Source organism: Nannobrachium achirus (genome assembly GCF_963921795.1).
Source record: "Nannobrachium achirus genome assembly, chromosome: 5".
NCBI classification, from domain to species: domain Eukaryota; kingdom Metazoa; phylum Chordata; class Actinopteri; order Myctophiformes; family Myctophidae; genus Nannobrachium; species Nannobrachium achirus.
The window spans coordinates 37,941,201-38,085,379 of record NC_137814.1 but is presented as its reverse complement, the minus strand read 5'-3'; the positions used below and the strand labels follow the sequence as shown (position 1 = coordinate 38,085,379).

Genomic DNA, 144,179 nt, shown 5'->3' with positions numbered 1-144,179 from the left:
TTCCAAAGTTAGCGGGAGGGGCCCGTTTCACAAACGATAGCCATAAATCACAAACAATAAGTCGAGTCACCACCGAATTTCAACCACAGGTCGGGGGTGGCATACTCAACGAATCCCCAAAAGCATTTCCACTTTGACCCCTAGGGGGCGTCACAAACGCGCCAAACGTAACCGTTTCGTGGCAGAACGCGTTTCAGACACAGGCATTGCGATTGAGCTGTGCTGTGCTGTACTTTACTGCACTGTATTGTACTGTACCGTACCGTACTGTATTGTACTCTCTCTTCTGTACTGTACTGTACTGTACTGTACTGTACTGTACCTTACTCTGCTGTAGTGTACTGTACCTTACTGTATTGTAGTGTACTGTATCTTCTGTACTGTCTGTGCTGTAGCTTACTGTGCTGTAGTGTACTGTACCTTACCGTACTGTAGTGTGCTGTACCTTACTGTATTGTAGTGTACTGTGTCTTCTGTACTGTACTGTATGGTAGTAGCGCGCTGCAGGCACACTTGTCAAAATTGACTCTGTCAATTCTAGTTAAGTGTGCCTATGCATAGCATGGGCAGACTTATTGTTATCGCTCATATTTACTTACTTAAGTCTGTCCATACTTTTCCCCAAAGTTTGGCACGCTACTCCTCCCACAGTTTTCGCACCACACACTCGCGCCATATGTCAAATCGACCGGCTTACTCGGGAATGGTGTGCTATCAAGTTGCTAAGAGAAAGGTTTTATAGTTTAATTTATATTAATTTATTAGTGAATTAATTTTCCCCATTGACTTATAATGGGAATCGCATTCAATTATTTTTCTCTCGCAAACCATAGGGGCTACAGTTTCAAGACTTGGAGAGGAGGTTCATAATGATTGTAAGAATGAATCAAAAAATAATTACATCACTCGGCCTCATGGTGGCGCTATAACGGCCAACTTTACGTTTTGCCCCGTAACTCTTGAACCGTAGGTCGGAAAATGAAAATTATTTTTTCCCTGGATTCCTTGGGTCATGACGCATCTCCCCATATAGGCCACGCCCATTTGCGTATGGATAGATTTTCCGCCATCTTGAATTTTGTCCAAAACACACTTTTTGCTCCTTTTCCTACATATTTTCTTCAAATGTCTTAAAAACCGGTACACATGATCTATGAAGCCACGCGATAAACATAGTCAAAGGATATTTCGATAGTCCATACCGTTTGTTCGTAACGCGCTTCCAAAGTTAGCGGGAGGGGCCCGTTTCACAAACGATAGCCATAAATCACAAACAATAAGTCGAGTCACCACCGAATTTCAACCACAGGTCGGGGGTGGCATACTCAACGAATCCCCAAAAGCATTTCCACTTCGACCCCTAGGGGGCGTCACAAACGCGCGAAACGTAACCGTTTCGTGCCAGAACGCGTTTTTCACGGGGACCGACCCTCTCACAACGAAACACGGGCGACTCGGCGGACGGTCTCACGGTCCGAACCGCCGCACGAGGTCGCGCATTTAGCGCGCTGCAGGCACACTTGTCAAAATTGACTCTGTCAATTCTAGTATTGACTTTACAAGCGCACTCTCTAAACTTCGGCAGGCTACTCCTCCCACAGTTTTTGCACCACACACTCGCGCCATATGTCAAAACGACCGGCTTACTCGGGAATCGTGTGCTAGTAACTTGCTAAGAGAAAGGTTCTATAGTTTAATTGATATTAATTTATTAGTGAATTAATTTTTCCCCATTGACTTATAATGGGACACTGCAAAAAGTCACATTCAAGTATTTTTCTCTCGCAAACCATAGGGGCTACAGTTTCAAACCTCGGAGAGGAGATTCATAATGATTTTAAGAATAAATAGAAAAATAACTACACCACTCATCCTCATGGTGGCGCTATAACGGCTCACTTTACGTTTTGCCCCGTAACTCTTGAACCGTAGATCAGAAAATTAAAATTATTTTTTCCCTGGATTCCTTGGGTCATGACGCATCTCCCCATATAGGCCACGCCCATTTGCGTAGGGATAGATTTTCCGCCATCTTCAATTTTCTCCAAAACACACTTTTTGCTCCTTTTCCTACATATTTTCTTCAAATGTCTTAAAAACCGGTACACGTGATCCCTGAAGCCACGCGATAAACATAGTCAAAGTATATTTCGATAGTCCGTACCGTTCGTTCGTAACGCGCTTCCAAAGTTTGCGGGAGGGGCCCGTTTCGCAAACACTAGCTATAAATCACAAACAATAGGTCGAGTCAACAGTGAATTTCAACCACAGGTCGGGGGTGGCATACTCAACGGATCCCCAAAAGCATTTCCACTTCGACCCCTAGGGGGCGTCACAAACGCGCGAAACGTAACCGTTTCGTGCCAGAACGCGTTTTTCACGGGGACCGAACCTCTCGCAACGAAACGCGGACGACTCGGCGGACGGTCTCGCGGTCCGAACCGCCGCACGAGGTCGCGCGTTTAGCGCGCTGCAGGCACACTTGTAAAAATTGACTCTGTCAATTCTAGTTAAGTGTGCCTATGCATAGCATGGGCAGACTTATTGTTCTCGCTCATACTTAAGCCAGACATGGACACACACATGTATTTCCCCAAAGTTTGGCACGCTACTCCTCCCACAGTTTTTGCACCACACACTTGCGCCATATGTCAAATCGACCGGCTTACGCGGGAATCGTGTGCTATCAACTTGCTAAGAGAAAGGTTCTATAGTTTAATTGATATGAATTTATTAAGAAATTAATTAACCCTTACCTGTCCCCATTGACTTATAATGGGAATCGCATTCAATAATTTTTCTCTCGCAAACCATAGGGGCTACAGTTTCAAGACTCAGAGAGGAGGTTCATAATGATTACAAGGAATAAATAAAAAATAATAGCGTCATTTGGCCTCATGGTGGCGCTATAACAGCCCAGTGTACGTTTTGGCCTGTAACTGTTGAACCGTAGGTCGGAAAATTAAACTTATTTTTTCCCCGGATTCCTTGGGCCAAGACGCATCTCCCCATATAGGCCACGCCCATTTGCGCCAGGATAGATTTTCCGCCATCTTGAATTTTCTCCGAAACACACTTTTTGCTCCTTTTCCTACATATTTTCTTCAAATGTCTTAAAAACCGGTACACTTGATCTATGAAGCCACGCGATAAACATAGTCAAAGGATATTTCGATAGTCCATACCGTTCGTTCGTAATGCGCTTCCAAACTTAGCGGGAGGGGCACGTTTCGCAAACGATAGCCATAAATCACAAACAATAGGTCGAGTCAACACCGAATTTCAACCACAGGTCGGGGGTGGCATACTCAACGGATCCCCAAAAGCATTTCCACTTCGACCCCTAGGGGGCGTCACAAACGCGCGAAACATAACCGTTTCGTGCCAGAACGCGTTTTTCACGGGGACCGACCCTCTCGCAACGAAACGCAGACGACTCGGCGGACGGTCTCACCGTCCGAACCGCCGCACGAGGTCGCGCGTTTAGCGCGCTGCAGGCACACTTGTCAAAATTGACTCTGTCAATTCTAGTATTGACTTTACAACCGCACTCTCTAAACTTCGGCACGCTACTCCTCCCACAGTTTTTGCACCACACACTCGCGCCATATGTCAAAACGACCGGCTTACTCGGGAATGGTGTGCTAGTAACTTGCTAAGAGAAAGGTTCTATAGTTTAATTGATATTAATTTATTAGTGAATAAATTTTTCCCCATTGACTTATAATGGGACAATGCAAAAAGTCACATTCAAGTATTTTTCTCTCGCAAACCATAGGGGCTACAGTTTCAAACCTCGGAGAGGAGATTCATAATGATTTTAAGAATAAATTGAAAAATAATTACACCACTCATCCTCATGGTGGCGCTATAACGGCTCACTTTACGTTTTGCCCCGTAACTCTTGAACCGTAGATCGGAAAATGAAAATTATTTTTTCCCTGGCTTCCTTGGGTCAAGACGCATCTCCCCATATAGGCCACGCCCATTTGCGTAGGGATAGATTTTCCGCCATCTTGAATTTTCTCCAAAACACACTTTTTGCTCCTTTTCCTACATATTTTCTTCAAATGTCTTAAGAACCGGTACACATGATCTATGAAGCCACGCAATAAACATAGTCAAAGGATATTTTGATAGTCCATACCGTTCGTTCGTAACGCGCTTCCAAAGTTAGCGGGAGGGGCCCGTTTGGCAAAAAATTGCCCTAACTCACAAACAAAAGGTCGCGTCGACACTAAATTTCAACCACAGGTCGGGGGTGGCATACTCAACAGATCCCCAAAAGCATTTCCACTTCCACCTCTAGGGGGCGTCACAAACGCGCAAAAGGTAACCTTTTCGTGCCAGAACGCATTTTTCAGGGGGACCGACCCTCTCACAACGAAACACGGACGACTCGGCGGACGGTCTCACGGTCCAAACCGCCGCACGAGGTCGCGCATTTAGCGAGCTGCAGGCACACTTGTCAAAATTGACTCTGTCAATTCTAGTATTGACTTTACAAGCGCACTCTCTAAACTTCGGCACGCTACTCCTCCCACAGTTTTTGCACCACACACTCGCGCCATATGTCAAAACGACCGGCTTACTCGGGAATCGTGTGCTAGTAACTTGCTAAGAGAAAGGTTCTATAGTTTAATTTATATTAATTTATTAGTGAATTAATTTTTCCCCATTGACTTATAATGGGACAATGAAAAAAGTCACATTCAAGTATTTTTCTATCGCAAACCATAGGGCCTACAGTTTCAAACCTCGTAGAGCAGATTCATAATGATTTTAAGAATAAATCGAAAAATAATTACACCATTCATCCTCATGGTGGCGCTATAACGGCTCACTTTACGTTTTGCCCCGTAACTCTTGAACCGTAGATCGGAAAATGAAAATTATTTTTTCCCTGGATTCCTTGGGTCAAGACGCATCTCTCCATATAGGCCACGCCCATTTGCGTAGGGATAGATTTTCCGCCATCTTGAATTTTTTCCAAAACACACTTTTTGCTCCTTTTCCTACATATTTTCTTCAAATGTTTTAAAAACCGGTACACATGATCTATGAAGGCATGCAATAAACATAGTCAAAGGATATTTCGATAGTCCATACCGTTCGTTCGTAACGGCCTTCCAAAGTTAGCGGGAGGGGCCCGTTTCGCAAACGAGAGCCATAAATCACAAACAAAAGGTCAAGTCAACACTGAATTTTAACCACAGGTCGCGGGTGGCATACTCAACGTTTCCCCAAAAGCATTTCCACTTCGACCCATAGGGGGCGTCACAAACGCGCGAAACGTAACCGTTTCGTGCCAGAACGCGTTTTTCACGGGGACCGACCCTCTCACAACGAAACACGGGCTTGGCGGATTGTCTCACCGTCCAAACCGCTGCACAAGGTCGCGCACTGCAGGCACACTTGTCAAAATTGACTCTGTCAATTCTAGTTAAGTGTGCCTATGCATAGCATGGGCAGACTTATTGTTATCACTCATACTTAAGCCAGACATGGAGACACACATGTATTTCCCCAAAGTTTGGCACGCTACTCCTCCCACAGTTTTTGCACCACACACTTGCGCCATATGTCAAATCGACCGGCTTACGCGGGAATCGTGTGCTATCAACTTGCTAAGAGAAAGGTTCTATAGTTTAATTGATATGAATTTATTAAGAAATTAATTAACCCTTACCTGTCCCCATTGACTTATAATGGGAATCGCATTCAATAATTTTTCTCTCGCAAACCATAGGGGCTACAGTTTCAAGACTCAGAGAGGAGGTTCATAATGATTACAAGGAATAAATAAAAAATAATAGCGTCATTTGACCTCATGGTGGCGCTATAACAGCCCAGTGTACGTTTTGGCCTGTAACTGTTGAACCGTAGGTCGGAAACTTAAACTTATTTTTTCCCCGGATTCCTTGGGCCAAGACGCATCTCCCCATATAGGCCACGCCCATTTGCGCCAGGATAGATTTTCCGCCATCTTGAATTTTCTCCGAAACACACTTTTTGCTCCTTTTCCTACATATTTTCTTCAAATGTCTTAAAAACCGGTACACGTGATCTATGAAGCCACGCGATAAACATAGTCAAAGGATATTTTGACAGTCAATACCCTTCGTTCGTAACGCGCTTCCAAAGTTAGCGGGAGGGGCCCGTTTCGCAAACAAAAGCCATAAATCACAAACAATAGGTCGAGTCAACACTGAATTTCAACCACAGGTTGGGGGTGGCATACTCAACGAATGCCCAAAAGCATTTCCACTTCGACCCCTAGGGGGCGTCACAAACGCGAGAAACGTAACCGCTTCGTGCCAGAACGCGTTTTTCACGGGGACCGACCCTCTCACAACGAAACACAGACGACTCGGAGGATGGTCTCACAGTTTGAACTGCTTGCTTCCTTACTGTAGTGTACTGTACTGTACTGTACCTTAGTGTGCTGTACTGTACTTTACTGTACTGTACTGTACTGTATGTTATTGTACTGTGCTATACCTTACTGTGCTGTACCTTACTGCACTGTACTGTACTTAACCTTACTGTGCTGTACTTTACTGCACTGTATTGTACTGTACCGTACCTGCACTGTATTGCACTGTACCGTACCTTACTGTATTATTGTACTGTATCTTCTGTACTGTACTGTACTGTACTGTACCGTACCTTACTGTGCTGTAGTGTACAGTACCTTACTGTATTGTAGTGTACTGTATCTTCTGTACTGTTCTGTGCTGTACCTTACTGTGCCGTAGTGTACTGTACCTTGACTTGGCGGATTGTCTCACCGTCCAAACCGCTGCACAAGGTCGCGCACTGCAGGCACACTTGTCAAAATTGACTCTGTCAATTCTAGTGTTAAACTTACAAGCACACTTTCTAAAACTTCGGCACGCTACTAGTGCCGCACCATTTACGCCACCCCCACAATATATACATCAAAACGTGCGGCTCGGCCGGGAATGGTGTGCTTGTAACTTTCTTTCCGATCCGCGTTACCATGGCGACGTAATTGGCAAAAAACTATGCTTAATTTTCCCCATTGACTTATAATGGGACAACGCAAAAAGTCACATTCAAGTATCTTTCTCTCGCAAACCATAGGGGCTACAGTTTCAAACCTCAGAGAGGAGATTCATAATGATTTTAAGAATGAATTGAAAAATAATTACATCACTCATCCTCATGGTGGCGCTATAAAGGCCCACTTTACGTTTTGCCCCGTAACTCTTGAACCGTAGGTCGGAAAATGAAAATTCTTTTTTCCCTGGATTCCTTGGGTCAAGACGCATCTCCCCATATAGGCCACGCCCATTTGCGCCAGGATAGATTTTCCGCCATCTTGAATTTTCTCCAAAACACACTTTTTGCTCCTTTTCCTACATATTTTCTTCAAATCTCACAAAATGCGGTACACGTGATCTATGAAGCCATGCAATGACCTTGGTCAAGGGATATTTCGATAGTCCATACCGTTCCTTCGTAACGGCCTTCCAAAGTTAGCGGGAGGGGCCCGTTTCGCAAACGATAGCCTTAAATCACAAATAAAACCTCGGGTCAACACCGAATTGTAACCACAGGTCGCGGGTGGCGTACTCTATGTATCCCCAAAAGCATTTCCACTTCGACCCGTAGGGGGCATCACAAGCGCGCAAAACATAACCCTTTCGTGCCAAAACGCGTTTTTCACAGGGAACGACCCTCTCACAACGAAACGCAGACAACTCGGCGGATGGTCTCACGGTCCAAACCGCTGCACGAGGTCGCGCATTCAGCGAGCTGCACTGCAGGCACACTTGTCAAAATTGACTCTGTCAATTCTAGTGTTGAATCTACAAGCACACTTTCCCAAAGTTTGGCACGCTACTCCTCCCACAGTTTTTGCACCAAACACTCGCGCCATATGTCAAATCGACCGGCTTACTCGGGAATCGTGTGCTAGTAACTTGCTAAGAGAAAGGTTCTATAGTTTAATTGATATGAATTTATTAGTGAATTAATTTTTCCCCATTGACTTATAATGGGACAATGCAAAAAGTCACATTCAAGTATTTTTCTCTCGCAAACCATAGGGGCTACAGTTTCAAACCTCGGAGAGGAGATTCATAATGATTTTAAGAATGAATCGAAAAATAATTACACCACTCATCCTCATGGTGGTGCTATAACGGCTCACTTTACGTTTTGCCCCGTAACTCTTGAACCGTAGATCGGAAAATGAAAATTATTTTTTCCCTGGATTCCTTGGGTCAAGACGCATCTCCCCATATAGGCCACGCCTATTTGCGTAGGGATAGATTTTCCGCCATCTTGAATTTTCTCCAAAACACACTTTTTGCTCCTTTTCCTACATATTTTCTTCAAATGTCTTAACAACCGGTCCACATGATCTATGAAGCCATGCGATAAACATAGTCAAAGGATATTTCGATAGTCCATACCGTTCGTTCGTAACGGCCTTCCAAAGTTAGCGGGAGGTTCCCGTTTTGCAAACGAGAGCCATAAATCACAAACAAAAGGTCGAGTCAACACTGAATTTTAACCACAGGTCGCGGGTGGCATACTCAACGTTTCCCCAAAAGCATTTCCACTTCGACCCATAGGGGGCGTCACAAACGCGCGAAACGTAACCGTTTCGTGCCAGAACGCGTTTTTCACGGGGACCGACCCTCTCACAACGAAACACGGGCGACTCGGCGGATTGTCTCACCGTCCAAACCGCTGCACAAGGTCGCGCACTGCAGGCACACTTGTCAAAATTGACTCTGTCAATTCTAGTTAAGTGTGCCTATGCATAGCATGGGCAGACTTATTGTTATCGCTCATATTTACTTACTTAAGTCTGTCCATACTTTTCCCCAAAGTTTGGCACGCTACTCCTCCCACAGTTTTTGCACCACACACTCGCGCCATATGTCAAATCGACCGGCTTACTCGGGAATGGTGTGCTATCAAGTTGCTAAGAGAAAGGTTCTATAGTTTAATTGATATTAATTTATTAGTGAATTAATTTTCCCCATTGACTTATAATGGGAATCGCATTCAATTATTTTTCTCTCGCAAACCATAGGGGCTACAGTTTCAAGACTTGGAGAGGAGGTTCATAATGATTGTAAGAATTAATCAAAAAATAATGACATCACTCGGCCTCATGGTGGCGCTATAACGGCCAACTTTACGTTTTGCCCCGTAACTCTTGAACCGTAGGTCGGAAAATGAAAATTATTTTTTCCCTGGATTCCTTGGGTCATGACGCATCTCCCCATATAGGCCACGCCCATTTGCGTATGGATAGATTTTCCGCCATCTTGAATTTTGTCCAAAACACACTTTTTGCTCCTTTTCCTACATATTTTCTTCAAATGTCTTAAAAACCGGTACACATGATCTATGAAGCCACGCGATAAACATAGTCAAAGGATATTTCGATAGTCCATACCGTTTGTTCGTAACGCGCTTCCAAAGTTAGCGGGAGGGGCCCGTTTCACAAACGATAGCCATAAATCACAAACAATAAGTCGAGTCACCACCGAATTTCAACCACAGGTCGGGGGTGGCATACTCAACGAATCCCCAAAAGCATTTCCACTTCGACCCCTAGGGGGCGTCACAAACGCGCCAAACGTAACCGTTTCGTGGCAGAACGCGTTTCAGACACAGGCATTGCGATTGAGCTGTGCTGTACTTTACTGCACTGTATTGTACTGTACCGTACCGTACTGTATTGTACTCTGTCTTCTGTACTGTACTGTACTGTACTGTACTGTACTGTACTGTACTGTACCTTACTCTGCTGTAGTGTACTGTACCTTACTGTATTGTAGTGTACTGTATCTTCTGTACTGTCTGTGCTGTAGCTTACTGTGCTGTAGTGTACTGTACCTTGACGACTCGGCGGACGGTCTCACGCACGGTCCGAACCGCCGCACGGGGTCGCGCATTTAGCGCGCTGCAGGCACACTTGTCAAAATTGACTCTGTCAATTCTAGTTAAGTGTGCCTATGCATAGCATGGGCAGACTTATTGTTATCGCTCATATTTACTTACTTAAGTCTGTCCATACTTTTCCCCAAAGTTTGGCACGCTACTCCTCCCACAGTTTTTGCACCACACACTCGCGCCATATGTCAAATCGACCGGCTTACGCGGGAATCGTGTGCTAGTAACTTGCTAAGAGAAAGGTACTATAGTTTAATTGATATGAATTTATTAGTGAATTAATTTTCCCCATTGACTTATAATGGGAATCGCAAAACTCACATTCAATTATTTTTCTCTCGCAAACCATAGGGGCTACAGTTTCAAGACTTGGAGAGGAGGTTCATAATGATTTCAAGGATTAAATAATAAATAATAGTGTCATTTGGCCTCATGGTGGCGCTGTAACAGCCCACTTTACGTTTTGGCCTGTAACTCTTGAACCGTAGATCGGAAAATTAAAATTCTTTTTTCCCTGGATTCCTTGGGTCATGACGCATCTCGCCATATAGGCCACGCCCATTTGCGCCAGGATAGATTTTCCGCCATCTTGAATTTTCTCCAAAACACACTTTTTGCTCATTTTCCTAAATTTTTTCTTCAAATGTCTTAAAAACCGGTACACGTGATCTATGAAGCCATGCGATAAACATAGTCAAAGGATAGTTCGATAGTCCTTACCATTCGTTCGTAACGGCCTTCCAAAGTTAGCGGGAGGGGCCCGTTTCGCAAACGAGAGCCATAAATCACAAACAAAAGGTCGAGTCAACACTGAATTTTAACCACGGGTCGCGGGTGGCATACTCAACGTTTCCCCAAAAGCATTTCCACTTCGACCCCTAGGGGGCGTCACAAACGCGCGAAACGTAAACATATTACTTAGACAAAATCTCTGGACTTTGAGCTTTAACTCAAAAAACACCATAATAGTTCTGTTCAATATTACAATGGGAATCCATTAAGAATGTCTTACTCTACCTCTGATAACATCTTTGTAAGATTTTACTGTACAAAAGTGGAGTAATATAGCTTTAAAGTCACTACAAAAACACATTATTTAGAAGGTGGAGTAATATAGCTTTAAAGTCACTACAAAAACATGTGACTTAGTCAAAATCTCTGGACTTTGAGATTTAACTGAAAAAACACCATAATAGTTCTGTTCACTATTACAACGGCAATCCCCTAAGAACGTCCTACTGTACCTCTGATAACATTTTGGTAACATTTTACTGTACAAAAGTGGAGTAATATAGCTTTAAAGTCACTACAAAAACACATTACTTAGAGAAGTAGCAGTGTCGGAAAAGGTGTTATAAAAAGCGGCCTGAAGGTGGCGCTAGAATAGGGGCATGTGAGAAATGAGGGGTGGGGTGTCCGCGTTGCCGTGGCGGACGAATAGGTACCGGCCCCGGCTCTCCCGGACGCTGCTAGGCCGAGTTACGGCATTTTATGTGTGCTGCAGTGGCAGGGGGTCCTCCACTGGGGGCGCCACCACTTTTGCATCCGTTCTGGAGCACCAGGAGTGGGTGGTCCCAAGGAAATGGCCGTGAGCAGCCCCGTTGGGGTGTTCATTTGGTCATTTTTGCACATTTGGTCATGTGTTACATCTGGGGGTCCCCCAGGGACCTGGGGGTCCCTGGGGCTCCGGGGGTCCTTGGAGGTTGTAGTATGTTAGGCAAGTGGAGTGTGTGTAAAATCTGGCATGGATGGGGGCAACGGTTGGGGAGATATGAGCAGGGGACAAGTGTGACGTGTGAGCACATGTGCTCATTTTTTACATCTGGGGGTCCCTGATCCACAAGCCCACATGCAGCCTTGTAGATCGGCTGTTTTTATTGTTTTATTTTTTAAATTGTTTCCCCCTGACTTAGTCTTTTCTAGGATCACCTTTTAGTTGAGCTTGTACCAGTGACTGTACTGTCAATGACACTGTATACCTATGACAGTACTATATCAATAATTAGTTCATTTGTGAATGACTTCCCTGTGGAAATATCATGTGTATTACGTATCTATCTATCTTCCCAAGTCAGATGCATTCACATTGCACTGAACGCACGCACGCACGCACGCACGCACGCAGGCTGCGCAGGTCAGCTCAACTTTTTTTTTTTTTTTTTTTTGTAAAGCTCCAGCCAGAGTCAGGCGCCGAGGTGAGGGGACGGCACCAAGCCGGACTTGCGTGCTCAGGCAGCGGCCGAAGGCCGCTGCCCCCTCCCACCCCCTGGAAGTGCGGCAGGCTGGAAGCCTCTAGAACCTATCTGTAGGTCCCCGTCCATAGATGTCGCTCTATCCAAGAAATTCTCCCCCCCAGTCACCTGACACACCAGGAACTGCTGCTGCTGCACATTCAATTATTTTTCTCTCGCAAACCATAGGGGCTACAGTTTCAAGACTTGGAGAGGAGGTACATAATGATTGTAAGAATTAATCAAAAAATAATTACATCACTCGGCCTCATGGTGGCGCTATAACGGCCAACTTTACGTTTTGCCCCGTAACTCTTGAACCGTAGGTCGGAAAATGAAAATTATTTTTTCCCTGGATTCCTTGGGTCATGACGCATCTCCCCATATAGGCCACGCCCATTTGCGTCTGGATAGATTTTCCGCCATCTTGAATTTTCTCCGAAACACACTTTTTGCTCCTTTTCCTACATATTTTCTTCAAATGTCTTAAAAACCGGTACACGTGATCTATGAAGCCACGCGATAAACATAGTCAAAGGATATTTCGATAGTCCATACCGTTTGTTCGTAACGCGCTTCCAAAGTTAGCGGGAGGGGCCCGTTTCACAAACGATAGCCATAAATCACAAACAATAAGTCGAGTCAACACCGAATTTCAACCACAGGTCGGGGGTGGCATACTCAACGGATCCCCAAAAGCATTTCCACTTCGACCCCTAGGGGGCGTCACAAACCCGCGAAACGTAACCGTTTCGTGCCAGAACGCATTTTTCACGGGGACCGACCCTCTCGCAACGAAACGCAGACGACTCGGCGGACGGTCTCACCGTCCGAACCGCCGCACGAGGTCGCGCGTTTAGCGCGCTGCAGGCACACTTGTCAAAATTGACTCTGTCAATTCTAGTTAAGTGTGCCTATGCATAGCATGGGCAGACTTATTGTTATCACTCATACTTAAGCCAGACATGGACACACACATGTATTTCCCCAAAGTTTGGCACGCTACTCCTCCCACAGTTTTTGCACCACACACTTGCGCCATATGTCAAATCGACCGGCTTACGCGGGAATCGTGTGCTATCAACTTGCTAAGAGAAAGGTTCTATAGTTTAATTGATATGAATTTATTAAGAAATTAATTAACCCTTACCTGTCCCCATTGACTTATAATGGGAATCGCATTCAATAATTTTTCTCTCGCAAACCATAGGGGCTACAGTTTCAAGACTCAGAGAGGAGGTTCATAATGATTACAAGGAATAAATAAAAAATAATAGCGTCATTTGGCCTCATGGTGGCGCTATAACAGCCCAGTGTACGTTTTGTCCTGTAACTGTTGAACCGTAGGTCGGAAAATTAAACTTATTTTTTCCCCGGATTCCTTGGGCCAAGACGCATCTCCCCATATAGGCCACGCCCATTTGCGCCAGGATAGATTTTCCGCCATCTTGAATTTTCTCCGAAACACACTTTTTGCTCCTTTTCCTACATATTTTCTTCAAATGTCTTAAAAACCGGTACACGTGATCTATGAAGCCACGCGATAAACATAGTCAAAGGATATTTTGATAGTTTGTACCGTTCGTTCGTAACGCGCTTCCAAAGTTAGCAGTAGGGGCCCGTTTGGCAAAAAATTGCCCTAACTCACAAACAATAGGTCGAGTCAACACTGAATTTCAACCACAGGTCGGGGGTGGCATACTCAACAGATCCCCAAAAGCATTTCCACTTCGACCCCTAGGGGGCGTCACAAACGCGCAAAAGGTAACCGTTTCGTGCCAGAACGCGTTTTTCACGGGGACCGACCCTCTCGCGACGAAACGCGGACGACTCGGCGGACGGTCTCACGGTCCGAACCGCCGCACGGGGTCGCGCATTTAGCGCGCTGCAGGCACACTTGTCAAAATTGACTCTGTCAATTCTAGTATTGACTTTACAAGCGCACTCTCTAAACTTCGGCACGCTACTCCTCCCACAGTTTTTGCACCACACACTCGCGCCATATGTCAAAACGACCGGCTTACTCGGGAATCGTGTGCTAGTAACTTGCTAAGAGAAAGGTTCTATAGTTTAATTGATATTAATTTATTAGTGAATTAATTTTTCCCCATTGACTTATAATGGGACAATGCAAAAAGTCACATTCAAGTATTTTTCTCTCGCAAACCATAGGGGCTACAGTTTCAAACCTCGGAGAGGAGATTCATAATGATTTTAAGAATAAATTGAAAAATAATTACACCACTCATCCTCATGGTGGCGCTATAACGGCTCACTTTACGTTTTGCCCCGTAACTCTTGAACCGTAGATCGGAAAATGAAAATTATTTTTTCCCTGGCTTCCTTGGGTCAAGACGCATCTCCCCATATAGGCCACGCCCATTTGCGTAGGGATAGATTTTCCGCCATCTTGAATTTTCTCCAAAACACACTTTTTGTTCCTTTTCCTACATATTTTCTTCAAATGTCTTAAAAACCGGTACACATGATCTATGAAGCCACGCAATAAACATAGTCAAAGGATATTTTGATAGTCCATACCGTTCGTTCGTAACGCGCTTCCAAAGTTAGCGGGAGGGGCCCGTTTGGCAAAAAATTGCCCTAACTCACAAACAAAAGGTCGCGTCGACACTAAATTTCAACCACAGGTTGCGGGTGGCATACTCAACAGATCCCCAAAAGCATTTCCACTTCGACTCATAGGGGGCGTCACAAACGCGCGAAACGTAACCGTTACGTGCCAGAACGCGTTTTTCAGGGGGAACGACCCTCTCAAGGGCACAAAGTATCAATGAAGTATTAAAAGTAAATGTACTCATTAAGAATATAAAAGTACTCATTATGAAGTAAAACATATTTGAGTAAAAGTACTCAAAAATACCAAAGAGTAAAAGTATTGTTAAAGTATCAAAAGTAATCATTGTGAAGTAAAAGTATATTTGAGTAAATGTACTCAAAATACCAAAGAGTATAAGTAAAAATGCCAAAGAGTAAAAGTATTGTTAGTATTAAAATGTATTATCATCTGATCCACAAGCCCACATGCAGCCTTGTAGATCGGCTGTTTTTATTGTTTTATTTTTTAAATTGTTTCCCCCTGACTTAGTCTTTTCTAGGATCACCTTTTAGTTGAGCTTGTACCAGTGACTGTACTGTCAATGACACTGTATACCTATGACAGTCCTATATCAATAATTAGTTCATTCGTGACTGACTTCCCTTTGGAAATAAGCCAAAAACATTACTAGGATCTCCTTTTAGTTGAGCTTGTACCAAATCATGTTTATTAGGTATCTATCTATCTATCTTCCTAAGTCACATGCATTCACATTGCACTGAACGAACGAACGCACGCACGCACGCACGCTGCGCAGGTCAGCTCAGCAGCTGGCTTTTTTTTTGTTTGTTTTTTTTGTAAAGCTCCAGCCAGAGTCAGGCGCCGAGGTGGGGGGACGGCACCAAGCCGGACTTGCGTGCTCAGGCAGCGGCCAAAGGCCGCTGCCCCCTCCCACCCCCTGGAAGTGCGGTAGGCTGGAAGCCTCTAGAACCTATATTTTGATAGTCCATACCGTTCGTTCGTAACTCGCTTCCAAACTTAGCGGGAGGGGCCCGTTTCGCAAACAATAGCCATAAATCACAAACAATAGGTCGAGTCAACACTGAATTTCAACCACGGGTCGGGGGTGGCATACTCAACGGATCCCCAAAAGCATTTCCACTTCGACCCCTAGGGGGCGTCACAAACGCGCCAAACGAAACCGTTTCGTGCCAGAACACGTTTTTCGAGGGGACCGACCCTCTCACAACGAAACGCGGACGACTCGGCGGACGGTCTCACGGTCCCAACCGCCGCACGAGGTCGCGCATTTAGCGCGCTGCAGGCACACTTGTCAAAATTGACTCTGTCAATTCTAGTGTTGACTTTACAACCGCACTCTCAAAACTTCGGCACGCTACTAGTGCCGCACCATTTACGCCACCCGCGCAATATATACATCAAAACGTGCGGCTCGGCCGGGAATGGTGTGCTAGTAACTTTCTTTCCGATCCGCGTTACCATGGCGACGTAATTGGCAAAAAACTATGCTTAATTTTACCCATTGACTTATAATGGGACAATGCAAAAAGTCACATTCAAGTATTTTTCTCTCGCAAACCATAGGGGCTACAGTTTCAAACCTCGGAGAGGAGATTCATAATGATTTAAAGAATAAATAGAAAAATAATTACATCACTTATCCTCATGGTGGCGCTATAACGGCCCACTTTACGTTTTGGCCTGTAACTCTTGAACCGTAGATCGGAAAATTAAAATTCTTTTTTCCCTGGATTCCTTGGGTCATGACGCATCTCCTCATATAGGCCACGCCCATTTGCGTAGGGAAAGATTTTCCGCCATCTTGAATTTTCTGCAAAACACACTTTTTGCTCCTTTTCCTACATATTTTCTTCAAATGTCTTAAAAACCGGTACACATGATCTATGAAGCCACGCAATAAACAAAGTCAAAGGATATTTTGATAGTCCATACCGTTCGTTCGTAACGCGCTTCCAAAGTTAGCGGGAGGGGCCCGTTTGGCTAAAAATTGCCCTAACTCACAAACAAAAGGTCGAGTCGACACTGAATTTCAACCACAGGTCGCGGGTGGCATACTCCCCAAAAGCATTTCCACTTCGACCCATAGGGGGCGTCACAAACGCGCAAAACGTAACCGTTTCGTGCCAGAACGCGTTTTTCAGGGGGATCGACCCTCTCAGAACGAAACGCGGACGACTCGGCGGACGGTCTCACAGTCCGAACCGCCGCACAAGGTCGCGCATTCAGCGAGCTGCAGGCACACTTGTCAAAATTGACTCTGTCAATTCTAGTATTTAAGTCTGTCCATACTTTTCCCCAAAGTTTGGCACGCTACTCCTCCCACAGTTTTTCCACCACACACTCGCGCCATATGTCAAATCGACCGGCTTACTCGGGAATGGTGTGCTATCAAGTTGCTAAGAGAAAGGTTCTATAGTTTAATTGATATGAATTTATTAGTGAATTAATTTTCCCCATTGACTTATAATGGGAATCGCAAAAAATCACATTCAATTATTTTTCTCTCGCAAACCATAGGGGCTACAGTTTCAGGACTTGGAGAGGAGGTTCATAATGATTGCAAGGATTAAATAAAAAATAATAGTGTCATTTGGCCTCATGGTGGCGCTATAACAGCCCAGTTTACATTTTGGCCCATAACTGTTGAACCGTAGGTCGGAAAATTAAAATTATTTTTTCCCTGGATTCCTTGGGTCAAGACGCATCTCCCGATATAGGCCACGCCCATTTGCGCCAGGATAGATTTTCCGCCATCTTGAATTTTCTCCAAAACACACTTTTTGCTCCTTTTCCCACATATTTTCTTCAAATGTCACAAAAAGCGGTACACATGATCCATGAACCCATGCAATGAACATACTCAAGGGATATTTCGATAGTCCATACCGTTCGTTCGTAACGTGCTTCCAAAGTTAGCGGGAGGGGCCCGTTTGGCAAAAAATTGCCCTAACTCACAAACAATAGGTCGAGTCGACACTGAATTTCAACCACAGGTCGGGGGTGGCATACTCAACAGATCCCCAAAAGAATTTCCACTTCGACCCCTAGGGGGCGTCACAAACGCGCGAAACGTAACCGTTTCGTGCCAAAACGCGTTTTTCACGGGGACCGACCCTCTCGCGACGAAACGCGGACGACTCGGCGGACGGTCTCACGGTCCGAACCGCTGCACAAGGTCGCGCATTTAGCGAGCTGCACTGCAGGCACACTTGTCAAAATTGACCATGTCAATTCTAGTTAAGTGTGCCTATGCATAGCATGGGCAGACTTATTGTTATCACTCATACTTAAGCCAGACATGGACACACACATGTATTTCCCCAAAGTTTGGCACGCTACTCCTCCCACAGTTTTTGCACCACACACTTGCGCCATATGTCAAATCGACCGGCTTACGCGGGAATCGTGTGCTATCAACTTGCTAAGAGAAAGGTTCTATAGTTTAATTGATATGAATTTATTAAGAAATTAATTAACCCTTACCTGTCCCCATTGACTTATAATGGGAATCGCATTCAATAATTTTTCTCTCGCAAACCATAGGGGCTACAGTTTCAAGACTCAGAGAGGAGGTTCATAATGATTACAAGGAATAAATAAAAAATAATAGCGTCATTTGGCCTCATGGTGGCGCTATAACAGCCCAGTGTACGTTTTGGCCTGTAACTGTTGAACCGTAGGTCGGAAAATTAAACTTATTTTTTCCCCGGATTCCTTGGGCCAAGACGCATCTCCCCATATAGGCCACGCCCATTTGCGCCAGGATAGATTTTCCGCCATCTTGAATTTTCTCCGAAACACACTTTTTGCTCCTTTTCCTACATATTTTCTTCAAATGTCTTAAAAACCGGTACACGTGATCTATGAAGCCACGCGATAAACATAGTCAAAGGATATTTCGATAGTCTATACCGTTCATTCGTAACGTGCTTCCAAAGTTAGCGGGAGGGGCCCGTTTTGCAAACAATAGCCATAAATCACAAACAAAAGGTCCATTCAACACTGAATTTCAACCACAGTTCGGGGGTGGCATACTCAACGAATCCCAAAAAGCATTTCCACTTGGCCACATGGTGGCGCTATAACGGACCGCTTGCCTCGTAACTCTTGAACCGTAGGTCACAGAATTACAATTCTTTTTTCCCTGGATTCCTTGGGTCACGACGCATCTCTCCATATAGGATACGCCAATTTGCACATGGGAAGATTTTCCGCCATCTTGAATTTTCTCCTAAACACACTTTTTACTCCTTTTCCTACATATTTTCTTCAAATGTCTTAAAAACCGGTACACATGATCTATGAAGCCATGCGATAAACATAGTCAAAGGATATTTCGATAGTCCATACCGTTCGTTCGTAACGCGCTTCCAAAGTTAAAGGGAGGGGCCCGTTTCGCAAACGATAGCCATAAATCACAAACAATAGGTCGAGTCAACACTGAATTTCAACCACAGGTCGGGGGTGGCATACTCAACGAATCCCCAAAAGCATTTCCACTTCAACCCCTAGGGGGCGTCACAAACGCGCAAAACGTAACCGTTTCGTGCCAGAACGCGTTTTTCACGGGGACCGACCCTCTCACGACGAAACGCGGACGACTCGGCGGACGGTCTCACGGTCCAAACCGCCGCACGAGGTCGCGCATTTAGCGCGCTGCAGGCACACTTGTCAAAATTGACCATGTCAATTCTAGTTAAGTGTGCCTATGCATAGCATGGGCAGACTTATTGTTATCGCTCATATTTACTTACTTAAGTCTGTCCATACTTTTCCCCAAAGTTTGGCACGCTACTCCTCCCACAGTTTTCGCACCACACACTCGCGCCATATGTCAAATCGACCGGCTTACTCGGGAATGGTGTGCTATCAAGTTGCTAAGAGAAAGGTTTTATAGTTTAATTTATATTAATTTATTAGTGAATTAATTTTCCCCATTGACTTATAATGGGAATCGCATTCAATTATTTTTCTCTCGCAAACCATAGGGGCTACAGTTTCAAGACTTGGAGAGGAGGTTCATAATGATTGTAAGAATTAATCAAAAAATAATTACATCACTCGGCCTCATGGTGGCGCTATAACGGCCAACTTTACGTTTTGCCCCGTAACTCTTGAACCGTAGGTCGGAAAATGAAAATTATTTTTTCCCTGGATTCCTTGGGTCATGACGCATCTCCCCATATAGGCCACGCCCATTTGCGTATGGATAGATTTTCCGCCATCTTGAATTTTGTCCAAAACACACTTTTTGCTCCTTTTCCTACATATTTTCTTCAAATGTCTTAAAAACCGGTACACATGATCTATGAAGCCACGCGATAAACATAGTCAAAGGATATTTCGATAGTCCATACCGTTTGTTCGTAACGCGCTTCCAAAGTTAGCGGGAGGGGCCCGTTTCACAAACGATAGCCATAAATCACAAACAATAAGTCGAGTCACCACCGAATTTCAACCACAGGTCGGGGGTGGCATACTCAACGAATCCCCAAAAGCATTTCCACTTCGACCCCTAGGGGGCGTCACAAACGCGCCAAACGTAACCGTTTCGTGCCAGAACGCGTTTTTCACGGGGACCGACCCTCTCACAACGAAACACGGGCGACTCGGCGGACGGTCTCACGGTCCGAACCGCCGCACGAGGTCGCGCATTTAGCGCGCTGCAGGCACACTTGTCAAAATTGACTCTGTCAATTCTAGTATTGACTTTACAAGCGCACTCTCTAAACTTCGGCACGCTACTCCTCCCACAGTTTTTGCACCACACACTCGCGCCATATGTCAAAACGACCGGCTTACTCGGGAATCGTGTGCTAGTAACTTGCTAAGAGAAAGGTTCTATAGTTTAATTGATATTAATTTATTAGTGAATTAATTTTTCCCCATTGACTTATAATGGGACAATGCAAAAAGTCACATTCAAGTATTTTTCTCTCGCAAACCATAGGGGCTACAGTTTCAAACCTCGGAGAGGAGATTCATAATGATTTTAAGAATAAATCGAAAAATAATTACACCACTCTACCTCATGGTGGCGCTATAACGGCTCACTTTACGTTTTGCCCCGTAACTCTTGAACCGTAGATCGGAAAATGAAAATTATTTTTCCCCTGGATTCCTTGGGTCAAGACGCATCTCCCCATATAGGCCACGCCCATTTGCGTAGGGATAGATTTTCCGCCATCTTGACTTTTCTCCAAAACACACTTTTTGCTCCTTTTCCTACATATTTTCTTCAAATGTCTTAAAAACCGGTACACATGATCTATGAAGCCATGCGATAAACACATTCAAAGGATATTTCGATAGTCCATACCGTTCGTTCGTAACGGCCTTCCAAAGTTAGCGGGAGGGGCCCGTTTCGCAAACGAGAGCCATAAATCACAAACAAAAGGTCGAGTCAACACTGAATTTGAACCACGGGTTGCGGGTGGCATACTCAACGTTTCCCCAAAAGCATTTCCACTTCGACCCATAGGGCGCGTCACAAACGCGCGAAACGTAACCGTTTCGTGCCAGAACGCGTTTTTCACGGGGACCGACCCTCTCACAACGAAACACGGGCGACTTGGCGGATTGTCTCACCGTTCAAACCGCTGCACAAGGTCGTGCACTGCAGGCACACTTGTCAAAATTGACTCTGTCAATTCTAGTTAAGTGTGCCTATGCATAGCATTGGCAACTTATTGCAATCGCTCATATTTATGTATGTATGTCCATGCTTTTCCCCAAAGTTTGGCACGCTACTCCTCCCACAGTTTTTGCACCACACACTCGCGCCATATGTCAAATCGACCGGCTTACTCGGGAATGGTGTGCTAGTAACTTGCTAAGAGAAAGGTTCTATAGTTTAATTTATATTAATTTATTAGTGAATTAAATTGTCCCCATTGACTTATAATGGGAGAAAGCAAAAATTCACATTCAATTATTTTTCTCTCGCAAACCATAGGGGCTACAGTTTCAAGACTTGGAGAGGAGGTTCATAATGATTGTAAGAATTAATCAAAAAATAATTACATCACTCGGCCTCATGGTGGCGCTATAACAGGCCACTTTACGTTTTGGCCTGTAACTGTTGAACCGTAGGTCGGAAAATTAAAATTATTTTTTCCCTGGATTCCTTGGGTCAAGACGCATCTCCCGATATAGGCCACGCCCATTTGCGCCAGGATAGATTTTCCGCCATCTTGAATTTTCTCCAAAACACACTTTTTGTTCCTTTTCCGACATATTTTCTTCAAATTGCACAAAAAACGGTACACATGATCTATGAACCCATGCAATGAACATACTCAAGGGATATTGCGATAGTCCATTACGTTTGTTCGTAACGTGCTTCCAAAGTTAGCGAAAGGGGCCCGTTTTGCAAACAATAGCCATAAATCACAAACAAAAGGTCCAGTCAACACTGAATTTCAACCACAGGTCGGGGGTGGCATACTCAACGATCCCCAAAAGCATTTCCAATTGGCCACATGGTGGCGCTATAACGGACCACTTGCCTCGTAACTCTTGAACCATAGGTCGGAGAATTAAAATTCTTTTTTCCCTGGATTCCTTGGGTCACGACGCATCTCTCCATATAGGACACGCCAATTTGCACATGGGAAGATTTTTCACCATTTCAAATTTTCTCCAAAACACACTTTTTGCTCCTTTTCCTACATATTTTCTTCAAATGTCTTAAAAACCGGTACACATGATCTATGAAGCCACGCGATAAACATAGTCAAAGGATATTTCGATAGTCCGTACCGTTCGTTCGTAACGCGCTTCCAAAGTTAGCGGGAGGGGCCCGTTTCGCAAACGATAGCCATAAATCACAAACAATAGGTCGAGTCAACACTGAATTTCAACCACAGGTCGCGGGCGGCATACTCAACGATTCCCCAAAAGCATTTCCACTTCGACCCCTAGGGGGCGTCACAAACGCGCGAAACGTAACCGTTTCGTGCCAGAACGCGTTTTTCACGGGGACCGACCCTCTCACGACGAAACGCGGACGACTCGGCGGACGGTCTCACGGTCCGAACCGCCGCACGAGGTCGCGCATTTAGCGCGCTGCAGGCACACTTGTCAAAATTGACTCTGTCAATTCTAGTTAAGTGTGCCTATGCATAGCATTGGCAGACTTATTGCAATCGCTCATATTTATTTACTTATGTCCATGGTTTTCCTCAAAGTTTGACACGCTACTCCTCCCACAGTTTTCGCACCACACACTCGCGCCATATGTGAAATCGACCGGCTTACTCGGGAATCGTGTGCTAGTAACTTGCTAAGAGAAAGGTTCTATAGTTTAATTGATATTAATTTATTAGTGAATTAATTTCCCCCCATTGACTTATAATGGGAATGGCAAAAACTCAAATTCAATTATTTGTCTCTCGCAAACCATAGGGGCTAGAGTTTCAAGACTTGGAGAGGAGGTTCATAATGATTTCAAGGATTAAATAAAAAATAATAGTGTCATTTGGCCTCATGGTGGCGCTGTAACAGCCCACTTTACGTTTTGGCCTGTAACTCTTGAACCGTAGATCGGAAAATTAAAATTCTTTTTTCCCTGGATTCCTTGGGTCATGACGCATCTCGCCATATAGGCCACGCCCATTTGCGCCAGGATAGATTTTCCGCCATCTTGAATTTTCTCCAAAACACACTTTTTGCTCATTTTCCTAAATTTTTTCTTCAAATGTCACGAAAAGCGGTATACCTGACCTATGAAGCCATGCAATGAACATACTCAAGGGATATTTTGATCGTCCGTACCGTTCGTTCGTAACGCGCTTCTAAAGTTAGCGGGATGGGCTTGTTTGGCAAACAATAGCCATAAATCACAAACAAAAGGTCCAGTCAACACTGAATTTCAACCACAGGTCGGGGGTGGCAAACTCAACGAATCCCCAAAAGCATTTCACTTGGCCACATGGTGGCGCTATAACGGACCACTTGCCTCGTAACTCTTGAACCGTAGGTCGGAGAATTAAAATTATTTTTTCCCTGGATTCCTTGGATCACGACGCATCTCTCCATATAGGCCACGCAAATTCGAACACTGCGAGATTTTTCACCATTTTGAATTTTCTCCAAAACACACTTTTTGCTCCTTTTCCTACATATTTTCTTCAAATGTCACGAAAATGGGTACACATGATCTATGAACCCATGCAATGAACATAGTCAAGGGATATTTTGATAGTCCATACCGTTTGTTCGTAACAGGCTTCCAAATTTAGCGGGAGGGGCCCGTTTTGCAAACAATAGCCATAAATCACAAACAAAACGTTGAGTCAACACTGAATTTCTACCACAGGTTGCGGGTGGCTTACTCAACGAATCCCCAAAAGCATTTCCAATTCGACCCGTAGGGGGCGTCACAAACGCACAAAACGTAACCGTTTTGTGCCAAAACGTAACCGTTTTGTGCCAAAACGTAACCGTTTTGTATCGTGTGCTATCAACTTGCTAAGAGAAAGGTTCTATAGTTTAATTGATATGAATTTATTAAGAAATTAATTAACCCTTACCTGTCCCCATTGACTTATAATGGGAATCGCATTCAATAATTTTTCTCTCGCAAACCATAGGGGCTACAGTTTCAAGACTCAGAGAGGAGGTTCATAATGATTACAAGGAATAAATAAAAAATAATAGCGTCATTTGGCCTCATGGTGGCGCTATAACAGCCCAGTGTACGTTTTGGCCTGTAACTGTTGAACCGTAGGTCGGAAAATTAAACTTATTTTTTCCCCGGATTCCTTGGGCCAAGACGCATCTCCCCATATAGGCCACGCCCATTTGCGCCAGGATAGATTTTCCGCCATCTTGAATTTTCTCCGAAACACACTTTTTGCTCCTTTTCCTACATATTTTCTTCAAATGTCTTAAAAACCGGTACACGTGATCTATGAAGCCACGCGATAAACATAGTCAAAGGATATTTCGATAGTCTATACCGTTCATTCGTAACGTGCTTCCAAAGTTAGCGGGAGGGGCCCGTTTTGCAAACAATAGCCATAAATCACAAACAAAAGGTCCATTCAACACTGAATTTCAACCACAGTTCGGGGGTGGCATACTCAACGAATCCCAAAAAGCATTTCCACTTGGCCACATGGTGGCGCTATAACGGACCGCTTGCCTCGTAACTCTTGAACCGTAGGTCACAGAATTACAATTCTTTTTTCCCTGGATTCCTTGGGTCACGACGCATCTCTCCATATAGGATACGTCAATTTGCACATGGGAAGATTTTCCGCCATCTTGAATTTTCTCCAAAACACACTTTTTGCTCCTTTTCCTACATATTTTCTTCAAATGTCTTAAAAACCGGTACACATGATCTATGAAGCCACGCAATAAACATAGTCAAAGGATATTTTGATAGTCCATACCGTTCGTTCGTAACGCGCTTCCAAAGTTAGCGGGAGGGGCCCGTTTGGCAAAAAATTGCCCTAACTCACAAACAATAGGTCGAGTCACCACTGAATTTCAACCACAGGTCGGGGGTGGCATACTCAACGGATCCCCAAAAGCATTTCCACTTCGACCCCTAGGGGGCGTCACAAACGCGCCAAACGAAACCGTTTCGTGCCAGAACGCGTTTTTCGAGGGGGCCGACCCTCTCACGACGAAACGCGGACGACTCGGCGGACGGTCTCGCGGTCCGAACCGCCGCACGAGGTCGCGCATTTAGCGCGCTGCAGGCACACTTGTCAAAATTGACTCTGTCAATTCTAGTGTTGAATTTACAAGCGCACTTCCCCAAAGTTTGGCACGCTACTCCTCCCACAGTTTTTGCACCACACACTCGCGCCATATGTCAAATCGACCGGCTTACTCGGGAATCGTGTGCTAGTAACTTGCTAAGAGAAAGGTTCTATAGTTTAATTGATATTAATTTATTAGTGAATTAATTTTCCCCATTGACTTATAATGGGAATCGCAAAAACTCACATTCAATTATTTTTCTCTCGCAAACCATAGGGGCTACAGTTTCAAGACTTGGAGAGGAGGTTCATAATGATTTTACGGATTTAATAAAAAATAATAGTGTCATTTGGCCTCATGGTGGCGCATTAACAGCCCAGTTTATGTTTTGTCCTGTAACTGTTGAACCGTAGGTCGGAAAGTTAAAATTATTTTTTCCCTGGATTCCTTGGGTCAAGACGCATCTCCCGATATAGGCCACGCCCATTTGCGCCAGGATAGATTTTCCGCCATCTTGAATTTTCTCAAAAACACACTTTTTGCTCCTTTTCCTACATATTTTCTTCACATGTCTTAAAAACCGGTACACATGATCTATGAAGCCACGCAATAAACATAGTCAAAGGATATTTCGATAGTCCGTACCGTTCGTTCGTAACGCGCTTCCAAAGTTAGCGGGAGGGGCCCGTTTCGCAAACGATAGCCATAAATCACAAACAATAGGTCGAGTCAACACTGAATTTCAACCACAGGTCGGGGGTGGCATACTCAACGAATCCCCAAAAGCATTTCCACTTCGACCCCTAGGGGGCGTCACAAACGCGCGAAACGTAACCGTTTCGTGCCAGAACGCGTTTTTCACAGGGACCGACCCTCTCATGACGAAACGCGGACGACTCGGCGGACGGTCTCACCGTCCAAACCGCCGCACGAGGTCGCGCATTTAGCGAGCTGCAGGCACACTTGTCAAAATTGACTCTGTCAATTCTAGTTTATTTACTTACTTACTTAAGTCTGTCCATACTTTTCCCCAAAGTTTGGCACGCTACTCCTCCCACAGTTTTTGCACCACACACTCGCGCCATATGTCAAATCGACCGGCTTACTCGGGAATGGTGTGCTATCAAGTTGCTAAGAGAAAGGTTCTATAGTTTAATTGATATTAATTTATTAGTGAATTAATTTTCCCCATTGACTTATAATGGGAATCGCATTCAATTATTTTTCTCTCGCAAACCATAGGGGCTACAGTTTCAAGACTTGGAGAGGAGGTTCATAATGATTGTAAGAATTAATCAAAAAATAATGACATCACTCGGCCTCATGGTGGCGCTATAACGGCCAACTTTACGTTTTGCCCCGTAACTCTTGAACCGTAGGTCGGAAAATGAAAATTATTTTTTCCCTGGATTCCTTGGGTCATGACGCATCTCCCCATATAGGCCACGCCCATTTGCGTATGGATAGATTTTCCGCCATCTTGAATTTTGTCCAAAACACACTTTTTGCTCCTTTTCCTACATATTTTCTTCAAATGTCTTAAAAACCGGTACACATGATCTATGAAGCCACGCGATAAACATAGTCAAAGGATATTTCGATAGTCCATACCGTTTGTTCGTAACGCGCTTCCAAAGTTAGCGGGAGGGGCCCGTTTCACAAACGATAGCCATAAATCACAAACAATAAGTCGAGTCAACACCGAATTTCAACCACAGGTCGGGGGTGGCATACTCAACGGATCCCCAAAAGCATTTCCACTTCGACCCCTAGGGGGCGTCACAAACCCGCGAAACGTAACCGTTTCGTGCCAGAACGCATTTTTCACGGGGACCGACCCTCTCGCAACGAAACGCAGACGACTCGGCGGACGGTCTCACCGTCCGAACCGCCGCACGAGGTCGCGCGTTTAGCGCGCTGCAGGCACACTTGTCAAAATTGACTCTGTCAATTCTAGTTAAGTGTGCCTATGCATAGCATGGGCAGACTTATTGTTATCGCTCATATTTACTTACTTAAGTCTGTCCATACTTTTCCCCAAAGTTTGGCACGCTACTCCTCCCACAGTTTTTGCACCACACACTCGCGCCATATGTCAAATCGACCGGCTTACTCGGGAATGGTGTGCTATCAAGTTGCTAAGAGAAAGGTTCTATAGTTTAATTGATATTAATTTATTAGTGAATTAATTTTCCCCATTGACTTATAATGGGAATCGCATTCAATTATTTTTCTCTCGCAAACCATAGGGGCTACAGTTTCAAGACTTGGAGAGGAGGTTCATAATGATTGTAAGAATTAATCAAAAAATAATGACATCACTCGGCCTCATGGTGGCGCTATAACGGCCAACTTTACGTTTTGCCCCGTAACTCTTGAACCGTAGGTCGGAAAATGAAAATTATTTTTTCCCTGGATTCCTTGGGTCATGACGCATCTCCCCATATAGGCCACGCCCATTTGCGCCAGGATAGATTTTCCGCCATCTTGAATTTTCTCCAAAACACACTTTTTGCTCCTTTTCCTACATATTTTCTTCAAATGTCTTAAAAACCGGTACACATGATCTATGAAGCCACGCGATAAACATAGTCAAAGGATATTTCGATAGTTCGTACCGTTCGTTCGTAACGCGCTTCCAAAGTTAGCGGGAGGGGCCCGTTTGGCAAAAAATTGCCCTAACTCACAAACAATAGGTCGAGTCAACACTGAATTTCAACCACAGGTCGGGGGTGGCATACTCAACAGATCCCCAAAAGCATTTCCACTTCGACCCCTAGGGGGCGTCACAAACGCGCAAAAGGTAACCGTTTCGTGTCAGAACGCGTTTTTCACGGGGACCGACCCTCTCACAACGAAACGCGGACGACTCGGCGGACGGTCTCGCGGTCCGAACCGCCGCACGGGGTCGCGCATTTAGCGCGCTGCAGGCACACTTGTCAAAATTGACTCTGTCAATTCTAGTTAAGTGTGCCTATGCATAGCATGGGCAGACTTATTGTTATCACTCATACTTAAGCCAGACACACACACATGTATTTCCCCAAAGTTTGGCACGCTACTCCTCCCACAGTTTTTGCACCACACACTCGCGCCATATGTCAAATCGATGGGCTTACGCGGGAATCGTGTGCTATCAACTTGCTAAGAGAAAGGTTCTATAGTTTAATTGATATGAATTTATTAGTGAATTAATTAACCCTTACCTGTCCCCATTGAGTTATAATGGGAATCGCATTCAATTATTTTTCTCTCGCAAACCATAGGGGCTACAGTTTCAAGACTCGGAGAGGAGGTTCATAATGATTACAAGGAATAAATAAAAAATAATAGCGTCATTTGACCTCATGGTGGCGCTATAACAGCCCAGTGTACGTTTTGGCCTGTAACTGTTGAACCGTAGGTCGGAAACTTAAACGTATTTTTTCCCCGGATTCCTTGGGCCAAGACGCATCTCCCCATATAGGCCACGCCCATTTGCGCCAGGATAGATTTTCCGCCATCTTGAATTTTCTCCGAAACACACTTTTTGCTCCTTTTCCTACATATTTTCTTCAAATGTCTTAAAAACCGGTACACGTGATCTATGAAGCCACGCGATAAACATAGTCAAAGGATATTTTGATAGTCAATACCCTTCGTTCGTAACGCGCTTCCAAAGTTAGCGGGAGGGGCCCGTTTCGCAAACAAAAGCCATAAATCACAAACAATAGGTCGAGTCAACACTGAATTTCAACCACAGGTTGGGGGTGGCATACTCAACGAATGCCCAAAAGCATTTCCACTTCGACCCCTAGGGGGCGTCACAAACGCGAGAAACGTAACCGCTTCGTGCCAGAACGCGTTTTTCACGGGGACCGACCCTCTCACAACGAAACACAGACGACTCGGAGGATGGTCTCACAGTTTGAACTGCTTGCTTCCTTACTGTAGTGTACTGTACTGTACTGTACCTTAGTGTGCTGTACTGTACTTTACTGTACTGTACTGTACTGTATGTTATTGTACTGTGCTATACCTTACTGTGCTGTACCTTACTGCACTGTACTGTACTTAACCTTACTGTGCTGTACTTTACTGCACTGTATTGTACTGTACCGTACCTGCACTGTATTGCACTGTACCGTACCTTACTGTATTGTCAGTGTTGTACCCGAACGCGTTCAAAGAACGATCGTTCATGAACACGTTCATATTTTGGGCGAACGTGAACTGAACGTAATTGTTTTCGCTTGATGAACGATATTGTCGAACGCGGTCATTCTGACGCCCGTGAACGACGTTCGTCGGCGTTCGTCGGCCGTTCATGCGGCGGTCCGCGCCTCCGCGGTCGTCTGTCCTCTGCTCCTCTCGTCTCTCTTTTCATTCACGTGCTCCAATAGTAGGCACTGCACGCAGCAGTGCCTCGTGAACGTTCGTCGGAGGCTCCGTTGATATGCAGTGCTGTCTACTCTGCACTCTGCTCCTGCACTGTGTGTGTGTGTGTGTGTGTGTGTGTGTGTGTGTGTGTGTGTGTGTGTGTGTGTGTGTGTGTGTGTGTGTGTGTGTGTGTGTGTGTGTGTGTGTGTGTGAATCTCCTCCTCGTCTCGCAAGCCTGACTGACTATACTTTGTCCTATGTGTGTTGCACGGCGAGAATATCTGATCTGCAAGCTCACAACGCGTCGCATCCACGAGACAACGTGAGCTTGTAGATCAGCTATTTTAACCAACGCGGATCATGCTGTGCACGGTTTAGAAACGTCTGCCTTCTAGTGGGGTTCCTTGTACATGTAACTTTTTGTTTTTTTCTAGTGGGGTTCCCTGTACATGTAATTTTTTGTTTTCATTTCAAATGTGTGTTAAAGTTTCTTTCACTTCCAATTTGTAGATTATGGTCTATAGCACAATTTTGGTTAGAGTATCAAGACCAGGCCTAGAATTTCGTCATTTTAGGGGCAAGGCCAGTTGGCCTTTAGTGTTGTCAAATTTTTGAGGGCACAAAGGCCAAGTGCCAGGGCAAGAAGGCCATCAATTAAAACAGTGATTTTAAGTCCACGCCTCGACAGTCATAATTAATTTTGCTTAAAGATTAAGTACAAACAAAAACTGTTGACATTTTAGTTTTAGTCATCATGACAATTATTTTACCCCTTTATTTACCCCTTAATTGGACAAAGATTGCCATGTAATCATAATTATTTCACACAACATTTCCTCTCATCCTTTTGATGAAAAAAACTATTTTAGGAATACAGTACAAGAGAACACAGAACACCTGTCCTGGTTATATAACCAATGTCTATTCAACCAACTGATCTCAGTACATTACAGTAGTACATTACATACAGTACAGTACAGTACAGTAAGACAATACCAGCTAGTAGACAATGTCCAGTTCATCCAACTGAACCCACAACCCAGTAGCCACAGCCTAACATTACTAAACAACACCTGCAGAAGTTGCAGAACCACCAGTCCAGTAGCCTATAGGTAAATAAGCATGTACACCACACACACACACCCGCGCGTGCACGTGCACGTGCATACACGTGAGCGTCGCACGCAAACAAGGCAAGTGGGTCTGTCTCAAACAAGGGGGCTAGTCGTTTGAGTTTGTGTTTGTTGTTGCTACACGCTAGGCTAACAGTAGACCAACATGGATTTAACATTTTTGTATGGATTCTTTTTTTTTTGGCCTAATGCTAGAGTTCAGGTACGTGTACACAGCCGTTCACTCACATTCTCTCTGTCTCCACACATATGCGCGGGGGGATTATTTCCATCACATCAGCTGGTTCCCTGTTCTAGCCTTATATATTCCTTTATTTTGTCGCGTGTTGGACGTATGGCTTGATAACGTTGGAACATGTTGCAAACATCCTCCATGCCTCTGTGACAGATAAACATCGTCGCTTAGTAGTTTTGTAACTTTTACTGCTGTGTCCATTCAACTCTCTCTCTCTCTCTCTCTCTCTCTCTCTCTCTCTCTCTCTCTCTGCGTGTGTGCGTGCGCTCTGCCACTGGAGATGGGATTTATGGCTCTTTGAAGTGAGCCGGATCTCTAGGATCCGTTCATTTCAAAGAGCCGTTCAAAAGACTGGCTCATTCTAGTCACTAGTTGTAGTTAATTTGTAGATTTGGATTATATTTATCACTTCAACCCTATATACATTTATTTTGGACATAATAGGTACATAGGCCTACCTGCCATTTGAAAATAGCCGATTTACAAGCTGTGAGCTTGTAGATCTGCTATTTTCAAATGTTTTTTCCCCCTACATTTTATTCATTGGAAAAATTGTGAAATGGGACATTTTGCATAATAAGTACTTTCTACTTTAACTACATTTTGATACCAATACTTTGATATTTTTACTCAAGTAGTCTACATTTTTTATTCCAAACTTCAACTTGTGGCAGAGTATTTCTACATTGTTGTACTTTTCCCACCACTGTTGTTCATTAAAGGAACGGCTCCCTATACTGCGATTGCGAACCGGATCCCATCGTTCATATCAAAGAGCCGTTCAAAAGACTCGATTCGTTCGCGAACGTCCCGCCTCTATCTGCCACTGCATGTCAGAAAGCAGCAGGTGTTTGACCGTAATGCGCATCGCAGGACATATTTCGTACTCTCTTTGTTCGTGAACTAAAATGAAGACAGATTTTAGCCCAGTCTTTATTTTGTAGTTAGGGTTACATTTTCGTCTCCTCTTTATTCCTCAATGAAATTGTGAACTGCTGTGGGCGCTGGGCACTGCATGGGACAGCAGGGGCACCACGGCCACTGTGGCCGTTTGAGCATGTCATTTTTCGAGGGGCACACGGCCAAAGAGAGGGGCAACGACGGCCATGGCCGTCGTGGCCGCCGTGAAATTCCTGCCCTGATCAAGACAGTAGATTGAAGAAAAATATATTTTTTGCCCTATTACCAAAATCGGAATTGTGTTTTTTGAACAATGTCTTAGTTTTCCCACAACTGCTGTGTAATATATATATTATTTTGTATTGCTATATCAAGTCAATACTGTGTGGGGAATCAATTGGAGTCAAATATTTGTTTTTGAATATTATGATATTTCACACAATGAGACAATAACATGGTTATTACATGCAGTCCTTCACAATAAGGGTGCAGGAAGACTGATGTTGTGGGCACCTCAATGTTAAGTTGGATGAAATTATTGCTGTGTGTGTTTCTATATAATATGGGTTGAGTCAATAATTTTGACAAATAATAGCATGCAGAAACGTCTAAACATTTATATAATATATAAATGTTTAGGTCTATATATATAATATATATATATATAGACCTTTATATATTTTTTCCCCTTTTTTTTGAATTGCCAAAAGTATAAAAAAAAAATATGGTTAAAAAAAGAACTATGTAGTTCATTTTGGGGAACCATGAACTTTAGTTCATAATGGGGAATTATGAACTAAAAATGAACTAGTTCATTTTAGAAGTTCTGAACTTGAACTTGAACTAGTTCATTTTTAAAGTGAACTTTCCCAACACTGTGTATTGTACTGTATCTTCTGTACTGTACTGTACTGTACTGTACCGTACCTTACTGTGCTGTAGTGTACAGTACCTTACTGTATTGTAGTGTACTGTATCTTCTGTACTGTTCTGTGCTGTACCTTACTGTGCCGTAGTGTACTGTACCTTGACTTGGCGGATTGTCTCACCGTCCAAACCGCTGCACAAGGTCGCGCACTGCAGGCACACTTGTCAAAATTGACTCTGTCAATTCTAGTATTTAAGTCTGTCCATACTTTTCCCCAAAGTTTGGCACGCTACTCCTCCCACAGTTTTTCCACCACACACTCGCGCCATATGTCAAATCGACCGGTTTACTCGGGAATGGTGTGCTATCAAGTTGCTAAGAGAAAGGTTCTATAGTTTAATTGATATTAATTTATTAGTGAATTAATTTTCCCCATTGACTTATAATGGGAATCGCATTCAATTGTTTTTCTCTCGCAAACCATAGGGGCTACAGTTTCAAGACTTGGAGAGGAGGTTCATAATGATTGTAAGAATTAATCAAAAAATAATGACATCACTCATCCTCATGGTGGCGCTATAACGGCCAACTTTACGTTTTGCCCCGTAACTCTTGAACCGTAGATCGGAAAATGAAAATTATTTTTTCCCTGGCTTCCTTGGGTCAAGACGCATCTCCCCATATAGGCCACGCCCATTTGCGTATGGATAGATTTTCCGCCATCTTGAATTTTGTCCAAAACACACTTTTTGCTCCTTTTCCTACATATTTTCTTCAAATGTCTTAAAAACCGGTACACATGATCTATGAAGCCACGCGATAAACATAGTCAAAGGATATTTCGATAGTCCATACCGTTTGTTCGTAACGCGCTTCCAAAGTTAGCGGGAGGGGCCCGTTTCACAAACGATAGCCATAAATCACAAACAATAAGTCGAGTCACCACCGAATTTCAACCACAGGTCGGGGGTGGCATACTCAACGAATCCCCAAAAGCATTTCCACTTCGACCCCTAGGGGGCGTCACAAACGCGCGAAACGTAACCGTTTCGTGCCAGAACGCGTTTTTCAGGGGGAACGACCCTCTCAAAACGAAACGCGGACGACTCGGCGGACGGTCTCACAGTCCGAACCGCCGCACAAGGTCGCGCATTTTGCGAGCTGCAGGCACACTTGTCAAAATTGACTCTGTCAATTCTAGTTTGTTTATATATGTGTATCTCCTCAAAACTTTGGCGCGATTCATCTCCTAAACGCTTACACCTTTCAACACCATTCAAATTTTTATGTGTTCAGCTTACTGAGGACAAGTGTGCGTGTATTTTTCTTTTTGAAATGTTTTGTAGTATAATTATAAAAAAATAAAAATGTTTAACTTTAAGCACCCAATGCATTTCCAATGGGTTTAGTGAGTGGGGACAGCGTGAGACAGAGGAAAGGGACCCATGTTTATATTAAGGCGCTGTGGCTGCAATATTCACACTTCAGATATGCTATTTATATCAATGCGTTCACACAGGTCTGCTCTCTGATTTGATCCAAATATCTAAGCTGTGTGATGTATAAAACTATAGTTATAGTTAAAACTATAAATAAATGTCCCTCTCCACTCTACTGATTACACAGCTGTGATCAAGAATCAAGTCCGGGCGATGGGATGTAAATCCCATAGCCATATATCCTAGAGCCCGCAGGGACAGTCAGCCATATTAGTGGTTGTTGTTGGTTGTCAGGGAGATATCAAAACCAATGCATTTCCAAGTCAGATCCACAAACACAATAAAAGCCATGCTCCACTCCTCAGTCTGGAGTGGCCACATAGAAGAACGCCTTGGTTATAGACATAGTGGAGGACAGATGTGGTCTGGGATTGTTAGCCTACAGTATATGCACTCAATATACTCCACTACAGTTGGAGTCCATTTGACAGTTGCTGGTTCCCAAACACAGAATCAAAAATGTAGATCTAGAAGACATAGAATATGTACAGTACAGTAAGGTTCAGTAGAGTACAGTAAAAGTACAGTAAGGTTCAGTAGAGTACAGTAAAGTACAGTAAGGTACAGAAAGGTACAGTACAGAAAGGTACAGTAGAGTACAGTACAGTAAGGTACAGTAAAGTACAATACAGTACAGTAAGGTACAGTAGAGTACAGTAAAGTACAGTAGAGTACAGTAAGGTACAGTAGAGTACAGTAAAGTACAGTATAGTAAGGTACAGTAGAGTACAGTATAGTAAGGTACAGTAGAGTACAGTACAGTAAGGTAAAGTACGGCACAGTAGAGTACAGTACAGTATAGTACAGTAAGGTACAGTAGAGTACAGTAAAGTACAGTACAGTACAGTAAGGTACAGTACAGTAAGGTACAGTAGAGTACAGTAAAGTACAGTAAGGTACAGTACAGTAGAGTAGAGTAAAGTACAGTACAGTAAGGTACAGTAAGTTACAGTAGAGTACAGTAAAGTACAGTAAGGTACAGCAGAGTACAGTAAAGTACAGTACTGTAAGGTACAGTACAGTACAGTAGTGTACAGTAAAGTACAGTAACGTACAGCAAGATACAGTAGTGTACAGTAAAGTACAGTACAGTAAGGTACAGTAAAGTACAATACAGTACAGTAAGGTACAGTAGAGTACAGTAAAGTACAGTAAGTAGAGTACAGTAAGGTACAGTAGAGTACAGTAAAGTACAGTATAGTAAGGTACAGTAGAGTACAGTACAGTAAGTTAAAGTACGGCACAGTAGAGTACAGTACAGTATAGTACAGTAAGGTACAGTAGAGTACAGTAAAGTACAGTACAGTAAGGTACAGTACAGTAAGGTACAGTAGAGTACAGTAAAGTACAGTAAGGTACAGTACAGTAGAGTAGAGTAAAGTACAGTACAGTAAGGTACAGTAAGTTACAGTAGAGTACAGTAAAGTACAGTAAGGTACAGTACAGTAGAGTAGAGTAAAGTACAGTACAGTAAGGTACAGTAAGTTACAGTAGAGTACAGTAAAGTACAGTAAGGTACAGCAGAGTACAGTAAAGTACAGTACTGTAAGGTACAGTACAGTACAGTAGTGTACAGTAAAGTACAGTAACGTACAGCACAGTAAGGTACAGCAAGATACAGTAGTGTACAGTAAAGTACAGTACAGTAAGGTACAGTACATTACAGTAAGGTGCAGTACAGTACAGTAAGGTACAGAACGTTTAAGTTACAGTAGAGTACAGTAAAGTACAGTAAGGTACAGCAGAGTACAGTAAAGTACAGTACTGTAAGGTACAGTACAGTACAGTAGTGTACAGTAAAGTACAGTAACGTACAGCACAGTAAGGTACAGCAAGATACAGTAGTGTACAGTAAAGTACAGTACAGTAAGGTACAGTACATTACAGTAAGGTGCAGTACAGTACAGTAAGGTACAGAACGTTTCAGTAAAGTACAGTAATGTACAGTACGGGACAGTAAGGTACAGTACAGTAAAGTACCGTAAGGTAAAGTACAGTAAGGTACGGTACAATACGGTACGGTATGGTACAGTAAGGTATGATACAGTACAGTACAGTACAGTAAGGTAAAGTACCATAAGGTACCGTCCACATTATGTTTTAATTTTATTTTGATTTAATTGTCCATAACGTTAAGTTCATGTAATAACACTGCTTGTCTACATTGTATTTCCATTACCATTTTACGTCAGTAAAATGAAAGAGAGCATTGCCTGGGACCTTGACACTTTTTACTATTATTTTTTTGGTTGGAAGCGAGCCCACACTGTTTCGAAGGAACAGTATTTCTAGTTGTGGGCTCGCCTGGAAGGCGAGCACACGTATGTTATCTTCATTATTTATTTATATATGTGTATCTCCTCAAAACTTTGGCGCGATTCATCTCTTAAACGCTTACACCTTTCAACACCATTCAAATTTTTATGTGTTCAGCTTACTGAGGACACGTGTGCTTGTATTTTTGGTTTTGAAATGTTTTGTAGTATAAATATAAAAAATAAAAATGTTTAACTTTAAGCACCCAATGCATTTCCAATGGGTTTAGTGAGTGGGGACAGAGTGGAGAGAAGGATAATAGACCCATGTTTATGTTAAGGCGCTGTGGCTGCAATATTCACACTTCAGATATGCTATTTATATCATTGCGTTCACACAAGTCTGCTCTCTGATTTGATCCAAATATCTAAGCTGTGTGATGTATATATTCTGAGTTAAAACTACAAATATCTCTAAATGTTCCTCTCCACTCTACTGATTGAAACAGCTGTGATTAAAGGCCTGTCTGTCATTGGCTGTTATGTGGTGCTGCAAAGTAACCAAGTACATTTACTCAAGTCTATACAAGTACTTGTACCTACAGTACAATTTTGAGGTACTTTTACTCTACTTTCCATTTTTGTTACATATACTCTACTATAAATACAGCATTTGACAGCTTCAGTTACTTGTTACTTTGCAGATTGTATTATTAATAAAAAAAACATAGATGGACCACTTAATACTGCTATGAAGTTGATCTACAATGTGCACACACGCACGCACGCACGCACGCACGCACGCACGCACGCACACACACACACACACACACACACACACACACACACACACACACACACACACACACAACTGTTACTGTGTTTGTGTTACTGTGGAGACGTTTGCTTGTATTTGTCTTTGAGACATGTTTTGTAGTGGTTTAGAAATTTTACTTAAAAAGAATAAGGTTTTAGGATCCCGGGCAATGGGATTTACAGTATATATCCTAGAACCCGCAGGGACAATCAGCCGTATTAGTGGTTGTTGTTGGTTTTCAGAGAGATATCACAACCAATGCATTTTCAAATCAGATCCACAAACACAATAAAAGTCATGCTCCACTCCTCAGTCTGGAGTGGCCACATAGAAGAACGCCTTGGTTATAGACATAGTGGAGGACAGATGTGATCTGGGATTGTTAACCTACAGTATATGCACTCAATATACACCTCTAGAACACATAGAATATGTACAGTAAAGTACAGTAGAGTACAGTAAAGTACAGTATAGTAAGGTACAGTAGAGTACAGTACAGTAAGGTACAGTACGGTACAGTAGAGTACAGTATAGTATAGTACAGTAAGGTACAGTACAGTACAGTAAGGTACAGTAGAGTACAGTAAAGTACAGTACAGTAAGGTACAGTACAGTAAGGTACAGTAGAGTACAGTAAAGTACAGTAAGGTACAGTACAGTAAAGTACAGTAAGTTACAGTAGAGTACAGTAAAGTACAGTAAGGTACAGTAAAGTACAAAACAATGCAGTAAGGTACAGTAGAGTACAGTAAAGTACAGTAGAGTACAGTACAGTACAATAAAGTACAGTAAAGTACAATAAAGTACAGTAAAGTACAGTAGAGTACAGTAAAGTACAGTATAGTAAGGTACAGTAGAGTACAGTACAGTAAGGTACAGTACGGTACAGTAGAGTACAGTATAGTATAGTACAGTACAGTAAGGTACAGTAGAGTACAGTAAAGTACAGTACAGTAAGGTACAGTACAGTAAGGTACAGTAGAGTACAGTAAAGTACAGTAAGTTACAGTAGAGTACAGTAAAGTACAGTAAGGTACAGTACAGTAGAATACAGTAAAGTACAGTAAGTTACAGTACAGTACAGTACAGTACAGTACAGTACAGTACAGTACAGTAAGGTGCAGTACAGTATAGTAAGGTACAGTACAATACTGTAAGGTACTGTACCTTACAGTACCTTAAAGTATCCTATTTGTTGGGTTGGAAGCGAGCCCACACTGTTTCGGAGGAACAGTATTTCTAGTTTATTTATCTATCAGTCAGTCAGTATCTCCTCAAAACTTTGGCGCGATTCATCTCCTAAACGCTTACACCTTTCAACACCATTCAAATGGTTATGTGTTCAGCTTACTGAGGACACGTGTGCTTGTATTCTTCTTTTTGAAATGTTTTGTAGTTTTAGAGAAATTTAACCTAGAAAAGAAGAAAGTTTAAGGATCCTGATTGGTTGTGATATGTCCCTGGCAACCGGCGGCAACCAGTGGAATGGCGGACTGTTCCTTCAGGCTATAGAATTTAAGGATTTTACTGTAGGTCCCAGTGGCCTGAGGGGACAGTCAGCCATTGTGTTGGTTGTTGTTGGTTGTCAGGGAGATCAGTTGACAGGCTTTTCAATAAGGTACAGTCGAGTACAGTAGAGTACATAAAAGTACAGTACAGTAAGGTACAGTAAGGTAGTCAGGTACAGTAGAGTACAGTACAGTAAGGTATAAGTAAGGTACAGTAGAGTACATTAAAGTACAGTACAGTAAGGTACAGTAGAGTACATTAAAGTACAGTACAGTAAGACAGACACATAACTAATTGAGGAGAGGCTCTATGGGTTGTATGTGTAATCTTTTTGTCTGTTCTGTTTTTGAGTTTCTTTTTTTTGTTTTGTTGTTAAGTGTTTATATGTATGCAGCTGTGGCTCTGTCTCCAAGACAAATTTCTCCCCTGGGAGACAAATAAAATTGAACCTTGAACCTTGTACAGTACAGTACAGTAAGGTACAGTAAAGTGCAGTAGAGTACAGTACAGTAAGTTACAGTACAGTAAGGAACAGTAGTGTACAGTTAAGTACAGTACAGTAAGGTACAGTAGAGTACAGCGAAGTACAGTACAGTAAGGTACAGTAAGGTACAGTAAGGTACAGTACTGTACGTACATACATACACAGGGTATATAGTTGGGTCGAAAATGGCAGTTCCGTGACCGTGGAGAGCAAAGGTCCGTTTCTCAATGGATTTGTCATCTAGGAGGGTTATTAAACAAATTTGGCCGGGGTGTCTTTTTTAAAATGGCTGGGAAAATGTTTGACAGCTAGGGTAATTTTCAGTCTCATTCACTTGCTATACACTACACTATAAAGGCAAAAATTACTCCCAAAAAATCTGCTTTAAGTGGGATGTGAGGGGTCAAACTAGGGGTTTTTAATTATTCTGAATCCATTGCAAGCATTTGTTTTGCATGAAAAACATTCCTTGGCCCAAAAGACTGTGAAAATTGATGACTCATCACTAAACCATCGTATTGTGGGGCCATTTCTTGCCCAAGGAATGTTTTTCATGCCAAACAAATGCTTGCAATGGATTCAGAATAATTAAAAATAGGGATGTCCCGATACCACTTTTTTGCTGACCGAGTACAAGTACAAGTACTTCATTTTGAGTACTCGCCGATACCGAGTACCGATACGAGTACAAAATGTCTTTAAATTACGTTTTCTTTTTTTGTTTTTTTTTATCAGATGTTCCTCACTTTCTGGCTGTATATAACACATTAAATTGCATTGCTTTCCCAGAACATGGCACAACTGCCACACATTTCACCTTTTTTTCAGGTTTAGCCCATGGAAATTCCTGTACTGTGCATGATCTTCTAGATCTGCTATGCTCAAACATTTTGTATTTTTACTTTTGATACTTTAAGAGAGAGAGAGAAAGGCGAAGTGGCGGAACACACAGGGTACTCGGGCGCTTTGTGAGCAGTATCGGACGAGTACCTGTTTTGCTCATATCTTCGCAACCGTTGCCCCGATCCATGCCAATTCACACATGACCCTCTACTAGCGCCACCATGAGGCCTAGTACACAGTATGTCTACACTCATGTCATCAACATGGATCTGTCTCATAGCGCTACCATCAGGCCTATTTCTTCAAACACATTTTTGGACACTGCTCCTACAGATTTTGCCCTAAAATCCACAACTCGGTACACAGTATGTCTGCACTCTTCTCATCAATATGGATCTGTCCCATATAGCGCCACCAACAGGCCAATTTCTTCAAACACATTTTTGGACGCTGCTCCTACACATTTTTGCCCTAAAATCACACTGCGACCTGACGGTCGCTTATCTCCCTAGTAGTCCAGTCATTTTAGGCCAAAATTAGGCCAAACCTAGAACAAATTGCAATAGTAGCAAACTCAACTGATTTTGTATCCTCAATGACTCCTTAGTGAGGGAAAAAAAGTCCCAAGGAATCCCATCGGGGCAAAGTTTTGAAAACGACCTATCTACCTTCACTTACTATATACTACAATATAAAGGAAAAAATGACTGAAAAAAAATCTGCTTCAAGTGGGATGTGAGGGGTCAAACTAGGGTTTTTTAATTATTCTGAATCCATTGCAATCATTTGTTTTGCACGAAAAACATTCCTTGGGCCAGAAATGGCCACTCAAAACGTCAATTTTCATCAATTTTCATAAATTTTCAGTCTTTTCGGGTCCGTTTTTAGCCCAAGGAATGTTTTTCATGCAAAACAAATGCTTGCAATGGATTCAGAATAATTAAAAACACCTAGTTTGACCCCTCATATCCCACTTAAAGCAGATTTTTTTTCAGTCATTTTTTCCGTTATATTGTAGTGTATAGTAATTGAAGGTAGGTAGGTCGTTTTCAAAACTTTGCCCCGGTGGGATTCCTTGGGACTTTTTTTCCCTCACTAAGGACATAATGAGGATACAAAATCAGTTGAGTTTGCTACTATTGCAATTTGTTCTAGGTCTAACCCTAAAATGACTGGACTATAGGGAGTCTTACTGGTATGTATTTGCCCCCCCCACCCTCTTTATCTTGTTATTGTTGAGCACTTTGTAACCCTGTTTTTTAATTAATCGTCCATGATCTAACCTTGATCTCTTAATTCTTCTTTCATCAATTTCCTATTTTTCCCCAGTGCATGACAACCTTGAGGTGAAAGAAATGGGGTGGCATGGTGGGTGTGTACGAGCAGCAGGTATGTACGTGAGGTTAGACATAAGTTGCAAAAAAACGCACAGTGCCACTTGAAATTTTAGATTATGTTTGTTTTAAATGATCAATCTGCTGTGTTCCAGATCGGGTGTTGACGTCTGCTCCTCCAAACAACCGGTTCACCCACGACAGCAAGAAGAATGTAAATAGTTCCTCACCTAGTTATTGGTGAGGAACTTTATCTTTATCTTGTTATTAAGCACTTTGTAACCCTGTTTTGATTTGTATTTTGAATTGCTCATCCATGACCTTGATCACTACTCTTTATTCTTCTTTAATTTAAATGTCCTCTTTTTCCCAGCGCATGAACACCTGGAGGTGAGAGCTTGGTGTGGCATGGAGGATCCGTACGAACCGGAGGAGAGGTCCCCATAGTAGCATGTACAGTACATTAAGTTAGACATAAGGTGCAAAAAATATAAAATAAATAAATACACTTGATCCTACTCCTTTTCGGAATTTTTTTTGGCCTTGTATTTTATTTTAAAATGTTTTAATGTTCGAAATAAACTTTCATTCATTCATTCACTCATTGGTTTGATTCTGATGTTCTACTATTGCAAACTTGGGTATGAAAGTTCTGTATGTGCCTTCTTGTTCTATGCAAGTGTTTTAAGTATTTGCCAAGCATGTTGACTTTTTCTGTGATAATAAACGCCATTTTTTATACTATTATGTCAGTCTTTGTCAGATAAATCTCTCTCTATATATATATATTCTTCAAACTAATCACAAATCTAGATGTGTAGATCTTATGTCTGTTTCAAGGAGGAACAGATCTCAACACAAACACACACACACACACACACACACACTTAGTGTTAAGCCTGTTCAGTTGTGGTAGATCAGCTCAATTGATGTCCAGCACACCTGAAACTCTGATCAGTTTGGTTGAGTGTCTCAAAAGTGTACATCTAGCACTGCCCTTTTCCTCCTCACATGTGTTTTGAAGAGCCTTTGCTTGCAAGTTTACATGCAATTATGCTCACCACTATATATTTTGATTGTTCATAGTGAATCGTCATGTTGGGTTGTTTTAGTTTCATTGTCAAATTAAATGGGAAAATGGGTCTTGTGTGTGTTACAGTAGGTCCATGGGCTGGGTTGCTCAACCACCTTTTTAGGCAGATTGGACCAAGCCTAACTTAATCTGGTTTTAGTCATCCTTGCCCTTATAGAAAATAAATTAATAAAGAGGCTGCCGTTCCGGACCTATACAGGCCATCGGTCAGTATCCTTTCCTAATAACACACATCTTCACACTGCAACAGTTAGGCTCACACTGACCAACAGAATGATAGGTGAGGGGAGCATATATAGGGACCGGTCAAACCACTGTAGCCAAGAGGGGGGTGTAAAGACAGGGTCTCCTACTCCTACTTAAACATGCTACAAGTAAACATGCTACAAGTTCCCCCTCATGATGCAGAGAGAGTGGCGCAGTCCAATTGGCCCCATCATAGCTGCCATGGAGCAGCTGGTCCCACTCTCTGGCCAGCCCATCATCCTCATTCTCCTCCCACAAAACTGGTGACTCAAAGAAAACATAGTCAAATATAATAAATAACTCACCAATATAACAACTAAAAAAGTATCTGTTCAACTAAGTGTGTGTGTGTGTGTGTGTGTGTGTGTGTGTGTGTGTGTGTGTGTGTTTTTTTTTTCATCACATACAATAAATGAAATGAAGACAAATAATAAAGTCACCATACAGTATAGGCTGTCTGCCTGTCTCATGCATACATGAATTACTGTATATTTTTCACAATTCATTTTTAGAACCTTTAGGACCCAACTCTTGTTTCAGAGAATTTGAAACCAAAGCTGTATTGATGTGGTACCATAGTAGTTGGGTCGAAAATGGCAGTTCCGTGACCGTGGAGAGCAAAGGTCTGTTTCTCAATGGATTTGTCATCTAGGAGGGTTATTAAACAAATTTGGCCGGGGTGTCTTTTTTAAAATGGCTGGGAAAATGTTTGACAGCTAGGGTAATTTTCAGTCTCATTCACTTGCTATACACTACACTATAAAGGCAAAAATGACTCCCAAAAAATCTGCTTTAAGTGGGATGTGAGGGGTCAAACTAGGGGTTTTTAATTATTCTGAATCCATTGCAAGCATTTGTTTTGCATGAAAAACATTCCTTGGGTTAAAAACGGAGCCCAAAAGACTGTGAAAATTGATGACTCATCACTAAACCATCGTATTGTGGGGCCATTTCTTGCCCAAGGAATGTTTTTCATGCCAAACAAATGCTTGCAATGGATTCAGAATAATTAAAAATAGGGATGTCCCAATAACACTTTTTTGCTGACCGAGTACAAGTACAAGTACTTCATTTTGAGTACTCGCCGATACCGAGTACCGATACGAGTACAAAATGTCTTTAAATTACGTTTTTTTTTTATCAGATGTTCCTCACTTTCTGGCTGTATATAACACATTAAATTGCATTGCTTTCCCAGAACATGGCACAACTGCCACACATTTCACCTTTTTTTTCAGGTTTAGCCCATGGAAATTCCTGTACTGTGCATGATCTTCTAGATCTGCTATGCTCAAACATTTTGTATTTTTACTTTTGATACTTTAAGAGAGAGAGAGAAAGGCGAAGTGGCGGAACACACAGGGTACTCGGGCGCTTTGTGAGCAGTATCGGACGAGTACCGATACCGCAAAATAGGCCGGTATCGGGGCAAGTACCGATACCACGAGTATACCGATACCGCATCCCTAATTAAAAACCCCTAGTTTGACCCCTCACATCCCACTTAAAGCAGATGTTTTGGGAGTCATTCAGTTACTACACTATACAGGAAGAAATTACTCCCAAAGAATCTGCTTTAAGTGGGATGTGAGGGGTCATTCTGAATTCATTGCAAGCATTTGTTTTGCATGAAAAACATTCCTTGGGCTAAAAACGGACCCCAAAAGGCTGTGAAAATTGATTGCCCAAGGAATGTTTTTCATGCAAAACAAATGCTTGCAATGAATTCAGAATAATTAAAACCCCCTAGTTTGACCCCTCACATCCCACTTAAAGCAGATTTTTTGGGAGTCATTTTTGGTATAGCAAGTGAATGAGATTGAAAATTACCCTAGCTGTCAAACATTTTCCCAGCCATTTTAAAAAAGACATCCCGGCCAAATTTGTTTAATAACCCTCCTAGATGACAAATCCATTGAGAAACGGACCTTTGCTCTCCACGGTCACGGAACTGCCATTTTCGACCCAACTAATAGCTGCTCAGATTCACCGCTCCACTTCGAACAGGCCGGACTGGGCCCGTCAGTAAAATGAAAGAGAGCATTGCCTGGGCCCGTCAGTAAAATGAAAGAGAGCATTGCCTGGGACCTTGACACCTTTTACTATTATTTTTTGGGTGGAAGCGAGCCCACACTGTTTCGAAGGAACAGTATTTCTAGTTATATGTTGATTCTGGTTTAATACTAGAGCTATTACCCGGTAAGTAGGTGGCGGCTTCAATATCTATCAACCGTATTGGTATAGATCACTGTTTCCCAAACACTGTTTTTAACACGCTGGTTGACAGAACACAGCTCATGCTTCTTAAATGTTCCTTATTTAGAAGCTATGTTTCAGCGCGACCTAATGGTCGCTTCTTGCCCTTAGGGTGTCTTGTATTATTCAAAAACATTTCAACATTCCCAAAAGAGATAATTTTTTTCATGAATTAAAAACAAAATTCAATGATTTCTTCAGTAATTTCATGAAGAAATAGCTGATCTACAAGCTTGTAGATCTGCTATTTTTACTAGTTTGGGTCCTAAACAATCTCTTTTTGGGGTTATGAGCAAAAATGTTTGGGAACCACTGGTATAGATGAAGCCATTTAAAAGACTGCAGCTTTATTCTGACTTTCCTTTTAAGCTATACTGCCATCATGTGGTGAAAAATGAGCATGTCAAATAATCTCACTTTAACTCCCATGCTAGCAGAATGTTTTCAGAAGCATTAGCATAATGGGCTGAGTTACTGATAGCTCTGCTGAGGTCTTCCCTGAGATTGGGGTTCAATTCCCTGGACGCTTCAGTGGGGTCACTAAAGACGATAAAAATGCAGGGTTCGTCCCTACAGCGTCATGTACTGGGGGTGTACATGCAAATCATGGCTGGTGCTTCAAGCCGCCTCTCGCTACAGATGATGGGCCCCTGCCCTATGGGCCACATACCCTTTAGATTGGAAACAGTTGGATAATACCAAGGCATGTTTTTTGTAATTATTGCCGTTATAATAAAGACCATTTACCACACTGCCTGCCTATAAAAACTTCTGTGGTTTCTGGGGTGTTGACAAAGGTCTGCCACTTCTAATGCATCTTTGTCTTTAAAGATATACCTGTTTCTCTGTCACTTGAAAAGATTTAATTTGCCTCATTCCAGGACACATTAATGAATAAACCTCATTCCATAACACATGAGTAAACCTCATACAATGACAATTACAGGGAGGAAAAACACTAACACTTCAGTTAAATACTCATTATATTTTTTATTAATCCTCTTAGCTTTGTTCAAGCTATGCAAAGTAAATATAAAAATTTGAATTCAGAAATTAAACTGAGGCAATTAATAATGTGATGGCGATGAGATAATGTATGGCATTTTCTACACAGAGCCAAGTTAAATTAATAACAAGAAACAGTTAAAACTATACATAATTGCTCAATGGTAGAAATTAGATGAATTTTGCTCATTTAAGATCAATTCTATGACAGTTTCAGACTAGTTGTGTAGACACAGAATCTCTCCAAACAGAACCATTGAACCCACAAGGTCACATCCCTGTAAGCCTAAACCGGTTGTTTATTGCACCATAATGAATTCTGCATGAGTAGTAATATAACAACATGACCAGCACGACCAAAGATCCCACTCTGGTATCGGGGGTGAGGAGTCTTAAGGGACAAGGTGATGAGTGATGGGACATCCAGTCTGGGCTAGCAGAACTCCTGCCTTCAGCGCAGACCTTCATAAAAATCACTTCACAGCCCGATGAGAAACCCACCTCAAACCTAGAGAAAGCAGCAATAGAAGCAAGTCATACACATTACAGAATCCAATGACATGAAGGCTGTCAGCAAGCTGTTTATTCTCAGCAGAACTGTATAAAGCCTTGACAGGGTTCCCACACATTTTTACCAATTAATTTCCAAAACTTTTCCAGAATATTTAACCCAATTTCCAGGACTATATAACAATAATTCAGCTCAATAACAAGTCGCTTACTCCTATGCGCAATGCCCAAAGACAGGTAGTGTATGCCAGTGGTTCTCAACCTTTTCAGGCTGTGACCCCCGAAATAATCATATTTTAACTGGGGACCTGGCACCCTGACGAGCACTAAGAGTTGAGGAATTTTGTATAACAGGTTTCTATTGTGAAAATAGCAGATCTACATGCTCACAACGCCTCGCAACTGCTATTTTCACAATTTCTGCCTCTAATATTTGACAATTTGGCAAATGTTTAATTTGTCATTTCAGAGGTATTAACAAAATCAATAACGAAAGACAATGCATAGCTATTTTTTTTCCAGGACCTTCCAGGACCCTTGATCAATTCCAAAACTTTTCCAGTACTGGAAAAATATTTTTCTAATTTCAAAATATTTCCAGGAATTTCATGACCGTGGGAACCCTGCCTTGAGAACTTACATGGAGGGGTCTTTGGCTCCAGCCAGTAGGGTTAAGAGCGGTGGTGTGTCATTGTGTCCATGGTGTCCATGTGAACGTTCATCTTCATCTCATTCTCGAGTATCTGCACCAGCTGCTGCATGGAGGGTAGGTGACCCGACTCCAATTTGGACCACACTGGCACATCTACGTATGTAAAGCATTATATTTTAATAGGCGTTATGTTTGAATATGGTCCACCATATAAAGAGAACGAAAATAAAGGAAAATGTGAGTTAAAACGTCTCACCATTTAAGGTGATTTCAAAAGCGCCTGTTGACATCAACTGGTTTTCAATCATGTTGCTGAAGAAGAACACCATCATGCAGGCATATATCTGAAAGAAACATTAAAATAATATTGACCACTTTTGCCTGTCATCCAAATGTTGGGCAAGGCATTATAGGCACATAAAAAAGGTTATAATTTCCCCAGAACACACCACTAGAAGTTTGCACACATAATTTGTTGTGGACAGATAATTTGTTGTGGTGGGTCCTAAGCAGACCTGCCAACGTGTACGCACAAAGCACACATTCTTAGGTCTCTGTGCGCAGGTACGCAATATCCAATGACTACTAGTACGCAATTTTGGGGGATGGGTGCGGGGACAAATGCCGCCGGAGTTGGGCTGAGTGCTGGCGAAAGAGGGCAAGTATCTCTCACTGCTTATCAAAGAGGCTGCCTGCCTAGCACCCAGTACCACCCCTCCTCTCCCTGCGTTAGCAGCGGAGGCGGAGCAGACCATTGAAAAGTATCGTGCAGCATTGTGGCGGTCGGTGTCACACCGACCACAGAGCCTAGGCTAGAGGGAAATGGGACACATATGGATACGGCAGAGTAATAATAACAAATTACAAACTTCTTAAAATGTGACCGTAATTTTATGAAACATTGCTAAGTATGTTCGTTAACGTTATGCAGTTGTGTGCATCGTCTGAAAAAAAAGAATGGCCGTGGTGTGCGAGTCGGTGCTTTAACAGTTTATGCACAGCGACTGTTCGCCCCTCAGTGCACCAAAGCTGCCTGCATTTTAGACATCAGCCACCAAGGAGTAACAGGTAATATATTAAGATAAACTTTTAAAACCCTCCTCTGAGATGATTTCACATGTCATAGCAGCCACGATGGTGAGAATGAAATGGGTGTTGTGGCTCCTCTCCCTCCGCGACTGTTTGTTGTGTATGAAGCCTGTGTTATAGTCTACTCCGTCACACGATGGTGTTGCACGGCGAGCAACAAGTCGGAAAACGTTCGCTAACTTGTGACCCAGGTCGTAGTACACAGACTGTAGCATAATAATCTAAATAAAATAGCTACTGGGCTGCCTGTTCCACTTTCTCTAAATGAGTGAATGAATGAACGAGGGGTCCCATCAAGGGAATTTCTTCAACCACACTCACGAGCCAAGGAACAGCTAAAAAGCCTTTCGTGAGATAGGGCTATTACATATTAAAAAATCAATAAAAGGCCACTAACGCCGTCCGGTTTTGACACAATGTCTTCTTCAGGGCGTGGCTATAAGGGGATGTCACCGTAGAAGCATGTCCTCTTATACATCCTTGTGACCAAGGAAACCAATCATGACAGGCACATATACATCTCTTCTGAGGTATATATGTGCCTGTCATGATTAGTTCCCTTGGACCACAGCCAAAACCCTAGATGAAGAGCTAATGAAATCCCATGGGTGAGATATGTTTGTATAAGTCTGTCTGCAACGCTGTAAATTAGAGACTAAAGTACTGTGAATAAACACTGTATATGTATTGAACAAACAAGCAAAAAAAAAGTGTTTAGCTCACTTCAGATAAGATTCTTAGAATCCTATTACACCATCTTTCATGCAAGTTATACCAGTGTCATTTTACTATTTGGCTATTATAATCCAAGCACTGGCCTCACCTTATTCTCCTGGCCCCAAACCCAGATGCCTGGAGCTTGCATACCAAAGAGGACAAACGGGTCCTTGCCAATGATAATCAGCCCAATCACCAGCAGTTTGAACACGGACAGGAAGGAAGAGAAATGTCTGAGGGAATAAAAGAGTGACTTGAAGAGGATGACTTCAAATGCCATTTGTATAGCATTGAAAAAAAAAACATATTCATTAATGTTCACACTTTCCTTGTCCATCATTATCCAATATTAAATAAGATAGATTACCCGTAGTTTTTAAATTCCTAAAATGTAGGCAATAGGCATCAATGGTTAATCTTAGTAAATAAATGCTCTGCCTGCTTCAGTCAATTTAGGTATAATCATTGCATTTGTAGTTTGCATGTATATGTCAACTGCTAAAGCACAATATCAATGTAAATGTATGTGATGGAAGTACACAAAGGAAATCTCTCCTTCTTACCGATAGAGGGGCAGAGGGAGGAAGTTCTCTCCCTCTATGCGGATGTCTGGGTACCGCTGGTACAAGGCCTGCGTGTACTCCTCAAACACCCGCTTGTACCCTCAGGAAATACTGTGGGCGCAGGAACAAAGGTTAAAGTCAAGGAACAAGAGCAGCACAATACATGTTTTTTGCAGAGTAAAACTGGATGCTCAGCATAACATAACACAGTTGCACACATCAATGTTATCTTTGGATCGTTTGTCACATTTTCCCTTCTACTGGAAGGTTTTAGTGGTGGTGTGACATTCCACTAATAAGCCAAATAGTTTTCCATAAGGAAAGGACAGATCTCTAACTCTAACCTTATAATTGTGGCATTGACAACACTTGAAACTGCCTTAATCTCAATCTTTCTTGAGCTAGTATGTCATTACATTTATGACGTGCAGTTCCGTTGTAATGCGTTAGTTGTAGTGCATGTCATACACAACAAAAACATGTGACTCGAGTTGACATGAACTTCAAAAACCTGTTGTAGGCCTACCACAGTCGATCTAGATAACGGCGCCAACACAATGACTGAAACAAATCTACATCTGGGGTCTGAAGAATGGGATTAAGTGATTAAGAGTTAGCTATACATGTTAATCCACCAGATAGCAGAAGCACAGCACAGCTCACAAGAGGTAAATAGTTGGATAAGATTTACAGCGGAAACAGGGCCGTTGGCTGATTGTATCCTTGAGTTAAATTATTAGTTGCCATAGGGTCGATTTAAACACCGTAGAAACGAATTATGATGCAAGGACACGTTCATATTTGGTGTTGGTTAGATTTCGACACACTCTAGAGAGATGATAATATTTAATGTAACGCCTTCTTCGGCAGCAGCAGCGCGGCTAGCTTGGACATTGGCATTAGCTGGGGTTTAGCAGCTAGCTTAGAGCTACTACGTACTGGTGGTCCTATCATTTTTTTTCTCACCAGATCTGAAATTTGAGAAGGGGTCCCGTGGCGAACTGCATCTTCATCTTCTTTATTCCGCCATTCTCCGCAGATGTGGCACAATATAGCGAGAAAACCCCCAGAAATAGGAGCGAGAACGGCAACCACTTGTTCGCCATTACTGGGTCTCGCTGTGCTTCCTCCTCCAACCCTGCTCACTCACTCACTTTGAGTGTGTGTTGCTCTTTCCCCCAGAAAGCCTGGTGAGGCGGTTAGTGTTGCTCAATGCTCATGACTGACATGATGACATACACCTACTACTGGTCCCTCCCACAAGAGCCTCCTTCTAGGCATAGGGTAGCTTTTTCCCCCTGATAGGTGATAGCCTACATTACCGGTATACATGTTATAATATCCAAGACTTCAAACTCAAAGTAACTAGTAGCTGAAGTTATCAAATAAATGTAGTGGAGTAAAAGTACAATATTTGGATCCGAGATAGTGGAGTAGAAGTAAAAGTATTGGAAATTGGAAATACTCATGTAAAGTACAAATACCTCACAATGCACTTAAGTACATTAACTAATACATCTACGATATTATTATTATTATTAGTATTATTATATTGCAAAATTTCTTCACCTAAATTGCACTTATGGCCATACGTCCATAATACAAGACATGGCATTGGGCTTTCAGAATTAGAATACATTGACTCAAGCAGAGTGTAGGTCTAATGTTTGATTAGCATGATATTTATCCTTTTTTTTACAATTACTTTTGAAAGATATTTTTTAAGATGCTGTTATATAACTATAGTGTCCACTAGATGACGCTGCAAACCATCTCTTATTGAGATCAAGTGCTACATTTCGAGCCCATTCGTTGCTAGTCTCGCGTAGCCAGACAACTATTCCACAATCTCTGAATGCATTTGACCAAATCGCGGAGGCAACAGTCTGGCCACGCGAGACTAATTCGTTGCCAACTATTTCCCTTTCAAAATAAAAGTTACGAAAGCAATAAAAGAGCCGCCCTTGAAAAAGCAATGGCAATACGCCAATAATAACAATAACAAAGTGAGCATGGTAGTACCACATTAAGTAATCATTAATCAGTTAACCATAAAGTAAACATTTTCAGTGTTTGACTTGACATGACATCACATACAGAATTTCAATTATTATTCTTTATTGACACTACAGGATAGGAGCAAAAAGAGCTAATAGTGTATTTTTATTTATTTTCAAGTCTATATGTCACCTTTTGTTGTTAATAGTTTATTTAAAAGTTTATTTTCTGATATTTTCTGAAAACCTGTATTATTAATTTACCGAATGGGTTCACAGTTTTACTTGAACCTAATACAAAGCATAATTTGGTCTAAAAAAAAACATTCGTAACCCAGGCGTTGGATTTATTTTACTGTCAAATATCTGATTAGATTGCAGATTGGAAGCTGCATTACTTTTATTTTCAGTTCAGTTATCCTTTTCCTACCGGAAGCGTGTTCATATGGCTCGACTTCACAGCAGGGGTCGGGAAGGCTGTGTGTGAAAGTCATTCAATAACAACATGGCACAAGCTGTACAGAAATTGATGGCCAAAGTGCCCACATTGGTCAATGGTAAGTGTATCAATGTTGATTGCATCTTTGAGATAGTGGGCAGAAGCAAGTCCTGACAGAATTTAGCATGGCTTGACAGAGGCAGCAGAACTGCTGCAGAAGACGCTAGCCTAAAAACACAGCGACAGCTGCAGCACTAGTGTTGTAAATGCATGCAATAACAAGATGTCCATTTGTAAAAATGTGAACCTTAATTGATAAATGTTTACATTTTATATCGAATCATGCAAATTGTATGGATACTCGGTCAAGTTAGATCACATATAAAGGGACTATATGTTTCTGTTTCAGCCGCTGTTACGTACTCCAAACCCCAGCTTGCGACTTTCTGGCATTATGCACGTGTGGAGCTGGTCCCCCCTTCCCCTATGGAGCTCCCCAAAGCCATTATGGGCGTAGGGGGTGTCATCAAGGCAACAGCACGTCTTGGACAACTACAAGTGCGGGTGAGTCGCTTTAAAGTTTAAAGTGTAATAAGGGGTCTGTCTCAAAGTAACAAAGTCATGTCATTCTCATGTTGGAACATCTAGTTGTGGAAACCCATAGAGATACGTTTTCTTAAGTCAAGATTGAAAAACAATACTGTTTATAGCAACAACTTGATACAATTAATAATAATGCCCTCTGAAGGTACTGTCCCCTTGTGTTCTGTACTATTCTGTAGCCTGGAATTTCCAGAATTGTTACATAACACACTCACATGGACATACATTCTATACTGACTTGTTGAGTGTAATGCAGTGCATTCCACATAGGGGTCATCAACAACATATGTGCCCGTGGCAAGACTTGCCCTTGTCTGTGGCATGGTTTTTATTTAGTTTTTACGCAACATTGTAATGTTTTTATTTTGATCATAGGACCCAATTAGGCCTACTTAAGAATATGTATGACACAGATTTACTATGACATTATGGTATGTTAGGAGTCCACTAGTACAGTGGTCATCTTCAAGGACCCCCATAACTCGTCCATTTGGTCTCAGTTACAGATCTGTAAGGTCCATTTGTACATTCTCAGAGTTCCAGACAGAGAAAGGTCCCTCGACCCACTTTGAGAAAGACTGCACTAACATATTTCACTAAGGCTAGCTCTTCCAGTAATATTTTTGTCAGCTCATTTTGCCCATGGCAAAAATAGAAAAACCTCTGCCACAAGCCAGCCTCGTGATGACCCTTGAAACCATTTTCTGTAGCCTCTGTGACCTAACCTGACTTTCGCCAGATGGTTTGCAGCATTGCGTATACGCTCTGCTTTACCATCTGGGCTCGGTCCAGCACAACCGATGTAAGGGGCGGGCCATTTTTTCAAATTCTAAAGCAGGTGATTGGATATGGCCGTGCCAACTCCAACCACTCATATTGGCCTGTCTGCATGACGTTGCACCCAGAATCCGCCTCCTGGGTTTCCACGTGGTCTGCAATCAGACTCTATTGGCTCAGAGCCGCTCAGAGCCCGCCCATAGCTGCCGCTGATTGGTCCGGCCCGGGACTTTACGAGTGTTATCAACTGTGCTGGAGCGAGCCCAGATGGTAAAGCAATGCATAAGCAATGCTGCCACCATCTGGCGAAAGTCAGGTTATCTGTGACCATCTTTTTGACTGCAGCTTTAGCACCGCACCACATAAAAATATTTACATTTTCCATTACACAAAAGTACCCCTATCGGTAAGAAACAAATTGACCCTTTTAAATGTGATTATAATAGAATATAAATTTGTATTACAACTGTCCTAATTATAATACACTATATGGCTTATAACTGTGATTATAATACACTATAAAGTATTAATGTATTACTATGATAACTATAATACACTATAATAGAGTTTAATAGTGGTTATAACACAATAGAATCTATTATCATTTATTACAATTATATCCTGGTCAGTGAGTGATCAGTCATTATGAAGTCTTAGTGTTTGGCCCTTTTTGGCCTAGCTCTAACATACTCTGGAGTGGATACTTTTTAGTACCAGGCACAAGTGGACGTTGTGGTGTTGGGCCATGTCAATTGAAAAGGGACTGTAATTAATCCACAGTAACTAAGCTGTGTCCAAATACAAATTTCATTATTTGTGCATTTTAATATTATGTGTCATATTTCTACTGAGAAACTAATTCGGGGAAAAAAAACTGTTTTGTGTTCACAGGATGTGGTGAGGAATGGACTGGTTCTCACTGAGGTGGCCATGTGGTTCTACATTGGCGAGTGCATTGGCAAAAGAGGCCTCATTGGATATGATGTTTAATTTATGGACAATTTCATCTTCTTTGCATTCTGAGCATGAATATGCTCAACTCCCAACGTGAAATGTGGGACCCAATAAACAGATGTCAGTACTTTGAGAGGACATTATTTTCCCCCTTCGGCATGAAATTTGTTTACAAGGCAAAGCTGTTTTCCACGTTTTCTCCATAGTGACTCTTAACCATTGATACACAAAAACACTTAACCAAAGTAAAATGTATTATTGAATCTTTACTCCATTACAAAACAAGGCTTACCAACATGCCACATTGGGGTGCTAGAATGAAAGTTCCATAGTACATTGGTAGGCAAGATCAAACACTGTCTCAAACAAAACACTGTCTCAAACAGTCACTGGTGCAGAATGGAATGGAATTGGACAGGCTAGAATTATGATAGCATCGTCAAATTAACTTAACTCTAGTAGAATCATGCTTCATTTAAATACCGTACACAGTATCATGTCATCAACATGGATCTGTCCCATTTCCCATATTCCCTCCTGATTGGCTATGATTGCCTTCCAAAATGTGTGTATGCGACGTGACGGTCGCCGATGAGGGAGTCTTACTGGTTTAAATACCGTGGTGTCATACAACAAAGTATACATTACAGTAGGCTTCAGATGTTCTCTTGAGAAGTGGTTTTCAAATCCAAAAAAACAATAGGCAAGTCAAAATCACATGGCACACCTGTATTCATTTCATAGCAAAAAGTGACCAATCCAGAAGCTCACAAGGTGAGCTTGCAGATCTGCTATTTTGCTATAGTAAATGTGTGGGGGAAAAACATTTTGCCTATAATGCTGGGGCTAAAATAGAGATGACCAGGGTATAGAATTTGGTTCTGTATTGGGAAATAGGTAGACACAAAGTACTGATATAGTAAATAACTTTGTATACTGTATAATATATTACTGTAGTAATATGCGGTTGTAACAAAATTCCAAGGTAAACCTGGACATGTCTCACGGCACACCAGTGTGTGTCCCTCGGCACACCATTTGGAAATCACCGCTCTAGGCTTTGTCACTAGGTAATGATGGACATCTCTTCCCGTTCTCTGCTCTCTGACAGTGCATTTACAATGTTTCTCAAGTATTTGAGAAATGCTTGTCTCACATCCTCAGGCTCCTCTTCCAGGTTAGAATGAATGAGCGGAAGTCTGCTCAGATGGGAGGCTGCATTAAAAATGAATAACACATTCATTATGAGCATTGAAATATTAAAACAGGTACACATTATTGTGTATTATTTTATGCTTTAACTATTGAAAAATAGCAGCTATACAAGCTCACAGCGCGGCACCGAGTGCCGCGCTGCTAGCTTGTAGATCTGCTATTTTTGAAAAATCGTGAAAATTAGAATTTTGACCCGATTCTATAAGTGTCTTTTGAATCCTTCTAAGATTTTTTGAAAAACCTATGTTTCTATGTCAGCAATCTGGCTAGCCATAGTCAAAGAAAAGGTCCTTTTCACTTAAATGGAGCTCAGTTAGTCTGTTCTTGAGAGACTACTATGTCAGTGGTTCTCAAACCTTTTCATGTGAAGGACCCCCAAAATGATATTTATTTGGCCACGGACCCGCATCTCAAAATATTTAGTTCCAGGGACCACCCAGAAGTAAAATTTGAGTTACAAAAGTTTGCTTTGAAAATACATCATATATTCAAAGATTTGCACACATTTTCACGACTTTTTCAAAAATAGCAGATCTACAAGCTCGCAGCGCGGCACTCAGTGCCGCGCTGTGAGCTTGTATATCTGCTATTTGTCACTGGTTAAAGCATTCAATAATTCTAGGCCTAAATGGGTTAAGCAGAATTCTAAAAGCTGCCTGTGCGGTATGGCATCATGCAATAGTGTTACCTAAAGGCAGCTGCCTTTCATCGGCTCCACTGCCAGGCTTGTGGTGAGCAATCAATAGGCACTGGCTGTCTTGCAGTCCCAGAGAGGAAATAAACATTGAGTGCCAGGTCTCTATTTCTTTCAGGTGACTCGGAACGTCGTGATTAAAAATAATCACAACACCATTGCAGTCTCTCATCAGTGCTGGCCAGCACGATTCAAATCTGTCAAGAGAAGAGTAATTGTTACTTGATGACACACTGGAAGAGAGTATAATATCTGAATAAAGGAAACACAGGAAAAAATGTGATCTACACACCATCTTTCGTAAGGCACCCCAAGACGATATTAACTACAGGAGGTTTAAATGTGATTCTGCTACCCTTTGCTCTTACTTAAAGTCACCTGCGCAGTCCCAAAGTTCCACATCACACATTGAATATTTATCACCACTTCCATCATTCTGCAATTCAAATTCCAGTATCCTTGAAACAAGGAAGAAACAAATTAGCTGCAATTGCTTATTGTAATTGTCATGATTGTATCTACTGTAGTCCAAGTCCAAACACGGTTTCACATTAAGTTACTTTCAGGTTGCCCGACCGGGCAAGTGCTCATTTCAGAGTGGACACAACCGTCTATCTATGAACACAACATGAGATATCTGTCTAAACATAAAAACATCAAATAACAAGTGTGAAACCATAGAAATATTCAATCATAGCTGCTTTGTAGGTATTTGGATTTGGATTGAGGTACAGTATGACATGTTTTATCGCAAAGCCCCAGAAAGTGAAGAAATCAGTGTTAAATTGAGCGGTAACATTTTATAAAGAACAATTTACATCTGAGACGTTAGTGTCAACCCCTGTGTATTATTCTTTAATTAGATGAACTTACTATATGGATTTGGATATAAAGCTACAGAGCTATCATTAGGCCTCAGATAATAAAGAAATGTGCTTCCCAAAACCCCAAGCATCTGTACCTGACTCCTTGAGTAGGACTGTACTCTCCTCCAATTGTTTCTGTTGTGTCAGATAGGAAATTTGCAAGCACTGTCTTTCCGCTCTGAAACAGAACATTATAATCAAAAACAGCCACAGTTAAATTAAAGTGTTGAAATTGATATACCATACGTTGTTTGTTTGTTAGAAAGTCAAAGCATATATTCTGATAGTAATCATTGACAGTGTTTGTTCAGTAACAGGTCTCCCTGTCTCCCTATCCTGATTGGATGCCTGCTATCCCTATAACCCATGCATGTCATTTCTGTTCAAAAAGATCTGGAGAGACAGATCCCCTATTACTGAACAAATCTCTCAATACAGATTCTGCTATTTTCTGTCAGTACCACGGCCCTAAACATGTTGTTGAAGCAGCCTGGAGGAAGTCCTGTTTCTACACAAAAAGGAGGTGATGCCCCAGGGACAAAAACAAAGGAAAGAGAATCTTTTAAATGTCTTGAGGAATGTATTACTCTACCCAGGACCACAATGGAAACATGCCTCTAGTGTGCTCCTTTAGTACCACTGTACTGTTTACAAACTGTTAATAAAGTATTCAATCAATCAAAAACAAGGCATACTAGTTAATCAACCTACCTAATTGCGTTTCTAAAGTCAGCTAAATCAGCAATATAACTTGATTTAGAATTGCAAATAAAGAGGTGGTTGAGTGAGCACTTACCTCGCTAGGTCCAATTAACAGTATTTTTGCTTTGAATTTTTCCATTTAACGTTACCTGTGTTAGCAACTCAGCTAGTTCAATGAAAATATCAGATATAGCAAGCTTTACTTAAACTAGAGCCAATGCACCGTCTATGTTATGATTGCTCCATGAACTTATTATCAACAAAAATTATAAAGAAAAATACATTCTACATGAATTATTGTTATTTGAGAGCTGAAAAGAGATGCACTAAACGTTCTGCGAGAGTTCTAGGGTTGTAAGTAAACTTCCTGTTCGTTTCTATGGTTTCCATCAGAGTTGTAGAAGAGAGAGTTACGTCACTTACGTCGACTCCCATAGTAAGCGTGAAAAGCCTATTTACTCTATGGTGGGAAGCTAACTTAGCCTAGCTTACTGGAGCCTGTTCTCATTCCTAGCGAGCCTCTGCCCCGTCCGCCCCCATTCATTTTTCACTCGCTGGTAAGTAGACTAAATCACGTCTTTTTCACTCTTTTAAAAATGGTATCTACCTTAGAGAGGCCCGTGAATGCGTTACAATGGTGAAAAAGACGTGATTTGGTCTACTTCCAGCGAGTTTAAATGACTCGGCTAGAATGGGGGGCGGACGGGGCATTGGCTCGCTAGGAATGAGAACGGCTCCATGCGAAGCCACTTCCGGTCTGCGGCGAGTTCAAAGCGTGACGCCACTCTCTTATATATCGCTCTGGTTTCCATGAGAGGCTGTTGTCCCTCCTCTGTTAATTGGTCATTTCTAACTTCAATCAACTGAGGACCGCCCACTTGTCCTACCGGGAGCTAATCAACACATAGCAATACATCACGCCTTTTCTCCTGGCTAACCAATAAGATAGTCGTTTTACGGGTGCCAGGCAACCAGCTTAGATCGAGCATCGAGAGGATAACCGTTGAAATGGTATTATGGTAAGAAGAGGTAAGAAATGTGTTCAACATCCTATTAATAAACCCGAGCTGCAATTCAGTTCGTTCTCCTGTTGAATGCATGTTTGTGAGACCTTTAAGTTTAGCTGCTGTTTGGCTTGCCTAGTAGCTCCCTCTTTGTCACTTAAACTGTCTTGCATGAGCAGCATCCCTTTGCTAAGGACTGGGAGGAGCTAACATTGACAATGTCAGACTCTTACAACTTTTTGCACTGCAACTAATTTCAGATGTCATGTTTACTATGTGTAGATTGCATGCATCCTCAATGCTTTATTTTCATGCTTGACGCTTGTATGAACATGTAGCCTACTTGTCTTGCTTATTATTTTAACTAGCTGAATGCATGCAGGGAGTTTGGGAATCCATACAAATTAGCCTCTTTGGCTAACATGGTCTATTTATGAAATGTTATTAATGTGTGATGTCATCTGTAAAATAAACGAATACAATATGCATGATTGTTGAACAGATCGTTGTTAACTTAGCAGACATATTTGTCTTTACATATTTTGAGCTGCTCTATTTTGCAGCAAAGCCAGCCATGTCTGCTGAGGATAGCTTTCAGGATCCTCCTAGATTCAGCTCTACAAGACTAGATGATCTGGATGACTCCATAGAGCCAAGGAGAAGGACCATGGCACACAGTAGTCTCAACACAAGAACACCACGGATTGACATCAACTCGTAAGGCCCCAAACTATGCATTGAGAACCAGCTTTGACAGAAATACACAGTTTCAGGCTGGAAGATTCAAGCTAACTATTTCTTTCTGATTCTTTATGAAGCCCTCTCCTGATAACCTTGTTGGAGGCTGAAGTTGCCGCCAGCTCTGCAGCCGTACAACTTGTGTCCTTCAAGGATGCCATGGAAGCAGAATTTGCTGTATGAATTTTATTTACTTGTCAAACAGATTGATTTAGTCTCTCAGCTTTAGGTAGTTATTGAATATATGTATCATACATTTAACTTTCACATGTGTTTTCCATTCTCCTAATGATTTTACTTACTCTTTATTAAGGATTCAAGACAGTCTGCCTCTGACAATTACCGTTTTACAAGACAGAGATGCCTTTTGCTGGAGAAGTTGGAAGATTTTAAACGAATAAACAAATCTGTTCGGCATCATTTGAAGGAGATTCAGAAAGCAGAGGTTTGTAATATTATAATTATAATATGAAAATATAATATTTTTGTTTCAGCTGCTTTGATAACTTGTCTGTCACTTAATTCAGGCTGATCAAATTAAAAGAGATGAACAGATTGAAGTCTTATTAAAAAGGATCACAGAGGCTGAAAGTGAAAACATGGTAAGTGTCACATTATATTTATACAGTGAGTAGGGGAAAAATTGTAAAACTAATCTATTGAAAAAACTGAATGTAATGTAACATTATTACCAAAGAGTAATTCTATTGCCAGGGTTGATCTGCCTTATGTCTGGTTGAAATGTTTGGTACTGCAGATGGGTCAGTCAGTAAGTTTTAAATCGAAATATGTTTAAACCCCCACCGCAGCATTTAAGAAGGGGGTTATGCAATACAGAACAAAGGATTGAAGAACTGGTTGATCTGCGAACGCAAGAGCGGGTAAGTCCAAGTGCTGTAAAGTTTTAGTTTGGATGCATAGTACAGATAAATGTCTTAATTCTATTCACCATCGTCAATCATCACTGACTTTTAAAGGCAAACGTGGAGAGCGCAGTTAACATGACCAGATCCGTGGAGGCGACTCGTGCACACCTACAAGGGCAGCTACGTAACAAGGAAGCCGAAAACAGTCGTCTGGCAGTGCAGCTCCGGGTAAAAACGCCTCCACTGATGTTATTTATCACATTGTTGCTCTAAATGAGAAAGGTAAGAAAGTGTTTCATGTGTAATCACATTGATCCATGCCTTCTTCAAGAATCTAGAGGGGACACTGGTTGAACGGAAGATGGAAGTTGGGGACTTGAAGCAGGTTGTCTCCACTCTATCTGAGAAAGTCTCAGAGGACAGGGAAACACTCAAGAGGGCAGCCAGAGCCCATAAACGGAGAGCCGAGAGATTTGAAGCTGCTGTTGAAAAATGCTACACCCAGTTGAGAGAGAAGGTATGCAATCAGAATGGCAGTCAGTGTTGTGATTAAATATGGTCTCTTTTCATGTAACGGTTACCGTACATTACTCTCCCTTTCACACCTTCTACTTGGTTGGCCTGCAGGATGTTCAGCTGGCCAATGTTTGTGCTGAAAGGGATTCCTGGAGAAACCAGCAGAGGGAGTTGGCGGAGGAGAAAGAGCAACTTGTTGTTCAGACAGCGATGCTAAAAGCGTAGGTCATACGTTATATAAACTACACCTTTGCGTTGGATATTGGCATCAGTAACATGTAATTCAAACTAATGCAGGCAATAACATACCGTACAGATAATGATGATCTTGTTGTTGTTGTTGTTGTTGTTGTTTTCAATGCAGGCAAATGGCAGACATGACAGCACGGCTACAGGGAGAGAGGGAGGAATTCACTGAAGCTACCAAGACTTTGTGTCAGAGGGTTGAAAAACTCAGTGCTGACCAGGGAGAACTTAATTCTGATAATGCAACACTCAAGGTATCATTTTAAATCTTGTTTTGGTCTCAACAAATCGGTTGCATATTGATATATACAAAATATACTATCTAATATGCTGTACTTAATTGTTCATACAACCACTCAATGGGACAATTCCAGACAGGCAGGCATTCAACAGGAAAGTAGGATGAATCAGCTAACCCAAGGAATGGTCAAAGAGCTAGTCAAGCTGTGCTGGTTGCTACGCTTATTTTGGTGGCAGCCAGGGAGCTATTTTGTCATCTGGCCTCTGCCTTATAGTGTTATGTATGTACTCTAGTCTGCGTGTGATGTTACAACAGTAATATGTGCTTATAACCACGCCTGAAAACACCCCATAGAATAGTGTTCTGAAAACACTCCAACATCCCATAGTATACCTTCCTAAAGATGTCAGAAATAGGCACAAATGCCGTATGCATGCAGTTCAGGCATTACAATTGTTTGTACACTACAGTATAATAATGGTTACATTGAAGAAATGCAATACTAACGCTATGAGAGGATTGCGGTATATCTCTATGAACAGGCACGTACTGCTCATTTGGAGCAGAAGCTAGCTGAATCCCAAGCTGCACTGATAGAGGAGAAGGCTGTCTCACAGGAGAAGAAACACCAAGCTGAATCGTACCTAAGTCAGGTTAACACACACTTTCTTTGTGTTCATTTTACAACTCAATGACCTGTAGAGTAAGGCTGGGCGATATTAGGAAAACCTTTGATATTCGATAATGTTGAATACCTCAATATCGATATTAGTCACGATATTAGTAAAAACAATTGCATTATATAGTTTTTAATGTTTTTCTGCTTTAGGTCCACTGCCTGCCTAACCCAGATAATGAATAGCTTATCCATGCATGCACACTGCAGTGCATAGTACAGTACACATAGAAGGGTTAGGTAGATTTTATTGAAATAACCACACCTGGTTACAGATGGACTGCTTTTTTGCATGTGCTACGTGCATGCATAGTGTATCTGTTAATTAATTTCACACATACACCAATACCTCATTTCAAGCCGTCTTTCGTCGATATCTAGTATGTTGATACCTCGATATCGATACATTTTCGATATATTGCCCAGCCTTAGTGTAAAGCGCTTCATTCTATATAAACCCACTGCTATTCCTGCTATTAGGAACCAAAATAGATATGTAATCTATGGTTTTTATGATGTGGTTGCTTCTGTATTTATATATGAATGTATGTTGTACATTTCTTCCAGCTCACAGAGCTTAGAGATGAAATGGATGTTTTCAGAACAAAATATGAACGCCTTTCAAGACAGACGGAGACCGAGAGGGTTAGAAAAGTTGCAGATGTTGAGAAGGTAAAATAGCAATATGGATTTTTCATGACACATTCTTGCAAGGTTTGCAGTATTGTGCCTATTCGAAAATTAATACAAATACATTTATTTATCAGCATACAATATTTTGACATGTTTTACTGAACTTCCTTGAATGTTGCAGGGGAATCTGTCACTAGGCCCTCCTGGCTCTCATTGTGCCCCGTAACTGTAAATGTAACATGGATACACAGGAGTCTACATTTTACTGCTGGATGTTAAATATCTCAAATCTGAGCTGTGTCAGTCACAAATATATGTATTTCTTAAGCGAACATTTCAATCAAATATTGCTTCTGGGGGATCCCTGGAACTAAATATTTTGAGATGGGGTTCCGTGGCCAAATACATGTCATTTTGGGGGTCCTTCACATGAAAAGGTTTGAGCACCACTGACATAGAAATATAGGTTTTTGAAAAAACCTTAAAAGGATTTGATATATTCAAAGACTTGCACAAATTTTCCAGCAAGAGCCGTTGGCCGCCGCGTCCACGTCCATGGACGCGGCCGTGGACGCGTCCATGGACGCGGCCGCGAAAAAAACGTCCGTGGACGCGAGGCCGCGTCCACGGACGCAAACGGCCGGCCGTCCCGGCCGTGGACGCGGCCGTGGACGCAGACGGCCGGGGACGCGGCCGTGGACGCGGCCGTGGACGAGGCCGCGGCCGTGGACGCAAACGGCCGGCCGTGGACGCAAACGGCCGGCCGTGGACGGGTCCATGGACGAGGCCGCGAAAAAAAGGCAGCGAAAAAGAAAAAAAAAGGTGGCTATTGTATGTATTTTTTGATGGAGATTTCAAATATGACCTTCTTTTTTGCATAGGACAACTCTAACCTGCATCAATTGGTATTTTATAATTGCCAATTGTACCCCATCCATCTAAAAAACAAATTGGATGTCTATTGTATGTATTTTTTGATGGAGAATTCAAATATTAATTTCTTTTTGGGATAGGACAACTCTAACCTGCATCAATTGGTATTTTATAATTGCCAATTGTACCCTATCCATCTCAAAAACAAATTGGATGTCTATTGTATGTATTTTTTGATGGGGAATTCAAATGTTACCTTCTTTTTTAGATATGACAACTCTAACCTAAATCAATTGGTGCATCAACCTACTTACTATCTATCTATCTATCTATCTATCTATCTATCTATCTATCTATCTATCTATACTTCACCTTTAGTCCAGAAGAGAGTTCAGCCTCAGGAACTTGCACACATGGAACTGTGTCATGACTGTGTCATGGAGCTAAAACAGAGCTATGTTAAATACTCACAATGACTCTGATGGACCAATCAGGGTGGTGGTGGGGGGAGGGATCAACAATAGACAGAAACTGGATAATGCTTTGTTAACTGTCCCACCTAAGTCCCTGCTAGTCTGAACAAACATCACCTTCCCTCTCATAACACTACTACTACTACATTTATATAAAGCTGCTCTTGCATTTGAATTCAAGTCTGACACAAGTTAAGGTTAACTTAGGTAGTATTTCATTTCGCTGGCTTTTAGGGTCTGTGTGAGTGTGTAGGCTCACAAATTATTATAATTGTCATTAAGTGACTCTGAGATCTATCCATCCATCCATCCATCCATCCATCCATCTATTTATTTATACTTACTGTTTACATTTTCTATAAATATTTATTTCTATATAAAACTCAGTTGTGTGGAGTTATTGTGTGCCCTTTCTTGTTGCTAAAGAGTCCATTTGTTCACTAGACATTAAGTCAAGGTTACTATTTTGAGTTGAAGCTAAGTGTTTTATTGCTTTGTGGTTTAACATGATTTAAAAGGCAAATTCATTGTTATGGTTACTTTAGAAGACTGCTTTTGCATTCATGAGTTAAGAGAGCCAAGCTAATTCAAAGAGTTAGGTTAAAGGAACACAAAACATGACCTAACTCACAGCTGCCATTGGACAGACAGTTACAACATACTCTTATCTTTCACAGAACAGACAATTATCATTTATTTGATCTATTTGAGACTATGTAGCTGCTCTAGGGGAAATAGAGCATTATATCAGCCTATTCAATTGATAATGACCAATGGGTGCCAGTTTCTAAGTAGTTAAAGCATATTAACATAACAATATATGTGGCCTAGACATGGATATTGCCCAATCAACTCGTAATCTACAGAAATGTCCACCACATCACACAGTATAAAACCTAGTAGGCTTAGTGGATTACCTATGTTAAATCATGTCAGGTTAGTTTGGTTCAAGGTTCAAGTATAATAATTTATGAGCCAAAAATGTGCACAAATGTACAATCACATCTAGGCTAGAATGATAACATAAAGTCCTGACTACTCCTTGTTATTGTGGTCCTAAATACTACAATGATTAGTTTGGATGCATTGCTTCTATCATGTCCAATTAAAAATAAATACATTACATATACAGAAATCTGCCTTCTCCTGTATTGTATTAGTGACATTCATTATAAATAGTAAAATAACAGGACAGAGCAAAAAAGGCCTCTGCAAAAAAGGCCTCTGCAACTAACCTAACCTAACACACACTATGTGTTAATGTTGATCAATATAATAATGTAAAAATACAAAGTTAAGTAGACCTAAGTAAGAAATAGTAAATACATTGTAATAATACATTGAAGGGGAAATGTAGGAAAACAAATGCAACTCAGCATTGAATTTATGGCAAACATTTTGCTACTCAACCCTTTCCAAATAATATACAATTAAGAAGTGGGATGTTCCACTTAGTAAGAGAAAGAATTAATGACATATATATTTTTTAAAAGCTAGAAGACTCACCTATTATAGTAACCATGTGAATTGCTAATAATGTTATGGGTCAGATGTGTAAAGATCTATCACATTGTATTGTTCTTTTCAGACTCAACAATAATAATGATGATGTTACTTAAATGCTGATCAATGTGTGAATCTGGCTCTTATCAGGTGTGTGTTTCTCTCCCTGTCCTGTGCTGTCCTCAGTTAAACCAAGACAGTACTGTTGTGACCAATGTGGAAAAAGCCTTCAGCTCAATTTATTATCTCAAAGTAGACCAGAGAATTCATACCGGAGTGAAGCCATTCAGCTGTGAACAATGTGGGAAGTATTTTGCTCGTCTGGACAATTAAAAGATCATAAGCGTTCACATACTGGAGAGAAACCTTATTGTTGTGACCAGTGTGGGAAAAGATTTGTTCAAAAGGGGATTTTAAAAGAACACCAGAGAATTCACACTAGAGAGAAGCCCTATTGCTGTGACCAGTGTGGGAAAAGCTTTACTCGATTGTCTTATCTCAAAATACATGAACGAATTCACACAGGAGAGAAACCGTACAGCTGTGTCCAATGTGGGGAAAAGTTCAGTTTAACGGCTGCTCTGAAAGTACACCAGAGATTTCACACCGAAGAAAAGCCTTACTGCTGTGAACACTGTGGCAAACGTTTCACTGTAAAATCTAGCCTCGTACAACACAAGAAGATTCACACTTGAGAGAGACCTTACTGCTGTCACCAATGTGGGAAAAGGTTCACTCTGAAGACGGCTCTGAAAAGACACCTGAAAATCCACACTGGTGAGAAGCCATATACTGCTGTGTCCAGTGTGAGAAAAGGTTCAGTGATATTCATCATCTCAAAGCACACCAGAAAAATCACACTGGAAAGAAACCTTATTGCTGTGACCAGTGTGGAAAGAGCTTTCCTAGACTGGAACATATCAAAATACACCAACAAATTCACACCGGAGAGAAACCTTATATCTGTAACCAATGTGGGGAAAACTCTGTCAGGTACATGTCTACCGTTAGAGGCCACTGGCATGAGTGCCTTTTTAGCTCTGTTGGGGCTTGGTGAATGTACTCTGTTGTTGTTTTTTTAATTATTATCTTTGTAATGTATGGTCTTCTTACCCTGTGGGCCTTGAGCCTGTAATAAAGTATTGCTGTGCAGTGTGAGTGTCTGATTGCATGTGATCAGATAAAGACACAACAGAGGCCTTTTTTGCTCTGTCCTGTTATTTTACTATTTATAATGAATGTCACTAATACAATACAGGAGAAGGCAGATTTCTGTATGTATGTAATGTATTTATTTTTAATTGGACATGATAGAAGCAATGCATCCAAACTAATCATTGTAGTATTTAGGACCACAATAACAAGGAGTAGTCAGGACTTTATGTTATCATTCTAGCCTAGATGTGATTGTACATTTGTGCTGTTTACATTTTTGTCTCATAAATTATTATACTTGAATCTTGAACCAAACTAACCTGACATGATTTAACATAGGTAATCCACTAAGCCTACTAGGTTTTATACTGTGTGATGTGGTGGACATTTCTGTAGATTACGAGTTGATTGGGCAATGTCCATGTCTAGGCCACATATATTGTTATGTTAATATGCTTTAACTACTTAGAAACTGGCACCCATTGGTCATTATCAATTGAATAGGCTGATATAATGCTCTATTTCCCCTAGAGCAGCTACATAGTCTCAAATAGATCAAATAAATGATAATTGTCTGTTCTGTGAAAGATAAGAGTATGTTGTAACTGTCTGTCCAATGGCAGCTGTGAGTTAGGTCATGTTTTGTGTTCCTTTAACCTAACTCTTTGAATTAGCTTGGCTCTCTTAACTCATGAATGCAAAAGCAGTCTTCTAAAGTAACCATAACAATGAATTTGCCTTTTAAATCATGTTAAACCACAAAGCAATAAAACACTTAGCTTCAACTCAAAATAGTAACCTTGACTTAATGTCTAGTGAACAAATGGACTCTTTAGCAACAAGAAAAGGCACACAATAACTCCACACAACTGAGTTTTATATAGAAATAAATATTTATAGAAAATGTAAACAGTAAGTATAAATAAATGGATGGATGGATGGATGGATGGATGGATGGATGGATGGATAGATCTCAGAGTCACAATTATAATAATTTGTGAGCCTACACACTCACACAGACCCTAAAAGCCAGCAAAATGAAATACTACCTAAGTTAACCTTAACTTGTGTCAGACTTGAATTCAAATGCAAGAGCAGCTTTATATAAATGTAGTAGTAGTAGTGTTATGAGAGGGAAGGTGATGTTTGTTCAGACTAGCAGGGACTTAGGTGGGACAGTTAACAAAGCATTATCCAGTTTCTGTCTATTGTTGATCCCTCCCCCCACCACCACCCTGATTGGTCCATCAGAGTCATTGTGAGTATTTAACATGGCTCTGTTTTAGCTCCATGACACAGTCATGACACAGTTCCATGTGTGCAAGTTCCTGAGGCTGAACTCTCTTCTGGACTAAAGGTGAAGTATAAATAAATAGATGGATAGATAGATGGATAGATGGATAGATGGATAGATAGATAGATAGATAGATAGATAGATAGATAGTAAGTAGGTTGATGCACCAATTGATGCAGGTCAGAGTTGTCATATCTAAAAAAGAAGGTAACATTTGAATTCCCCATCAAAAAATACATACAATAGACATCCAATTTGTTTTTGAGATGGATAGGGTACAATTGGCAATTATAAAATACCAATTGATGCAGGTTAGAGTTGTCCTATCCCAAAAAGAAGGTAATATTTGAATTCTCCATCAAAAAATACATACAATAGACATCCAATTTGTTTTTTAGATGGATAGGGTACAATTGGCAATTATAAAATACCAATTGATGCAGGTTAGAGTTGTCCTATGCAAAAAAGAAGGTCATATTTGAATTCTCCATCAAAAAATACATACAATAGACACCTTTTTTTTTCTTTTTCGCTGCCTTTTTTTCGCGACCTCGTCCATGGACCCGTCCACGGCCGGCCGTTTGCGTCCACGGCCGGCCGTTTGCGTCCACGGCCGCGGCCTCGTCCACGGCCGCGTCCACGGCCGTCTGCGTCCACGGCCGCGTCCACGGTCGCGTCCACGGCCGGGACGGCCGGCCGTTTGCGTCCGTGGACGCGGCCTCGCGTCCACGGACGTTTTTTTCGCGGCCGCGTCCATGGACGCGTCCACGGTCGCGTCCATGGACGTGGACGCGGCGGCCAGCGGCTGTCTCTCAAATTTTCACGATTAAAGAAAATAGCAGATCTACAACCTCGTAGCTGTGAGCTTCTATATCTGCTATTTTTCAATAGTTAAAGCACAAAATAATGTATAATAATGCGTTCCCAGTCTGAATGGGTTAACCCCCCCCCCCCCCCCCATGAGGGGGCCCGCAGTGAATCGGGTCAGGTGAGCACTAGACTCAGGTGTGTAATAGTATTTAACTCTTTGTGTGCCCCCACTCATGCCACCACTTACCCTGGAGCCCAGCTCAGGCAGGAGCTTCAGGGGCACATGGAGTTACTGAGGGCAGCCGAGCACAGTCTCTGCGAATGCCAGGAGAAGCTGCGACACTCTGAGAGGAAGTGCTCAGAAAAGTCAGAGGCCATTAGGCAACTGCAGGTTCAGGTGTGCAAAAGACGCTAGGTAACCTGCAAGCAGGAGAGAACTGTGGTGGTCAGAGAAATGGAAAAGTCAGGCATTTATCTCCTCTGACCACTAGGTGGCAGTGAAACCCTGTAGCCCTCCTAACTGTTAGTGCATCCACTGTTCATCTCCTGCTTTGGATTGGTTTTGATTTGTGATGTGTGTGATTTGTGTGTTCTCTGAGTGCAGTGAAATTCATTAGGCGGCAACCCTCTGTGCCAATGTAGCCTAGGGCTGGTCGACAATGATCAAATCAAATATTACAATATTGTTGGCCAAATACCTCAATATTGTGATATTCTGGGTCTGTTTTCAACAACTATTTACATGATAACGTTTGTAATATAAATAATCATCATTAATGCATATAACAACTAAGGGGGTAAAGGCGAATAATAGAACAGCACAGGTAAGTTCTAAAAACCTTTAAAAACAGGAAATTACATGTAGGGCTATATATTTAATTGTCCAGCTTTAGTTCCAGTTATGAATTTACTGTATACATGTCCCTTGAAACCTGCCCATAGCTACCCTTGACACATTATATTATCACAACAGTGATTCTGAAGATCTGGATTTATATCAACAGCTGGACAGTGAAACTAAGAAGCTCAAATCCTCCCTGGAGATGAAAGAGTCTATTCATGAGGCCAACTCGCAACTGCAAGAAAGAGTGTCTTGTATTCAAAAGTAAGACAACAGAACTAATTTATATATAAATTATATATACTGTGTGTGTGTGTGTGTGTGTGTGTGTGTGTGTGTGTGTGCGTGTGCGCGCGTGTGTGTGTGTGTGTGTGTGCGTAAAGTATAAACACTACATTACTGTGTACTGTACTGTAATTCTATACTATAATTATGTGAGCAGATTTTAAATGACAATTTTCGATTTCAAACATTGCTGGAAAATAATTTGAAGGGAACAGTTTGTCGTCGTAGTAGTAGAAGTGATAATAATAATTGTACTTTACATTATTCTTAATAAACAATACGTTTCAGAACCTTTTGTTGATCATCACTCATAAGTGTGTGTTTCAATGTTGTTTTTGACAGCAAATTTTTATTTAGTTTTAGTCATAGTCTTTTGAACAAAATGTCATTTTATTTTAGTCATAATTTTAGTCACCTGAAAAGGTTTAGTTTTAGTCTAATTTTAGTCGACTAAATATCATATATTTTTAGGCGACTAAATCTACAGTTGATTTTGTCAACTAAAATGTATTTTGGCGGTGCCTTGATGGCATCGGAATGACTGATTTTACACTTGGTTGCGTGCTGAAAATAGCAGATCTGCAAGCTCACAACGCGTCGCAGAGCAACACCTGAGAGAAACAAAACACAAAATGACTCTCTTCTCCACTAGTCCCTCCCTAACGTTTTAGTCTAGTTTTTATTTTGTTGACGAAATTGTCAATATATTTAGTCTTAGTTTTAGTCATCACAGCTTAGTTTTTATTTCGTTTTTATTTCGTTTTCGTCAGTGAAAAAAACGCAGTCGACAAACATTTTTCGTCATCGTTTTAGTCGATGAAATCAACACTGGTACTGTGTTTGTAGGAGGACTGAGGAGCTGCAGCAGGAGAACCAGGAGCTGGTGCACAGGCTGACTGACCAGGAGGATGCTCTGTGCTGCAGCCACAAGCAGGCGGAGCAGCGCTCTGCAGACTGCCACGCCCTCCGATGGCAGCTAGAGACAACGCTGTCTGATGTCAGACTACAGGTAGGAACAAAATGAATATTAGAGAGACAGGGGCTGACATTTCTAAAAGGGCCTTTTGTGAGCTTGGAGGTCGGCTATTTTCGGTACTTGAAGTTGATACCACACTGAACTAAGCATAATCAAGTCAGTATTGGAGATGTGGCACATCTCCAATACACAGAGAGGGCAGTTACTGTATTTCAACATAAGATACTGTATTTAAGTTCAGGAGAGTTTGGACAAGGCAGTTCTCTTGAATGCTGCCTTCAGGTATGGCATGGAAAGAGGGCATTTGCATGTCTTTCACCATAGTAAAAACTGCATTCATGGTCTGGAGAGGGGACTTTTTACAGACAGGTAAAGGGGCAGGGGCTCAAGCCCTCTTTGATGTGTGCACGTGCCTGAATGAGCATGTTCAAGTTCAAAAATTAAGACTCGTATTGTTTATAGTTCCAGGTGACTTTGGAGGGAAAATGAGTCATCACAAGAATTTCTAAATGTGTTTGTTTGTTCTCCCCCCATGTCCAGATCTCTAAAGTAAAAGATACGGCTGTTTCCAGAGAGGCAGCTCTTCAAACGAAGATCCTTGAGTTGGAGGCAGAGAAGAGCAGAAAGGAAACAGAACTGAAGCTTCTTCAACATAACAAGCTGTCTGTGAGTATTATATGTTCCTCTGTTGCATACAAGGATAATTTATTGTAAGATGTATATGAGTTCATCCTTGATTCCATTTGTGTCATATTCTGACTTTGTCAAGTGGCTATCTTACAGAGTATTGACCTGACTGTATGTCTTTCTTGATCATTAGGCAGAGAAACAGTTTGAAATGCGTCTCAAAGACCTGCAACTCAGCTTGGACCAATCCGAAACCCACAAGAAAAGCATTCAGGGCTACATAGATTTCCTCAAAAACTCTTATGCAATAATGTTCGATGAGGGATTGTCACAATCAAGGGTTGGATCGTCATCTTTTCTAAAATGACTGTTTCAAGGATTTCATAGTCTGCCTTTTGCACTGTGTTGCCCATGCTAATGTACTGTAATAGATAAGTACCCCTTTAAACCAAGCAAATTAATGTACACCTGTTGCACTGAAGCATACGGTATGTATGCAATTGCACTGTACTAGCTCTGAAGTGAACTTCTGCTTCAACAAACTCAATTTACTGAAATGTTTTTTTTTTTTTTTTTTTTTTACAAAATACTGTAATACTCAGAAATCTTCGTTTTTATGTTTTTCCAGGTTTTCACATGGAAAATAAAAAATAATGTGTTAAAGGACCATAACCTCACATTTAATTGACTATATTCATCATTATCATAAGACCATTATCATCATGAACATAAACATTTTGCATTTTGTTTGTGTAGACATTTTTAAGGGATCAACTGATGAAGTGTATTGAGTGAGTGTATTTGCAATGAGCCTAACAAAAAGGCATGACAATTAAAGCTGTCATTTGCAAGACACACCCTTCTAGGGTTATAAGTTACCAACATAACTAATACAAAACACAACATTGAGAGTTTGGATAATTGATCGAATACTTTATTAGAAGTTCGCATAGGAAAAGCACAGGACAGTACAGTTCATAATAGGATTTAAACCCAAGAAAGCACAATGTTGTGTATACATTGGGGTCGTCGTGTCAGTCTCATGTGGTCTATGATGTCAGACATCTATGATGTCAGTCATCTCCATATTTGGGAAAAGTTAAAAATGTAATTAAAGTCAATGGAGAAAATTAATTCACAAATACATTTATATAAATTAAACTATATAATGTACCTCAATATATCTCTTAGACAAGAGGATATATCGGTGTGTGTGTGTGTGTGTGTGTGTGTGTGTGTGTGTGTGTGTGTGTGCGTGCGTGCGTGCGTGCGTGCGTGCGTGCGTGCGTGCGTGCGTGCGTGCGTGCGTGCGTGCGTCCGTGCGTGCGTGCGTCCGTGCGTGCGTGTGTTGCATGCCGATCCATGCAAGATGGACAAGAAGCTGACCAATCTCCTGGCTGCACTGGACTCTTTGGTCAAGCAGAAAGGTAAGCTCTGCCAATCAGATTGTTGATAAGAATACTGAATGCAGTTCCCCATAAAGAAATATGACCTGACATTCACCATTCAATTCAATCTCTAAAATGTCAGTGATACAATGTGTCAGGATTTTATCATTTTATTTTAATTTTAATGCTAAACTGTACAAATGTCATATTTTACCGTATTATAATGCCTTCTCCTGTGCTCTGAGATTATTATTAGTACGTCAGAGATATTAACTTAACTAAAACTAAAATCCCATAGACGACTAAATATTTAGTCTATGGGACTTATATAGCATACTGCTATGCCCTATAGGCTGGGAAATAGGAGAAAAAGCAGTTGTCACAACTATAGATTGACATTTTGGAGCTTAAGAAGATTTAGGAGTGAGGAGATAGGTTAATTTTAGGCTTTTAATTAAGATATTCTCATGATAAACTTTTTTCCTGAACCTATTGCATGTTACAGTAGACTGACTTTCATTCCAATGCAATGTTACACACACACGCACGCACGCACAAACATGAAGAATAACCATTTTGGGGGGAAGAATTATGCACAGAGTTACATTTGCAGATGTTACAGTGCAGTTATGTTTTCCAGAGATAAAATAATCACACCCAATGTGAAGTGAGCGGTGGTCGTGCTTGCATAACGTCTTCAGACTAGGATTTGAGTCTAGGATGTACAGGCTATGCTACACACACGTTTTGCAATGGCAAAACGCTGAGGAAAAAGGCTACAGACACACACCCAGCCACTCTATGGAGCGGTTTACCACTGCTCAAAAAAAATCACACCCAATGTGAAGTGAGCGGTGGTCGTGCTTGCATAACGTCTTCAGACTAGGATTTAAGTCTAGGATGTACAGGCTATGCTACACACACGTTTTACTATGGCAAAACGATGAGGAAAAAGGCTATAGACAAACGCACAGCCACTCTATGACGTCAGGCTATGCTACACACACGTTTTGCTATGGCAAAACGCTGAGGAAAAAGGCTACAGACACACGCACAGCCACTCTATGGAGCGGTTTACCACAGCTCAAAAAGCTGGTATGAAATGGGGGTTTGTGGGTAAATTTATACCAAACTGGGGGTCCTTGAATGGCTGGGGTGGTCTCTGTGTGGATGTTGGGTTGGTGTCTTCTTGGGGGGTCCCTGGGTCAGTGGGTGTTGGGTTGTCAAATAAAAACATTAATATATTGCTTGATGTTGCATCATCACAATGAAAAATCAGCACTATGACATGTTGATGACATCAAGGTAATATATGGGGATCTGCAGGTTTAATGAAGAAAGTGCTTCTTGATTTTTTTTATAATCAGAAAAATAATCAATAGAATAACTGTTAATAAAATAATGGATAGTTGCAGGCAGCCCTATACTGATCTAGATGTAGGTTTCTGCAGCAGTGATGTGTGATAATGTTGGTTTCGCGGAATAGCCTTTATTAGCCTAATAGCTACAGATCTATGTTTTGTTTTGTTTTGTTTTGTTTCAATACTGTTGGCAGATTTCTGTTGTAGTAAACTCTCAAAAGGTCCAAAATAATCGTCTGAGATATTATGGCTTGCTATTGGAACAGAACTGTTCCCCAGCGTGCTGTTCTCCTCTCCAGTTCTCAAAGACAAGGATCTATTGTGCTCTTAGAGAGAGGAGAGGATGGAACCATTTCATTTCTGTATGCGTCAGCAGGGGCGTCACAAGGGGTAGGAAAGTGGGACTGAGTTACCAGGGCCCAAGGTGGAGGGGCCCTATAGTAACTTTAGCTATTGAAAAATAGCAGATATACAAGCTCACAGCGCGGCACCGAGTGCCGCGCTGCGAGCTTGTAGATCTGCTATTTTTGAAAAGTCGTGAAAATGTGCGCAAATCTTTGAATATAGTATGTATATGAACATTTGTAACTCAAATTTTGCTTCTGGGGGTCCCTGGAACTAAATATTTTGAGATGGGGGGTCCTTCACATGAAAAAGTTTGAGCATCACTGACATGGAAAATAGGTTTCTTGGCACACATTTTCACGATTTTTCAAAAATAGCAGATCTACAAGCTCGCAGCACGGCACTCGGTGCTGCGCTGTGAGCTTGTATATCTGCTATTTTTCAATAGTTAACATTCATGGGGGGCCCGCAGTGAATCCTTGTACCCAGGGCCCAGAATTTGGTATGACGCCCCTGTGCGTCAGTGCCCTCGTTCTTTCCTTTGGTTTTGTTTTCGGTCTCCTGCTCTTGCCTGTTTAGACAGAGTTTACGTAATTCTGTTGATCATGCTCTGGGAATTTGTGTCTCCACTGTTTACTGGAAAATATGCTCAGTTACATCTGACTTTTGGCAAATTGTTTTGGAATTGCAGTTCAACATCATGACACACCCTGATCATGTGTGCTCATCAAGCTTCTACAAGGTTTAGTGACCCACTGGTCGGTTTTACAAACACTATTACGAGTTATTTCCACTGTATTCACAGCTTGAGATCAATTTGTATATTCAAGGCAATATGTCAAATATGATTAATAAACTAGAAATACTGTTCAGTGTGGAAACAGTGTGGGGTTGCATGTAACTCCATGTATGGGCACAAAGATCTACCCTTTGGCTGCACCTCATTGGCTAAGAGCCCTGCCTTTGTACTGTCGAGGAGAACTTGACTGATAGATAAATAATGAAGATAAGATACGTGTGCTCGCTTTCAGCGAGCCCACAAATAATCATAAGAAAACAAGCAATAAGAAAGAATTCTATAAAAAGAAATATGGGTTTATAAATAATACTTGTATTACCTGGTAGTAGTTACAGTAGTAGTAGAGTATACATAGTAGCTGCCATAAAATTGTATTTCCTTTTAGTGTGTAGATATGTTATGCTGTGATGTCAGTAGAGTTGCAGACTTAAAAATATTTTCATAAATATACAGAAAATATATGCTTATAAATATATGTGGGTGGTGTAGCCTGACACTCAGCCTGAATTGACATTTCGTTAAAGGGGTGTGGCTAGCGATTCAGGGTCTGGAACTAGGCTATGGGTGGTGGGTATATATGAGTGATATTTTCTGATTACGGTTATTGTTGTCATACCCCCTATATCACTAACTGTCTTTAATAAACAAAACAAATATATTTTGTAATACTATTTACAATTTAACATTACCGCTCCTCAATGAAGCAAACCATGAGGCTTCAGTATTATGAAGCAATTTCATACAATTTGACTTTCCATTTCTATTCCATTTATACAGTAGCCTATATCAGTGGTCCTCAACCTTTTTAGGCCGCGACCCCAAATAATATAATAATCATATTTTAACTGGGGACCCCCCACCCTGAAGCACTTGGAATGCTAGTAGTTGGCATTACATTTAGTTTGACTCGATCTATTCCATTGTGGGCGTTGTGAGCATGTAGGTCTGCTATTTTCACAATTTCTGCCTCTAATATTTGACAATTTGACCAATGTTTGACCAGAGGAACTAAAAAGGTATTTAAAGTCCTTAAATTGTCACTTTAGAAATGTGCAGATAATACCCTGTATACAATTATACTGTATGTTGGTTTGTTTACTGTTGAGTGAGAAAACAATGTTAACATTTAGCTAAACATCTGGGGACCCCCCAAAATAATTTTGGGACCCCTCTGGGGGTCCCGACCCACAGGTTGAGAACCACTGGCATATATATAATAACAGATGCCTGCAGCTTGAACAGTCCAACTGATAGCACACTTCTGATTCCATTTCTCCTCTGGCTCTCCACAACTCACATTCTCTCACTAAATCTCACATTGCAGGCTTTTAGTCTGTCGTCTTTACCTGTAGGATTTGTGAATGTCACTTAAAAGTCTGTATAACGCAGATGGGTTATTGTTGCCGTGGGAACAGTTGTAGTCACACTTGCAAGACTGGATCATCATCACATTCTTGCTGAAGGTCTCTCCGTCCTCACAGCGGAAACGGACGTGTAGTGTTTGGGTCTGGTGGGGGCTGCAGCACCGATCATCTGAACAAACTCCACAGTACCTTGGTCGGAAAGTTTTTAGGCTGTGGCACCCTGCATAAAACAGTTTAGCTGGTTGCTTGGACTTTCCTACGTAGTTGCATTTCTGACCCATCTGTTACAGAAGAGAACCAGAACCGGAATGAGAATTCTAGATGACAGAATGCTCTGAAGATTGATCAATCATATTCCATAAAGGGGCTAGAACTATATACCAACATGCACATTTAGAGATATATTTTCGTCCATGCCTTACTCCTTATCCCTAAAACCTTTTTCTTATTTTTTTTTTACTATTTTAAAAAACATTTTAAAATACTTCAAATAGCCTATGTACATCGACATGTGAGCTTGTAGATCAGCTATTTGAACTATTTAAAATGTTTTTCAAAATAGTAATAAAAGAAAAAGGCAAAAAAGGTTTAAAGCATGGACAAAAATAGGGCCCTATTGTCCCCTGCTCATTGTTTATGTTGGTATAAAAAGGCATATAGCATATATACCTTCAAGCTGGTGAAAGCTGTTTGGGAGCATTGGCGAACCTCACATATGCGAGTCTCCTTCACTAATTTGCATTGGCCATTATTGTTGATCATCCTAGAGGTCCTAGAGGAGACTCCAGTTCCACAGGACTTGGAACAGGGGGTCCAGGCTGTGGGTTCAGTCACACATTCCCTTCCCCTGTTAAACATGTGACCCATACCGGTATGTTCACTAATGAAATCTGAAATTGAACAAGAAACGTTGAGAGAGACTTAATGTGAGTGAGCAATCAATCTGCCCAATTTTGGCACATTTTGAAACTTTTATTGTTGTAACTTTTATTTTGAAAGTATCTACAATCTAACAAGGCATTCATCATATTTCAAATTTGGCTATTTTTGCTATTAAGTGGTTTGATAGCTCTACTCTTTATTGTAGATTAAGAGTATGGTCTTCTGCTTAATAATATGACCAGACTTGTGAAACTGCTCACCGGGTAAAGATTTGAGTCCTCCTCTGCCAACAGGAGTCAGCTCATTCTTATCGGTGATGTCATGCACAGATTGCCTGTCTCCCTGGCTGTGCTTCTTGATGGGAGGTCTCCCTGTCTTTCCCTCTTCATGGCATAGTTGCTCACAACAGCGGCCAGGCACCTTGACCAACCTGGCCTTGGCACAGTCCAATTTGGGCAATGTCATTTCATGTGGATACAGAGAGACGCAACCAACAGCACCATCCATGCAAGTGCACTGATGCTTGCAGTTCAGGCAGAAGCTCTCTCCATTTTGGTAGATCTGGTTATTGTACTCACAAGGCCTTCCATCTGATTTGGCTGTTTAGGAAAGAGAAAGACCTTTTAGGCAAAGTAAGAGAAACCTACAGTGGTGTCTTCTCTGTATCAGATTATAAATACATTGTCTGTCTGTCTGTCTGTCTGTCTGTCTGTCTGTCTGTCTGTCTACACACACACACGCACGCACGCACGCACGCACGCACACACACACACACACGCGCGCATGCACGCACGCGCACACACACACACACACACACACACACACACACACACACACACACACACACACACACACACACACACACACACACACACACACACACACACACACACACAAACACACTGTATATAAGGCCTGTATAAAATTCACAGTACCTCGACAGATGCCATTTATTGTACCATAGCCTCCCCCAAAGTTGCACTCCAGTCCCTTGATGTGGTCACATGGCTTGTTATTGGTACAGTCCTCATTGAGCTGTCGTGCACAAACTTGACAGCAGCCGCATCTATCCAGCACGAGACTGACTCCTGGTCCACAGCTGGGGATATCTTGAGGGCACTCACATTCCATGGGACAAGATGATAAAACCTATTTTGAATCAATTTTAAACTGATAACTGTGCTGTGTCTTTTCTTCAGGACTCAGTGGGTAAAATGTTAAACTCTGACGAGTTATTATTACATTATAAACAAAATGATAATTATGGACTTACAGCCTTCAAAGTTCCACAGAGGATAATGATGACTAGTGTCCCCATCTTCAGGAGTCAAATATTATGTTGATATTTAGGTGGAGAAAATGTCCTTCCCTAAACACAAAAAGTGTACTTGTTTGACTGCTGGGTGCTGGGTCTGATCATGCTCCTTGGTGTCCCCATCTCCTTTTATACAACAGATGTGACGTATCCATGAACTGACGAGGTGTTCCAAAACTATGTGAGGAATGCTTCTCAACAAGTCCTCCCATAAGCCAAATTTCCCCCCTCAGTTAGAGCACCAACAATCACACTGTCTGTCTTCACTTCTTAGAGTTTATTTCCATTTCAAACATGCAATTTTTTTTTATGTTCTTTTTTTCTCATATTTTATCCTGCACATGTTTTGTACTTTTTGTACTAAATAAAATAATATTACTTTGAATCCCTGGGTTTTGAAGGGAACAAAGGATAAAGCACCACTGTGTGTTTATGCAGTGGAACTTTTGAGAAAAGCTCAAAACAAAATGTGCCTCCAATAGTTTATACCCGAGTGGTTAAGGGAGTACCACATAGTACTCTTTTATGTAAAGCGACTTTGAGTACTTAGAAAAGCGCTGTATAAATCTGTCTTCTTCATATTATTATTTCACCGGCTCTGATGCCTGACAGCGAGTCCCTGGTTCGCCTGAGAAAATAGATATTGCTACTTTAAACATTTCATCAACCCTGTTGCTGGTGCAGGTCAGGGACGTGCTGGGCCCCTGATTCAGCCCGGGAAAAAGAGTTGGAGAGGCCCTCATTGCGCGCTATAGAGATAGATAGCGCTGCTGCTACTCAAAGATTTGTGACAAAGTGACAAGCCAGTGGGCCAATTACATGAGTTATATTTCATCGTTGTCGGGTGGAAACCTTGTATGTCCAAAACCGTTTGTTTTGTATTTATCATTTTAAAAATGATTTAAACTAGTGAAAACAGCCGATCTACAAGCGTGCTTGTAGATCTGCTGTTTTCACTACTTTTGTGCAAACAGTTTAATTTTTACTTTTGTGCAAACAGTTAAATTTTTTCCTAATGGCCGGCCTGGACCGGCCAGGAATGAAGCGGCCGTTCGGGAGTTGTCCCGCTTTTCCCAATGGCCAGCACGTCCCTGGTGCAGGTACTCAGGCCCATCAGGGAATTAACATCAGGCCACCACAAGCTCTGACATACATAAATATTGAAAGAAGAGCCACATATTTCTATGACCACCTGAAACTTTTCTTGGATTAGGCTGCAACCACGTTTAGACTGTTGCACATTGTCTATGGTAAATGTTTTAACTTATAAAGTTGATTGAAAGGTGAAACTAATATTTCATTGCACTGTGGAGTAGTATAGCAACATAACTCCATAGTTTATTTTACATTTCCTATAAGTGATCTACTGGGGTATGTATGATAAGTGTGAATTAAAGTTTGTCTATCCCAAATGTCTCAAAACAAAGACTGGCTCTTGGAATATTTGAACCTTTGGAATCCTTTGTTCATTCTGAATGAGTGCGTCTAGAGTGAGAACACAAAATACATCTCAGAAAGCTTGAGTATTGCCTGAAGCTACATTCCTTTGAAGATGATTCAACATTGTTCTTTGGAAGAACCAGGTGGAAAAAACATCCACTTCTACCCACATCAAAGAACAAATAGAAGCACAAGGAAAGTGCCACTGCACTCTCATTATGACTTGTGAGGCTGAGGAAGCAAGTTTGGCACAACGACATTCACTTTATTTATTTATTTATTTACAGGACCTGTAATTATTTATTTACAGGACATATTGGTGCCAACTCAGGCAGATGAACAGCATACCTTGGGCTCAAAGCATTACCAACATTTTGGACTGGATAGTCAACAGTGCCTGAACATTGCTGACTTTTGTGTTTTGTAGTGGAGAATCTTTCCGCAAAAGCAACACCAAAATAATTTGTGGAAGTGGAACCAGAAGCTGGGTAGAGGAATTAATTAATGATCAATATCCATCAGGTGTCTAGATACCTTGGAACAGTACTGCACCAAGTGAGTCATCATCACCACTGAGCAATACACAGAAAATCCTGTGTTAACTTTAACTGATTTCACACTGAGAGTGTAGTAGGCCTACACTCTCAAAGTTAAATAACAAACCCTGGGGGTTTGTTATCCCATGTGCCTTGCATTGACTATCAAACTGTGTGTGAGGGCGGATTCATGTCTGGCAACGTGAGGCTACCATGAGCCCTTGCGTGAAAGTTGGGCATCACTTCCTGTTCCTCTTAGCTGTTTCATTTGCCCGTACCCACTGGTTGCTGTTGTGAGCCCTGTGACACCTAATTGTCCCAGTGAATCAATTTGGTTTGCACCAAGATGCCATAGGCCATGGAGCACGCACAGCACCATTTGATCTTTAATCCATGGATGGGACCCCAATATGCACTGTAGACTCCTGTGTGAATTCATCTCAGATAGTGTACTAATAGAACCAAAAGTCACACAAATACGTAGGCTAGACCTTATCTGCACTCATACATTTATATTCCTCAGATGCATCAGTCAGATGTGTCATATTCCACTACGATTGGTTTAGGGTGGGCACTCACTGGTGGGCACTGGTTCATTGTCACAGTATAGGCCTATCCCCTCCCCCTGAGCGGCAGCCATGATGGAGTTACTGCTGCAGCAGTGTGTGTCTATGTCTATGTCTATGGAGATGGGACTTTTAATGAAATTAGTCATTACCAGTCCCATCTCCATGATATTTAGATCTAATTCCTTCGCCAGTTCCATCCACATGATTTGTAGATCTAATTCTATGAGTCCCATCCCCATGATTTGTAGGTCTAATACCATCGCCAGTCTCATCCTTAAGATTTGTAGATCTAATTCTATCAGTCCCATCTCAATTATGTTTAGGTCTAATTCCATCGCCAGTTCTATCCACATGATTTGTAGATCTAATTCTATATAGTTCCATCGTCATGATTTGTAGATCTAATTCCATCCCCAGTCCCATCCCCATGATGTGTAGGTCCAATTCTATCGCCAGTTTCATCCGCATGATTTGTAGATCTAATTCTATCAGTCACATCTCAATTATGTTTAGATCTAATTCCATCGCCAGTTCCATCCCCATGATTTGTAGGTCTAATTCGATACAGTCCCATCCACATAATTCATCTGCTTACAATAAACGTGACAAATCTCTGTGAGTATGTATGTATGTAATCCACTTATCTCGAGAAACGTTTGTCCCACCGGCTTCAGATTCGGCACATGAATTAGATCTACAAATCATGTGGATGGAACTAGCAATAGAATTAGACATACAAATGATAGAAATGGGACTGGTGACGGAATTAGATCTACAAATCATAAGGATGGGACTGGCGATGGAATTAGACCAACAAATCATGAGGATGGAACTGTATAGAATTAGATCTACAAATCATGTGGATGGAACTGGCGATGGAATTATACCTACACATAATTGAGATGGGACTGATGGAATTAGATCTACAAATCATACAGATGGAACTGGCCAAACTGCCGATGGAATTAGATCTACAAATCATGGGGATGTGACTATCAAATTAGATCTAAAGAACATGGAGTTGGGAATGTATCGAATTAGACCTACACATTATGGGGATGGAACTGGCGATGGAATTAGACCTAAACATAATTGAGATGGGACTGATAGAATTAGATCAACAAATCATAAGGATGGGACTGGCGATGGAATTAGATCTACAAATCATGAGGATGGAACTATATAGAATTAGATCAACAAATCATGTGGATGGAACTGGCGATGGAATTAGACCTACACATAATTGAGATGGGACTGATGGAATTAGATCTTCAAATCATAAGGATAGAACTGGTGGTGAAATTAGATCTAAAAATCATTGGGATGGATCTGATAAAATTAGATCAACAAATCATGCGGATAGAACTGGTGATGGAATTAGACCTAAACATAATTGAGATGGAAAAGATAGAATTAGATCTACAAATCATAAGGATGTGACTGGCGATGGAATTAGACCTACAAATCATGGAGATGGGACTCATAGAATTAGATTTACAAATCATTTGGATGGAACTGGCGATGGAATTAGACCTAAACATAATTGAGATGGAACAGACAGAATTAGATCTACGAATCATAAGGATGGGACTGGCGATGGTATATTAGACCTACAAATCATGGGGATGGGACTCATAGAATTAGATCTACAAATCATGTGGATGGAACTGGCGAAGGAATTAGATCTAAATATCATGGAGATGGGACTGGTAATGACTAATTTCATTAAAAGTCCCATCTCCATAGACGTAGACATAGACACACACTGCTGCAGCAGTAACTCCATCATGGCTGCCGCTCAGGGGGAGGGGGGAAAGGGGCGGGCCCAGAAAGGCCTATAGCAATTACCTAGGAGACACTGGTTTCAGTTCCTGTACATTTATAATTAGGGGAAGTAAAAAAACAAATAAATATGTAGGCCTATTTTTCCACTTTTCCTCCACCTCCAAAACAAACAGCTTTGTTATACTTATATGTGGCAACTGATTTGTGCTGTACAATGTTTAATGCTGTTAATCCATGACCAATTTCCTGGTAAATCATATCGAAACTCAAGTGAACTACTGAACTTATGCCTCTGGTTTAGACAGCAATTGCTGCAATGGCATTGAAGCCTACTTGTCAAAAATATGTATTAGCTTAAGTGTAACAGTGCCATCTATCGGAACTATTTGGAATAACACATTTTAACATTATGTCATACTTTAGCAGGACACTTTGCGCTGTGCTCTGATAACAATATAGCCTACTACTATTCGTATTGCATAGCCTATCTGTGTATTGATATAGTTGAAACGCACATATATTTTCTACCAGTAGCTTATGGTACTTGGTACAATGGTACTGAGGTATTTCGCTACTGTACAGTACTACTCTCCATTGTATCTACGTAAACGTGAATACAATCAGGAAGTCAGTTATTTTTACGGCTCTCGAACACACTCAAAGTCGTGTGGTTAGTAGGTTAGATTAGATTCGCCCGCTTTTATCTACAAAACAATGCAAAACCCCGATCGCTGAAGCTACCATTTAACTTTTCTCTGGCGTCTGAGATTGGACGTTCCCTTCTAAATTCGAAGTGAGTTTTACTTTCGTCTGAAGTTACACCTGAGTTTTCACCTAACTGGTAAGCAGAATGGATGTCCAGCTATCAGAAGAAGAAATGGCAGATATTAAAAAAGAGGTGAGTAGCAGGCTATTATCCGATACCTAACAGTAATGTTATACTATACTAGAACAGAATATTTCAAATCAATGAAGGTAATGAGTAATAATGGTGTTGTAGCCTACATTAAGAAATTAAAGTAGGCTAGTAGTAGTAGTAGTAGTAGGATAGAGGATATGGGTACCCGATGTGGCCTACTACAATAGGAAATGCCAACCACACCACACCTTTACCCATTATAGCTCACTCTGTGAACATAAGCTTCCCATTACTTACTGATAGCAACCTATAATGTTGAACATTGCATGGAGTTCCAACTCACATTCTATGATCATTCTCCCTATTTTATTTCCAATGTGTTATATATATATATATATATATATATATATATATATATATATATATATATATATATATATATATATAAGGCAGGGCAAGAGATAAACATGTTTTTAAAATGTTGTGAAAGAGTGTTTCACTCTTTGAACAGCTAAATCTGTGATGTTAAAACTGTGCAATTCCATTATGCTACCTGTACAGTCAGCTTTTCAAAACCTCTGGATCTAATTTCCACATTGTATATGAAAGAATAAACTGATATTGGTTGTTTAGATAATGGACTAGTATGTCAATATGAGAAGGTGTCCCTTATGTGTTGCCGTACCTTTAAACCAAGAATTAGACCCTAAGATTCAGAGACTTAACCAGGAGTTCGGTACCTTCGTCATGTTTACCTCCTCCTTCTCCTTGTGGCCATCCCACTTCGTTTAGGTGCTGATTGATTTGCGGCCATACCTCTGCGATAAGGTCAGGGCTGACCGCCACATGGACTACCTGCGCTCGCGCAGGATTGTTACCCGCGACGACGAGGAGGAGATCCGCTGTCGGAGCACGAATGCCAAGAGGACGGGCCACCTGCTGGACATTCTGGCTGAAAACCCCCGTGGCCTGGACACGCTGATCGAGTCCATCCAGCTGTCCCGCACCCAAAACTTCATCATCACTAAGATAACAGACGAGGTGCAAAAGGTCAAAAATAAGAAGATGGAGTCTCTCAGGGGTGAGCAGGGCCATGCTGTTATTGAATCGTGCTTTGTATCTTTAAGGCTCACAGCATTCATTTCTCAATCTTTACATTTATTTCAAATATTGTATATATATAATGTGACCCTGTCTTTGCAGCACAAGCTTCCAGTTCATCAGCTGACAAGAGCCATAGCAGCTCTGGACCAACCAGCGACTACTCCAGGACATTCTCAAATGAGTCCACCATGCTGTACCACCCAGATGGAGAAGCAAGTCCTTCCACGTCAGACATAGGAGTTTCCCTCAGCCTGCCCTATCGATCCCTTAATATAGGGAGCGAGGTGTCCGACATGGGCAGAGGTAGCATGGCTGTGTCGTCCTCCGTGACGTCTTCTATCCTCCCGAGGCCCGGTGACCCCGGGGCCCCTCCGCTACCGCCAGACGAAGGGCTACTGGAAGTGCCCTCCCACGGCGCAGAGGCTGGAGTACACAGGAGCACGAGCAGCGGAGGGGACTCTAACTTCCAGCCCCTCCGATCGCGCTCTCTCACCCCAACATCAAACACGGACCTCTGTTCATTTGGGACTCCAAAATCTCACTGAGACCCACTTCATGCAGACAGGGACAAGCAAAATACTTTCCCTCTCACTCTGGCTGTGTCCGACATCACTCCCTACTAACTTTATAGTGCACAATATAGTTAAGCCATTTTGTGTTGGAGTGTCTGAATGTATAGTGATAATTAGTATACTCAATAGTGGACTCATCCCACAATGCAAAAGTACTTACAACCGATGGTTGATACCACGAAACCTACATGCCATCATGCATTGTGCAGAAAGAAAAATTATCATTTGTCATGCGACAGCAATGACATAATTAACAGCAACCCGAGTAGTGTCTGTCGATGATGTCACTACTGTATTTAAAGTAGGGGACATAGTGGTCATGATTTCCCCTGGGGCCAGGTTACAGCGACTCCAGGGGTCCTTGAGTGGGTTCCAGAGGGTCCCCAGAAAATTAGGACCAGTTTAAAACGTAGCCCTATTTTATTTTTCGGCTATTCTACAATGGCTGATCTAAGCTCAATCAAGAAATGTAAACAGCACAGAGGTACAGTAAAACATTGAGGCTAAACAGATAACTCTATTTGGGGTAAATATATGAAACTGTTTGAGAACCACTGATCTATACAGAACTACCTATATAGAGAGTAGGGGGTAGTGAATGAGTGAGTGATTTCGGACACAGCCTCTAAATCTCTGTGGGCTGAAGGCAGGGTGGAGAATCTTGCGTTCAGCTCTGTGTGTCTTGTCTGTCTGTCCAAAGCTAATCTTTCAAACTACTGTAACTAGACCAATCAGCGTCATAAATCTTATGCACGCTGCCAGCAGGCTAAAGAACATGTCTTTAATTCTGTTGTTGTTATCCATGCATTCTGATACATATTACCTCTTCAATGCAGAACATTTAGAATGAAAGTATTTTCATTTGACCAACCAAATATTATGTTTTCTTCAATAATGCATATCTTTCTGAAGACCTGATTTAGAAAATATATAGATAGATATTGTATACTACCTCCTATCAAGTAATGTATTCTTGTGTAGGAGTAATTTCTTGTGGAGATCTCGTTGACTCATTGTCTGTCACCTTTGCTGCTCATGTCTTTGGAAAGTATGAGTCTCTCTGATTAACTGTTACATCAACATGGCAGATGGATACAGTTTGAAATATGTAGTGAACACTGGGATGAGTCTCGGAATCTTTAATAACTTTTAATGAGACAATTTTGTGCTTTCCAATAGGGTCTTCAAACTGATTAACAGCAGTATGTCAACAATTTGTTCCACTTCATCACTACAGATTTCTGGAATCACAAACCATGTTGCAGTTTTCCTTCTTAGTAAGATTGTTCCTATAGTAACTGAAAAGTGATATTTTTATTTTGTATTTTTTCAAACTGGTTTTCTGGTATCCTTATCGCAAGTTGGCATAAACATAATTTGTATAAAAGGATGAGTTGCCTCTTTTCCTTTTCAAAATACATGCTAATTTAATCTGAACTAGAGACAAAAAGACAAATATAATATATTTAATACTCATTTCATTTGAGCACAATGCAAACTAACATTGGAACCACATTCAAGATAAAAATCACTCACAGACCTCACGTGTTTGCATATAGAGTGCTACTGCTGCAAGTGGGAATTCTATTTATGTTATGGAAAAACTGGAAAAGCTTAACATGACGCACAGGAATGACAGTCATTGTGGTGAAGTCTGCTGTGGCGACTGACTACTGAAATTCTAGAGCTCTTCAAGCATTACACTAGTGGCTCTACAGCAAGAGCAAGGTAGGCTTGGACAGGTCATATTTTTTACTTTCATATGGGTTTGCTGTCATTTTCAATTACATATTTTAATTAGTTAATGTACTGTCTACTGCAGTGATTTGTAGCACATGTTAATGTTTTGAATCTAAAAGTTTGCGTTCTTCCTTGTATTTCAATAATAATTTACATTGCATATGTGTAGTTCTGTAACAAATGATAGGAAGATATATTACGTTAGCTGGATCACTTAAAATGAAGACACTTCAATTTGTAGCTTTGTAGAGAGCTACAATTTACTGTACCACAATTAAATTGCATCATTTGTTGCATAGTAAGAGCAACAAAGAGACCGGAGCAAGTAGGCTACTGTGCATGCAGAAGAACCAGTTTGATAAACATCAGAATGTTTGGTATGGCTGAAATCTTCCCTTCTCTCCTGAAAAGCCAAATGCGTCAGCTCTGTATATCGTACTAAACATGTAACGTGAGGTAAAAAATAAACATCCTCTTGATAATGCATAGACTTAATCTGAAACAAAGCTTAATTCGCTTTTAAAGATCAATATTCTTGTAATAATGGCTTAGTTGATACAAATCTGGAACCCCGAATAATATTTATCAAGTATGACGGTATTTAAGTATGAACGAGGTTCTGAATACATGTACTAGAACAAACAGTAAATACAGCCAGCTAACATTATGTTTTGCCATGAAGATCCCTCTTGACTAAATACATAATGATAATTAATAAGGCTCAATGTGTTCATTGTCACATGCATCATGTAATACATGTAATACAGCTTGAAGCAACATTGCAGGCAGATTAATACAGCAGTATAATTCTGAACACTGGATGCACGGTGGTGTGCCAGATGTTTGAGCAGGAGGGTTGTGTGTTTGTATTGCTTATTGCATTTCCTCTTTTCTATTGTTTTCTGTCTATTGTATTGTATTCAATTGACTAATTGACTTCAATGAAGTACTGAACCTCAATGTAGGCTACCTCTCCCCCTGGCCCCCTCCTGTCCTACTTTGAAGAAAATGGAAGAGGCCGAGCCCCTTGTGGCTTCGAGGTCAGAAGAGAGACCTTTGAATGGTCACTGCAGGTGGAATGGTGCTAATAAGCAGAGCCCTGAGTCTAAAGTGGTGGAAGACTTCAGGAGGAGACTGAAGTACTTCTTCATGAACCCCTGTGAGAAATACAAAGCCAGGGGTCGCAAGCCATGGAAGCTGATGTTACAAATTTTGAAAATAGCAATCATCACAATTCAGGTAAAATAACCTTTTCGGCTATTTTCCATCTCAGGCAAAATGACAGAATGACAACCTATGCACCGTACACGTACAGATGCACATACAGTATTTTCTCAGTTTTATTTCTGTTTTCTTCAGTTAGTTTCATTTGGCCTTAGCAATGAGATGATGGTCACGTTCAAAGAGGAAAACCTGATGACATTCAGGCATCTGTTTCTCAAAGGATACAAGGACCAAAGGGTGGGAAAATATGCAGTGTACACAAAAACAGACGTCTATGATCACATCGACTACATCATTGATAAGGTGCTTGGGTCATTTGGAATTTATATCAATATAATGTTTTTTATTTTATTTATTTATTTTCCTGTTCAATAATCAAATGTTGGCTTTACCCTGAACCATTTCCTACTGTATACTAGGACATTTGGTCTGCTGATTCAACAATGGTTTTATGTCAGTTCTTGTAATTTACTATTCTCTCCAAACCTAATGTTTTAGTACATCAACCTCCAAAGCCTGACAGTGGGGAATCATGCATATGAGAGTGTTGATGGAGTTTACACCCCTCTGTCTCTCTGTCAAGAATTCTACAGGAATGGCAGCATTGATCCTGGAAATGAGACATTTGACATTGATCCGAAAATTGAGAAAGGTAGCTACAGAAGCATATGAGACACAAGGCATTGTAAACATTCTTAATTATTTTACATTATTCCACACCAGTATTTTCACTTGAGTTCATTCACAGAGACACAAATTTCCCCCCTATCTTACTTGGCAGTGTGGCACTACATTTAACATTCCAATGCCTTTGTAGGCTATACATAAATAATGGGCTTATAATAGACTGTTAACGTTAAATGCCCAGGTCTTTATATTTAGTGTTTGATGATCTTGTGTTAGAAGTTAGATCTGCAATGTTTAAGGAAACGGATTCATTGTGCAAACGGAAAATAACACAACGTGGATTTACTTGTGACTACACAGAAAGAGGAAGCTTCTGGCACAGTACCCATTCAGCAATAATTGCCTTTCAGTGCTTTTGTATAGTACTGTGTACTAAGCTGTAAGTTGACCACCCTAAACCGTTATTGCTATTTTCCTCTTTTTCAGTCTGCAATTACATATACCCTATGAAATCATTTGACCGTGCCAGTTTGTCACGTAACCTGAACTTCTCTCTGGATTTCAAAAGGTGATTATATTAAAAAATACCGGTGGCTTCTTCTTCCTCTGTTGAGTGAGCAATGCCTGCTAATACATGTTTGTGTGTCTAGGCTGCTATCAGTGAGCATCAACATCACACTGAAAGCCATCAATCTGCAGACGGTGCGCCACCATGAGTTACCTGACTGTTATGACTTCCATATCATGGTAGGTGACATGAGTCAGAAAACTGTACACCTTCATTAACAGACAGTACTCATTGTAATGCAGTGTTTTTTGTTTTGTTTTTTTGTGGTGTGTGTGTGTGTGTGTGGGGGGGGGGGGGGGGGGTATGGCTTGTTTGGTTTAGTTAATGTTTCCATGTCTCCAGTTCCCTAATTCATGGAATGTTTCCTTCTTTTTGTACAGATTGTGTTTGACAATCACGCGCATAGTGGAAGGATAAGAATTCACCTGGAAAATGATGTTCAAATTTTTGAATGCAGAGACTGGAATGTGTCTGGCAAATGTAGGTATCATTATATTTGGGGTGGAAAAAAAGATGTAGCTCCCCCAAACAAACGATTAAACTATTGATTTATTTATACCGAGGATCCCAAATATTCAAACACAAAATGGAACATACATTCCATCTCCATAACAAGCAATCTGAGAAATGTTGTTTTAAAAGTTTATCTTGCATCAGACTAATCCAACTAAACAGTGTTTAAGCAACATTAATGCAACTTCCATCATACATTTTTGGTTTATCCAGCTGGGAAGAATGATTACCTTCTTTTGCTGTTTGATTCTCTGGTCATCCTTGCATGCTTCACTTCTCTCATCCTGTGCACACGGTCTATCATCAATGGAATCCAACTGCAGTTTGTAAGTAATGAAACATAAATAATTGGATGATATGAATTATTAACATTGGTTAAATTCCAGGATTCTGCTTAGCACTTTCTTCCACCGCCACCTCCCCAGAAGCACAGTAAAATTCGGATTATTGCCAGCAGTTTGACGTACTGTATGTAAGATGGTAATCAGTATTTGGTGGGAAATACTTTTCTCGATATTGATGTGCTGTCATGCTCTTTATTTGTATTTCTCTCACACAGGAGTATAATGTATTCTTCCATGTGTACTACAACAAAATTGTATCGTGGTCAGATCGCATGGAGTTTGTGAATGGGTGGTACATGCTTATCATTGTGAGTGATACTCTGACCATCGCTGGGTCTGCACTCAAAATAGGAATACAAACAAAGGTTTGATGTCAATCATTTTTATTATCAGCTCTATCACTAAAGCTTTATGACATTTTGACACATTTATCAAGCATCTCACTGTATATAAATCATAAATCATATTTTTGATTTAACACTATTGCTGATTTACTATCTACCTTTTCTCTCTTTTGCAGTATTTGACAAACTATGATGTTTGCAGTATTTTGCTGGGGACAGCTACAATGCTTGTCTGGGTTGGGGTGATCCGTTACCTTGGTTTTTTCAAGAAATACAATGTAAGAAACTCTACAAAGCTTTGTGTATTGAGCTGCTATAAATTATAAAATGCATTTTTACTTGTCCTCAACACAAAAAAAGGAGGGGGGGGACTATGACATGGTCTCTGTCTGTTCTTTTGTGCATGCGTACATGACATTACTGGTGGGATATGAAATGTACTATTTGCTTGATCTCTGTTCCTTCATTAGATCTTAATCCTAACTCTAAGAGCAGCACTCCCGAATGTGTTTCGATTCTGTTGCTGTGCTGCCATGATCTATTTGGGATACTGTTTTTGTGGCTGGATTGTACTTGGGCCTTACCATGAAAAGGTATTACTTCAATCATAATTGTATTCTATGCATTGATTCCATTTCGGATTTAAAGGTATAGGCCTAGGCATTTTTGTTTAGACTTATTAAATAGCTCTATGTTCTGATAGTACTCCAGCTCTTTAGTAAGCAGAAAATGCATTTTCAGGTCAGGATACCTATTTTATACTGGAACTGGAATACTATGAAGCTGATAAATGGATAGATTGGAAACTGCCTAAAATGTATTTTCTATTTATTAAGGAGATGGAGAGACAGGGAGACTCTGGTTACTGAACAAACATCAATGACAATGACGATGCTTACACCTTTTAACAAAAAAACAAAAAGAAAACTTTTGTTTTATCCAAACCATATCACTTACAAACACTCAGGATTTTTACTTTGTATCAGTGAGCAACAAAAACATAAAAAGTTATAAAATCATCATCACCATCATCATTATCATTTCAGTTCCGAACATTGGATAAGGTGACAGAGTGCCTCTTCTCGCTTATCAATGGGGATGACATGTTCTCCACCTTCCAGAAGATGAGGGAGAAGGGCTACATGGTGTGGCTGTTCAGCAGACTCTACCTGTATTCTTTCATCTCCCTCTTCATCTACATGGTGCTCAGCCTCTTCATCGCTCTTATAACAGACAGCTATGAGACCATCAAGGTTAGTTTTCAGTTTGCATAGCGAGCACAGCATCATAGTATGTTCAAAATGCTCTTTGCATGCAATAAAGGTGTGCTTTCTCTAATATTAGTATTTTTATGTTTTGGGGAAGAGGCCTTGCAGCTCTAGCCTGGCCAGCCAGCCTCATACTGTGCATTCACTCACTCGTTCCTTCCCACAATATGAGTCTGGACTTTGGGCTATGGGGCTGTTAAGTCTGACATCATTTTGTAGGCAGAGGAGAACTTTTGCCCCCCAAAAAAGCGAATCTTTTTACTATTTTTACTATTTACTAATTTTTCTTCTCTTTGTTGTTGAAAGGAAAGTGGTAGAATTATACTTTAGTTGTTATTTTCGTCTCGGATCTGTTGAAATAGCGAGGGACAGATATTGACAATAAATCAGCTTGGAGGTCTGACTACAAAATGATGTCACGGCTTAAAAGCCCCATAGGCAGCTTGAAAAGTGGCCGGGAGTACATGCCTTGACAGACAGACTCCTCTAACCAATCAGTGTAGCAAAACATATCTCAGCCAGTCGGAAGAACGGCAAACAAACACGTCTTCTCTGCCGATGAACTCCGCTAGCGCATACTCCTGTGTTCCTTTTTAATTGTTGTAATTGATTCCAACTCTGAAATACAGTAACTTCACTTATTGCTTGTTTTATTTTTCAGCGTTAACTGTTACACTTGTTGGGAGCGTTTAGCTGTTTCTATGTGTCATCTTTTCGACACCCAAACCTAACCTTTATCCTAAACCTAACCTCCTTGTGGTGAATCGCTAACCCTCCCGACGCTCCTTTGTCGAAATGATGGTCGTCGAAAGAGCGAGATATGCTGCAGCAAGCATCTACGTCACCATCTACACATGGACCAATCAGGGGATGTTTTTCACTTGTTGTGCGGACAGCAGTTGAAATGCAGTCACTGATTGGCCCCGATCAGAAAATGATCTGGGACAACTTCTCATACTCGGTGCCAATCTGCTGAAGTCCAGACCTCATACTGTGGGAAGGAGGAATGAGTGAACGCAGTATGAGGGATGGCCCGCCAGGCTATTGCAACTCCACATTACAAGTTTGTTAATTCATGCCCTGACACAACAGTGTCAAGCTAAAGTAGCAAAAATAGCTGATCTGCAACGCATTGTGAGCTTGTAGATTTTTGCTATTTTGGAAAAATGCTGAAAGCGTAGGCGAACGTGTTTAAGTCTGCATGTGGGTTTTCTAACTTGGATTTAACCAATGGAAAGTATTAACATTCATCGAAATGTCACAGACAACATTAACAGGTACACTTTATTTTCTAGCAAAACCAGCAAGACAAGGTGCCAGTGTCCCAGCTCCAGGCCTTTATAGCAGAGTGCAGAGACCAGCCTGAGTCTGGGAGATACCAGACTGATGAAGAGCCTGCTTACTGCTGTTCCTCTCCATGTTGTTTGTTTGGATGACAGAACAAACAGATGAATGTCAGGATGTCTAGTCTCACATCTGATCTGGGGGCTTCAAGTTGACTTAAGTCAACTAAGGGTCGTTTCACACTCTAATAAGGAACCTAACTAATTTCGGTTCGGGAGGGCTCCCCGACCGAAATTATTTAGGTTCGGGGGGAGTTCATCCATACTTTCTTAACGGCTAGTGCAGAAGTTGCTTGTAAATATTGGAGGTCCGTGGCATGACAACGTTTGTGGCCGATGAATGAGCATTGCAGGGCGGATACATATTTGACTTGCCCTCGCGCTGCACGCTGAATGACTGGAGGTCCAGTGAGTGAGTAGCAGCACTAGCAGGGTCTCTTTCTCTCTCTCTCTCTCTCTCTCTCTCTCTCACACACTCACAAACGCTCGATCGAGCTCTGTCAAAAACATTTAATCTACAAGCTCACATTATAGACGTGCCGCCTCCCTTGCTGCATGCATGTCATCACACAGTCACAACTCATCGTGGAAAACCTATCAACACGGAACACTAGCAAATAGCAATTAGCAAAGTTGTGTTTAAGCTCTTCTTTTGTCTTTAAAACGGTCGGCGACGCGTTAGCGATACACGCAGCAAAGCTGTGTGTGTGTGTGTGTGTGTGTGTGTGTGTGTGTGTCTGTGTCTGTGTCTGTGTCGCGTGCGCGCCTCCCAGTCCACCACTCTTCGTCTTCAGCCAGAGCGAGAGCCTGCTGACTTGTGTCCGCTCTGCGAAGCCCAATACACGGCCACACAAGCATTTGGAAGTCGGCGTGTCTCCCTCCCAAACGACCGCTGTTTCCTTGGATTCGCAGCCGAGAATATGATCGTGAAGCCGGGCTGAATGAATGAGAAGACACCGCTGAGTACCGAAATTAAGTCGGGAGGTCACAACATTTCGTCAGCACCGTATTGCCGAATTTAGTCGGTTGACGCCCCCCCCGAACCGGGGGATGCGAACCATATTTGGGTTCGCCTAGTGCCGAACCGAAATTAGTTAGGCTCCTTATAACGGTATGAATCGACCCCGCTTGAATAAGTTCTGTTTGAATCAACCAATGTATTATGTGTGAAGTGTGATTATATTGTTTATGTATTGTGTGTGAAGTGATATTGTTTATGTATGTAAAAAATCATTTGGGGAAAACTATATCTGTGAAGGTTTTAATTGTATTATATGTAAATAATTAATCATAATAATAATATAGTCTTAAAGCACTAGCTGGGAAGCAACCTGTTTGATGGAAAGCATCATAGTGGATGAGAGCCAGGTGGACAAGTGTAAATCAACAAGTTCTTGAATGATTGTCAAATCTGTTCATGAAAATAAAATAAGACAACATTTGCTTTTCTCTTTTTCAATGTGCACAAGTATAATTGTATTGACATATTAGACCACTGAAGATTTTGACTGGGCACAATGGGCTTTATTCTGTCAAGCAGTATAACAACAAAGTAGTTTACTGACTTCTTTAATGATGTGAATGTTGAACTAAATTGGATTACCTGTCCTTGATAAGGAAACGTCTGACCTGTTAGTAGGCCTATATATTTACTTTGACTCTGGCGCCACCTCTTGGTATCGGTCGGCTCTTGTGGAGCTCACTGAAAGATATCTTCTTTAGATATCAATAAACTGATTATTTGACAAAGCAATAATTCAGAGATAGTTTATTCATATGACTTTGTCCACCACCACGCATCCCTGAATGTAATAATATGCCCTTCAATGCATTTGGCTCCAGTTTTTTTTTTTTGCCTCACTGTTTCAGTGGCCTCTCCTCTCCTATCCTGTGATTCCTTGCCTGTGAGGGGACAGCAGCAGCAGTCACCTGGACGCTTCTCATTTGCATGATAGTGGCCAGCTGAGCGCAGGTTCGCGTCCAATGCACGGGCCAGATACTGGTTGCTTGACAACGCGGTCTCCAATGACGGTGAGGGTTGGTTTGAAGCCATCAGATATAATTCCTCCTGTCTCACTTTAAAACATTCACACACACACACACACACACACACACACAGACAGCAATCCAGCAGTGCTACGTACGCAGCCGTAGGATACCGCAATATTCCCTGGGCCGTACGTGTTGAAGGTGAACTAGCCAGGTAAAACATTTGCATGTGACATTTAAACCAACGAGTGGAGAATTAGCACGGTTTTTAACTTTTCGTGGGAGACACGGCGTTGTGTAGAATGTTCGAGCTGAATTACTGTTTCCAATCTCCGTTTATGTTTAGCTACGTCTGCTACACAGGTCACCATGCACGTCATCATGCAGGATTAACTTGCTATCACGTTAGCTGTTGTTAAAATGAAGACGAGACAACAACACACGCTAACTGAACACTCGACACTGACATTGACCTTCTTTAACCGCAATAATATGTATAGACATTAGGCGTTCTTTTTGGAGCCTGTATGCCCACACAGTGTCATGCTCGCAATGTTTACAGCGGCATTAATCGCTGGGGGGGGGGGGGAAACTTTACCGTTTTGTCAAGCAAAAAGTGTCAACATGTTTGTTTTACATAATGGCGTGTTAATAACTAATCTGTATAGGTGCACCTTTTTTCGACTGACATAAATCTACTAGTCTTTTGTGGGTGTGTAATCTGGTTCATCTTGTTTCCCCAGACTCGTTTTTAAAGACTATAATAATTATTTGTTGTTGAAAATGTGCAGTTTTGTGCACTACTCTTTAGTTAAAACCTTTGCTGCCAAAATCCTTTTACATAAAATTGTCTGACCCCCATCCAAACTCGATGTAATTGCAACTCGTACATAATCCGATCAGATGGTGACTGGTCTCTGTCATGGCATGGCTTGCTGCTTTATTTCAGGTCTCTTTTCTGACAGGAGCCTGTGATCTGCTTGAATGTTAATCATCCCAACCATCTCACACAATTAATTACCTCATCAGTTTAACCCATTGAAATGGGAGACTTCCCTCCACAAATACAGCAGTCTTTCGGTAAGCAGATATGCCAGTGATGTGTAGGCATCTGAGTAGTGCAGGAATAGAAAGACCTTTGTGATATTTTTGTGCGACTTGCCATGGGACGTGGCCTATATTTGTGTTCTCCTTTCAGAGCAACAGCCTAGTTCAAACCTCTGCAGAGGAAAAATTGGGTTGTGAGGAACTTGTAATCTATGTCACTTGTCTTTCTGTGTTCAGGAAACCATGAGATGTCCAGCATATCACAAGTGACAATGTCTCCCTCAAAACAGAACAATCTTGCAGCAATGTACTCCTCACTGTCCCTGTCCAGAAGCGCCTACAATATTGTAAGTGCCTTCTGTACAGAGGAGAATGTTCCTCAATGCATCGCGTACATCAATCGGGTAAGATTTATACCATTGTCATACATTTGTATGTTATGCACAATGCAAATAATTTGAAATGGCTTTCATATTGTACCAATGTGTGCATATGGTTTGTGTACACACGTGTATTTAAAATGTCTTTAAGCATTTTCCTGTCCTTTATTTGACAGGAGATGGGTGTGTTGGGTCTCTCCGCCACACTGAATGGGGCTGGCTCAGCAGAGGGAGCCAGTCTGAACACGGTGCCAGCTCTGAATGCCATTTACCAGCTGCTACAGGTACACAGACGCAGCCAGCAACCACTAGAAGCACTGGAAAGCGAAAATCTAAAAATGTCAAGTACACTCGAACAACTGCAGCTCAGCAACTCCAGACTCAAGGTAAGTCATGCTATCTTAATACAGCATTTCAAAACTTGTGCTGCTGCATCTTTTTTTCATGTGCTGTACATATTTTCTTTGAATGGCCTGTCATGTGAATGTTACTGCTGGGTCAAAAGCCCTGAAAGCTTGTTTGACGTTGGGCTCACAATAGGGCTTTGTACATGTACATTCCCCTCCCAGGATCAGTTGGAACTGTCCAAAAGGGAGACATCAGGTCTTTATGAGTCAAAGAGGCAATTACAGCTCAAATTGAAGACTTTGCAGAGCTGCCTTAAAACGGAGAAGGATGAGGTGAAGTTTTATTTGTCTTAACTTCACCAAGGCACTGTATTTTTTTTCCCCCCCCTTCTTGGCGGATACATATGACCGTTTATATTTTGCATTCTGCACAGGTTCTGAAACTCCAGAGTGTCATAGCTAGCCGTGCAACTCAGTACACCCATGATGCCAAGAGGAAAGAGAGGGAGTGCACAAAACTTAAAGAGCGTCTGAATCAGTTACTGGTTGACAGAAAAGATAAGAAACTGGGTAAATGCACATCCTTCTTTCTTTGGGGGGGGGGGAGGGGGTGCTTTGTCTTTTCCCGTCTAGAAATGTGTGGTGGAATAATCATTTTGACCTTACTCTCCCAACAGCTATTGACGTCTTGAATTACTTGGGACGGTCAGATGGCAAAAGAAGCCAGTGGAAGTCACCAAAAGCAGGACCAAGGTAGTTGTGTGACAATGTATAGTCGATCATATGACTAACCACATGAAACCTAGTGTGCTTATTCTGAGGGTAGGGGCTGGGCTAACTGTATATGAACCCTAGTGTGCTTATTTTCTTGTTTTTATTCATCAGCGGAGGTTTCATTACAGATCCAGACAGACATTATCAGACAGAATTTGTAATTTTTTTTTCTTTTTAAGACTGCATAGCATTGATCAACATTGTCTTTGAATTCCTTCTCCAGTCACGAGGCCCAGATGTTCAAAACTCTGCTAAATGACCACGAGGCACGGCAGATGTCTCTAATGTTGGAGAATGCTGAGCTGAAGAAAGTCCTCCAGCAGATGAAGCGGGAGATGATGTCCATCCTAGGGCCACGGCGGCGCTCCACTGGAGCTCACGCTGAGGACAGTCTTGAACAGGTTTCTCAATGTCCTATTTTTTAAAGAAATGCAGTTATTGCTGTGCTGTCAGTGCTATCACTTGTCTGTTGCAGTGTATTATGGGCAGTGCACTAATATAATCTGTAACGAGTCAACGTTTCAGTAATTTGAAGCTTACAATTGTATAAGCATTCCATATGCATTTGTTTTGCCCTGGGTTGCACTGTAGTGTACCTTTTTTTTGTAATCAGATTCTCTGAATGTAAAATCCTGTTGGAAATGTATAATGAGCTTCCCCAAAATGTGTCTTTGCAATGTCTGCTGTAAAGTTCAAATAGTTTGTCTGCGTTCAAATAACTTTAAGCTGCTTTTTGCTGGTGCCCTCAGGTGGGTTCTGACCGGGAGGAAGAGGCAGGTGACTCCAGCAGAGAGACCCTGGACCAATCCTGTGAACTTGCTAGGGAGCAGCTCACAAACAGCATCCGCCAGCAGTGGAGAAGACTGAAGAACCACATGGAGAGATTAGACAACCAAGGTACTGCAGTGTTGTTGCACAATAAACCAACATTCTTTTTTTTTTTTTTTTTTTTACTTGGGGCAGCTCTAGCTGAATTGGTAGAGTGCCCACCTGGGAGGCAGAATGTCACAGGCATGTGTTGAGTGATGCTTAACCCCAACTGCCCCATCCAACCCCATTATTAACCTTTTGTATATTTTCCTTTCCTTAGTCTCTCTAGTTCAGACTCAGCAGCAACCGAGTAGAGATGTGGTTCCCAGAGAGCTCCATGAGCAGGAGATGGAGAGAATGAGGATGGAAGTGCAGCAGTGCAAAGACTTTATTCACACCCAGCAGCTGCTTCTCCAGGTTAGGCCCTCTAGTGCAGTGGTTCTCAGATATGTTCCATGTCAATACCCCCATTAGAAAAGGTTTTGTGCCAGGGACATATGGCGTGATTTGTCAAAGTTTCAACAGCATGTTCTGAGCTTGTAGATCTATTTTGAATAGCTATAAAATAAAATGGGGCTTGAGTGTTTTGAATAGCTATAAAATAAAATGGGGCTTGAGTTTTTAAACTGTTTTCCTGGTAACCCTTGGAGTGGACCCACCTAAAAGACCCCCACTTTAGAACTAGTGCTCAACTGTAACAATGAAACAACTATGCTTGTGTTTGTCTGTCCGAGCAGCAGCAGCTCAACTCATCAATTGATGATGAGACCGCAGCTATTCTCAATGATGGATATACACTGGAAGAAAAGGAACGACTCAAGGAGGAGTGGCATCTCTTTGATGGGGAGAAGAGGAACTTTGAAAGGGAGAGGAAGAACTTCACCGATGCTGCTATCCGCCTCGGTCGTGAGGTATGTTAAAGGAGTAGTTCACCCCCAAAATTACTTTTTTCCTTGATTACTCATGCCATGAAGACTTGAGTTCAAAAATATTTTCTTTTGTATATTTCACATTCCTAAGATGAAGAAATGTATTATAGTAAATTTACCCCCATTGATTCCGGATGGAGACTCAAACTCAAATGCATTTGGGTCCCCAGCTGGAATCAATGGGGGTACATTTGTTGTACATTTATTGTAATACATGTAGTCTTAGGAATGCGACAAACCAAAAAATATTATTAAACTCATTTTGGCGGTGAACTACTGCTCAAGTCTTTTATTCTATACTCTTCTATACACTCAGATTTATCACTATTGGTGCATGTCAAGAGAATCTTAAAACTGACGATTTTTGAAAATGCTGTACCAACACGACTTTACTTTCATCCTTTTGTTTTACAGAAAAAAGCCTTTGAAGAGGACCGGGCGTCCTGGCTTAGGAACCAGTTTTTGAATATAACTCCATTTGTGGACCACAAGAGTTCTTTCTCTTTCTCATCTCAAAGTGCCATATCAATCAGTAAGTAGTTTGTTTATTAAAAGATCTAGCTGACAATGCCCTGCTCCTGCTAGTCTTCCTGATGTCCAAGGCAATGATATACCATACATTGTATTCCAAAAATGGAACCCACAAAAACATGTATCCCATAAAATGGAACATGCAATTAGAAGAATTTACTGTATATATGTACTGTATAAACGCAAACGGCACTTTAATTTTTGTATATTACACAGTACAAAATGCATAAATGTAAAATACAAATTGCAGTAAAACTTCAACCTCCCACTCCCATATAAAATTGCAGCTTTATAAAACCCATTCACAAATTGCAATCATTTATTACATATAGACACACACACACTGACCAAAGTCCTGAGGACCATAATACCAAAATGCACCTTAACCAGATTTTAAACTTATAGTTAGGAGTCCAGTATCTGATTGGTTTACAGGCAGTGAGCAGGTCTTTCATGTATTCTAGAGCTAAACCATTTAGAGCCCATAAACAAACAGTAGTTACTTGTGCCAGCAGAGTGTGCAAGTACTGTTAGGTTGCGTATCTAGGTAGCAGTGTTTTTAGCCCAATCAGGGACCAGCATTTCTGGCAACGTCATCAACCGCAGTGTTTTAGCCCTTAGCCAGAGCACAAGAGCGGAGTAGAGCGATGACAAAAGCGGCTCGAGAGGGCTCTTGTCCCACTCGCTTGTCGCTCTGGTCGGCCACCGGGCCGCTCTGCTCCCCGCCGATCCGTCGCTCAACTTGATTTTCGCATTTCTCGCTCCACGCTTGCTCCACGCTCCCCTCAGGGCCTTCAATCAAAGTCAAAAAAGTAGTTTGATACCATGTCCGAAACACTTTCTCCTTTGCCAGTGTGTTCCCAACACAATTGGTAGCGCTAACGTGAGCCTCGGCTTTGATGGAGACTTGGAGAGCTTTCCACTCGCCACTGTTTTGTTGGAAACATGCGGCGCGCGGCCCCAACAGGATCGGCTCGGAGCGGAGGAGGGTCGGCGCTCAGACCCATTATAAAAGTCGCTCGCTCACGCTCAACTAAAAAACGGCTCGCTCCGCTCCCCGCACCGCTCGCGCTCCACTCCGCTCGTATGCTCTGCCCTTAGCCCAATCAGGGAGCAGCATTTCTGGCAACCTCATCAACAGCCAATTCCTGGTGATCTGGCATTGCTAGTGGTGAGTGCACTTCATGGTGCACCTTGCTGGCGCACAAGTACCTACAAGTCGCAAGTTGGCACCTCAAAAGAGTGCAGTTCTAATTGATTATGTATTGCATTAATTTTCTTCCTGGGTTTCATTTAAAGGGAGTGAACCAGAGATGAGGGGGTCTCCAACTTCAACATACCTGCTCGCTACTCCCAAAAGTAATCGCAGCGGTGTTCCTGGTGGCATTCCTTCCACAAATGAACTTTACCGCACACTAAAACTCCTACCAGACAGAAGGTACAATGTTTTCTTTTTTTCTCAGATAATGAAATGAATGAGGATGTTGTTATGGCTTAAAGGAGTAGTTCACCCCAAAATGTTGTTCTTTTTTTTCCCTATTGATTACTCATGCCATGGAGACTTGCGTTCAATCATAAATATTATATATATATATATATATATATATATATATATATATTATTATTTTATTTTTTTTTGTATTTTGTCACATTCCTAAGACAAAAGTTTGATTATAGTAAATTTACCCCCATGATTCCAGATGGGGACCCGAATGCATTTGGGTCCCCTACGGAATCAATGGGGTAAATCTATTGTAATCACATTTTTGTCTTAGGAATATGACAAAGAACAAAAAATATTATTGAACTCCTGGTGGCATTCCTTCCACAAATGAACTTTACCGCACACTAAAACTCCTACCAGACAGAAGGTACAATGTTTTCTTTTTTTCTCAGATAATGAAATGAATGAGGATGTTGTTATGGCTTAAAGGAGTAGTTCACCCCAAAATGTTGTTCTTTTTTTTCCCTATTGATTACTCATGCCATGGAGACTTGCGTTCAATCATATATATTATATATATATATATATATATATATATATATATATATATATATATATTTTTTTTTTTGTATTTTGTCACATTCCTAAGACAAAAGTTTGATTATAGTAAATTTACCCCCATGATTCCAGATGGGGACCCGAATGCATTTGGGTCCCCTACGGAATCAATGGGGTAAATCTATTGTAATCACATTTTTGTCTTAGGAATATGACAAAGAACAAAAAATATTATTGAACTCCTGGTGGCATTCCTTCCACAAATGAACTTTACCGCACACTAAAACTCCTACCAGACAGAAGGTACAATGTTTTCTTTTTTTCTCAGATAATGAAATGAATGAGGATGTTGTTATGGCTTAAAGGAGTAGTTCACCCCAAAATGTTGTTCTTTTTTTTTCCCTATTGATTACTCATGCCATGGAGACTTGCGTTCAATCATATATATTATATATATATATATATATATATATTTTATTTTTGTATTTTGTCACATTCCTTAGACAAAAGTTTGATTATAGTAAATTTACCCCCATGATTCCAGATGGGGACCCGAATGCATTTGGGTCCCCTACGGAATCAATGGGGTAAATCTATTGTAATCACATTTTTGTCTTAGGAATATGACAAAGAACAAAAAATATTATTGAACTCAAGTCTCCATGGCATGAGTAAAGACTGGGTTTCCGAGGCTATGGCATGAGTAATAATAGAAAAAATCACACCTGTGTGTGTGTGTGTGTGTGTGTGTGTGTGGATCATGTGTACTGATTTTTGTGACATTTGAAGAAAATATGTAGGAAAAGGAGCAAAAAGTGTGTTTTGGAGAAAATTCAAGATGGCGGACAATCTATCATGGCGCAAATGGGCGTGGCCTATATGGGGAGATGCGTCATGGCCCAAGGAATCCAGGGAAAAAATATTTTTAATTTTCCGACCTACGGTTCAAGAGTTACAGGCCAAAACGTAAAGTGGGGTGTTATGGCGCCACCATGCGGCCAAATGACACAATTATTTTTCATTTAATCCTTGAAATCATTATGAACCTCCTCTCCAAGTCTTGAAACTCTAGCCCCTATGGTTTGCGAGAGACAAATAATTGAAGGTGAGTTTTTGCGATTCCCATTATAAGTCAATGGGGAAAATTAATTCACTAATAAATTAATATCAATTAAACTATAGAACCTTTCTCTTAGAAAAGTAATAGCCCACGATTCCCGAGTAAGCCGGTCGATTTGACATATGGCGCGAGTGTGTGGTGGCAAAACTGTGGGACTAGTGGCGTGCCGAAGTTTAGGAAGTTCAGGCTACATACACACACAGACACACCCACACAGCCACGTATAGGGAGCCTGTGCTTCACACAGCTCCAAAAAGTCATTTTGGGGTTGGGGTTAGCTACTCAATATTCATACAGGCTCTCTTATACTTTCTTATAGATTGTCCAAGAATTCCTCACGAGAGAGCTGCCAGGAGCCCAAGAATTCCTCACGAGAGAGCTGCCAGGAGCCCAAAGTATTTGAGGATGCAGATACTTGCTGAAATTGATGCACAAACTTTATATTCGTCCTCCAACAAAGGACATACCTGAAGACCATCTCTAGTGCCTTGCTATGGACTCTACTATCATTTGGATGACAATCCCTGTTTGATAACTGCCTCAGGAGACCGCCAACTATTATTGCAGAATTTTTATCAACAGTCATTGAGAAATGTTTGTTTTATTGTATGAAATGTTTGTTTTTGATGTATTGATGTTTAGGCAAAGTAGAGCAGATTTAAGATGGAGTCTGAAAGCTCTTAATTTAGATGTTTCTCCTTCTTGAACAAGAACAGCTATTGAATGTTTTTTTATCCACTCCAGAGAAATTATTTTAATAAAGTTTACATAAAAAAATTATGTTGCGCTACCTACAATGGACTTGTAGTGTCTTTACTGTGCAATACATGTAATGCAATACATGTCATGCTTTTATGTATTTGGCCTGTTTTCACGCTTTGTTGCCCCCTATTGGGGTAAAAGAAAGATTACAATTTCTCGCTGCAAATGAACCGGAATCCGGATGTCATCATCTTTGCTTTTGTCTCCTCATCCATCAACAGTAATCGCAGCACAGGAATTATTTTTCTAAGAAGATAGTGAAAAATGTCGAGCTCAAATCTGGTAGCCATGAAGAAAATTGTACAGCAGCTCCGCTTTGAGGCGAACATAAACAGAGTGAAGGTAATACACGTCTTTCCTAGAAGTGTGGAGAAAATCCATCAGATGAGCTAACCTGTGTTAGCTGACTAGCGCTAACGTGAAAATGCAGAGAAGGGCGTGGAACTCTTGACAAAACCACGTTTTATAAAGCTTTAATACGATTAGTCATTACACGGTGCAGTTCATGTAAAGCCCAAACTGCACATGGTCCCACCCTTTATATTAAGCTCAAATAAATGTTGGTACCGATTAGATTAGATTTTTGTTGTTACATCGCATGATTCGCATCATAAACCGAAAAAGTATTTGGTTTTAGTTACTCACTCTCCAACAAATATGCCCCCCAACAAATGTGTAACCTGTATGAATTGAGTAAAAGGGACCCCAATTTAAACGAACCCAAAAGCTTTCTTGTGATAGTTGGTATTAGTGAACTGTACTCACTGTTCCTCACCCTTTCCTATGCAATTCTGAGTATTAAATCAATCAAAACGGATGTAGGAAGAGTGAACATAAACATTGTGGGTAACAATGTTTAAAAATAATTTGGAAATACTACACATCTTTATTAGACCTAAAGCTATTAATATTGACTTGCCAGCCACAGGTCTTTTCACAATTTGTACTAGTAGTAGTAGTCCGGCAGCCAAATGGTGATTTTTGGCTGAACGTGGAATCGGCTGATAAAGTTTTTTTCTCAACTGATTCTTGTAGCTTGGGGTCACCTCTTAAGGATTCAAGACGATGACCAGCGATATCCATTGAGCATTTTTTATTATTAACCCCTTAATGCCTGAAACACAAGAAATCCACACAGGAGGAAAATACCCAGAAAAAGATTTTTTCTGGGTATTTAAGGAGGATCTGAGGGGTCCAACTAGGGGTTTGTCATGATGCTGAATCCATTGCAGGCATTTGTTTTGCACAAAAAACATTCCGTGGGCTAGAAATGGCCTCAGAAAACAATACACGTATGGGTGAGTATTCATGTTAGTCTGAGGCCTTAGGGTTTTTTTTCTCGTGCTAATCAGTCTAAAAGTGCAAAATTTTGCACAGATGTAGCTCAGGGCATGCTCTAATGATTTAGCTAGGGTGCCCGAGTCTGCGACATTCGGGGTCGCCACAGCGGCCAAATCAAGTTGGGCTCCCATCGACTTTAGTGATGAAAAGTGATGAGTCAGAGTTTTGTGGGTGCTGTGGTGACCCCGAAGGTCGCCGACTCGGGCGCCCTAGCTAAATCATTAGAGCATGCCCTGAGCTACATCTGTGCAAGATTTTGCACTTTTAGACTGATTAGCACGAGAAAAAAGACCCTAAGGCCTCCGACTAACATGAATACTCACCCATACGGTATTGTTTTCTGAGGCCATTTCTAGCCCACGGAATGTTTTTTGTGCAAAACAAATGCCTGCAATGGATTCAGCATCATGACAAACCCCTAGTTAGACCCCTCAGATCCTCCTTAAATACCCAGAAAAAAAATTTTTTTTCTGGGTATTTTCCTCCTGGGTTGATTTCTTGTGTTTCAGGCATTAAGGGGTTAATAATAAAAAATGCTCAATGGATATCACTGGTCATCATCTTGAATCCTTAAGAGGTGACCCCAAGCTACAAGAATCAGTTGAGAAAAAAACTTTATCAGCCGATTCCACGTTCACCCCCACGGCTCCCGGACTATAGTATAAATAAATATTGGGCCTTGAATGTCAAATGTTCAAGTATGTTCAAATTATGTATACTTCAGAATTGTTTTTACATAAATGTAATAAATATAGGCTATACAATTTAACATTGAGGTGCCCACACTTGAACGTTCTGTATGGTATACTGTATGTATTTGTGTACATTTCTGTAGTGTCCGGTGCTTGTGTCATTGTGAGAGGTGTGTAGGGACCGGCATTTGGGGTCACTGGTAGAAAATGACACCCATTTATGATTTATATGATGTCAGAGATTTACCACAATTATCGTTTGAATGTGAAACCTCCCTGGACTTGGCGGATACATGGCTTACGTTTTTGTGACGATGTGGTCTGGATTGTGTGCCCAGGTCTCCCAGGCAGCTGCAGATCTCCAACAGTTCTGCATGCAGAATGCGGTCCAGGACCCCCTTCTCACGGGTGTTTCGTCCAGCACTAATCCTTTCAGGCAGCAGAAGGTCTGCTCCTTCTTATGAAACCACTGACAGCATTCATTGGTGAGTAGGTTCACCTCTTCTAAGTTCTAACCACTATACAGCATAAGCAAATTGTATGTAACTCTTGTTTGTATGTAACTCTTTGAGTTTTTGGAGGATTTGTAAAGGAGAAAAAAAGCTGTTAAGAATTAGAGGTTAGTGGGTGAGATGACATAATGCGACTATAACTGTCTGAAGGCATTCTTCTGTAACTCCATACTTCAGAATGGCAACAATCAAAGGTGTAATTTTGTCTGGCATCAGCAGAGCCTTGATTGACTATTTTGGAAATTAAAATTGATTGGACATGTGAAATGTTTAAACAGTTATAGACTCAAATATCCTTACAAGGTTAAAGCTTAATTAAACAGTACACAATTAATAACACATTGTCACTGCCTTCACACTCCTATTAACTGACTGGCACACATAGGCCTTCAACAGGGGGTCCGGGACCCCTAGGGGGTCCTCAAAGTTACTACAGTTACTACTACCTTAAAATCTTTGTTATAGAAACCTTTTCTCCTTTTTTATATTAACCACTTGAACCCTAGTGTCCATATTCTGAGAACTTAAGCCAAAAGATTTTAGCAAAAAGCTTCGGTGTAGAGGGAAAAAAGAGCAGACTAAGTACAGAGTGAAAGGTCAAGTTTATTAAGTACTGACAGTTCAAGTGGTAAAATATCTGAAAACACAAATTGACATGAATCCAAAATACACTGATGATTGTGCTGTCAAACGATGAAACTATGTGGAATCTATGAAAAGGTTGTGGGGGTCCCTGCTTCATCTCTCTCTCTCAACTAAGGGGTCCACTCAATTTAACACTTGTTTCTTTACTTTCTGGGGCTGTGCGCTACAAAATGTCATACCTCAATACCTCCAAATCCAAATACCTACAGTACATAGCTATGATTAAATATGTCTATGGTTTCTCACTTGTTACATTCCAGACCAGAAGACAGAGCGCGCTGGCCACGTTCATGTGTTTAGAGTTAGACAGATATCTGGTGTTGTGTTTATAGACGGTTGTGTCCCCTCTCAAATGAGCACTTGCCCGGTGGGTAAGCCTTAGTGTCAATGCCTGCCCCTGCTATAGGAGGTTTACTTTCTAGTAACTATTGCTTTTTTATCTCATGTCTAAGTAATTTCTGATACAGAACATGTTTTTTTTTACTTGTCCTGCAGGCCTTCGTTTTGATGCTACAGGGAAAATTGACCTCAACACTGCTCCTCATGAGAAGCCATTATACTGCCACAAAATCTCTGGAGTGTAGAACATGTCAGAAAGATGCCATCTATTTTCAGCCACATTAGCGGAAAGGAGACAATTTTTATTTTTCATGGCACAGTGTGATTTTCAAGTAAATTATTGTGCCTTTTCTATATGGTTCTATTTTAGTCATCACTGTTCTTGACTTTTTGTATTTAATGATTAAAATACATTCTTCACTACTCAAATGTTTTGTTTGTTGTTCTATGGCCAATGGCATCAAAGAACTATCAGAGTTGAATAACTGTATTTTGCACTCTGTATTTTATACTTTTCATTTTAATAGTATTTTGTCATTAGTTAATCATTTGACAACATGGCATGTGAACATCTCTGGATAAGTTATAAAAGTGTATTTATATTTTAATATGCATAAAGGATAAAACAAATTATAATCATCTCATGAGTTATAGGTCAAGGTGTTTGTAGGACATTAAGTGTGGGATTTCTATTTCTATTTACCTGAGTTTAAAATAATTACATGTATTGTTAAATTCCATGAGGATTTGTTTCCTTAATGCACTGTATTCCTATTTTGAAATCCACCATGTCACACACCTGTATTCTCTCTCTTTTTCAATTTGTGTCAATGTGTTTTTCCAGGGGTGGAAAATAAAGTTACATGTATTGTAGGAAAGTAATTGAGTAGCTTTTTTCCAGGTACTTGGATTAGTATAGATTAGATAGAAGTCTTATGTTGTACTTTTGTAAATAATTATAGTACTAGACTACTATATTTTGAGTAGCCTACAAGTAGAAGTAGGCCTATGGTGTTATGACACCATCTGGAGGATATTCCGTTCAAGTTTGTTTTGAAACTTTTTCAAATTTCAGACATTGAGAAAGCTTACTGAAAAGATTGCCACCACATATTGAAGCGTCACTCAATCAGAGAGGGATAGGCTGTTATGTCAAAATACCATATTGATCCTTTCATCATTAGTTCAACTTCAACCTAGTAGATCTATAGGCTAGATTCTAGCCGCTAGAACCTTTGTACATGAGTAATTTTGAAGTGAACACTAATCATCTTCTACAAGGATATTCTTATATATCTTATCTTAAGTAGCTACAATGATATTCTTGGCGAGGGACGTTTATAGCACATTTTATACACAAAGGTAATGTAAAACGTTTTTAATATAGCGTTAAAATACCTTTAATTCTAAGTAAAGATGAAGTAATCAAATTGAGTAACTATAAAATTTGTATTTCTATTAAAGTCAAATTAGAATATTACTTTTTCTTCCCAGTTCATTTGCACTTCATTTCTCTTCCCACCCTTCGCCTTGGAAATTAGTCTTCAATCCTCATATCATAAAAGCTTTATTTATAGGCCGTAACTTGCAGTGTACAAATAAATCAGTCACGTGAGTTGTATGGTGGGCATGTGATTGGTTCTCGACTTCTCGCGAGATTTAAGTAAACCGGAAAAAAACAAAATGTTAAAACTTGAATGGGACTGAGTTGCTCATGGAGTTGCTGCATTGCTGTTGCTGTGGAAACCGCTATTTGTATCCTTTCGCGGAGAAAGATATAGTTAACTTTAGCTTAGAAAATAAATGAGCCTGCAAAAAGTAGCACTAAATTGAACGTCCAGCCTGCTCCGTGTAGCACCATGGACGCAGAAGTTGTGCAATTTCCAACATAATGTACAGACGTTGTAGCCAATGACATGTGTCTCATCTGTATACTTGACGTCTGGTAAGTAAGGACACGATGCTCGTAAACAAATCTGAATGGTGTTCCTATCATTTAGCTAACGTTATTAGCTAGGCGTTACGTATCCCGATAACGTCGGAAGCAGATAATCTAACGTTAGCAACAGTTTGACGTCCACTAGCAGGATGATGCTACAGGATGGATCAGTGCAGCTTCTCTGCCTCACAGCCAACAGCGGGGTTCCACTTTTTACCCGAGGAGCCTCTAAACAGCTTCCCTTCTCCGTCATTGGTTCTCTGAATGGCGTTCATATGTTTGGAGTTGGACAGGGCGTGGTATTGTCCAGCTGTGAGACTGACCATGGAGGTAAAGTTGTGTGGAGAGTGTTCCATGATAGTGTGATACTTATTGCGGTGAAGGGACAGCAACTTGGAGGAGGCAGAGGACTTGACAGTAAGGAGGAGGAGGATCTCCATTGGCGTCGGCTGTTGGAGAACGTGTGGAGCTGCATGGTGCTGGTTCTGGGTCAGGATGAGCTGGTGAACATCAGGAATGTGGAGCGGCTGAAGAGGGACCTCCGTTCCTGCTTTGGCCTCATCGATCAACTATTGGAGGGGAGGCAGGAGGGCATTATGGGGAGTCTGACGCACTGTGCTGACTGCCTACTACCTCCTAACCCTGCCCTGCTACAGGAGGCTCTGGAGAACTTCACACAGGCTGCAGACAGCGAGTTTGGATGCCTCATGGTCCATGGGCGCATTGCCGTTGCCACAGAGAAGTGGTGGCTCCTGGCACCACAGGAAGTAGTGCTACTATCTGCTCTGCTGCGGTTTCTCTCCATGTCTGGATCTGCCTCTTGTGACTACCCTGTATTTCTTCCCCATGGCAGCCCCACCGTGGCCCACCGCCTGCTCCGCTTCCAGCTGCTTTTAGGTGTCGATGTGTGCGTGCTGTGTGGCCCCACTCCCTCGCTGCACAGGGCTGAGAGGGAGCTGGTTGGGCATTTCTGGTCTCCTCTGGTGGAGACACTGAGAAGTTGCCTGGCTGTCGGCGAGCGCTGCTTGCCAAGCTCTGTATCCCTCCGCCCCGACGTCCTGGCACTCATTGTCATCAACCGTGAAACACGGCGCTCTGTCTCCTGTGTACAGGCCTCTGCTAACCCTCCATCCAGTGAATCGCCTTTGCCCTCCAAAGCCCGCTGCTGGGAACTTCTGAGGCTGTTCTTCACCTTCACCACCGCACGCTACTTCAGCCAGGAGGAGACCCCGTGTGTTTCCCCCGAAGAGAAAGCCCAGAGAGGAAACGCTCTACATGAAGAGTTTGCCCATGGCTTCTCCCACCAGCCACTGCAGTGCTACCTAATCACAGAGGAGTGTAAATGCTACAGTATGCAGACACTACAGCACCAGCTGTTCCTGCTCACACCTCTCTCAGTACCCACCTTTGGCCTGCGCTCTGTAGCCACACAGACCCTCTCAGCTGTCACTGGTGGCTCTGGGTTTTAAATCAACATACTTTTGTTTGTTTTTTCATCTGACACTCAGATAAATTCACCAACGGAATGCAGGGCTTTTACTTTTCAACCCCTTTCAAATAATTGTTAATTGTCTCTTCTCTCTACTTTTAGAACTATTATTGTCAGACTACTAGAGCAAAAGGTTAGCGAGAGATCTCATTACTGATTATCTATTCTGGGTAATCAAATTTGTTAATCCAGTATTATTTCACCCAATAGGTAATTTATGGAGTTTTTACTGTAGTGGTTGTCATCATGGCAACCTTCTCTACCAATACTATGAATGCTTGTCAGACCTCAAACCAAAACCCTGAATCTGAAAAGCTGTGTTGGCAGTGTTGTGAAATGAGATGATTAAAACTACTGCTGGAGAACCAAGGGAAGTTACTCTCAGATCTACGTAGATACAGTATTTTCCTTCTTCATATATCTGCTGATTGTTCATTAAGCTGCTATTGACTGTTGTCATAGGTGGACTCCAGTTACACACTGTTTTAAATTACTCTTTTTAAATGAGAGAAGGGTATTTGTTATCTTGATGACATGCCTCTTTTTTCATGTTTGTTCAATCTATTTGATCACAGATCTTTATACATTCCTATAGTCTACTAAATGCCTTAATTGTAAATTGTAATTTACATTAAATCACTGTTTATGTTTGCCCTCTGCTGGTTAAATATTTTATAGCAAGCAAGATAAATGTATCACAAACACAAAGTAGCTGTTGTGTGGTCTTTTTTTTTCATTAGAGGCCTGAAACTGATGTTTAATACAAAATTCAATATGATTTATTTTGTAAAAAGAAAAAAGGACACTCAAGAGGAACAAATGCCATTTTAGTACTAGTAACCAATAATATTGTGTCTGATTTCACATAGAATTCCAGTAGTTGGTTAATGATCATTCAGAAGTATTCTCAGCCTCAGGTCAACCGTCAATATAAGATTTTTATTGATCACATTACATATCTGTAATTATATTGAAAGGTGTGGCCTACTTCTATGATATGGCGCGGGAAAATCCCAGTTGGGCGGTGTCCCAGTTGGGCGAACAGACTGTAATTATTGTCCACGACATGTTATTAAAAAGGTGTTGTAAAGTATCTGTTTTAGTTAAAGATAGTTAAAGCTAGTTAAAGCTATATCTTATTGTGGGATACTCATTACTAGAGTATGTGTTCCATAATGGTGTTCTCTCCGTCTCCAGCTCTATAGTAAACAGAAAATACAAAACACAATTACATCCAATAAGGAGATAAAGTTGATACTGTTCCATTTCCAAATGTATCTGCTAATAATTAAGTAATGAAGTAATTTCATCACTTCATAATTGATATCCCATACTGAAAGAGTAAGGAGAGACAGGGAGACCCTGAGCAAACACGAGCATTGATTACTATCAGAATGCAGAGCTAATAACACTTTATTTGAATAAAATATATCACAGCACCTTTATATATCACAAATGTATCACAGCACCTTTGCATTATATGATGCTTTGTAGCATGCTGAAATACTAAAATATCTAAAAACACAGATTGAACACAGAAAACAACTCAGGATTGTGTTGATCATGTCCAAAACAACAATAAAATAAGATCTGTTTGTCCCAGAGGTGAAATGGTCCTTTAAGTCAGAGTAATGGCCTACTTCTTTAAACACTGACAACGTGGTGTGTAAGCAATAATAAGCTTACTAGCTTAATATTATTATATTATTTACTGTATATGACCAAGACTGTAAAGGAGTTGACAGTCATCACTTGGGGTTTACTGTTTCCCAAGTGTATGTCTATTTTAGTTGTATTCGACCTTTTTCATTACAGTGACGCAAAGTTTGTTATGCATTATACCATGTGGCCCCATTTAATACTTTATTAAAAGTATTGGCAAATTGGCCAAATACACACTTGTCAGTATACTTTGAGGACTGTTAGGGTCCATTTGTAGGCCTATACACTCTGCAATACAGACCCATAAGGGTTAATTTGGTTTCTAACTATCGGTCATTTAGCTGGGGACCTCCTGGAACCCCCTCAAGGACCCACATTGAGAAGAAACACTGGTCTACTAGTAGTCTATTCTTTCCTTAAAGCTGCACTATGTAACTTAACATTTTTTACCAATGATCTAATAGAGCCTGTCTGCTTGGGGGATGAATTGAATCTTGACCATTTGGTCAAATTTCGTGTCAGATCCTGTGTCTAGGTGAGACATGACTTTTGACACGCTCTCCATGTCTCAATAGAAGAGCAGGGGGACAAAATACAACCACCCCAATTGTAGAAGTTATATTAACAATCTACCAAAAAATACATAAAATTACAAATATAGTTCATGCCACTATGCAATATGGAGTGCACTTGCAGTGCACAGAATGTGTCCTCTTTGAGAAGAAATATCTTGTTCACTGAACATGATGTTATTGATACTGTATGAAATAGGTCACACAGGCTGATAAAGGAATTGTAATGACTTTGTCAAGGCACACGGATACTAAAAGTCACTTTGAGAAACAATGGTACAATGTGTACAGTACATAATTTTATCTCACATATTATCAGCATTAATATGATTCACAGCTTTGCTTTGTATGCTGTTATATGTGTGTGTGTATACTGTGGGTGTAAACAGTCAGATGTAGGTCGAATACTAGGCCCTCAGGCTTCAGTTTAACAGAGCAGAGGAGTAAAGTGACTGTCTACTCTCAGGTTCATTCTGCATTCCTACAAGCCCATCTGGGATTAGGTTGGAGGGGGTTGTGTGCTTATGTGTGGGTGTGTGCGTGTGCACGTGCGTGCGCACTTCAACCAATTTAGTTAACTAGTTATTACCCTGTCCCATAAAATGGTCAAGAATGCTTGAATTATAAAAGGAAATTTATTTACAGTGCATAGTGACTTGTCCACAGTACATTTGCTTGCGGAACTTTACTACGTGGGCTCACGGCCAAAATAGGAGGAGTAAGCTCTTTTATGCAGACAGAGTAGCATGTCTCCTCCCAAAACCAAGCGCGCGCTGGTCGTCCACGACAAAAGAAAAAGGAGACCAAGTGAAGAGAGAGAGAGAGAGAGTGAAAGTTTAGACGCTGCCCTGGTCTCCAGTCTCCACATATCTGACCCTGCCTCTCGGTAACCGGAGAAGTGAACCGGCTCTGATTGACAATAACGGTGGGTAGGATAATGGAACCAGAGGGGAGGGGGAAGGTGGTATTAGTTGCGCACACAAAAGGGGTGGTGGGGGTTCCCTCATGTCCCTATATAGTAGCCATGCGTGTCGTGTAGAAGAAGACATACAAGTCCAGGGTCATTCTAGGTGCAAACAACAGCAAACACTGGTTGGGGGGGCATCATCAGTCTGACGACCAAACGTTGATCGTTTACTGTAATTGTTGGAACTGGGAAGGTTCAAAGGTCTGCGCGGTTACGTTGTAGAAGTTTGGGTTTTGCTGTATTTGCACAACGGCACAGTCCTTTAGTGGAAGTACAGCGCGACGGTGGTCGCCAGGCAGCGCACAGCAACTACCCCTCTTCACAGTTCACACAGACTTTTATGACATTCACAGTCATGTCAGCGTCGCGGATGCAACTGTTGCCGTCTAGAGGCGTTCGTATCTTGACCAGGGCTCGGAATGATTTGGTTCTCGGCACCAGCGGCGGGGCGCAGCAGCAGTACCCCGCCGTCGCCCACCCTGGTCCGGGTGTCCGTTCAATGATTCCTCCCTTCTCTCCTCCTGCCAGAGCCCTTTCGGCGCTCCGTGGGATCGCCAAGGAGAGTATGGCCGAGAACGGAGTGGCGCCCCGGGGCAAGGTGTTGACCCTCGACACCATGAACCCCACCGTGAAGAAGGTGGAATATGCTGTGCGCGGACCCATCGTGCAGCGCGCCGTGCAGATTGAGAAGGAGCTGAGAGAGGTAGATGATGCATTGTCTTATTGGATGTCTTCTTTTTATCAATTATAATGAATCATACTTTAATAGGCTTTTCAAGCTGTGCTTTATGGCTGCTGGTAAGTGGTAACGCGCGTTTACCAGGCATTTCAGCCAGTGTGCCAGTGCCACGCTGGTCTATACGGGACGGTAGCCTATTGCATTGCATAATCCGCAGCACACACTGTACATTGAGTGTACACTCACTGCACTGTGTGTTATGTACAGTGAGTGGACAACTTGTTGGGTGATGTTGTAGTCGTGTCTCAACATTCGTTTGCTGATAACATGACTTCTTTTACCATGTTGAAATCGTTTCCTGTCCTCATGTCCTCATCATTTAGATGTCCAGCATCCTTTAAATTGTGATTTGTTTTTCATGCTTTTTTGTCTTTCATGTCATGTAATAAGCCTATTTCTGTGCAACACTTTGTTTACAAAAGTGCTATATATACATTTATTAGTTATTTAGTTATTAGTTATTATTATTATATTGCCTTGGCCTATAGCCTACTGTATATGGCTGTGGCAACATTAATGTTTTAAGATGCAGGTCTTGTAAATGTAGCCTATAGTTTTCAACTCATGTCAATGTATAGATCATTGTCCTCTAAACTTGAGGTGGGGGAGTAGGCTAAAATGTTATTATGCATAAACCTAATGTACAACTTTGATTTGCTCATCAGCTATCAAGAAAAGTTTTGGTTTCTGACACATGGAACTAATTAGGTATTGGCTAATTGTGGACGTGCCTGATGTCTGTTCCTTATCATGTGCTTGCAATTGACAGCACCAAAAGAGAACACTACATACATTGTGTGATCTTTTGGAAGTCTGCTCACACACACAATATTGTCAAAGTCCACTAGTTCGTAATGTGTATCTGGTGTTCAGGGAATTTTAAATAGCCTAATAATTAAAACACATATTTATGAGCTATTAGTCACTCACTCTTTATAAATATCATTTAAATAGCCTACATCAATTGTTGAGCAGATAGAGATTTTTTATTCTCCTTTGTCATTTTCTTTTATTATCTGTTATCTCTTTTATTGCTCCTTATTGTTTCCTTATGCGATCTCTTTATAGAGAGAGAACTTAAGGAAGAGGTGAAAGTCCATAGTCAACGAGACTGAGCTTCTTGTCTGTCTTGTTAATATCAACCCGTCACCATCTGACCCTGCAATGATGTTCAAACAGTAACCAGTAACCACTATCAGCACTATCTGTCCCAATCTGCACCCTCTCTTCCTTCCTTTGGGTCACGGCCCCATTTTTATGGGTCTCAAGTAAATATTAATTTTCATTTCCTAAAATGTTTTCTTTTTTTTTTAAATTATTATTATTTGATATATTTCAAATGATATTTTCTTAAGAATTTAATACATTTAAGAAATTCCATACTTTTTATATACTTAACAAGCTCATGTTAAGTGCATGTTGGTGGTGTATTATTTGATCATCAAGAAGTCCCAGTGAAACCATAGATGTTCCTCCTTCGCAGTAAAATCCTCTGTATTCATTAAGTAATAGTAATTCAGAGTGGGAGATAAGTGACCGTCACGTCGCATACACAAACTTTAGAAGGCAATCGTAACCAATCAGGAGGGAATATGGTAAATGGGACAGATCCATGTTGATGACATGACTTTAGAGATACTGTGTACCGCTTTGCGTGATTTTAGGCCAAAATCTCTTGGAGTAGTGTCCAAAAATGTGTTTTGCAAAAATCGTCCTGATGGTGGCGCTAGAAGAGGGCCATGTGAGAAATCAGGGAGGTTGTGAAATCAATGGAGGTTGTGATTTGCCATCCAAGGGGTGTGTGTGCAAGGTCTGGCATCTTAACAGTTAAGAAGAGATGAGTCAGGTGTTCACATTATGTGCTCAAATCCCATATCTATCATCATATGGGGCATAAACATTAGCCTACTTAGAAAGTGTGATGCAAGTACAGTTTACTTGTTTTATGACACCACCCTCCACCCATATGGTTGAAAGCTTGACGCAATCCGACAGACCATTTCAGTTTAGTTGCCCCACAAGACTGAATTGGTCAGCAGCGCGACCAAACGTCATACATTTAAACTAAGCAAGTCATTGACCTGTAATATACAGGTTTTTGAAGAATGTTTAGTTTTCACTGTCGCTGCACTTAGAATACACAAATAAGTGTGAACCTATAGTCATAATTGTATCACTACTGAGATATTTGTCATTTAAGGTATGACATATTGTGCAGCCCAGTGTGCACTCTGCACAGGCATGTGCACCTACACTATGTTTTTTCCTGCAAGAAAAGAAACCCTGTGGTTAAATCACTTCATCCATGAACTTCTCATCCTTTTTGCTTGATGAATTAAAAAGAAATGTGTTGCACCAGTTTCTAGTCTTCCTCTCTCATGCTACTTAGGTTGTCATAGAAACAAACGCTCAGTGTACTGAGTGCAGTCTAGTGTGCAATGTATCTTCTCTTAAGTGCTTTATTTAAGAAAAGGGTGAGCATGTGAACAAGGTATTTCCCAGGTGAAAGATGCACTGATGGCTGAGGGGGAGAAAGTAATGACAACATTGACCTTTATCCAGATGGTCTACGCCGGTCTGAAACCCTGCTCACCTACAGCCTGAGCCACAGTCCCCTCATTTATTCTCTCTTTATGCAAGTTAACTTTGAGTTTGTTTGATGAAGGTTTAAGATGCTATTTAAAATGCAGAAGAAATGTGTTCGTTCATTCAGTAACACAGTCTTTGTCTATTTTTTTTAATCTTTATACTTGAGGAAGTAATTTGTTATAATCTGTTCTACAGCCAGTAAATAACCCATCCAAACACCTGCAGCGTTCCCATGCTTTGTGATCCAAACAGCCTTCAGAGGAGAACACACTGAACCATTAGCTGTAGCAAGAATCTACCAATGTTCACTCAAGGGAAAATGAGTCTCACTGTATCCCAAAAATATATGTTGAAAATGAGTATCCCTAGGGATAGGTACCCTTGGGAGCATGAGACAGCTTGATCATGTACAATTACATCCCAAGCCATGATGTACTTGTACACCCCCTGGACATGACGTTAGTATGTTGCAGGGATTTACCCTCAATCCAGCCATTGATGCTGCGTGCCAAGCATGTATGGGAATTGGTTACCATTTTTGCCTTTAGTATGACTCGGCTGGGGATTGAACCCCAAACTCCCAATCTCAGGGTGGACACTTTATAATCACAAGGCCAGCTGGTTCCCCAGGGATGCCGCACAACAACATGTAAAAATCAAACTGATATACTCTGCTGTAAATTTAAGTATTGTTAATCAGAACAGGTGGTCAATCTTCTCATGTTACACTATTGCTGTTGTGGTGCTTTCTTCTTCAAGCTGGGCCACATTTTGTTAGCGTAGTTGTCTCTATTTTAGGAGTACCTGCCGTGCCAGCTTTGTATGGTGTTGGGTTACTTCCAGAATGCAGACTATAAAGCTTTCTTTATCTTGCTGCCATTTGTCTTGAATAATCTTGCGCGCGCGCACACACACACACACACACACACACACACACACACACACACACACACACACACACACACACACACATTAACTGTAATCCTAACCATAACCTCAATTTCACCCTCTTTGTATTTCCTTTCACAAATTGTTCCTCAGTTACAAAAGATTATTTTTTGTTTTACTTTTCTCGTATCTGGAATGTCTGGAGTCTCCCAGCAAGGAATGTACATAAGCAACTTTATGAGTAGGAATACACAATATATATTGGTCATCATATTAGTTTGGACGATAATCATGTAGATTATTATTCTATCAGACACATACCAAATGATTACCTATATTCTACACTGATACCTTCTGCACTGTTAATACCATGTTGATGCATTGATTAAAAAACCACTTGTGTTTACCTACCTATACAGGAGACAATTCTGTCTGCTATGAGGAATTAGGTCTCTGAAAGTGACATTGATTGATTGATTGATTGATTCAATACTTTATTAACACTTTGCAAACAGTACAGCAAGTAAAATTATACAAGCTATGCTAAAAGGATAACACAAAAAAGCCTTGATAGTCCGGCTGCCCCTGAGGTGGGGTATGAAATTTGGTATATCGTTTTTTTATTGGCCTAAAATGTTGTCTATACATACATTCATGAACCACCTGCTGACCGCCTGTCAGCATTGAGCAATTTTTTTATAGGGGGTAAATGTTCGGGTCCCATTCACTCACTACACTTTACTATAAAAGAAGTAGCATTTGAGGGGTCAAACTATAGGGTTTTTCATGATTCTGAATCCATTGCAAGCATTTGTTTTGCATTAAAAACAGCCCAACAAAACTATGGTTTAGTGATGAGTCATCACTTTTCACAGTTTTGTGAAGGCTGTTTTTAGCCCAAGGAATGTTTTTCATACAAAACAAATGCTTGCAATGGAGTCAGAATCATTAAAAACCCCAGTTTGATCCCTCACATGTTACTTAAAGCAGATTTTTGGGGGGTATTATTTTCCTCTATATTATAGTGTAAACCTCCACCGGCTGTCTGTCCGTCAGTCCGTCAGTCTGTATAGTAGGTGAATGTGACCTGAAGATACAACATTATGAAATGTAGCAAGATGCACTATATTTAAAAGAGAATCTAGCCATGGACTGTAGTGTTTAGTAGACCTAGTAAATCTAGTTTAATCTGCATCATTCTGCACCCTGCACCACAATTAGAGTATAATAACCTGTCTGGTGGACACCAATCAAATTGTGTAATTCTAAAGGCTGTACAGTGACTGTTCTGTAGCCTTTGTTCGGTGTTAATGAGCAGCTAGTGATGAATAGAAATGCTCCAAGTGTAACCATGGGAGATGGAATGATTGGATCGTTTCTGTCACATAATGTTTTCTGTGTTAAAGCAGAACATTTATATGTATTTGTGTATTTTGGGATCAAACTTCTAAAGATTAATGATGCCATATAAAGCAATGAAATAATGTTGTTAATGAAGGGATCAGTTTAAACTTTGCATGCAAGATTACACTTTAAAATCCTGTGACTCTAAAAATGTACAAATAGTTTCCATTTGTACATTCTCAGAGTTAAATTAACACTCTGGATTTAGCTTTTAGACTTTAGCCTCAATATGATGCGAAGCAGTGTTGGAAGGCCAAGGCCAAGGGCATAATATTGCGTGCTGGCCAAGCACCCCAGTCACTATTTAGGCTACAACAAGAGCATCCACTTTCACAGTGATTATTGTTAGTTTTTTAGTCTTTATCAGCGTAAAAGTATACATTCTGTAAAGGAACAAGCCTTCGAGAAAGTTCTCAGGGTCAGAGGATGTTTTTTGTTCAGTACAAAACTGTTTGTGATAAAAAAGGGTCCCCTCAGCATGAACGGGAGGAACCCTTGACCAAGGGATGTGATTGGTTTTTGTGGCGCTACACCTCTGCTGTGTGGCCAATGAGAGAGCAGGAGATTATTTTCTGAGGGCTGGATTGGACTGTACCTACCTCGCCCCTGTCTAGAACAAACAAAGATGCTGCTGTGAATGTTGTTGTATTACAGAGTCACTGTTTGTTACTCTTGTGGACGCCTGGCCGAGTGGACGGTCACTGTCACATTGTTTCAAACATCTGGTGTAGTTGGTGTGTGTGTGATGCACGCACACTTGTACTCTCATTCTGTTTGAAACATCTGTGTTAGTTCTATGTGTGTGTCACTGTGTGTGTGTGTGTGTGTGTGTGTGTGTGTGTGTGTGTGTGTGTGTGTGTGTGTGTGTGTGTGTGTGTGTGTGTGTGTGTGTGTGTGTGCGTGTGCGCGTTGTTGTCTCCACTGTTAAATTGCTTAACAGTTTTTTTGCTGGGCTAGGAAGAAGTAACACAGCTTGAGTCAGTGAATTCTCCAAATTCCTTTTTAACCAGCACTTTTCCATCTGCCTTGACACATTCAGTTCCCCCATGCTCTGCTGTAAATCATCATTTCCCCCAGCTGTAATCTGAGGTCACTATGAGTGAGGTTAGAAGAAGTCACTCTGTGCAGTATGTTTATGTGTCTGTGTGTTGGAGAAATTACATTATGGGAAAGATGTTGCATAGATTTCAAACTTTGGTCACTTTGGAGTGATTTGCTTTCTTTAAAATACTCAGGCAATGTCATCGCCTTAAGTATTTTATTTAGAGAATCAAGAATCATTTGTGTATTTCATTTTAAAAGTAGTTTCGCACAGTAACAGAATGTGCAATATTTGTGGTTATGGCCTGGCTATTAAAATGATAAAGGTTAGCAATAAAAGAAAAATAGGGTGCAATAGTCAGCTGGTCAATGGTGTTGGTCAGAGAATGGATGAGTGGAATGTATGGTGGGAAGTCTGTTGTATAGTGTACAACAATCACAAATGCAGCAATAAACTACTCAAATGGGTGGATGGAAGGCCAGGGATATCCTTCATATATCCCGGTTTTTCAGATAGAAAAATATCTAGGTCCACATGACAAAGATATCTAGTCCCCAGACCTCCACTAGGGGGACAAGCACACACACAGTAAAGTCTTCAGAGATATCCGGGTTCCATGTCTACATGGATCCAGTGAATCGGATATTGTTCAATGTCTCCACCTATTTATCCGGTTTCAAAAATATCCAGCTTCGCGGCTAAAATATCCAGCTTTGTGTGGCTGCAAGCCCCAACCGCACACAAAAATGTCTAGCAAATGTCTAGCTTCAGAAATATCCAGCTCTGTGTAGCTGGCACCTTATGTCTCTACCTCCGGATCCAGAGGGCCAAACATGTTTGTATGTATGTTAATAAAACGGCAATTTCCAAATGACAAACCATTTGTCAGTTACAAATTAAACAGATGGAAAACAGGTGTTTTTATTTAATACATCGATAACAGACATTTAATTTAGTCCACCGTAAAGAGTCATTTTACTCAAGGAGTATATTTAATCCAATCTAAAATATCTCTTGTTACACACTATCCAATAGCGGGATGTCTGGGATACCAAACAATGATTGACTTATGTGACTGTGCATTGTGGCATTGTTTCAGAGAGACTGTCACATGTCTGGAAGGCTTAATACTGGTATCCAGACAGAGGTCATTAAACATGTTCTGGAGTAAAAATAGATAATCCCAGAACTGCTTCAGATCTCTGACCCTGTTCATGTTGAAGTTTCATATTATACATGTATCTCAGTGGGACATGTAATGTTATAAACGTCCGATAAAATTATGCATATGATAAAGCTGTTTTTGTGTGAATACATTTTTATGTTGTCCAATCTGTATGGTAAGAGTATATTAATACAATATAACTTGGGGTGGTTGGTTATATTTAGTCTCCCTGTATGGTTTGATACACATTTTGAACCTGTGTCTAAATTACATTTCTTCCCTGAGCGAGCAGGCAGGCACTATTAGCTCAGTGGTAAAAATTTCAGAACTTGTGCGGGAGACTCATGTTCAAATTTGAGGTAGAATAGGAAAGTTAGCCTACATAGTGCAGCAGTTGTCCGGAGTCCCCCAGGGTCTATTAGGCCCCCCAGTTTCCCCCTCTACACCAAATGTCTTCACCAAAATTAGCCGATCTACAACCTAACAACACATCGCAAAGCAATCAGGGCCAGTTCTAAGGGTTGTAAACATTTTACAACCATGTTACAGTTGGGTGATGCAGTAGCCTGATGCTACTGCAAGACCTTTTGTGTTTGTATTGTGTGTTTTACAGTAGGTATAACTGTGCCAAAATGCATAGTGTCCTATTCATTTGTGTTTCTGCACTTTTCCCATGTCAACCTGTTCTCTGTTCTGTCCTTCAGGGAGTGAAGAAACCTTTCGATGAAGTCATCAAGGCCAACATCGGCGATGCCCACGCCATGGGTCAGCAGCCGATCACTTTCTTCCGTCAGGTCTGTACCTACTATAAGCCTCCTGTACTGTTCCCACACAGTAAAATCCTCAGTGGTCATTTAACAACAGATTTCTACTTTGTGTGTAGTATCTAAATTTAGGACCTTTGTTCTGTTTTACTTGGGAAGCTTTTTTCCTCTGCTGTGCCATCAATCAGTATCTTCTGCGCACTGCAGATTTAGGTGCACTGTTTCACTTTTGGCTTATTACGTGGGTCCTTCTGTGTCCTGTGTCTCTTATCTCTTTTATCTTCTCTCTTCCAGGTCCTAGCACTCTGCTCTTACCCAGAGCTCTTAAATGACAACACATTCCCAGAGGATGCCAAAAGTAGAGCAAGGCGCATCCTGCAGTCTTGTGGAGGGAGCAGTATGGGTGCGTAATGTATATGTGAGAGCGTTTGGAGGGTCACATTCATAGCCAAACATAAGGTGTGCTGTGCATTTTGCACCTGTGCTTTGTAAGTTTGCTGAGGGCTACGGGGAATGGGATGAGTTATGTATTCTTAGAGACCATCCCTCACTTTACCACCACCAATGATTTTTTTTGCATTGCGTTTGGGATAAATGAAGAAAATAAGCTGCGTAGCAAACAAAGGCTTATGATATTAACAAAATAATTACTCGAATCAACACTTTTATTATGGATTTTTGACCCACACAGCCAATTATTCCAAGTAAATAAAAAAGGAGCTTACAACTGCTTAACAATCCAGTTGAGATATATTAATTGGTGCAAATTACACTATGTCATAGAAAAAAAAGAAAACCTCTCTTAGTCCTATGTGAACAACAGATCTTGTTCTCTGCATGTACAAAAGAAAACGCTATAGTAAAAAAGCATTGGAAACTATTGAGGGAACTCATTTTGAACTCACTTGTCAAATGTAGGATTATAAACTGTAGCACTGCAGTATGAGTAAGTGACTTGTCATAATCTCTGCAAACATCTCCCTCTGTCCCCCTCAGGTGCCTACAGTGCCAGCCAGGGCATAGATTGTGTGCGTCAGGATGTGGCCAGCTACATTGAGCATAGGGACGGTGGCATTCCCTGTGATCCGGACAACATCTACCTCACCACAGGGGCTAGCGATGGCATTGTGGTACAAAAAAAGCTCTTTTATATGAAATTATATTTGAGTTGATTTTTTTTATTTTGTTTGAAATGCAGTTTGATATGTGATAAATCCATGCCTTGTACACTTTTATTATTTACAGGGTTTATTGGCATATAACTAAAAGGAGTAGTTCACCCCCAAAATGATTTTTTTTCCTTCTATACTCACACCATGGAGACTTGAGTTCAAGAATATTTTTAGTTTTTTGTTGCATTCCTTAAACAATAATTTGAATAGAATAAATGTACCCCCATTGATTCCGGATGGGGACCCATTTGTGTCCTCATCCGGAATCAATGTGGGTAAATTTACTATAATAAATCTTTTGCCTTAGGAATGCGACAAATACAAAAAAAAATGTTTTGAACTCAAATCTCCATGGCGTGAGTAGTAAGCAATAGAAAATATTACACTTTGGGGATGAACTACTCCTTTAAAACTATTGTGCCGATCTCTCACTAATTTGGGTTCCCCTGTCCGTCTGTCTCAGACCATGCTAAAGCTACTGGTGTGTGGTGAGGGCGAGACACGCACAGGTGTGATGATCTCCATCCCCCAGTACCCGCTGTACTCGGCTGCCCTGGCTGAACTGGGTGCAGTGCAGATCAACTACTACCTGAATGAGGACAAGTGCTGGAGTATGGACCTCAGCGAGCTGGAGCGCGCCCTGGAGGAAGCCAGACGCCACTGCAACCCGCGGGCCCTCTGCGTCATCAACCCTGGGAACCCCACCGGTAAGCTTCATCATGTCACACAGTATTGTCTCAAATTATCGCTACTATTTCTGGCATTAAAGCCTTACATATTTAGCCCGCTGACTGTCTATCTCTATACCCTATGAGATAAATATATAATTTTTACATCTAACAGTTTACTTTAGCATGTCCTATGATATGGTTTCTTTGGGTTTTGTAATTCATTAACTTCTGTGTTTCAGGCATTATCAGCTGTTCTCCGTAAATATATTTCCCATCAGTAGTTTTGTTTTGATACTCATATGGACAATTTCATAATATCCATAAAGATTTCCCATCTGTGCGGTTTTGTTTTGAGTCACTTTAATTTTCTAACTCTCCTTAATGGGGCAAGAGCGGATTTTGCACGTTGTAATAATACATTTTGTAATGTATTCATTGTTATCATGTATGATCATACAATTTTCCCCTGCTATAATATTTTTGATTCTTGAGGATTCGATTCCTTTCGGTACAATATGTGATAGATAATCCCCCACATGATATATTATTTTGTGGTAATCTTTTCTTAAAGTTATGTAATAGTTAGTATATTTAAATGCATTTTATAGCACTGACTGATTTGAAAAGTCTTGCCTAAAGTAGTCCATGTGTGGGGTTGATGCTCATTAGGAAAGGTTAGGTTATTTTCATTCTGACCACTGTGTTTCTAAAAGTTTGGCACGTCCAAAGATATGGGTTTCTGGCTGGAGTTTGTAACTTAATATCTGTGTTTCAGTCAGATCTGTTTCAGTCATATCTGTTCTGTAAATATATTTTCCATCAGTAGTTTCATTTTGATACTCAATAAAAATCCCTTTTCATTTTCTGTTCTTGAGTCTGGAATAGATAATTTCATAATATCCATTTATTTTCCCCCTTCTGTGCAGTTTTGTTTTGAGACACTTTCATTTCCAGTCTACTCACTGCTTCTCATTGATGGGTATGGGCACATTGGGCAGTACAGAAACATGCCTACTTCTCTTATGAGTCAATAGAGGGCAGCAAAGGAGTCATCATGTATCATTCATCCTGATCATTTCATAGAACTTTCCGTGGTATAATGGAATAATCTTTCTTTTATACGCAGGTCAAGTTCAGACCAGGGAATGCATTGAGGAAGTGATCCGATTTGCTGCAAAGGAGGGCCTCTTCCTAATGGCTGATGAGGTACTTTAACCACTTCAATCCTGGCATCCCTATTTTGTGCATGTCAAAAAAATGTATTCATTTATTTATCAGTAGTCAAATCTTTTCCAAAAGATCTACAAGCTCACAACACATTGCAATGCGTTGTGAGCTTGTAAATCAGCTAGTTTTGCTATTTGTTGTATGACTAAGTAAGTATATAGGGCTTAAGTGGTTTAATCATCAATAACTAACACTATGAATAACATTGGTTTAGTATACTAGCCCTTACCCGTTCAAAGATATGAGCTCCAAAATGATGTGCAGTGTGTGGGTTATGGGATGTGCACTGTGCACACAGTATATGAGGGATGGAAAGTAACTTTAACTGGTGCTTGCATGATGTAGGAGCATCAATGTAAGAAACCCGTTTCGTTTAATGGCTACAGAGATACTGTAACATTGGTTTTATTATCCACTTCGCTGTTTTACAGCATGTTCTACTATGTTAAATGTGTCTTTCCTGTCATTCAGGTATACCAGGATAATGTGTATGCTGACGGTTGCAAGTTCCACTCCTTTAAGAAGGTATTGTTTGAGATGGGACCTGAATACTCGGATACAGTGGAACTGGCATCCTTCCACTCCACCTCCAAATGTTACATGGGAGAGTAAGTCACCTTACTTTGACATGTCATCAAACTACTGTAATCCAGTAGTTGCACTGCACATTAATTTATCCTGATTACTGCAGCTAATACGACACTCACAGTGTACTAACTTAACCCTAACCTTTTTCTGACATATTATATTATATGAAGAAAAAAAATACACAAAAGAGGTTCTGTCATCATATCAACCACACCTTTTGAATAGGGTAAAAACAAACCATTCCTATTATCTTTCAAATGCTGTTTGACCCAGTATCTTTTAAATTGTTGGCTACTTGGGGATTTGATACGTTTGCTATCGTGTAGTCTCGCATATCCAGACCTTTCACAGCTCTGCCCAATCTGCGGGGCGGGGAGAATGGGCCGGAGAGTCTGGCTATGTGAGACCAGCTATTATGTAGCAGTAAAGAGGCTGTATATAGTCTGATCCATGGCGCCTCTAGCTGCTGTGCACTTTCAAACACCATGGGATCCAAGAGCCATTTAACCATTTATTGAAAGGTTGGATGAATGCTTTTATGGTAGTGGTTCTCAAATGGGGTCCGGGTGGGGGTTCCAGGAGGTCCCCAGCTAAATTAGTTGATATAGCGTCAAAATCATAGCCAAGCTATCACTTTAATCTACAAGCTCACACCACAATGGAGTGCATTGTCAGCTTGTAGATCTGCTTTTTTTATTTGAAAATGATTGACAGGGGCTGTGGTGTTTATGGCAAACACCACATATAGACACTGCGTGTCACTCCCCTTTTCTGTTTCCTGTCTATCTCAACTGTACTATCCAAATGAAGGCAGAACAACCCCAAAAAAGAAAATGTTTGACACATTTGGGATATTTATTTTAACATTTTAACTCATCTGGTGCCGATCCCGAACTAGTTCGGCTTTATTTCAATCCAATACAATCTTTTTTTTATTAATTCACTTACCCCGAGCTGCTTGTAGAGTCGTGGGTGGTCCTGGCTCGCTAGCCGTTCTACTCAGTCCGACGATATATTCCATTAAAAATGGTTTAAAATACATTTTTGAGCTCCCCAATGTTCACCCGATGTTCGGCGCCGCTTCCGATGAGTACACGAGTGTGCCGATCCCGAAGTAGTTCGGCTTTATTTAATTAAATGAATAAAATGATAAGAGGCCTTCTGAAACCTGGCCTGATTTTTCTAGCTACTAGCCGAAAGCTAGCAACCTCCCGGCCGGCCGTAATTTGCGAACGCAATCGCCAATCTCCGCCTAATCCAATGAAAGACCGCATCTTTAAAGGCTTATATCTCTTTTTTGTGTTTTAGGAAAGCGGCGCGAGGTTTATTTACGGCGAAATCGCCCAAAAATGATCTTTTAGGTGACAAAATGGGAATAGCCATTCTGTTAGCATCTTCATCCGGGACATTTCCATGCCGTGCATGAACGTGAGCACGTCAGGTCCTGGAAGGTGAAGTCCTGGAAGCTAAAGCGCTCGCCTATGAGAGATGCGCTGGCATTCTTTGGCCCCTAGAGGGCGCTGGCACTCAAAGAGTTAACAACACAAAATTTGTATTGGAGATGCATGCATGGATGTTACACAGAGATTGGTGTCCTCCACAAATGTGTGACCACAGCGCGTATAGTTGCATGGTTGATGACTTGATGTTGCATAGATATTGGTGTACGGGGCTTTTGGTGTGACACATTGGTTGCTTTTCTTGTTTTTCTTTTTTTATCGGTCACCATTAACCGTTAGCACTTACCGGTAACCAATTTCTTATCGGTTAAACGGTAACGGTTAACCGTTGGCCACCCCTATTCACTTCAGAGCATCTTTTCCTGTTATCCAGGTGTGGATTCCGAGGCGGCTACATGGAGATTATCAACATGGACGCTGAGGTGAAGGCCCAGTTGACCAAGCTCGTGTCAGTCCGTCTGTGTCCCCCTGTTCCTGGACAGGCCCTTATGGATCTGGTGGTCAACTGTCCCCAGCCTGGGGAACCCTCCTATGAGAACTTCATCAAGGTGATTCAATCAGACTCCCACAACTCCTTGTTATAATATATCCTTGCTGTCAGGCTGAAACCTTGTATCTCCATATTCCCTACGGGTCTGTCTGTGGATTTTATAAATATTTAACCAATGAAAAGTATTAAAAGGAGCACAGATTCCTTTTTACTTTCCTGAAAAGTAACAGTTTTGGATAGATTTTCAACCAACAACAACAATATGCTTGCAGTCATCATTCTTCACAGAGGCTGCTTTAAATTAAAGCAGCGAGAGGCTTAAGTAATGGAGTCTGTTAAAACGGTTGAGCGATGTTTAATTATCACTGTGATTAGGTTGTATCTTTATCACAGACTAGCAATGTTCCTAACTCTTCTTTATTGCTTTCTCTTTCTCTGTGATGAACTACTCTTTCCCTAAATTCTACCCTCTCTCTCTGTCTTCTTTGCTCCATCTCTCTTTCCTTATCCAGGAGCGCACCAACACCTTAAATGTCTTGGCAGAGAAGGCCCAGCTGACGCAGGAGATTCTAAACACAGTGCCTGGGATCAGCTGTAACCCTGTGCAGGGTGCTATGTACTCATTCCCCCGCATCACCATCCCTGAGAAGGCTATCAAAGAAGCCAGGGTCAGTCTCATACTCATAATGCTCCATGACTGTGACAAATCAAGAGTAAAGCCCTTCATCCTGTGGGGAGCCGGAGCATGAATGTGGTCAACAAGTTTCACTGCAATCTGCCGTTTAGACTGTGAGATACTGTATGTTGTGTGCAAGTGAAAATGTTGGCCTAAGCGTGGTGCTAGAGCAGTTGTTGTGGTTCTCAAACTTTTTCATGTCAAGGACACTAAAATTGATGTATTTGGCCACATACCCCCCAAAATAGCAGATATGCAAGCTCACTGATAGCCGTGATAAGGCTAGTTTTGAATAGCCAAAGTGCCTCAAGGACCCACTTTGAGAAGCACTTTGCTAGAGGAATGGCAGGGGGTCACCACAATGAATTAAGAGGGTTAATTCTCCAGAGAGCATGAAGGTGCACAGCAAATCCCATGGCAATCCAGCCTTGGGATGGGAATGCTAATTAAATATCATTGTTGTCAGGTGGAAACCTTGTATGTCCAAAACCGTTTTTATTCATCATTTATAAAAAAATAAAAAATAAAACGATTTAAAATAGTGAAAATAGCAGATCTACAAGCACACGCCTCGCACCAGTTTTGGGCGATAGTTTTGTGCGGTGAAGCAGGACTTTGCTTTACGAAAAAAAAACACATTTTGAAACTTGGAGTGACGATATGATCAAAAACTTGTGCAAAAATTACACTTTAGGTCAGGGGTGTGCAAACCTTTCAGGCAAGAGATGTACCTTTTCCAAGCAAGGCTGGTGAGATCTACCTTCACCAGACCAGACCAGTGAAAACGACCTCCGCCTTTACATCTTATTATAGGCTGCTAATTAGAATTATGCAAACTCTGAATGAATCAGTAGTGTAATATAATAAAGGCTAGATAAATTATGAAAAAAATATTGTGCAAATCAAGCAATAATGCAAAACATATGGGACCTTTAAAATACTGACAACAGCACTTTGATCCAGTTTCATTTACGGTACAAATATAGACCTACATACCGGTATGGTTGAGATTTCAGTTCCTTGTTTCTCTCTGTGTCCTTGTAAAATGATTGTGGTTTGTCTCAATATGTGTTACCAAATTCCCTTTCACTGCACAATTGTTGCTGATACAAATACATTTTTCATTCGACATGAAGAAAAAATGCTGTCTGAACTCATTCTCAGTTGTTATGTTATCTCATGTTGTTATGTATTAGATGTGGTTGGAAAGCAGGAGTAGCCTTAAAAAGGGTAACATACCTGGACCAATGATATGCTGCCTGGGTCAATCCTGTGTTAAATTGCTCTGCACTAATAAGCCTATGCATTTTTGGGGTTTGGATAGTGGAGGCCTGGAGGGTGATATGAGGGGATGTTTACCTGCTGTAGGTAAGAGAACCTCCAGTACCATTGTGAGATGGTTCACGACATGTCTGTGTGTGTTTTGTTTGTTGTGTGCAGGCGATGGGCCAGGCTCCAGACATGCTCTACTGTATGAAGATGCTAGAGGAGACTGGGATCTGCCTTGTCCCCGGGAGCGGCTTCGGCCAGAAGGACGGAACATACCACTTCAGGTACAGGGTGCATCCATTCCCAACCCATCAACCTGTGGGCTATCGCAAGTGGCCCCCCCAAATAACTGGCAAAACCTAATGATAATATAATAATAATGTGTAGGAAAAAGAACTGTCATAATTGGAAATTGTTGTTCTACTGATAAATGGTATACATTAGTCCCATTGATCCAAGCCAGAACACAATCAATTAATCATTAAAATAAACATGCTCTGTAAAACAATATTGCAATAAAATCAGTGGTCAAGATTTTCAAGAGGGCCCTGATCCAGAAAAGGATAGGAACTGCTGACTTAGAGCATTAATTATAATATTATCATGCCTCTGCCCTCTTAATAAGCCCCCTTCACATGACAAGCATCAAAATCCCACAGCACTGATGTTGGCCTATCTCACCGCATGGCTAACCCTCAGTGATGCACAGCGCTCAAAGTTCAACAAATATGAACTTGGATCCTGTTTGTTCTGACCTTTCAAAGCGCAGCCAATGATTTCACAAGGCCAGGTTTAATGATTAAGACTGAAAAAATCTTTACTTCAACCTTGGGTACATCGTGTACTGATCTATTGGTATCTGCAAGGTGTTCTTTACTTCCAATCACTTATTACTGTATGTGCAAGACCCTGCCTTGCCTTGATGCAGAGCCCTGCACGGGTCCAATTTTGACAACCCGCGCCCTGGATAAAGTAGAACAACCTTTAAAACCAATCATAATCATTTAAAATCGTATCATGATCTGTCACAATAGCTTGTTGCTGCTGCTGCTTTCTGCCTCCGCTGCTTTGTGCAGTTGTATTTGTCATACGATGGTGTCGCGCATTGAAAATATCAGAGCTACAAGCTCACAACATGTCGGAACTTGCAGCTTTGTGAGCTTGCATGTCTGCTATGCTCGACACGCACCGGCATACGGCGAAGCACATATCCAGCTTTTCACAGCTGAAGGGAACTCCACTTGCTGTCTGTCTGTCTGTCTTGGTTCGCTCATCACTGTTTAGGCTATACTGTTATGATGATAAACAGCCCGAGCTAATCTAAACCAAACCGGACCCATGTGACCATAATAAAAAAGGGATCGGAACTCCTAATAGTCGTGGAATCACGTGGATGTTATACAATCATGCACCTTTATGATCACAGCAATGGATGTGGTTGAATTGGACAAGTTGATTGCAGGCAAGTCATCCTTCCTTGCGCCCCATCATCATGACATAAAACAAACACAGTCCCTCAGACTTGTAGGTTTGCATATTAAGTTTTAATGAGATGTAGGCTAAAGCCCAAATCATCTTAGTTTGGGCAACTACATCGTGCTAGGCAAGCAGATCACTCGCGGCCACTTTATTCAGTTGTGTGTCGGTGTGTGCTCCACCGGCTGCCGCCGCTCCATGTGTGTGACTTGACGTTTAGGTGGAAACAGTGCTGTATGCAGGCTGTGGTTCTGTCCTGCTGCTCACTGTGTGCGCTCTTGTGACGTTTCACAGTAAAATGTCACCCGCCCGTGTTTAGTCGCACACCGCCGTCCCCGCACCCGCACATTTATAATAGTATATATTCCGCCCGTCTCCACCCGTCAAACACGGGTACCCGTCGGGTACCCACGGGGCCCCGACCCGTTGCAGGGCTCTGACTTGATGCTAGTCGTGAAATGGACTTTCCTCCTTCAGTTGACTGCATTACCGTTTCATCATCACCAACACAAAGCTTTGTCGTCAAAGCATTTGATGCATAAAAGGTTTCCAAATCCACTGTGTATGCTTACCCTGACCGTTGTTCTCCTGGCCTTCCCCCATACAGGATGACCATCTTGCCACCAACAGACAAGCTCAAGATCCTCCTGGACAAAGTGAAGGAGTTCCACCGGAGGTTCACAGAGCAGTATTCTTAAATAGCCTCATTCCTTCCTCTGACCCCCTGCAGCGGAGCCCAGACCATTACAATCTCATCCCATCAGAAAGAACACAACTAGTGCCTTTGACACCGCCGAACCCGGGGTCTCTAATGATGATGCACTTTAGCCACTACAAGATTCACATGTAGACATACATGGACTGTTAGTACAAAACAAAAGAAAAACACTTGAGACTAGAAGAGATGAAGTTAAAAAGAAAAAAAGACCATGTGTAGTTCTTTGTAAGGGACAATTTTTGATACTGCATATGTGACTTTTATCTGTGTCATTTCAGTTCTGAAGTATGTTTGCCTAAAAAGGTGTTTGTATTTGTCCGTACGAGAGTGACCAAGTCTGTTTCCACGTAATTTACTCTTGGTTTTATTATGTCATTGCTGCCAACAAACTTTAACCAGGGCAACATGCAGGACAGACCCTTGTACTGTATGCAATCATTAAAAGCTGATTTTATATTTTATGAATAAAAGTAAAGATATACTGTGTCTTATTGTTAATTAATTACCCAGCTATTAGTGTAAGTGTTGATGTACAATCTGTTGTGGTAGCATGATTCACCACCAGGGGGCACACTTGATGCACAAACTTGTTTAATTGAACAGCGTCATGACTTCAACCCACCACTCAACACAAACGTGCCCTTTTTATGAACTCAAATGACAATTTCTATGATTTCAGTGACACATACTCAATCACAATCACATACTTGAATACTTATATTTGTATATGTTTTTGTGGAGTTTGTAAGTTGAATTCTCCTGATTCCATTGCGTGGGCCTTATACTGGTTGAGGACTAGGAATGAGAGACAGTCGTCATGTCTTTTTATCTCCTTGGTTACTCTCCTAAGGGAAAGAGGTGTCTAAGGCCTCTCTCTCTAGGTGGATTGGGGAGGCTATCAGGGAAGCCTATGGCAATGCTCAGGTTCCTCTGACCTCGTTGGCGTATTTTAGTCTTACAGGTGGCTGCCTCCTCTTAAGTGACAATGGGACGGTGGGTACAGTCTCTTCTCTTTTTCCAAGTGACAATGGGACTTTTTCCTTCCATGAGCAGTGGGTTTGGTTGGTCTGGTGAAGGGGGACCCGTTACCTTATAAGGCAGACTTATTCTGCTCATTGGTTATGCAAAATGGTAAATGGTGCATTTATATAGCGCTTTTAATCCAAAGCGCTTTACATAGATTGTGCATTACATTCACCCATTCACACACACATTCATACACCGGTGGCAGAGGAAGCCATGCAAGGCACCAACCTACTCACCGGAGGCAATTAGGGGTTCAGAGTCTTGCCCAAGGACCCTTCGACATTAACTCAGGGGGAGCCCGGATTCGAACTGGGAACCCTTCGGGGATTTATACCCTTCGTGCTCTAATACCAGTTTCTCTACCCCTGAGCTATGCCGCCTGGACATTATACTATGTCACATGGACTCCAAACCTTGCCACTATGTGCCAAGCTGGGAGGCATTGGGTACCATTTTATGGTCTTTGGCATGTCTGGTCCATAGCGTTGGAAGGAGTAAAGGAGAACTCCTTCAAACGCTATGGACTCATGGTGGCCTTCAACCAGGCTGGTTGAAGGCTACCATATTTAATAGTCACTATAAGGATGAAGATACTATATGGGTTATTTACTTAGTGCTTGAGTAGCTCTAGTCCATACTGCCCTACAAAGGCAGAGTGCAGTAACTACGTTTTCGAATTTCACCAAAAAATGGGTTTAAAAGTGTTACAGCTTATCAGCCAAATGATAAAGATATAAAAGTGATATTACACTGATTGTACATCTGTTCTTGAGGTAATTGTTCATCCCCCAATATCATGAAGGCTAATTTGACCGTTGGGCGACACAAATAAGTCGGTGTGTCCCAAAACGTAGTTACTGCACTCTGCCTTTGTAGGGCAGCATAGCGTGAACTCCCAACGCTATGGACCAGAGCTAGTGCTTGAGCTGCTTCTCTATATAGGCCCTACTCTATATTGTAAATATAAATATAGATTTATTTGACAGTTATTGCGACCGAAGGTCGCAGTATACCATGAGAAATGTCGCAGCTTGTCCGTCCGTACAAGAAGTGATGTCTCGTGACATCACGTGACATCACCTCATCAAAGATCAAACCCTGGATAGCTATGTCAGTCATTCAGTCTATGGGTTGGTTCCCTTGTCAATGTGACATCACAGGTGATATCACAGGTGACATCACATATGTAAAAGTCTGTATCCCTTTTATGCCCATATATGAAGATTCCTGAAGACTCCCTAATCGGGAGATAAGTGCCCGTCAGGTCGCGTGTGACGTGACGTGACGTGACATGACGTGATGTGACGTGACAGACTGACAGCGGGTGGAGCTTATGCCCAAATATGGAGATCCCCAGGCATCAAACCCAGGCCCTAACTTGCCAAGGCCCTGCTTGGCTTTAAATTTTAACATACGTTTTATGCCCATATATGGAGATCCCTGTCCCAATGTCATCAATATTAAGGACATATCTGGGCATGCCCATATTTGGTAATGCCCATATATGGGCATGTTTTGACATTACTTTGTTGTCTATCATGCAGGGGCAGGGGTTGACACTAAGGTCTAAGAGGCACTTGCCCGTCGGGCAAGTACAGGTCATGTTCTACTTGCCCAAAGGTCATGTACACTTGCCCAAAAAGCAAATCGTCCATTATAAAATGATAGGTAAGATTTTAATTACCACTCAACTATACTCAATAACAATTTTTAATCTTACCTCAATACCTCCAAATCCAAATACCTAGGTAGTTATGATTGCTATGGTTTCACACTTTGTAATTTTATATATATTTTTATGGCCACGTTCAGGTGTTTAGACAGATATCTTGTGTTGTGTTTATAGACGGTCGTGTCCCCTCTCAAATGAGCACTTGCCCGGTCGGGCAACCTGAAAGCAAACTTCACCTGCCCCAAAGTTTTATTTACCTGCCGGGGGCAGGTGGGCAAGCCTTAGTGTCAATGCCTGAGGGGTCTCCATATATGGGTAACTGGTCCGATATACATCACTGCCCTGAGGCGTCTAACTAGTAATACTACTGTTAAACTACTGAGTGTGGGGGGGAAAGTATCCATAATGGAGCCCACAGACATAGACCAATTTATGGCTTCATGTTTTGCGAACACACACACACACACACACACACACACACACACACACACACACACACACACACACACACACACCTACACACACACACACACACACACACACACACACACACACACACACACACACACACACACACACACACACACACACACTGTTGAAACTCACATCTGAGGATTTAGATGACAGATTGACTTCTGCCTTTTACTGAGACTCCAGAGAATTGTAAGATACAGTACCTTAATTTTTCTCTGTTTATGTGTATTGTATTTTACTGTCTTGTATGTAATTTCAGAGCACAATGGCCAGATCATGCACATAAGCATGTGCATGTGAAACAGAGAGAGAGGGAGAGAAAGAGAGAGAGAGACTGAGAGAGGAGGAGGAGGAGGGGAGAAAGGAAGCAAAACTGACAGACTTGAAGATTCCAGGATGACACTGCCTATTAAAGTGCTTGTACCTTGAAGAGGTTATGTTCTCTCCTTCCCTGCTCTTCACAGCGGCTGTCAACTTTAATTATCTTTGACAAAGGGGGTTCCTGAATCCTAATTAAACAGTGCTTTGTCTCCACTGAAGCCCCTCGCCATTCACTTTCTCAACATGACGTACTTCCACGTTACTGTCGCCTTCACCTTAAATTAATTAGGCGTGCTTTGTTTATTTCCCCCCCTATTTTATATCCCGTTTCAAATGAGGTCATCGTTAATTAGGATGAAAAGGCGAGTTGAGGGACAGGTGTCATTGTGTCCAAGTGTAATCCTGGTTATCTTAATGAACTGTTCTTATATGATCTTGAAAAGGAATTTCCATATGCTATGATACACTGCAAAATTAAAATGAATGCTATCATGTTGGTTAATTATCCTTGTGTGCATCCATACTGCCTACATGTGGGAGTGCACACGTGTGCACAAGTCCATGCCTGCATACAGACCAACTGGCCAAAGAATGTGATTCAACAGATGTCCAGATTCTGGGTGGCATTTAGCAGACTGTAGAATGTGATGTCACCAAATATGTCATCTTGCTCTCAAACCAAACGGGGGGAGCATACATCAGTAACATCACAACTCCAAATGAAAGATTTTCAGACGCTTATTTCTTTATTATTCACCACCTCAAAGTCTCATATCCCGATGTCAATGGGAAATCACAATTTACATTATATGCTATTTAACACAAAGACTATACTGGTCTGTGACAACAGAGAATAATACATACTTAAGCTTTTTGAGTGTGGATATGAATATAGACAACGATTTTCAAATAGTTTTGTAAAACTATTTGAAAATAAAGTATGTTGTCATCTCTCAAGATCAAGCTCTTATTCTTGCAAATAATTGTGTTGGTATAAATACATCTAATCTATGTACCTTGCCAGGACACTTTGTTAATTATTAAATATACAAATGTGCCTTTCAGCTATGATATTCTGGTTCTCTTTTGTTTTTGTTAGTTTTTTGCTGTATACGTGGCCAACCTCACCCTTCTGACAACAAGTTGGGTTATGTCAGGTATTTTAAAATACTACCTAACCTATGTATACTTTTATGTTATTAACTCCTTCAGATGTCTATGATAACTTTGCTCTGTAATGCATACTATCATTACGGTGCAATTAAGATATACTAGGCCTACAGTAGTGGCAACTATAAGCATCTCCACAGTGGCCAGCCATCTACATCACCAATCAACAACTCCATTGTTCTCTTGAAGGTATATTGTGATGAAAAGTGTGGCTGCTCCTTACAGTTCAAACAAACCAATCTGCAATCAGTGTGTGAAACATTAATTTGCAGTTTGTTGCAACGTAATTGCAGAACTGAGTACAGAGGGAGAAAAATCCACTCCCTTAACATGTAATTGTGATTTTGCCAAAATGTTATTCTGATTTGTTCCAGACTGATGGCAGTGAGGATTCATGTCGTCCCATCGTGTAACACTGTCCCTCAACCCATTTTCTCTTCTGTGACGTGACATAGGTTACTACATTCCAGGACAATCAGGTTTTAAGGAAATGTGATCCAGGCAATTGGTATAGCATTGTAAAAGACACAGCCCCAAACGGTGTGGGTGTGACAAGCCACAGTGCCTGGTGACTGTGCCATGAGACAAATTGGGATTTTGTGAAGACCACTAGTCATTGCAATACATAAAATGTTATGAATATTTGTTATATTTACTATATCAGTACTTTGTTTGCCGAGACTATGATTTCGCCCCTGTCCGTCCGTCCGTCCGTCCGTCCGTCCTTCCGTCTGTGGACAGCTAATCTTCGGCACCATTGGCACGATGGCAGCGAAACCGTACATGCACACTCCCTGGGTGCCAGAGCAGAACCTCTGCACCCAATTTCTCACATGGGCCTGTTACAGCGCCACCAGGAGGCGGGTTTGCACAAAACATTTTAGACAGTACTCCTACAGACTTTGTCCAAAAATCACGCAAATCGGTAGACAGTATCTCTAATGTCATTAAACAAAACAGGTCTCTCAGATTTTTCATATTCCATCCTGGTTGGCTAAGATTGGCTTCCAAAGTTTGCAAGAGTGCTCAGTTTTTAACAAAATGTCTCAAATCATGAACACAGAGTGAGATTTCCGTGAAATCTTGCACGGACATTCCCACTAGGCAGAGGAAGAAATGCCACTTGATTTTTTTCTAATCAGCCTCATTGCTATAACAGGCCGATTTGTGTTTTTACCTATATAACTCCACTGATCAGTGTAAAATGTATGCGCACTCCCTAGAGGCCAAGGAAAAACCTTTTCCCTGCATTTTTCACATCCGCTTTTTATAGCGCCACCAGGAGGCTTATGTAAAACAATGTTTTTGATGTTACTCCTTCAGATTTTATCAAAGAATCTAACAAATCAGTACAGAGTATCTCTACAGTCATGTGATCAAGACCTATCTCTCCGATATTTCATATTCCATTCTGATTGGCTAATATTGGCTTTCAAAGTTGGCAGGATTGGTCCGTTTTGAACAAAATGCCTCAAATCATGAAGCAGCTTGCGCTTTCCGTAAAACTTTGCACGAACATTCCCACTAGGTCAAGAAACAAATGCCACCCTTTTCTCATTGGCCTGTTATAGCACCACCACCAGGTCAACTTTAGCAAAACACATTTTTGGAACAAAATCATGCATACAGCGTCCGATTGCCATGAAAGGCCGAAGAAGACATGGCACCCTTTTCACATTGACCTATTATAGCGCCACCAGGTCACAATAACCTTAACCTGACCTGGCGTAGACCTGTGCTCGGAAGAGCACTGCTTCTAGTTTGAACTCATTTCCGAGTACAGATGTCATAGGAATGTCATAGGAAAATTACATTCAGTGTGCCTTGGGCACAAAAAGTTTGAAAACCACTGAAGACAATCATGTCTACAGACGTAATGAAATCCTTTCCCAGGGTAATCACAGAACACTGCAAGAGGCTCTTTGATACATTTTTCACAATGCACACATGACAGAGAGGGAGAAGAGTAAGAGATAGGAAGAGCAAGAGTGAATAGTGAAGCAGAGATCACTATATGGGGCGATACATCTTGTTCTGATTTGGTTTCTCCACCGCTCTCGTACCCTCACACTGTTTGTTGGGGTAATTAATCAATCCCAGACTAGAGGCATTGATCGGCCTCTGCGGCCCTCAGTGTGTACGCTTCTCGATTGTATTTGCCACTAAGCTCCTTGTGACCGCTCAATCTCATTGGCAAAGCTATGTGACAGTCCACCCTCTCATGCCATCAGCAAACGCAACATCAATTGACATCTCCATGAAAATCAATATACTTATATTTGTTGTTGTAAGAGCTTTGGTTTTGTTAATAATTCTAGCCACTTCAGTGGTCTGTACAATACATTCTCTTGTTTCAATAGATAAATGCGTTCTTGTTAGCCTGTACCAAGTTGCTGAATGGACGATGCAGGTTTCAGGGCCAGTTCATGGATGGTGACAACCTCCTCTTTGAGAAAGTGAGTGGTTTATTTTTCAACTTTTGAACTGTATCACTTTTTTAATGATCTGCAACAGTTTTATTTATCTATTTTAAAGAAAGTTTCACGCACTCTTCATTTTCAAAAAGGACATGCTTTGAGTGGGTGTTGTGATTGCACCTTCTTTAGCTCTCTCTTGTCTGAGTGTTATGGCTGTGTTATGTGGTGTGTCTTTGTTTCTTGTCTCTCCTGTGTGTCTGGTCCTGTGTCCAGGTGCTGCCGCCTTGGAGACACTCGGCTTCGCCTCGTGTCTCACCAAGCCTCTCAGCCGTTATAAAATACCAGGTAACCACATGCCTTGCGTCAAGTTGCATGGCTTATTGCTTCAGTCTAATCTCACTTGTTTGTGGAGGCATGCTAGTTGCGACCGTAGGTCGCATTTACTACCAAAACCTCCACGGCTGTCTGTGCGTCAGTCACACTTTTTCCCTGCTCATATCTCCGCAACCGTTGACCCGATCCATGCCAGATTTTGCACACACACTCCTTGACTGCCAAACTACAACCTCAAAGGACCCCCGGAGCCCCAGGGACCCCCAGGTCCCTGGGGGACCCCCAGATGTAAAAAATGACCAAATGTGCTCACACGTCACACGTCACACTTTTCCCCTGCTCATATCTCCGCACCCGTTGACCCGATCCATGCCAGATTTTACACACACACTCCTTGCCTGCCAAACTACAACTTCCAAGGACCCCCGGAGTCCCAGGGACCCCCAGATGTAAAAAATGACCAAATGTGCAAAAATGACCAAATGACCACCCCAACGGGGCTGCTCACGGGGAATTCCCAGGGACCACCGACTCCTGGTGCTCCAGAACGGATGCAAAAGTGGTGGCGCCCCCAGTGGAGGACCCCCTGCCACTGCAGCGCACATAAAATGCCGTAACTCGGGCTAGGAGCGTCCGGGAGAGCCGGGGCCGGTACCTATTCGTCCGCCAAGGCAACGCGGAGACCCCACCCCTCATTTCTCACATGGCCCTATTCTAGCGCCACCTTCAGGCCAATTTTTACAACACATTTTTGGACACTGCTCCTACAGTTTTTGCCCGAAAATCACGAATATCACTACACAGCATGTCTACACTCATGTCATCAACATGGATCAGGAAGATTTGGGAAAAACACATTTTTGCCCTATTTGTGGAGATAAGCCACCTACGGTCGCTTATCTCCCGATTAGGGAGTCTTACTGGTGTGTTCCCTATGCAAGCTGCCACTTCTTCTCTCACGTGTACACAAGGGAGAATAGTTCATCTCTCCAGCTCTTATGTTCAAGTCTGAGTCACTACAGGTCTCTGCCAACAAGAGGGTTAGAGACTGACTGACAACTGTTCACTGACTCATATCTATCACAATATGGAACACTTCACAGTAAAGTCCTGGACTTGAAAGGGTCATGTTGTATCTTTGAAATGTGTGTGTGTGTGTGTGTGTGTGTGTGTGTGTGTGTGTGTGTGTGTGTGTGTGTGTGTGTGTGTGTGTGTGCGTGCGTGCGTGCGTGCGTGCGTGCGTGCGTGCGTGCGTGCGTGCGTGCGTGCGTGCGTGTGTGAGTGTGTGTTTATGTAACCCAATATACACAGGAATAGTGTGTCCCTTTCCTTTTGGCATGCTGTCCTGTGAGTGTTTGTGTTCCTGTAAAAGTACAATCATCCCCAGTCACTATTTAAGCAAGTTCCTCACTACAGACTACACACTATATATATTTTATTTGTGTTATTGTCTTGGTATTGGCTTACTGGTGTGTTCTCCCATGTTTTGTTATGAATCTGAGCTGGGTTTATAACAATAGGCAAGAACCTAACTGTACCTTGGTCCATCCAGGAATCACTTGTTACGCGTACTCAGATTCTGAGCTGGGCTAATTTCCGGCCAGAGATATGGTAACTTCTGGAAACTCAGATTAGTTTTACACAGGTTGTCAATTAATTGCAACATTATCTAGATAAATATGAAAGCCCACTTAGCCCACGATAGCCAATGCATATTTTTGTACATTATCCTGCAACATTTGTCGAGTTTGTCGTGTTTTAGATCATTACAAATCTGACTCACATGTGTGATTCTGAAACACATACATGATTCAACGGCAGCCGCCCACCTTCTAAACAAACTAACAAACACATCTGTGGTTTTCCTCGCTGCTCATTCAGCCCTCCACATAGCAGCATGGTGCCATCGACCCAGAGTGACACGCTCTGCATACATGATCATATCATCATCTGTCCTTGACAGCAACAATGATCCTGTCATCACTCACACCTTGCAACAGCCACCATGGTTACAGAGAGTTCATTCTCCTCAATATGTTCAAGCAGACAAGACACTGTCTTGGAAAGAATTAATGCACGCCCGGATACAACCAGGTTGCGAGATCACTTGTTATCATCAAAATAATCAGAAGCTTCATCAAGCTTCCCACTTAATGAGGCTATATACTACAGTTTAATATATCCATATCTCATTTACTGCTCCCACATTGTCTGAAAGTAGACCTATGTATCCATCTAATATTAACCTCGCCTACCAGGCTTTCTGCGTTCACAACGCAGGCCGCTTGGTTTCCGCCTAAAGCGCGGAAACCACTAGAAGAAGCGGCGTCGCTTTGATTTGGTTCCCTCCGTTTGTTTCCCCAATCCTTATTAAAATGCTCGAGTAGCCTAGTGTAGTCTTGCCCGTCGCTAAAAGTTGGACTAAAAGATGCATATACCAAACGAATTTTTCAAAAGCAAAACTACACCGCATCAAGGAGTTTATTAGGTAGGCCCTAAAAGCGTGTCCTTGAGCGCAGGGGAATATTTTGGGTTAAAACTGAATCCGGTTTGATCTTTCCGGCAAATTGTAGTCCTTTGAGTACTACAACATGACGTTTTGTGGTTTCCGCTCCAGACCGGTTACAAACCCGAAAAGTGAAGTGATCCCAGACTAATCTAATATAGGCTGCATGCATAAATTACTCATGATTACACAAAATAAATGTGTAAGAATAGCTCGCCCATCTAACCACATGGCCCAATGCATCTGCTCCTGTTTCAAAAACTCCATTTAATATAATGTCTACATCATTATAGTATCCTGCACAGAACTTTCAAATAAGCTCCCCACACCACATGTGAACTCCCAAATCTACTCACAGTTTTACTAGACAATGCAATCTTCATCTTCTTCTCAGCTGCACCACTCATGGTCAGTGTCTCCATTAAACACACGTTTCCCACTCTAGAATACACACAATTATTGCCGCCTTCTCTCAATTTCTAACATAGATTGAGGATGTATTTTTAATGTATTTTTAATTCACTTCCTGTATATAAATTGAGAGTAAATGCTACATGCTACAAAAAACACTGACCAGCAGCTTCCTGTCACCAATCTATTAGTGATCTCACACTCACATATTCATATTAATGTATTGGCATTCAGAGTTATTTAGACATTTCATCAGTGATTGTTTGTGTGAAAACTCCTTTACCTGCTATCTCCCTCCTTTCGCTGCATGGCCTTATAGATTTTCTCCAGATGATGAATTGGACAAGGGAAGCTGAGGTGGGACACTTACACAGCGCCTGATCCTTTATGGACCTAATTAGCCTTTGACAAAGAGTTATGAAGACATTTAGACAAAGTCATTGTCTACTTGTTCAGCTTGAAAATGCAATACAATCAACTATGAGTCTCACAATAAAAGAATGTACGGTGTGT

General features: G+C 41.4%; 11 protein-coding genes across 11 annotated transcripts; 8 read left to right on the top strand and 3 right to left on the bottom strand.

Moving 5' to 3' along the window:
• Positions 1-46,159: 46,159 nt before the first annotated feature.
• Positions 46,160-50,999, bottom strand: selenot1a (selenoprotein T, 1a). Its single transcript, XM_080726209.1, has 6 exons — positions 50,822-50,999; positions 49,856-49,966; positions 49,399-49,525; positions 47,743-47,830; positions 47,475-47,639; positions 46,160-46,832 (listed from the first exon to the last, which is right to left on the bottom strand). Exons 1-5 carry the CDS (start codon positions 50,959-50,961, stop codon positions 47,506-47,508), a joined length of 600 nt encoding a protein of 199 aa, XP_080582335.1. The 5' UTR covers positions 50,962-50,999; the 3' UTR covers positions 46,160-46,832; positions 47,475-47,505.
• Positions 51,000-52,288: 1,289 nt separating this feature from the next.
• On the top strand, positions 52,289-54,750 carry LOC308284548 (ATP synthase subunit g, mitochondrial-like). Its single transcript, XM_080725206.1, has 3 exons — positions 52,289-52,409; positions 52,701-52,855; positions 54,563-54,750. The coding sequence occupies exons 1-3, from the start codon at positions 52,358-52,360 to the stop codon at positions 54,659-54,661; spliced, it is 306 nt and encodes a 101-aa protein (XP_080581332.1). The 5' UTR covers positions 52,289-52,357; the 3' UTR covers positions 54,662-54,750.
• Positions 54,751-55,580: 830 nt separating this feature from the next.
• On the bottom strand, positions 55,581-58,241 carry ift22 (intraflagellar transport 22 homolog (Chlamydomonas); the record flags this gene model as incomplete). Its single annotated transcript, XM_080725768.1, has 5 exons — positions 55,581-55,840; positions 56,529-56,731; positions 56,903-56,992; positions 57,496-57,578; positions 58,197-58,241. The coding sequence occupies 5 exons, from the start codon at positions 58,239-58,241 to the stop codon at positions 55,692-55,694; spliced, it is 570 nt and encodes a 189-aa protein (XP_080581894.1). The 3' UTR covers positions 55,581-55,691.
• A 1,439-nt stretch (positions 58,242-59,680) lies between these two features.
• On the top strand, positions 59,681-72,226 carry LOC308285049 (outer dense fiber protein 2-like; the record flags this gene model as incomplete). Its single annotated transcript, XM_080725767.1, has 13 exons — positions 59,681-59,823; positions 59,925-60,021; positions 60,158-60,289; positions 60,822-60,938; positions 61,042-61,227; positions 61,338-61,447; positions 61,591-61,726; positions 62,256-62,366; positions 69,390-69,527; positions 70,135-70,235; positions 71,103-71,265; positions 71,773-71,898; positions 72,053-72,226. 13 exons carry the CDS (start codon positions 59,681-59,683, stop codon positions 72,224-72,226), a joined length of 1,734 nt encoding a protein of 577 aa, XP_080581893.1.
• Positions 72,227-77,094: 4,868 nt separating this feature from the next.
• LOC308285048 (CCN family member 1-like) lies at positions 77,095-79,129 on the bottom strand (the record flags this gene model as incomplete). Its single annotated transcript, XM_080725766.1, has 4 exons — positions 77,095-77,397; positions 77,786-78,006; positions 78,259-78,597; positions 78,934-79,129. 4 exons carry the CDS (start codon positions 79,127-79,129, stop codon positions 77,095-77,097), a joined length of 1,059 nt encoding a protein of 352 aa, XP_080581892.1.
• A 5,129-nt stretch (positions 79,130-84,258) lies between these two features.
• On the top strand, positions 84,259-87,554 carry bcl10 (BCL10 immune signaling adaptor). Its single transcript, XM_080725373.1, has 3 exons — positions 84,259-84,541; positions 85,295-85,583; positions 85,706-87,554. The coding sequence occupies exons 1-3, from the start codon at positions 84,494-84,496 to the stop codon at positions 86,149-86,151; spliced, it is 783 nt and encodes a 260-aa protein (XP_080581499.1). The 5' UTR covers positions 84,259-84,493; the 3' UTR covers positions 86,152-87,554.
• Positions 87,555-88,926: 1,372 nt separating this feature from the next.
• LOC308285047 (mucolipin-3-like) lies at positions 88,927-94,242 on the top strand (the record flags this gene model as incomplete). The annotated part of the gene is made up of 12 exons (XM_080725765.1): positions 88,927-89,157; positions 89,278-89,445; positions 89,641-89,794; positions 90,256-90,337; positions 90,420-90,516; positions 90,718-90,817; positions 91,064-91,176; positions 91,410-91,559; positions 91,715-91,840; positions 92,009-92,131; positions 92,585-92,791; positions 94,102-94,242. 12 exons carry the CDS (start codon positions 88,927-88,929, stop codon positions 94,240-94,242), a joined length of 1,692 nt encoding a protein of 563 aa, XP_080581891.1.
• A 2,008-nt stretch (positions 94,243-96,250) lies between these two features.
• ssx2ipa (synovial sarcoma, X breakpoint 2 interacting protein a) lies at positions 96,251-104,791 on the top strand. The gene is made up of 13 exons (XM_080726061.1): positions 96,251-96,352; positions 97,423-97,589; positions 97,742-97,951; positions 98,135-98,245; positions 98,347-98,482; positions 98,590-98,665; positions 98,910-99,087; positions 99,436-99,583; positions 99,777-99,913; positions 100,234-100,407; positions 100,840-100,957; positions 102,256-102,394; positions 104,398-104,791. Exons 2-13 carry the CDS (start codon positions 97,434-97,436, stop codon positions 104,498-104,500), a joined length of 1,686 nt encoding a protein of 561 aa, XP_080582187.1. The 5' UTR covers positions 96,251-96,352; positions 97,423-97,433; the 3' UTR covers positions 104,501-104,791.
• Positions 104,792-105,056: 265 nt separating this feature from the next.
• Positions 105,057-109,156, top strand: LOC308285697 (guanine nucleotide-binding protein G(I)/G(S)/G(O) subunit gamma-5-like). The gene is made up of 3 exons (XM_080726542.1): positions 105,057-105,182; positions 107,212-107,358; positions 108,526-109,156. Exons 1-2 carry the CDS (start codon positions 105,105-105,107, stop codon positions 107,335-107,337), a joined length of 204 nt encoding a protein of 67 aa, XP_080582668.1. The 5' UTR covers positions 105,057-105,104; the 3' UTR covers positions 107,338-107,358; positions 108,526-109,156.
• A 1,301-nt stretch (positions 109,157-110,457) lies between these two features.
• On the top strand, positions 110,458-111,777 carry fuz (fuzzy planar cell polarity protein; the record flags this gene model as incomplete). Its single annotated transcript, XM_080725399.1, has 1 exon — positions 110,458-111,777. The coding sequence occupies one exon, from the start codon at positions 110,458-110,460 to the stop codon at positions 111,775-111,777; it is 1,320 nt and encodes a 439-aa protein (XP_080581525.1).
• Positions 111,778-115,241: 3,464 nt separating this feature from the next.
• On the top strand, positions 115,242-133,822 carry LOC308284708 (alanine aminotransferase 2-like). Its single transcript, XM_080725426.1, has 11 exons — positions 115,242-115,701; positions 123,530-123,619; positions 123,884-123,992; positions 124,586-124,719; positions 125,225-125,468; positions 126,559-126,638; positions 127,131-127,267; positions 129,081-129,255; positions 129,710-129,865; positions 131,314-131,426; positions 133,226-133,822. Exons 1-11 carry the CDS (start codon positions 115,339-115,341, stop codon positions 133,314-133,316), a joined length of 1,692 nt encoding a protein of 563 aa, XP_080581552.1. The 5' UTR covers positions 115,242-115,338; the 3' UTR covers positions 133,317-133,822.
• The last annotated feature ends 10,357 nt before the right edge of the window (positions 133,823-144,179 follow it).

Bases quoted from the DNA above. Each gene is read 5' to 3' on its own strand.
- LOC308284548 (XM_080725206.1), top strand. From the start codon at position 52,358: ATGGCACAAGCTGTACAGAAATTGATGGCCAAAGTGCCCACATTGGTC. The intron at 52,410-52,700 runs GTAAGTGTATCA...TTTCTGTTTCAG, and splicing joins AGTGCCCACATTGGTCAATG to CCGCTGTTACGTACTCCAAA. The intron at 52,856-54,562 runs GTGAGTCGCTTT...TTGTGTTCACAG, and splicing joins TTGGACAACTACAAGTGCGG to GATGTGGTGAGGAATGGACT.
- LOC308284708 (XM_080725426.1), top strand. From the start codon at position 115,339: ATGACATTCACAGTCATGTCAGCGTCGCGGATGCAACTGTTGCCGTCT. The intron at 123,620-123,883 runs GTCTGTACCTAC...TCTCTCTTCCAG, and splicing joins CGATCACTTTCTTCCGTCAG to GTCCTAGCACTCTGCTCTTA. The intron at 127,268-129,080 runs GTAAGTCACCTT...CCTGTTATCCAG, and splicing joins TCCAAATGTTACATGGGAGA to GTGTGGATTCCGAGGCGGCT.
- bcl10 (XM_080725373.1), top strand. From the start codon at position 84,494: ATGGATGTCCAGCTATCAGAAGAAGAAATGGCAGATATTAAAAAAGAG. The intron at 84,542-85,294 runs GTGAGTAGCAGG...CACTTCGTTTAG, and splicing joins TGGCAGATATTAAAAAAGAG to GTGCTGATTGATTTGCGGCC. The intron at 85,584-85,705 runs GTGAGCAGGGCC...CTGTCTTTGCAG, and splicing joins GAAGATGGAGTCTCTCAGGG to CACAAGCTTCCAGTTCATCA.
- ssx2ipa (XM_080726061.1), top strand. From the start codon at position 97,434: ATGTCCAGCATATCACAAGTGACAATGTCTCCCTCAAAACAGAACAAT. The intron at 98,246-98,346 runs GTGAAGTTTTAT...CATTCTGCACAG, and splicing joins TTAAAACGGAGAAGGATGAG to GTTCTGAAACTCCAGAGTGT. The intron at 99,088-99,435 runs GTTTCTCAATGT...TGGTGCCCTCAG, and splicing joins CTGAGGACAGTCTTGAACAG to GTGGGTTCTGACCGGGAGGA.
- LOC308285697 (XM_080726542.1), top strand. From the start codon at position 105,105: ATGTCGAGCTCAAATCTGGTAGCCATGAAGAAAATTGTACAGCAGCTC. The intron at 105,183-107,211 runs GTAATACACGTC...TTGTGTGCCCAG, and splicing joins CGAACATAAACAGAGTGAAG to GTCTCCCAGGCAGCTGCAGA.